Source organism: Podarcis vaucheri (assembly GCF_965113315.1).
Source record: "Podarcis vaucheri genome assembly, chromosome: 4".
In the NCBI taxonomy this organism is placed as follows: domain Eukaryota; kingdom Metazoa; phylum Chordata; class Lepidosauria; order Squamata; family Lacertidae; genus Podarcis; species Podarcis vaucheri.
In genome coordinates this window covers 73,543,482-73,687,660 of record NC_138762.1, presented here as the reverse complement: position 1 = coordinate 73,687,660, position 144,179 = coordinate 73,543,482, and the positions used below count along the sequence as shown (strand labels likewise).

The following is a 144,179-nucleotide window of genomic DNA, read 5'->3' as shown; positions in this document are numbered from 1 at the left end:
ATCTAAAGGCTGTTCCACAAAAGCTCATATGACTTGAAAGAACCATAAGCCTACTCACTGTGATGTCTAAAGCATGTTGCAATGTTGCATATTGCACCTGTTCTAATAGCATTCACTGTAAGTCTTAGCCCTGGATTGTTGCTTATCTCCACCCTCCTGTGGGATTTAAGAGAAGGCAGAGGAACCACCGCGTTCCTGCTCTTGTCCCAACGGTTCACTCTATGGAAAAGAATACTTTGGTGGCTAATTAGGGCAACATCCAGTCTGTTTCATGCAGCAACACAAAACAGACGAAACATTGGAAAATCTCGCCTAAAAATATTGAGGTTCAAAGCAAAAAATGTATCATGAGTCCTTGCCTACAATTACAATGATTAAATTAACAAGAACACATGGAAGGAAAAACAGAATGTGATCCAAAAAGATGGATTAAATAACCATGTGTCCTTCACAGCAATTTGTTTTGGGGATTTTTCCACAATTCTCATCCAGTTTTCTCCCCAGATTTTGGTTTTTTATTATTACTATTATAAATATATACAAGCCATATAAAACTTATGGACACTAATAATAAGTGATCCATCTAATAGTCTATGAATAGACTAAGATTACTAATTCTACTACACAGTTCACATAATGAAATATTTTGCATGGCATTTTTTATACATTCATGTTTATGTTAAATTTCAGGCCACTCCCATTGGCCCTTGCCCATGGGTGTGGCATGGGTGGGTGTGCCATGCATGCTGTTCCAGCACATCCATCACCTAGCAACAGAAGAGGGGAGAAAAATGTATCCATGTTGTTAGGCAGTCCATGAGGATGGGTAAGGGAGATGTGTACGTTGAGTACATTGTAGTGAACCCTCTTAATTATGACTCATTTCATTCTGTTTTTTATCAACAACGAGGATGAAAAGAGTAAAACTGTTTGCAAATGTGTTAGTGACATTTGTTAAGATGCTGTTACAGCATCCCATTGCCCTCTGCACTTTCCCACGAATGTGGACTCGCATAGACAAGTCGCTGTCCATAAAGAGGGGAAAGTATTATTCATGGCAGAAGCACATGTGGGGTGAAAAGGCAATGATGGCTGGTAGTTATTTCCAAGCTTCATCCTATAACATAAACCTGGCTCAGATTGTAAGCCAGAAAACATGATCTGTCAGAGGAATGAGGTTGATTTTGGACTCTCCCATTTCCTCCACATATTGTTCTTTCAAACAGAATGAAACAATTAACAAATCTGTGGATCATCTGACTGACCTACTTGCCTAGGCAGCTTAAAACGTGAGTTGGCAGTTCCTGGAATACAGCAGCAACAGCCACAGGCCTCTGTTCCATTGGCTGCATCACAGAGCTCCTTTTCATCATGAAATTTCTGCCACTGTCTTTAATGAGTTGCTGATTTGCATGTTGCACGGCTCATATGAATAGACCACATGTGTGTGCTGAAAAAGATAAAAAGAAAAGCACAACGTATTACAAATTGGAGCTAAGATATTGCTTACCACTGCGGGTGAACCTGGACGGCAGATTCAATATAACAGCTGCATGGAGTTTGTGTGAAAGCACTTAAAAGTGTAGGATTTCAACATGGTTGATGTCACTTTGAAAGGCTTTTAGCCTATGTTATGGTCCACAAGCAGACAGTGTCTGCACTCCAGCATGATGTGAGTTGACAGAGATTGTTGTCCCAACATTGCGTGCCTATGTGTCGGTCACTGGACCACAACTAATAACTTTTTTATTAAAAAAAAAAAATCAGCCACATTGGGGCCTTTGCACAGCTAAGTATTTTTTGGGAAGCGTCTACCACTGATATTAATTTTTTGTAATCTTTATTCTTAGATCTTATTATGATATACATGCCAATTGTTCAGTTTTGTTGTGTACTTTTTAATCCATTGTTTATGGCCACTTTTGTAATTATGTAAATCTTTTCCTGTCGTAAGCCACCTTGAGCATGGTTTCAACTATCAAAATAATGGTGATGATATAGCCCCTGTCACTTGCAGGTCCTTTTGTATTTTCTTCATTGGGATAAATGTGGCCAATCACATAAGTTGATAGTTGAAGCAGTTCACAGCAGACTTGCGCTTCAATGATTCTACACAAGAGGCGGCTACCGATTACAAGCCCTCCTTCCACATCAAAGCAGGATCTAGCATATTCCAGCACCACAAGGGCTTGCTGCTTGGACAAGGTGTCTGTGAACTATAAGAGCTGGATGTCCAGCTGATGATTATCTATTTATTTTCAGAGGTCCAGTTGGCTATATACAATGTAACTGTGCATGAAGGAAAATAATCCTTTAAATAAAACATCTTATTTGCATCACTAGTCAAATCTTTCTCCTCAGATGTTTCTTTTTCCTGGTATAAAATGTAAAGAGCATCAAGATGTCCATCTGTCATAGAAACTTCAGCTGAGATCTTTGCATTGCAGGGGGTTCGGCTAGTTGACCGTTGGGGCCCCTTCCAACTCTACAATTCTGTGGTTCTGTCTAAACCAAACAGATCTTTAACAGAGATGGTTTTCCCTTGAAAGGATTCTTATAAATTTAAGGAGTCTTCTTCTTCTTCTTCTTCTTCTTCTTCTTCTTCTTCTTCTTCTTCTTCTTCTTTTTATACCACACCCATCTGGGCGGCTTCCAGCAAAATATAAAAAATAATAAACTGTCAGACATTAAAAACTTCCATGAACCAGGGCTGCCTTCAGATGGTTTCTAAAAGTTTTGTAATTCTTTATCTCACTGGTATCTGATGGGAAGGTGTTCCAAAGGGAGGATACCACTGCCAAGAAGGCCTTCTGCTGGATCCCTGTAACTTTACTTCTCAAAGTGAGGCAACAGCCAGAAGACCCTCAGAAGTGGACCTCAATGTCTGGGCTGAATGATGGAGGTGGAGATGCTCATTCAGGTATACTGGGCCGAGGCCATTTAGGGCTTTAAAGGTCAGTACCAACACTTTGAATTTAACTTGGAAACATGCTGGGAGCCAGTGAAGATCCTTTAGGACTGCTGTTATCTCCCAGTGGCTAGTCTAGCTGCGGAGTCACCTTCAAAGGTAGCCCCACATACAGTGCATTGTAGTAATCCAAGTAGGAGATAACCAGAGCATGTACCACTCTGGCGAGACAGTCTGCGGGAAGGTAGGGTCTCAGCCTTTGTACCAAATGGAGTTGGTAGACAGCTGCCCTGGACACATAATTGACCTGAGCCTCCATGGACAGCTGTGAGTCCTAAATGACTCCCAGGCTGCACACCTGCTCCTTCAGGGGCACAGTTACCCCATTCAGGACCAGGGAGTCCCCCACACCCACCTGCCCTCTGTCCCCCAAGAAACGTATTTAGTCTTGTCAGGGTTAAACCTGATTAATAAACCAATGAACCGATAAATTAATAAAACAAACAACTGTTGTTCATGTTTTGTCTTTGAGATGTCTTAGAGCTCCACTGCACAGTTCCAACATAGAAACAATTCTATGTCAGAACAAGCACACAAGCCACAATTGTCAGTTCACTTGTACTGAAGTGGGTCCTCATACCATGGCTAACTTTGTGAAGCTTGATTCCAAGTTGTCAATTCCAGCACATGGGGTGGGGGATAATCTTCTTTTGGGTAGATTCCATGAAACCCATGCAAAGTATGCTTGAGTGTATGATCTTTAAAATGTGTAAAGATGTCAGACTATCACACAGAGAGTGTAAGTGTGCACTGAATGGATTGATGAGAACCCAAATGACAGCTTTAAAAGTCATTCCCCAACTATTTCTGTAGCCTTTGAAAGAGGGTGGTTTTCTTTTGAAATCTTCACTTGTGTACTCACATTCAGTTGAGAGAGAGAAATTTCCCACACAGTTATATCCTTCTCTTTCAAGCTCAGACTCTTTATTCTATAGAAATCAATGCAAATTAAAACCAGCTGATTACATGTATAGGGAAATGTAAATGTGGCACAGAGAAATATATAAAGAAACAATATTCAAAACAAAAAAGAGGCTCATTTCATCTCATTGGAAATCTACTCACACAGAATGATCTGCCTATCTCTGGGGATGCAGGCCATGAATAAAGCTATTTTCCGACCCACTGCATGCCTGAATATAGCTGCCACATTCCCAGGGTCAATGTGCATGGAACTGGCAGCACATTTTAAAGCCGTGGAGGCAAGCAGGTTTGTGCCAACATACACTCCTTGTAACTGTGGGCAGACTAGGCCAGGGATTGCCTCCTCCAAGTGGCTGTGCCCCCAGGAATGCTTGGGATCTACAGAGGGATCTTTAATCAAGCTGAATCTATGGTCAGCTCAAGATCCATAATCAGTCATTACCATAACAATCATATCACATACCCGCCAACATTTCTCCATTGTAAATAGGAACATCCCAAGGGAAAGCAGGACAAATAAGAAACTGGGATGGCTTCTCTAAATCCAGGACTGTTCCTGGAAAATAGGGACACTTGGAGGGGCTGATATTACATATTTTAAGATAATGTTTATAGAGACACCATGAATGGGAGTCCTCTGCACTTGTGTTTGGGACCTAAGAAAGCTAGTTCTATGACACACTAGACTGAATAGCTTGTTAAGGAACTGACAGGCTGCTGATCGTGGTAGCTCTGAAGGGTTTCCAAACAATTCTCAGCACTCTTAACAAACTACAGTTCCCGGGATTCTTTGGGGAAAGCCTTGACTGTTACAGGAGTGCTGTAAATGTATGGTGCAGATGAGGCCACAGTTTTATGGTATCTGGCATAACTGTAGTTTCTGCCTGGAGAAGGAGAAAGCTAAGCTTGTTTGTCAAACAATGGCGGGGATCAGGGAGAGAACAGAGGCCAGTAGGTGCCCTCTGGGCTGTAATGTAGAGTTTTGTTTTTGACTTCCTAGCTATTGTTACTGCCTAGTTTATTTAAAAACAACAACGAGAAGCATCTAGTTTTCACCAAGGAAGCACAATAAATCAGATTTCCGTCTGTAATATAGTGGAATTGGTTAGCCTGCTTTCATGGGCGTGTATGTGATTATGAGTTTATGCTCTGTTGGTTTTATGTAACTGGTTTTATTGTGTATTGAATTTTTATTTTTTTATTGTCCACCACTCTGGGATTATTTTTAATGAAGACAAACAAACAGAATCTGGCTGACTTCAGCCTGACAGTTTAGCAATACCACATGACATATGCCTAGCTTCACTGAAAAAGAAGGGAACCTTGGAAGGTACTCTGAATACTTTGGGGTTCCTCAGTTTCTCCTCTCTGCTTGCTGCCTGCCCTCGGAAACCCTTTCATGGTCAATATGCAAAGCACAATTGCCCTTTGCCATCAGTGTTCCAATGGTGGAGAGGAAAACAAACAAACCCACCAAACTCTGAACCCAGGAACTAGACTACTCCTTTCCCCTCCTGCTGTCCTCTCACAAACAGCTTCTGACCTGGTTGGGGCATGATGGCCAGAGTTCAGGGTTTGGTGGTCCAGCTGCCATAGACTTTCCCTCACTGTTAACTTCTAGAAACACTGAGAAGGAAATGAACCCCTCTAAATGACATCATTACTGACTGACACAGATAGGACTCTCTACAGGATGCCTTGGCTCCAACTCTCCAAGCTCCTCCCATTATTTCTCAGGATCTGACCATCCACTCTAGGATACCTCCCCAGGGCATGTGGCAGCAACTTATGCAGAATAAGATAGCAAAAGGTGAAAGCTTTATATGATCTGAAGAGAAACCACACCAGAGCTTCCGAAAGAATTTTTTAATTTGTTTATGTATGCTTTTTGAATTATGGTGCTGGGGGAGACTCTTGAGAGTCCCATGGACTGCAAGAGACTCTTGAGAGTCCCATGGACTGCAAGAAGATCAAACCTATCAGTCCTGAGGAAATCAGTCCTGAGTGCTCACTGGAAGGACACTGGTTCCTGAAGCTGAGGCTCCAATACTTTAGCCACCTCATGAGAAGAAGAAGAGAAGAGTTTGGATTTGATATCATGCTTTATCACTACCCGAAGGAGTCTCAAAGCGGCTAACATTCTCCTTTCCCTTTCTCCCCCACAGCAAACACTCTGTGAAGTGAGTGGGGCTGAGAGACTTCAGAGAAGTGTGACTAGCCCAAGGTCACCCAGCAGCTGCATGTGGAGGAGCGGGAACACGAACCCGGTTCCCCAGATTACAAGTCTACTGCTCTTAACCACTACACCACACTGGCTTATGAAGATTGGCTTATGAAGATGACAGAATATTATTATAATAAAAATAATTGTGTGTGTGTGTGTGTGTGTGTGTTCTGTCCATCTGGCTGGATTTCCCCAGCCACTCTGAGAGGCTTACAGCATATATAAAAATACAAGAAACATCAAACATCAAAAAGCAGAATATCCTGTACAAGAAATGAACAAGCCAATAAACCAATAGAAACCAGTAATAATAACAACAACAACAATAACAACAATAAACAGTTTAAAGTTATACCCAAACTAAAATAACTGCCAACCCCAACTAAACATTTAACCAATGCCAACCCAACAAAAACAGAACGGATGAGATGGCTAGACTGTGAAAATTAAAGAACAGAATGAAGAAAAATTTCTTGAAGAATGGAAATATGTCAAGGAATATTTACCAAAAACAAAACAAAAAACCACCTATGGCTATGCTATTTAAATATTATGGTTATGTTAAAACGTATGCAGGATTTGAAGTACAGCAGCAGGTGAGAACTGCAGTTTAATCACTGATAATTAACACATATAATTGGTAAAATATAAGTAGCATAGGAGCTTTATAAGGTAAGAAAAGAACATCATGGAAGAATGGATGGGAAGTCAACAGATATGAGAGATTTATTCTGAGGGTTGTTTAAAAGAATTTGTAAAATTTTAAAAGTTAATAAAAAGGTTATATTTAAAAAGTAAAATACGATAGCAAGACAAATAATGTAGAATTGGCAGAAACCAAACTGCAGCAGAAGAGGAAAAGTGATTACAGTGGTACCTTGGGTTAAGTACTTAATTCGTTCCAGAGGTCCGTACTTAACCTGAAACTGTTTTTAACCTGAAGCACCACTTTAGCTAATGGGGCCTCCTGTTGCCGCTGTGCCACCAGAGCACAATTTCTGTTCTCATCCTGAAGCAAAGTTCTTAACCTGAAGCATTTTTCTGGGTTAGCGGAGTCTGTAACCTGAAGCGTATGTAACCCGAGGTACCACTGTATAGTGATGATGATGATGATGATGATAATTTATTATTTATACCCCGCCCATCTGGCTGGGCTTTCCCAGCCACTCTGGGCAGCTTCCAACAAAATATTAAAATACTGTAATACAAATGATTAATACAAGTCAGAACAGAAACAGCATTCTTACATCCCTATGTGTCAGGCCTTTAATACAGTATCTGCCACTGGGTGAGGTGCTTAAAATCTATGGCATTATCAGTGAAATGCTCTTGCTTTTTTATATAGAGCCCTGTTGTAAAAACAGCAGGGGGGGGGAATCATTACCAGCTGACTTTGTAGATGCTATCAAGCTAGCTCAATGTATGACTAATAACTTACTCAAGAAAAATGCCTGTAAACTAGACATATAGGATTATTTGCTAAAGTTGCTTTACTAAGTTACTATGAATACATCAGAGACTCATGTGGTCTTTTTTTAGATATGTCCCCAATGGAATATGTTATGAATTATTTGCTGATTTGTAATCACAAGCACATATGTAGGATAAGTCATTTGGATGGCACACAAAAGGAGAAAAATGTATAAGCTATTAACTTAAGTGTCATCTATTCAAAGTCAATGAAAAACAGGCTTAGATGGCATTAGTCTTAAATAAGAACCTTATTAAATGCAAGAAGCTCCAAGCAAATTTCATAGAAGGATAAATAACATGGTCAACCACCATTGCTTATAAATCCGATATTTTTTTCTAAATCACATAACCCTCAACCCACAAGTATGAATGCTCAGATTGTGTACATGATAAGAAAGATTTAGGCATCTGTTATGTGTTCTTCGACTGAGATGATGATAAATGGATAATTTGCATATGAATGTGGGGAATGAAAACAATTCATGGCCATAATTTGCACCATGCCTTCAGTGCTCTAATCAGGCCAGAGAAGAATGCTTGGGTTTTCTTCGTTTACCAAACGTGATTTAGAAAGAGTCATTTGAATTTAAGCAAACTGTAGATTCTTGGAACTGGTATAAGATTAAACCATATTTTGTTAACCATAAATGCAGATTCCATATTTTGGAAATGCAATCCTTTGCCTGTAGGTATCTCCCATCTCTTCAGAGTGATTCTCAGTTTCCCCCCAAACAACATTCCTGCTTAGGTTTTCTTTCCTTGAGAGAATCAAAGGACAGTAGATGACTGTGTCCCCTCCCACAGTTTCCACTAACTGATATTCAGAAACATACTGCCTCCAACAGCAAATGCAGAACATAACCACCATGGTGAGTAGCCACTGACAGCTTTATCCTCAGGAATTTCTCTAATCTTCTTTTAAAGCCGTCCATGTTGGTGGTCAGCACTATATCTTGTGGGATCGAATTTCATAGTTTAATATGTTGGGGAGGAACTACTATAGAGTGGAACCTTTTCTATGGGCCTAGGCTTCTCCCATGATGTGTGATTTACATCCCAAGGGGGAGCAGCCTATGTACATAGAACAGGCTTACCTCAACAGGGCTCCTCCATAATGCATGGACAGCAGGGAGGCAGTGTTGATGGAGATGAAATGGTGTGGTCAGGGCCAAATAATGTGGCCCTAGTCTCCTGCTCGCACCATTGATAATTGAGTGGGGAATGATTGAACAAGGAGGGGGGGGAGAGAGAATGAAAGAGGAGAATTTCTAGCTGGAATAAGCTGAAATTGAGAATTTGCTTCTGTTGAATTATGGTAAACTGGGATAGAGCCAAGGGGCTCCCTAGAAACAAGTTGCTCCCTAGAAAATTGATGTAGGCTGTGCTGTATGCATATATATGAATGCCTGTTGACCTCCACATATGCTGGGTTTGTAAATAAAGTAAATATCGCAAAGATGTTGTAAGTCTTTACTGCTCTAATCCCAAGGAAGCTAAAAGCTGTCATGCTGCTTCTGGAACTTCTCACCATTTGGGGAAGTGGGGAGTGCATGATAGTATATCAGCAATATTTTGGGGTAAGCAGCATGAAGACTGATCTTTGTGGTTCTGTTTTCAGATTTATGTGTTTATATGATGCAGCCATCTTGCTGAAGCTGATCAGGTCTGGAACTGCTCAGTTGCTGGACAGGAGACCGAGTGGGAACTGCATTTATTTTAAGGTTACCAGATTTTTTTCAAATAAGCTGGGGACACTTTCTTTTTAAAGAGAAAAAGTTATTTAAAAAAGTTATTTAAAATAAATAAATAAGAAGTAATATCTTCTCTTCTGTGGTCTCCTCTGTCACGTGGCCTTTCTCTCAGCCCCAGCCTGCTCTCTTGGAGTGCTAGCTGCCCTGGAGTAGGCTCAGGTCGGGTCTGGGCTTGGCCACATATCCTTGCCCTCCTGGCGCTCTCCTATCTCTCCTGTTCAGCGGCAGCGTGGCAAGGTCAGAGCTCCCCTCTTTTTTCTCCTTCCTCTTTCTCTCTCCCTTCTCCTTCTCCTCTCCTCTTTCTCCCTGCGTCGGCTCCAGGGTTTTTTTGGCCCCGGAGTGCCGCTGGGCAGTTAGCTGAGTGGCTGGGCGCTCTTGCTCCTGGCTCAATTTGTGTTGTGGGGATTCAGCAGTTCCCCCAGTTGACGCACCGGGTGTCCCCGGTTCCCCCTTGGCAGTGGCAGCAGCAGTCTCAGCAGCCCGGAGCCAGTCTGGTAGTGCAGTTGGCTCTGGCTGGCTTCAGGAGCTGCTCACTGCCGTGGTGCCCGCCATTTTGCCTCGCTGGAAGTCCCCATATGATGTGTCTTGTACCGTTGACCAATCACGCAATATTCATTCCCTACTAATAAGTCTACAACACTTAAAATATAAATCTGGGGACATTAAATGAAATCCGGGGACAGATTTCGTCCGGGTACAGATTTGTAAATCCGGGGACTGTCCCCGGGAAATGGGGATGTCTGGCAACCATAATATATCTTGCTTTGAGTTCTGCGATGGAAGAAAGGTGAGACACAGAGAGATAGTGCTGGAGTGGATTTGGAATAGGCAGAGCTGTCCCTCTGCTCAGCACTGCCTGGCTGTGCCACTGAGTGTGCCAGGCTCCACTGGGAGAGAGGCTCCCTTGCCATGGGAGCTCCCCTGGCCCAAAGCACAGGCAAGCAGAAGCTACCATCAGTGTTTTCTCTGCTGGGGTGGTTGGCTGAAACCACCAAATGGGCTGTTTTGGCGGCAGAGCTGCGCCACCCAAGGATCTTCTGGTTCCCGAGCCAATTCATCTACTGGCAGGTTGTGGTGAAGACTTGATCCAGGCTTGTTTGCTGCACCAGCGTGAAGCTGGAACAAGAAACATGAGTAATTTTCTTGCCTTCTCCCCACTTCCGTTGTAGTGCTCACATCAGCCCCACTGCTGCCCAAGGATTGTGCCCTAGGATTTTAAAATCATTTGAGATTTTACAATAATATTAAAGTTTAAATGCTAAGATAAAATAAAAGATTTCCTCCAAAAAAAGTGTGCAAGCGATACCTCAGCACTTTTTCATGGTTAAAAAAAGAGAGTATGGTATAAAAGAGCACTTCACCTGAGCTGCAGAATGAAAATGTACCCAGATCGCTGTCTTGCCCTGCCTATTCAGAAGTAAAGACCTGTAAACAGATGGACAAAAAGATGGACAAACTTTATTTGCAAGGATTTTGGGAATATATATATACACACACACACACACACACACACACACATATATATATATATATATATATATATATATATATATATATATATGCAGGTTTTGGTGTCTTCGGGTGTCTTCCCGTGTAAGAGTCGGGGTGTCTGTGCGACGTTTCGACGAGGTCTCACTCGTCATCTTCAGGCTGGTGCTTTCGGCTTCTTGTTACTGGAACAGAGCAGAGTCTGGTGTTTGAGTTCCTATAAATACTGTTGAGGGGTGTGGTGTATAGCCTCCAACGTTCTGGGCAGAGAGGAAGTTCCTAGATTAGTGTGCCTTTTCTTCTTTTGTTCCTTAATTACTTGAGGGATATCTTGGGTGATTTCATGAGTGATATTCTGAATACCACTGGGTGGGTCATTAAGTGTAGATTAGATGCTAAAGCTTTCGTGTCTTGACCTCTTGAGCTTGTGAAGAGTTTTTCTGAGAAGATGGCTGTGCTGCATTTAGTTGTGCTCTGGCTTGGCTTCGTGTATAGGGGCGAGCTGTGGTTTTGTGCCTTGTGCCAGCCAGATCTGTGTAGGGATTGCAGGGGGGTGCAGCATCCGGAGGTGCCACTATAGTTTGGCTACTGGATGGAGTCTGTAATATGTCTGTGGAGAGGGTCTGGGTTTGGGTCTGGTGTGGTTGATTGGTGACGGCGTTCTGTGTGCCTCTGGTTCTGGTGTCGGTTTTTGTGGGGAGGGCTAATTTCCAGATGTCTGGCAGGCGGGACGTGTCGTCACGCTTGTTCATGTTGTGAGGGTGTTTCTCTATCTCGACTCCATCCAGTAGCCAAACTATAGTGGCACCTCCGGATGCTGCACCCCCCTGCAATCCCTACACAGATCTGGCTGGCACAAGGCACAAAACCACAGCTCGCCCCTATACACGAAGCCAAGCCAGAGCACAACTAAATGCAGCACAGCCATCTTCTCAGAAAAACTCTTCACAAGCTCAAGAGGTCAAGACACAAAAGCTTTAGCAACTAATCTACACTTAATGACCCACCCAGTGGTATTCAGAATATCACTCATGAAATCACTCAAGATATCCCTCAAGTAATTAAGGAACAAAAGAAGAAAAGGCACACTAATCTAGGAACTTCCTCTCTGCCCAGAACGTTGGAGGCTATACACCACACCCCTCAACAGTATTTATAGGAACTCAAACACCAGATTCTGCTCTGTTCCAGTAACAAGAAGCCGAAAGCACCAGCCTGAAGATGACGAGTGAGACCTCGTCGAAACGTCGCACAGACACCCCGACTCTTACACGGGAAGACACCCGAAGACACCAAAACCTGCATTCCTGTACCCGTGAAAATCTACGAAAGCATATATATATATATATATATATATATATATATTCATATATATTCAATATATATTCAGTTTCTCATCCTTCACCTACTAGGCCATACTTAGCTGTCAGTAGATTGTAGCTCTTTCTTTCTTTTTTAAAAGGAGACATATCTGGTTTAGCATGAACACATTGCAGAGAAGCTAAATATTCCAGGGAAGAAGTTGACAAAGGTTAACCTTTAGTATTCTCTAAAGCTTCCTTTTCAAAAACTGATTCATATATGATTTCTCCTCTCCATGATGTTCCAGGCTGTTTGATTTAGTAACTGCATTGCCACTTGTTGGTTGAAAAAGAAAAGAAATGACTGGGATGGGCTCTGACGTCTTCAAGGACTACATATGGTGGTGCTTTCACCATAAATGAAGTCATCCCAATGGGGAAAAGTGTTCCTGCTCAACCTACTCTCTCAAGCACACTCTAAGATGCTTATGTCAACGCAACATGTGCAGAGAAATAGTACCTCAAGAACAGTTTTTAAGGGTCTAAAGCAACCTTCCTCTACCTGGTGCCCTCCAAATATTTTGGACTACAACTCCAGGAACATAGGAAGCTGTCATATGCTGAACCAGACCTTTGGTCTACCTAGCTCAGTATTGTCCACTTGGACCGCCAGCAGCTCTCCAGAGTTTCAGGCAGGAAATCTTTTCAGTTCTGGATCCATCTTCACATAAGTCAGATGCTGTACCACTGAGCTGCAGTACTTCCCTTAGTCCCACCATCCCTGACCATTGGTCATGCTGGCTGGGGCTGATGTGGATTATAGTCCAAACATCTGGAGGGTACCAGGTTCAGGACAGCTAATTTAAATATTATTGAGAGAAACATAAGCCTAGAAAGCTCTATAGACTTTTTCACTATCACGGCTTTATGAAGAAAGGAGCGATTGGGATAGTATACAATCTCAGGATGGAAAAATCCTGGCTAATGCACCACACACACATCTGGAAGCTGCTGCCTTTGACAAATATGGACCTTGTTCCAGAATCAATATGTGTTCAAGGATTTGCTTGACTTGCATTACTCATAATTATTAAAAACACTACTAATTTAACAGTTAAAACAAAACACCTGAGGATTCATATTCTGACAACTATGAATAACCTCAAGTGAGTTGTTTTACAGGGTCTTTTTTTGGGGGGGGGGGTTCCTCTCTCTATTGTCTTCACATAGATTTGCCTTCCTCCGCCAGCTGCAATCCCCTGCTTTCCTCCAATAAAAGCCTAATGTCTCCAGCATTTTGAAGGCCACGCACCATTGGTCAAAGTTGCACTTGTTCTACAGATGTTGAGAGAACAAGGGGACTTGAGAGTCAGGTATGTTTGCAACTTGTTGCAACCAAGACAGTGAGAGAAAATGAGGGAGATTTGCCTTACAGAATGCAAATGTAAACATTATTGTTATTAATAGTGGTATTTTAGTAGGATAGAAATCTTACTATATCTCCATATATTTAAAAAAAGGAATGGCTTCACAGGTTCCGTTCCAGTTGTGGTGCAATGAATACATTAGGAAGAGGATCAAATTCTAGAAGGGAGAGATGAGAGAACCTCCCTTGGTTTGATTATGGGCATTCAGGGAAGTGCTTTCCATTTCTGTTTGGTTCTGCTGGTTCATCTATGCTCCTCATCATATTCACCTCCAGAAATTTTAATGCCCAGGTCTAGTTATGGTGGAAAGCCACTTGGGAATTCAATCTCCCACTCCCACAGTAAAGTACATGTGAGTGAGGGATGACTTCGGTTTTGGTCTGTGTGGGGGATATGATAACATGTTTGCAAGTAATCATAGAGACAATTGACCCAAATGGAGAAGTTTCTCATGAAACAAAATGCTCATTGTTGATTATCTGTTTGTATAATTAATAGAAATCCCTGTGAATTTCAGTGAAAGGGCTAATGTTACAGAACTTCTGTGTAGGTTTCTTCAAAACTTTGTAGTTCATGTAAGCACCTTTTCTCAGTCAGTGCACAAGTTGTGGAGAGGGAGAGTCTGTGATGGTAGCAGGTTGTAGAGCAGGGGTGGTGAACCAAATGCAGCTCACCAAGCATCCCTATCTGGCCCTCAAAACTCCCCCCACATCATGCCCACTTAGCAACAGCGCTCTGCCTCCCCCGGTCATGCTCTCAGCAGTCCTGCTTCAGATCCTCAAGTGTTTTTGCTTGACTGGGACATGCCCCTGAACTCTGACCATGCCCTTTGCTTGCCTAGATGGAGAACAAGAGAGTTGTGGGTAGAAACTAGCCTACTGCACAAAGGCAAAATTTCACACATTTTCCCTCTCCCCTTTGATAGTTTTCAAATGTAATTTCTTTTCTCATTAACTGATAGGGAATGCTTTTTCAAAATGCTGGATATATGTTTTAGCACCACATTAGTATAGAACACACCTTAAACAAGTCATTACTGCTGTTTATTAATCAAGGAAACGCTCGAATGAACAAACCACTGCAGGGAATATTCTTGCTTAACTGAAAGCAACTATGATGTCATTCCTTGACAATGTAAATCCATGATGTCATTGATCCCCCCACATTTTTTGTGCTTGCCCTATTCCCTTAGCATTTGCTGAACGAAGCAGTTGGTGTAGCCTACAACATGAATCCCAGTGCTGAAGACTGATTTATACCAGAACCCCATGCGCCGGCAGTGTTGTGCTTTCTCTCCAGAATTTTGTCACATCCTGTTTTGCATATCTTATATAAATGTATTTTCCACACAGGGAGGATATGGTTTGTTTTGATCATCATCTGAACAGCAGAGCCAAGCCAACTGAAGAAAAACAGATTGAATGTCTTTGTCCACTGCATTTGATTGATTAGGCATATCTGTACATAAGTAAATTCAAACATGAAGTACTCTGAGAAGCAGATTTTTAGATTCAAGGTCCTTTGCCTGTCTGAGAAATTTGAAAATAATTTTTAAACAAAATTCCACAGTCCAGGTCTGATTCTATTGAAGTCTGAGAATGGGACTTATTTTAACTATCTCAACAGTTTCTACCCCAAGTTAGGACATAGGAATGCAGTTTCAGATATGTCAGTGAAACATGTTCCAACACCTTTTTAGCAGTCTGAAATTCATATTCTTGCTTTGTTGACATTGTATGTCATTTAGCAAAATTTCATCCAGAAAAAGGGGATTTTTCATAACAACATTTTCCATTAGGAAAAATATTTATTGAAGATTTCCTTTCCCAGCTCTTGCCATGATTTTGTCATAGACTTGCAAGAAACAGTGCAGTGAAAACAGTAGTTGTCTGGAAAATGAACTGTCACAGTTCCATTTTCTTTCCAGAGTCCCTTTCTTAGGAAAAGTAATTACTGGAGGTTTTCTCCAGTGTACCATTTATTTTATGCTAAGCCCCGCCTGCAAAATCTGAATCTATTATGTTAGGGCTGCACTCAGACAGCACTTTATTCCATTTTCCAGACGTTTCCTTGCCTGATAATTTCCACATTTTATATAATCTCTAAGAGAATGTAAACACTACTTATGGAAAAACAGCAGAATCTAGCAGAAGTTTAGCACCCATTCCCGTGTTATTTGCTTCCAGAAAGAAATCCATTTGCAACCCAGTTAACCCAGACAATCACAGAGATTTTGCATTGTAATTTCATGTGATAAAATTGGGAGCAGTATTCTGGCATGCAGATCTTTCCTGCCATTTAAAAGTTAGTGTGACATGGCATTATATCAGTCCAAAAGCCACAGTTCCATAAAATACCAGGTAAAGCAGGCAAATGCAATGTAAAAGGAAGTTAAAAGCCAGGATAAAAATTCTAGCATTATGATTGGGAAAACTAACACAATAATCCCCACACCTGAAAATACTCTAGGTCTTCTCCTAATTTGAGGACCCATTCTTATGATTCACATTCTGACACTCAAACTTATTCTACTAGTTGGTATCTAATACAAACAAAGTAGTAGTAAGGAGGAGGTCAAATTGTTCATCTCTTTGTCTCTGAACAGGTAACATAAAAATAGAGTATTGTTATGGCTGCTGGTTGACTCTTCCTTTGTTTAGGAGTTCATAACCTAGAATGGATGGCCAATATTTTCTTAGTGGGAGCTGATAGAAGATACTTGGTTATCTCACTACCTTGCTCAAGCATTTATTGATTAGATCAATGAAGGTACTGTTGGACTGTGCACATCACTACAGCCTTCGTATGTTGAGTGGGAAGGTCCGACGTGGATTGTAAGACCATCCAGCTGAATGTGCTTGCAGTTTTCTGTGACTGTGAAGCCTGATCGCAGAGAGTTTGGGGGCTCTCTGTTTCAGATATTTCCATATCCTTTATGCTCCACTGCATTTTTATCTGGAAGGGTATAATAACATAACCTCATTTCTGGGTTTGTTTGTTTTTCCCCAATCAAGTCAAAAGGCAATATTTGGTGTAGAATGAAAAAAAATACTTCTTGCTCATGCCTATTAATTGATAGAGTATTTTAAATGTAACACGAGCCAAGCCAAATAAGTCAGAAACGTAAAACCGCCTAGCCAAAGTCCTATGATATTCAGTATATAAAGTATTACTAAATGGAAATTTGAGGCCTATTAGTGCAACCAAAATCTGAACACCTGTCAAATTAGCTTTCATAGTTATATTTAATGTAGCATTCTGGATGACTGTTCCGTAATCCTGTTAAAATTTAGCTGAAGTTATTCCAGTCCTTCTGTCTAATAAAAATTACTTGTTTAGCCCAGAAAACGGACATGTGTTCAGATTTCAGTAGTATATGCATGTGTGTGTGTGTGTGTGTGTGTGTGTGTGTGTATGTGTATGAGGCAGAATGACCTCAGAACAAGGACAGATGAATCTGATAACCGGTCTCTTTCACTTTCTCCCTTTTTTATTTTGCATACAACCTGACTCTTTTCTGTGTTCTTCACTATGTTATACTTGTGATTACCAAGAAGACGAGAGAGAGAAACTCATAATGGTGGTGGACGAGAGAGAGAAACTCATAATGGTGGTGGCAGCATATGTCTTTCATTACCTCATTCTAAGATGCTGCAACTACACTTGAGCAAATCAAGTTCCGTTGAACCCAGTAACTAGACTCATGTGCGTGCAAAATGTATGGGTTGTTGGGTATGTATATCACTTGTGTGCATGCCATTTAATATTAAAACAAACGTGCACCAATCAGGCATGGAAGGAGATGACTAGACAGGAGTGTAGGGCAGGTATGGATGATCTCATTTCCATGCCATGCTTCAATGATACTCAAGTGTTATATTTGGGCAAGCTGTATACCTGGCTGAAGGAGGTTGTGGATTGCAGCCTTGTTGCATAATTGACAATAGTAATTGTGATCCTATGACTTGCATTCTCTCCTACATGATGTCAGTTAAGGCTTTACAGATGGTAAATCATGAGAGGCCTCAAGCAATAGGGAGAAAATGAATGGTGTAATTAGAAATTGATGCCTCCTTGTGGAACTTGATGAGATGCAGGCTTTAAGCTTCAGTCAATATTGCTGTCATGCTGTTTGGAGGCAGCTGTAATTGATTAATCTGTATCAAAATGCCACATGATCAGCAAGTGGCTCTGATCTAATTGAAACAAAATATCTCCCCCCCATTAGGAACTTAAAAGAGAATCATTTAATGAAAATAGCCAAGAGCACTGATCTACTCAACTTTCCATATGTTCCACCTACGGCTTAGCATTCCGAAAATAAATTAATTGAATACAGTCAAACATTTTTCTAAAATGGTGGAAATCAAACTAGAATCAAATAGAATCACAAGGGTAATTTGATAGCAGTATCAGATATTGCTTCATGTACTGCCTAGCACCATGTCCGTATGATTTGCTTTCTGCACTGGTGTATCAACCTTTGTACTTTTTGGTTGCATGTATGAGTTTCGGTCATCCAAACAGAAGCATAAAGCAATGAAACAGAACTTCTAATGTTGCCACATCCATAATAGACAAACATCACTGTGCCTATGATAGACAGGTAATTATGATATGGACTAACAGACACAGGGATGAAGGATAGCCAGAATGGGAAGAAAGAGACAATGGGTAGGGATGGAGTGGGTTTAACCTTAAATTTACTTTGTGAGTTGCTTTCTATTATTAGATATGAAGACGTCTGCTTATGAATCCCTACACACATACAACCCAAGTTGCATGCTCGGCTTTAATAAACATGCCCTTTAGGGCTTTTCTGAGGTATTAGCAAATGTCTGCCATTGTGATAGATAGTGGGGTTCTCTCACCAAAGAGTATTTGCCCCAAACTCAGATCTTGGCATCCAGGAATTCATTTGCACACACATATACAGGGGGAGTCTTTAAAAGAGGCCCCATGGAACATGTGTACTCTCTATCCACAGGGCCTCTTTTAAAGGACTCACCCTGTATATTGCACCAGAAGAATATCTATGGATCAAAAGCACATACATTGCAGAAATCCTTGGATAGCGCAACCCTCTCAGAGTGTCCCTGTAATCTTAGACTAGGGGCTCATTCTGCTTGTCCCACCACTTTCTGCTGGGAAAATCCCATCTTTAAAGCTGAATTGGAGCAGACATCAATTGGGTTTTCCATAGGAAGAGTTAGTTTTCCTGGAGAAAGCAGTGTGGTAAATGGAAAACTGCTCAGACCCATGCCTAAGTAGCATGGGACAAGCTGAAAGCAGCTGGGACCTGTGCTTTCTAGTGCATCTGAATGGGACACATCTGTAGGCAGCCTAAGGAAAAACCACCTACCTTGAGCCTGCCCATAAAAAGCAAGTCTAGAGTGAGAGACCAAGGTGATGTCTGCTGCTTCTAGGAACTCTTCTCATGAAACTTTTGTGGGTGAGCTGAAAGTTTGTTGAACCCTGGGTGAGAAGCCAGAGGCTGAGAGGGAGGGTGTATCAGTCAGAAGGAAAATGAATCAATATTGATTTACAATTATATTAGTAACTTTGTATTAATGTAACATTTTTATATGTAACACTGTATTTTGTAATATTTTCTTTAAGTTGTCTGTTGTTGCTTCAGTTTACTGCACACTGCTTAGAGATATTTCAAATGCATTTAGCAGTGTGGAAATCAAACAAACAATCACTCAATCAATTCAATGTTTTGCTTTTTCACACTGAACTGAATGGAACATGCTTTTGTTTGCAGATGTGCCAATTGGCTTGATAAGGTTGGTGGTGCCTGCCTTACACCATGCCTGAGCAAAACATCTCCCTCCAGAGCCACAAGCTTACATACATGTTTCTGAAAGATAGAACACACAGCTGCAGATGTGGGATGCCTTGTCTTGGAAGTTTTTCAGTGAAAAGGTAAAGGATCCCTGGACGATTAAGTCCAGTCAAAGGCAACTATGGGATGCGGCGCTCATCTTGCTTCAGGTCGAGGGAGCCGGCGTTTGTCTTCAGACAGCTTTCTGAGTCATGTGGCCAGCATGACTAAACTGCTTCTGGTGCCATGGGACACTGTGACAATTGTCAGAGGGCGTGGAAATTCTGTTTACCTTCCCACCGCAGTGGTACCTATTAATCTAGTTGTACTGGTATGCTTTTGAACTGCTAGGTTTGCAGAGGCTGGGACAGAACAACGGGGGCTCACCCCATTGCATGGATTCGAACCACCAACCTTCTGATCGGCAAGCCCGATAGGCTCAGTGGTTTAGACCACAGCGCCACCTACATCCCTAGGTTTTTAAGGAGTAAAGCAATGGGTGGGGAAACGGGAAACCATCTCTCCTCTGCTGCTTTTCCTCTTCCAATCACCCCTCCCAACACTGCTTTTCAGAAAAGGCGTGCACTGTTCGTCAGTCCCTTGCACATATTCATATGTAAGGTGCAAGTTGAGCCCTTAATACTTATACGCCTTTCGGCAAATGAGATGAACTTGATTGTTTGCATCAGGAAATAAAGCTTTCTGAAATCTCCTCCCTGGCAACCTTTCATCCTGGACTTTGCAATATAGTTCTTTGGAAGAGAGTGATGGGCTATCATGTTTGCCAAAAGCTCAACTATATCCAGCATGCCAGAGAATGGAGATTTTCCATTCTTGGACAATATCTCACTTTCTAGGGTGTGGTATAAATGCAGAGGGGGGGGGGGATGAAAAGCCATAAATGACGCCGTAGTTTCCACAAGTTAAGTTAAATCTAAGAATAAATGTGCCTAGTCTAGCAGAGCAGACTTCCCAGAAGATGTTACATCAGTAGGACACAAAAGACTCCAGAGCAGTCTCACTAAAATCAATATGACTGCAAAGCAAGTAATTTGAGGGGAATGACAACATTCTTGATGCTTTTCTTTTGTAGATATTAGTCGTGCACCTAATAGAATTTTGATCACATTACAGAGAACATTAGAGGGAAATGAAAGAATAGCTTAATGCATTCTATTTGGGTAGCCACCGCTATGGCAACAATCCCATTATGGATGAACAAAAACTGGTGCACTAGCCATAGAAGCAAAAAGGAAATTGGTGACTGTTTCAGAAAAGTTCTCGTGGTACAAAAACAGCCACCAAAAAGAGCTATCACTTCATGTGTTGAATTTTCACATAAAAGCTAGTAAATTCAGCATTCATTTAACAAAAATAAATAAATCATTTTTTAATCATGTATAAAAAGATACACACCAATTGTTGTTACTGGATCCCTCTCTCTCATCGGCATGTTCACCTATGTAGTCAGACTGGAACTATCACATGTTCCATCCTCTGTATTTTACCTTGTGCTGGAGTGCTGATCTCTGTCATGAACAGCTTAAAGCCCCAAATTTTGACACACAATACCCAATTTTCAGACATTTCCAGTAGATGTGATGTCTTATGCCACATGTGTACTGATTCTTAGCTTTCTAGATCATTTAAAAGTGTTTTCAATTAAATTATATAGCATAAACCAAAACAGAAAAGAGGAATCTCACATACAAATTCTCATGGTTGGTTCATAGTCAGATGAGACTAACATAAGGGGACCAGTAACAAAAAGTATTATTGTGATGCCCAGATTTCACGCATTGGTAGAGTTAAAGAGTTATGCACAGCTTTTGTAGTGGTGTAAGTAATAAAGTCCCATCATATGGCATAAAGATGTTCCAGGTTTGCCAATCCATCTGAGACTTCCCAAGTATGCATTATTATTTTCTGAAAATGCCAAACATTTTTGTACCACAATGATAGCTGTAAACTTTGCAATGTCTTCCACTTTTGCACAAGAGAAATGCTAGCTGCCTCCAACAGCCAGCTAAAAGTTCTTTTGAATGTATAGTCATTTGTTTCCTTGCCCCATAGATTTACAAACGATAGCCGTGGATTCATCTAAATTGTAATCTTGAGAAGCTTTAAAAAATTGTGGTGTGCTTTGGACCAAAATATGTACACAGTCCCATAGTAAATGAAAGTACAGTATGTTCCCCATGCCTCATAAGCTTTGTTATTCATGTTATAAAATACCTTAATTATTATGGAATACTGTTCTTGACTCCTGGTTTTGAGCATGAGGTGTACATATGTCTTGTTTCAGACTTCTCTAGCAACCATCTTGGTCAATCCAAAGATCTTTATCAAGAATACTGATGTTGAAAGTCCTTGTTCCTGACTGAGCTTGAAGAGACCTGTGGGTGTCCTGACCACCGATGGATCAACACAGATCACCAGACTAGAAGTCTCAAGAGAAGACACCACTACACATCTAAGGGGAAGACAAAGTAGTTAAAAAGGCTCTCAGAAAGATTGCTTTTGCAGATAGAATTTGAACGGGTCCAAAAATGTTTGAGCTGTATATTAATGGCACTTCATTGTAAACCATTGTAATGGTCCTTCTTGCTAGCACCCAGGGAAAAGGAACCCATTATGCCCAAGGTAGGTTTCATGATTTGTTTCATTCCAAACAAATGATGATCTGTAGCCAATGTTTGTTCTTGGTGAATAGGCTGTGGTTTGTTTTACTCAAACAAATCTACTTTCTGGTTATATCACTAAGCCAGGGATTGTGGATTGTTTCTCCTGTGCACTAGCAGGGAGGGGGAAAGTGGCAGAGATCAGCAAAGTTCCTGGGAAGCCATTTGCTATAGTGACTGCAAAGTCAATGCTTCCTTGCTTAAGAATCTCCTTGCAAAGAGCTCTTCTCAAGCTTGAGGTCCCAGCATCCAGTCTCATGATTCCCACCCATCCATCCGTCTGCCCATTTGTCTATTAATTTCTAAACTACATCTTTTAAGTTTTAAGTCAGTTCCTTCCTGATTTCTCAGAATCTCCTTTAGTGGCTCTGGGTTGAAACATGACTGAACTATGCAAAGTTCTGCTCATACTCAGCAGAGGGTCTACAGAGCAAAACAAAACCCAGTTAGAGCCATTTCTGCACTTAGGGCGTCTATCTTGACTACATTGGCATATACCTTAATAGATGCATAGGTTTCACTGGAACTAAATACCATTTCAGCACACATAGGAAAGATGACTTGACATATGCTGGATATCACTCAATTAATCATGACATGAACTTCATGTAACTAAAAAGTGATGAGACAAAACACCTTTTGTCTCATCTCAAAGCAACGCCAACAAATATAGCAGATGTGAATGCCTGCCTCAAACTTAAACATCAGACAAGAACTTAACCCTACCTAAGACTTCAGGCATCAGGCTTTTCCTTCATCAGCTGTATTGTTCATTCCACGTTATTTTAAGCTTGTCGTATTTAGGGTTGGCTCTTTCTGATATGATCTTATTCCTTGGGGCAGTCTATGTCAACATGCAAATAGGAAGGCAAAGCCCAGGGTTTCTGAGATATGATGTGGGTGATCTTTCTCTTCATGTTTTGACATATCCATGTGGAAATCCTGAAAGGGGCCAGGTGTGCATTGCTTTTACATTTATCTGCTATAAATGTGTGTGTGTGTGTGTGTGTGCATGCGCCATGGATTGCAGAAGCCTGAATTCTGCATTGCCACATCCACTTACCTGTGTCCGCAGCAGATGGGGAGTTAGAGCATCACCATGGCATCAACTCATGTGATGTACTCTTTATTATCAAACTGTTAACACTGGAAAGAAATGTAGATTCACTGGAAGTGGGGATTCTGAATGTGTTTTAAGATAGCGGCCTCATATTCCCATTTGCTGCAAAGGTTGAAAGAATAATAATCAAACCCATTTATTGCTAAAGGAAATTGCCCATTGTAGCTTCATCCTAGAGATAATGGTGCTCTGAAAATTCTGAATATATCTGATCCTTCCTTCTTGGATTAATGGGCACTCTGGATCTTAGTTATCCACTGGTGTTTGCTCTGATGCAGACCTAATGCTGAAAAACAGCATATCCAAGTACAATTTAAACCAATACTTACTGATTTATGTAAGATAAAAATGTATCTTTAAAAAAGAACTTAAATGTGAATTTCTATGCAGATTTTTTAAAACAAAAAACCAATGCATAAACAGCATGGAACGGGCTGATTTGTGGACCCATACAAAATGGCCTGGCCTTGTTATAGATTGATTCAGCCATTCCTGTGGCACTCTTTATAGAGTTTATCAGCAACCGAAGAATGATCTCAGCCATGCAAAGCTTATTGTTGAAACAGAAATGGAGAAAGATACGGTATAGTATGAGAATTGTGAGCAATACACATCTAAAGCATCTTGATATTATTATAACATTCCATCACTCTTATTCGTTTCATATTTCTGTTTGTCTGTCAACTCAACAGTCTCCCTCTGGAGAAAAAAAACAGCTGGGGGTCTGACATATATTTGGAATGTATTTTGTTTTAAAGAAAAGTGAACCAACTTTAACACTCATGCGTTCAGTAGCCCCGTTAGAAGCACCTCTCCTGGGAGAACTTGGGTTACATGCATGCTCAGCCCACAGTGCTATCTGATTATTCCCAGCTGCTAGATTTGTGTCAGACGATTTCTAAACACTGGGTAGTCCATTTGGCCTTACAGTAGGCTTTAAGTATTCAGATTCCTATATGACAGAAATTAAACAGATCTGGTCTCAAGACTATTGTTAATAACACTTAGTCAATAAATCTAATATCGAGCTGTGCAATTCTTTTCAAAGACAACGCCACTGAACTCTTTACCTTTCTGGTGCAGATGACAAAATGATACCAGATTAAAAGCAATTTTACATTAAAAATACACGTCCCAAGCAACCAAAACATTTGAAAAAGGCATTTCATACATAAGACTAAGTGTATCTACTACTATGGGAAGTATATATGCCACTCATTCTTTAGATGCTAAATCTAGAACATATCTAGCACAGGGTGGTTCCAGATGACCTGTTTACTGAGCATTCATCTTGATTTGTTTCCAGGCAGATACGACAATGCTGGCTATTTAAGGAAAATTTATTTGTATTAGTTTATGGGGGGGTTAGATGATGGTCATATATGCACTATATATACATATGAATTCACATTAAACAATCATGGTCGTCCCCCCCAAGAATCCTGGGAACTGTAGTTTATTAAGGGTTCTGAAAGTTGGTAGGAGACCCCTGTTCCCCTCACAGAGCTACAGTTCCAAGAGTTCCCTGGGTTGGTCGGTAAACCACTCTGGGAATTTTAGGTCTGAGAGGGGAACAATGGTTTCCTCACAACACAGGAAGCTGCCTTATACTGAGACCATAGGACCAGCTAGCTCAGTATTGTTGACATGGATTGGTAGCAGCTCTCCATATGTATATCAACCAATTACATCTTCATGGATAGATTACATGAACATTCTCCATGGAAATGTTGCGTGACCATGGGGAATGCACACAAGGGCCGGTAGTTATGCATATTAACCACTCCACTTACATTATGCTTAGCTTATACATATGGAGAAAAGTGATGGAAGAGGTAGGTAAGAATGGATCTATCTGAGACGGATACCAAGTATTAAACATGGCAAGTTGGAAGCAATCACGGTTGGCTTCACCATACTCCTAAAATGAACAGAAAGAAACATTTTTATTTATACATAAAATAATCTAGTTTGGTAAAACCATTCTCTTTCATTTATTTTCCCCATACTAGTTTTAGTCTTAAATCTAAAGAAAAAGCACTAGTCCCACAATTATTTCATCCTTGTTAATGCAAACTGTGGCAAATTTTGAAGCAAAGTATGTGTGTGTGTGTGTGTGTGTGTGTGTGTGTAGTGTAGATTTGAGCAATGACACTTGCAAGACTATTTAAAAAATGGCACCTTTGGGAGTTGAAATGGTAGTCATATATTGGAGATACTGACATAGTTTTCGAAAGGCCATTCCTTCTGAAGTAAGTATGAAAGAAATGGAAACTTATGGTTCAAAGCAACATCCCCCAAAGAACAATGAAACCCTGCAAGGCCCAAAATTGGGGAACAATGTGGAAATTATGACTGTTTTATGAACTTTTATAGTAACTGGAATCTTTCAGGTATGTCTGAAAGATTTTACTGGGTGTTTTTTATTGGGGAACAAATGAGAGAAATATAACTACAATGTATAGGTGTCTATATGAATCCTTTTTGTTTCCACCATTTTGCTTTGCAAAATTCCCAATAACCATGTCAGAAATCATATGCATAAACTACAGTGAGCTCAAGCCGGAGAAAGTGAGCTAGCACTGACATTTTATTGACATTATTAAGTCTGAACTATTTTAAATGAATAAAAGAATAAAGTAAGTTGCACTTGTTTAAATGGGTCAAAATATCTCTGGATTAGAAGCTACCCTAGTAATCTGTCAGAGCCCATAGATTTGTGATGTGGATTACAGCAACTAGGTACACATGGAATAATCTGACTATGTGAATAATCTGAATATGTGAATGGCCAAACTAGAAAATGAAACTTCAATTGTGTATTTGGGTGTCGAGGTCCCCAAGCCACCCCCCAAATAACTCACAACGCACACTTAATTTTTGTTTAAAGTTTTTGGCATAATTTTGGCCACAACTTTATTTAAATACAAAACCATGAGTGGTTGTTTAGGCATTGGTTAAGACTATCTGCCCCCCCCCCCCGCCTGGGGACAGAACTGACTTCCGGGCACCACCGAAAGACAGTGCGGGGGAAAGCAAGTCGGGGATAAATGGAGCTGAGTCACAGACCCTCAATTCTCATCTGCATGCTCCCTGAAGGCTTGCCGGCCCTAGTCCCATTCCAGGGATTGGACGAAAAGATGGCAAGCCCCAGGATTCCTTTAACGGAATTCCCTTTCCGCAGCAACCATGGAGGGGCAGGCCCAGCCTATCCTAACCCCTCCTCCACCAATTTATAACCAATGCCTAACCAGCTGCGTGCAGAGTACTTAAACATTTTACCCCTCCCACCAAAATTGCAACATAACTTTTACCCCAGCAACCCAGTGAACCAATCACTGCCCCAGGCCATCTTTAGAGACCCTGCCTGGTAACAGAGGGGTGGCTCAGCAGACCCCACCGCAACACGTGCTCTCCATGAAGGAGAACACGCTTTATATATAATGTTAACAGTTGTCTTTCCCGCACCCACAGCTGAAATCATTTGCATCTTGCACACATTAAGTGCAAATTTGCATTTAACTTCCTACTTCATTTGGCCCTCTGATACTTTTAAGTAGAATTATCAGTGATTGAACCTGGATGTTTATGCAATCAAACCATATGGCCATTGTTTGACTGATGGGATCCTCCTCAACAAAAGACAATGGACCAAGTAAAAATGCTTTGGGATTTATACATGCCTCATACACTCTTTGCTGCCCATGTCCAAATTACAGATTATGATGGCCTAGAAATCCAAAACCAAAGGATATACATTTTTTTTTGCAATGAGCTTTGTTTTAATAAATACTTTTCGACCTGCATCAGTTCTTGGTTTGCACCATTCTTCAGTAAGCATGTCAAATTGGTTGTTTTTATTTTTATTTTGGTCTTGGTCTGCTTGAATATAAATGTTACTTAAAGAGGCATTTTGGATGCTTTTCTGCAGCTAATGTACATGCCATGCACTAGGTATGTCATAGCAAGAGTATGATATAAAACCGTGTGAGACCTCCTCTTGTCTATGCAAGCTGGCTGAAGTTGGTAGCTACTAAGCTTTGCAAAGCAAAGTGGCAGCACAGCTGAGCAAACACAGCAGAGAAGTGATGAAATAATCAGAGGTTGGACAAAACTATTTGTGTTGATAGGCAAAGGGGAGGGAACCCATAAGGGGGTAAGACTCCTATTGCAGGAAAGTCTGATTCTTAACATATCTGTTAGCCAAATGTTTCCTACAATCTGGAACAACTTTTGCTCCCCAACGCGTTCCCTTTGGCTTCTCCGAATGGTGACTCAGAGTTTGTGAGAGAATAAAATGTAGCATCTGCTGAGGTTGCAGGCTTGCAAACTGTGGCACCTATTAAGGCACTGTAATGAAAGCGAAGTGCATCAAAACAGGGGATAAAATAGAATTGGAAGCTGATAGGTTTAGACAAAGGGCCAGAAGCAGATCTTGAAGGAGAGTAGAGAAAGCTCGGAGCACTTCAAACAAGGACATAGAAAAGGTGGGGAACCTCAGGGTTGCGGCCTCCAGCCCTCTCTGTTTGGCCCTCAGAAGTTTCCACAAGCCATGCCCAACACAGGCCTTGCTTTATGCCACAAGTGTTCTTGTCTGGCTGCAATATGCCCTAGACCCTGATAATGCCTTTAGGTTGACTGGAGGGAGAATAGAGAAGGATAAAGGGTAAAGGGACCCCTGACCATTAGGTCCAGTCGCAGATGAAAGTGTTCAACTAAATTAGGATCCCGAAACTTAAGCACAGCCATTTGTACTTGGGGTACTTCATGGCAAAACTGTTGGTGCAGCCCAAATGCTACACCCTTGCTATGTCACTTAGAGGGAGGGAGGGAAGGAAGGAGGGAGAGACTTGCTGCACCATTCAGACCCCAAATCTTGCCATCACAGGACCACAGGAAGCTGCCTTATACTGAATCTGACCTGTGGTCCATCTAGCTCAGTACTGTCTGCATGGACTGGCAGCAGCTCTCAAGGGTTTCAGTTGGGAACCCTAACTAGAAATGGCAGAATTGACCCTCGAACATTCTGCTGAACCAGCCCACTCACCCACTTTCACGTTGGTATTTGAAGCTGGTCACTCCAGCCTGCTGAAGAGGGTTGCTGGTGCCAGTTGAGTTGCTTTCTTTGGCAGGGAGCAAAGTCTAGCATCTCTGTTCCAGTAGCCAGATAAAGGGATGCTGGCACAATATAGAATGTTTTACACAGCAATCGCTAAAGTAGAAGCGCAGCTTTAGACTGGCTTGCACACAGTTCCATGAGATGGCAAGGCTTTATCATTGGTCATTATCTTCTTACATTTGTATGTGGGACCGTGCCATGGGGTTTAGATTATATGAAGAGCAAAACAGCTTCTGCTATGTATAGAAACTGAAGGTCCCCCCCCCTTAAAAGAGTTTAGTTCACTCCATATGCTTGAGCACAAAGAGCACAATTCAGCCAAAGGTAAGCACTGATTTCCATGAGAGACATAAACACACCTGGAAACGTTCACTTGGACAATCTAAAAATATAACGTGCCGTGATAAATATTTAGCTTTCAAGCTGATTCAGTTCACAGTTTGGACACTTCTCCAATGAGCACATCAGATGTAGTTAATAAAACAATAGCCAGTACTTTTTCTTTCTTTCTTTTCTTTCTGGTCTATTTCTATATAATCTAATAGGCAAGTTTGGAAGGTTGTCCCTATGTAATTAATTCCTTCGGCTTTCTTTTTTAAGTGTGTGTGGGGATTTACAATCAATATATACATAATGCATGTGCAGCCACATTTGCATAAGTAAGCAATTTAGTTTAAACTTTATTGTTTTTAATATGTTGGCGGGAGGGCTTCCCACTCAACATGTGCTCCCAGAAGTCGTTCTGAAATCCATTGTCTTCACAGTTCATGGCTATGGCTGAAGCTTTAAATTGAACCATTATGAGATGAATGGAGAAGAAAAGAAAACTGAATGGAGATCCTTTCCACACTTTTTTTTTGGGGGGGGGGGGACTACATGAACGACAGATTACGGTAATGTATTCCCCAGGGGAGGATTTTTGCTTGATTAGGTGTGTGGTGGCCTCTAGTGGTTCATCTTTGTAGAGAAACTCAATACAGCTACTGTTAGCTGGCCTGAGAATTTAAAAATATAATGAACAAGATCAACAGTAAAATCCTATGTACCCTGAAGTAGGCTTTGTGGAACTCAGGGGGACTTATTCCAAGTAAACATGCATAGCATATGGCTTCAAGGATAACAGAAGAGTCGGGATGTAAGAACGCATCATTTCCCATTCTTCCTTGTATTTGCTGCAAGCTGCAGCATTTCTGTTGCACTGCCATTCACCTTCTGCTGAAATTTACATTATTCGTCTCACTGCTGTGGCAAGGCTACACAACTTATGTAACTGAAATATACTCGGAGTCGAGTGTGGATTCCATGCTCTTTATTCAGCTCATAGTAGCGAGGAATGAAAGTTCCCTCACAATATCTGCTTTATATACATTATTTACACAATGGGCCGCACATGATTGGCTAATTCCGGGATTCTCCTGTAAGCCAATCAGGTTTTGGATTCACTTTCACCTGGAGCTGGATTGGGTGGCTCCTGAAGCCCAATCAGACTGCTGCATTCTGGATTCTATTATTCTAGGACCAATCCAACTGCTGCATTTTGGATCCTATTCAACGCAGTACATAACAGTAACTTACTCCCAAGCAGGTGGGAAGTACTCAGTGACGTATTATTTGTGGACTGAAAGCAACTGCAATAGTGAATACGGATCGCATTCGCTGGCTTAAGAACAAAATAATAGAAGAGGAGCCTTCAGGATCAGGCCAATGACCTATCTAGCCCAGCATCCTGTTCTCAAAGTGGCCAACCAGATGCCTATGGGAAACCAGTAAGCAGGATGGGAGCACAAGCACTCTCTCCCTTCCTGTGGTTTCCAGGAACTGGTATTCAGAAGCATTACTGGCTCCAACTGTGAAGACAGAGCACAGCAGTCTTCAACAGCTCCTCCCTCTATGGAGTTTCATCCTGGACATGGGATGAATAAGCAAACAATAGGAATTCCCACTCTTATTTCTGTTTTCATAGGAATTCACCAACATCCCTACAGGCTAGACAACCACCACTATGCTTTTCTGAAACCAGAACCAAGAATTGTCAGAAAGACTGCCCAAAAGTTTCATTGCTAGGATGTACAAGTCTGGCAAAATATTTACAGCATTCCTTTGAAAATCATCAGTAGCACTTTCATAACATGATGGCTATCTTAGAAGTGACACTGAGATTTTGAAGTTCAGAAATCGGAGCTGAAACCGGAGGTTCCTCTTTAAGGTGAAACCTTGGTTGGAATGTAGAGGTACTCTGAGGATCAATATTCGTTTTCAGAAGAATAAAATCACTTCACTTTCAGAGTATGTAAGAAACACGATCTGAATGGAGGAAACAAAAGCATCCAGAGGCACAATACTTCAGAGATAGCCTACACTCTTCCGCATATTCCTCCTGCTTATGAAAAAAGCAAGTGTAAGGGAAATTGAACACTGCTTGTTTTTTAAAACAACAACAACAACAGCTACTTGTCCCTGGCTCTTGCCTTTCATGCCTGCTTGTCAGTAGAATTGGTCCCTTAGATTGGTCCATTAGAATGGGTCACTTTCCCCACAAATTACTGGGTATCTAAGGAAAGTGGGACTTAGGGCATCCCTTGAGTGAAGTCAGTAAGATGCCAGGACTCTTATGCTCAGAAGTGATCCACAACAATGAGAAATCCCAGAGACAAAAGTGCTCAGCTGTAAATGAAACATCATAAGAAGCACACTCTAAATTAATTGTTTTAGTTCTATATAAAACCATTCAGCTTACAGTATTTTCAACATGCTTATAAATCCAAGTTTGAAATTAATGATGCAAAAATAAAGGGTCCAGACAAGTGAGTGGGAAAAATGTTTCTGCTCCAAGGTCCAACGTATAATTAAAAATTACTCCATTAAATTATATTTAGAAGCATATTAAAAACTGTTTCTGGCATCTTTGAATGGAAATTTCATTACTTTCAATGTAATGATCTTAGACAAAAAAAGCAATGCTTACACAAATGAGTTGAAGGGTGTATGTAGTTACACTGAAAAACTGCATTGCATATGTACATATAACTGTTAACAGTTCCTGCTACAACAGTATACTTTCCAACTTTTTTCAAAAAAACATTTCATGTCAGAAAAACGCATGAATAATTTAAGGTAAACTATGCTTCCAAGTGTCATGACAGTGTGTTAAAAATGTATGCTTTATTTAGATAAAATGAAATCCTTAATGTTATCTAAATTGGAAGTTATTGGGTGATATCCAACTAACTCATCTTTAGAGTAGACTCATCGAGATCCAATGCACTTAAGGCACTTTAGTCTATTGATGTCAGTGGGTCTATGTGGAAAATGCTGGGACACGGGTGGTGCTGTGGTCTAAACCACAGAGACTAGGGCTTGCCAATCAGAAGGTTGGCGGTTCGAATCCCTGTGACGGGGTGAGCTCCCGTTGCTCGGTCCCTGCTTCTGCCAACCTAGCAGTTCAAAAGCACGTCAAAGTGCAAGTAGATAAATAGGTACCACTCTGGCGGGAAAGTAAACGGCGTTTCCATGCGCTGCTCTGGTTCGCCAGAAGCGGCTTAGTCATGCTGGCCACATGACCTGGAAGCTGTATGCCGGCTCCCTTGGCCAGTAAAGTGAGATGAGCACCACAACCCCAGAGTCGTCCGCGACTGGACCTAATGGTCAGGGGTCCCTTTACCTTTTATGTGGAAAATGACAAACCGAAGGATTTCACCCAGCATTTTCTTTCTATAGTTGTTTGACCAAATCATCAAATGATGTGTTATCCTACATATTAGCCCCCCAAATGGTGCTACCTTAGAGAAAACAAAACAGCTGCTCCACATACCTTTCCCACCTCTAATATTCCTTTTGACTCAGAGCCATTTTTTAAATATTTTTTTTGCACCATGGCAATATTAGAGTCTGTGGAGACAACAGTTATTTGCAGTCCAATGGTTGAGCTGAAAACAATTCTGCAATTTCAGAAGATCCATTTACTGGATCCAACATGTGCATTTGTAGCTTTGCCCACCCTCCCTCTCCCTCCTGTCTCTCTTTCCCCCCCCCCGACTCCTAAGGAACACCACTTTCTCCTCAATGACTGCTTCATTTCCTTCCCTCCAAGTATCCCAGATTGGTTCCCTTTACTTCATACACTTTCATCTACTCTGCTTTTTGTTTCTCCCATAGTACTGAAAGAGGATGCTCGTCCTCTTTGTGTGCTTTTCAAGGCTCAGATCAGCAGCTCAGGTGCTGGATGGGCTGAGACTTCAAAAGCCCATAGAGCTGAACAGGAAGTGGGAAAGAGTGTCACTCTTCCAAATTCCTCCTTCAGCTCTATGCACTTTTCAAGAGCGGTGGAGGGTAAGCCCTCTTACCTCCTCATGATGAAAGGATCAGTAGTGGAGGGAGCTGCTAAGAGGCTGTACAGGTGCCAGAGGCCATTGCAGCCATGGACACCATGATGGAAATATCATGAGTAGGAAGCTGGAACATATATAATCTCCTCTCACAAAAGAGCCCCCATCTTGCAAGAGTAATTTCATGGACCCTTAATTAGCCAATTGTGGTGCATACTGCACTGCACGTAACTATGAAAAAGTGTTTCCATTATAACTTGTGAAATATCAGCACTCTCAACAACAGAACCAAAGTTATTTTAGGCGAAAAGGCAACCAGATTGGAATTAACATTAGATGCATCATAAACCACAAATCAGTTTGGTTCAATGGAGGTTTTCCGCAGAGGATTAAGTCAATGTGATTCTTAGGCTGCATATTGGAACTGCTTTATCCTTCCTTTGAACCAAATAACTACTCAAAGGAAGAACTTATTTTCAAAGTGAAGCCAAGGGAATTCTATTTCAAAGAAAGGAACGAGCAAAGCAGAGGGCCATGCACGCATATATAACTTCAATACGATACTATGTTCACATCCAAATCTGCCAGTATGGAAAATATACCAGGAAACTGGTAAATCACTTAAAGCAAGGGAAACTGTGAATTAATTTCAAGATGCTTTGTGGGAAAGTTACTTGAACAAGTTTGAACTCAGATGAGATAACAAGCAAACCCTTGCAACAGGGTGGGTTGCTGGTGACCCTCCAGATGGAGCTGGGTTAAAACAGTGGTGGGGGAGAAATTGGATTCAGATTGCATTTAAAGGTGAACTTGCAAAAATTGCACTTTCCAAAGCAAGGTGCGAACCAAAACACAGCTGTCCTTTGAAATTTGCACTTCTCCAAATTTTGCAATGCAAAAATGTATGACAAGGGCAAAGGGCGCATAAGAATGCATATATCACTAAAAGTGCCGTAAAATCCATTAGAAGGGATGTGCAAAATTACATACAAAAATGTGTTTATTAGGAGAAAGGGCACCTTCCATTAAATATATATAGACACACACTGTAATAATTTACAAATAGCTGCAGAAGTATAGAGAACTGAATTTAGGACAGGAAAGGTGTCAAACTCAGAGAAGTGGAACTGACAGATCCATCCACCCCCAGCCCAAAGTTTCCATCATTCTTGACCATTGACCATGTTGGCTGAGGCTGATGGGATTTAGAGTCCAACAGATGCTGGAGGCCTTGCTTTACAAGGAGGCCTGCTGGAAGAGCAAATCTCTTTTTCAAATGCTACCTAATAACCTCCCTGCCACATTGTCACACTAATTAAATTATGCCTTTGCATGTGTGCCTTGCCTATTCCAATGAGTCAGGAATGATGCTTGGAAGGGGAACAGCTCACAATTCAGCCAACTCATTGCTCATGTTTATGGGAAATAGGCTGTAGTCATTACTGGTGAAACCCCTTTGAAACTTGTGGGGTGTGATTTCTCAAGGACTGGGCAAGGCAGAACTGGGCAAGGCTGGCTGGAATGCACTATTTTAGCTTCACATGAAAACCCATTTTCTTCTTCTTGAGCGTAGGAGTCACTGTAAATCTGCATATACCCTAAAGCTAGAAAAAGCTGTAGCTTGGCACTTGGTGAAGAAAAGATGGATCTCATGGTAGACTAGACTAGTAATGGCTGAGAAACCTGAGCAAAGTGGTTGTTTTAGCTTATTTCAAATCCAAATCATATACCTAGGAAACCCGAAATTCCTGTCCCCTTACCAATAGTCTAGCCACCATGTCCCCCAAGCCCTTCCCCCTTGCTTTTAAACTCTACTTAATGGCTGGGCTGGCAGGAATAATGGCAAGGGTGGCATTCCACCTGAAGGGGGGAAAAGATGTCTCTTCTTCCCTCCCTAGCACCAGGACATTAGGACACAGTTGTCCTTTGAAAATGTACATATTCCAGCAGCCTTTAGGAAAACTACATTTCTAAGGGGCCACTGGAACTCTTTATGCTGGCACATTGCCATGTAGCAAACAGAGTAGAAGTGTAAGGAGGGAGACATACTGCCTTTCTTTTCCCTGCAGCTTGAGCAGCACTGCTTTTTCAGCTACCCATGACATAGTTAGCAAGTCGGGTTTAAAGAAAGGAAGGTTGGGGAATGAGGGGGGATTGGATTGGGAAGGGCCAACTTAGAATTCTTCTCCAACACAGATTTTAATCTGAGCCGGAGAAGAAATCATGGCCCTGATGCTCACCTCCTCATGGTAACGAGCACTACAATACCCCAAACTTCAAAGTTATGTGTATCACCAGTATCCCTTGCTTAAGTATCCCAAGCTCATCTTTTGAAGTTGCAGGAATTCTTGAATGAGCTACCCAGAGTCTACTGCCCCTAGGCAACCCATCCTGGCAATGATGGGAAGGAGAAATAGGGAGGGGGGTTCCTTTTGTCTCTCCCATGTTGTCTATGCTACTGCCATTGGTCCTGCTCTACTAAGAAAGTATAGGAGGATAAGAGAGGTATATTTGACTGCTGAGAGGCGGTCAAGAAGGCCTTGTGGGTAGTAGGTGGGCAGTAAAGGTGGGTTGGCAGCAGATAACTTTCTCTCCTACTCAGATTTCCAGTTCTTGGGGGACATTCAGGGGTTGGAAAAATCACATCTGGTTTGGAGTTGTGTCTCTCTGTGTTTAGATCTGAGCCAGACAAATGCTTACATCATCCCCTCTGCACAACTCCTGCATTTCAAATTCTTCCAGCCCATCCTATGCCAGCAGTCTTGAAAGGACATGTCATTGGTGGTGCCACACCAAAGTGATATACAATGTTTCTTTCCTATGACTCATTCTAGCTGGACAAATCCATGTTGTCAATGAGTTGCTTAGGGAATTCTAGTATGACCTAGAATCTGATTCAATAGTTCTGTTACCTACATTTTCAAGTTTCCAAGGATAACTCTTTTATTTCCACTGGGGAGGACCAATACAGTTGTGAGGACGGAGGGAGAAAACAGCCAGCACATTTATATTTGGAATTTAAGTTTGTTGCTTTTCCTATCTTTTAGAACTAACGATAATCCCTCCACTGCAAAATGGATATAAGCCTAAAACAAAATTTAAAAAGGAGGGCCAAATCTGAGACCACTTTTATCAGCTCAGGGAGGTAAGCTCTTGGCTTGTGGGATGGTTAATACACCAGTGAAATCCCTGCTGATATGATTGCCTAATATTAGATGCAAACACACCTAGAGAGAGATCCTGGCTAGGGAGATAAGATTCCAGCACCAGGCACCACTAGTTGGTGCTGCACCGAGAAATGATGTGGAATTCAGTAGATGAGCATTAAGTCCACCCAGCTCACATACTCAGCTCATAGTGAGAAAAGCCAGGTTGACTCATATATGCAAAGACAGACTCCTAGCCTCTTTAATAAGGACCGGCACTGAACAGCAACACTGCATTGCTGCAGATCAAGTTGACAGAGTAGCTCCATGTCACCTTAGCTGGGGGAAGGGCCATTAAGGGAGACATATATCTGAGACACGCCCCCCATCCCATTAACTGGTAGGCCAATATCCCACCAACCATGCCCAAAATGACTTGATCGGGGGGGGGCACTCAGGTAATTCTGATTAATATTGCTCAGGCACAGGACCAGATAAAATTTGATATTCAGGAAAGTGCATTCATAATGGTGATGCACTTGCAACGAAAGCAATACCCCATCCGTCCCAGGATTGTAGTTCTTTTAACCTTAACTCATTATACATCATGTCAAGTTTTCATTCAGACTCCCAATGCGAGGGGCAATTGCCAGTTTGCCAATGATTAAAAACTAATGAATATGGTCTTTCCTTGTATATTTCCTCCTTTTTCCAGAGAGGGTCACTGATAAACTAAAGACCTGCAGCAGCGTCTTTTTCAGATACTAATAAATTTCATCTACCATTTAATTGCAGTCCAGGAAGTTTATGCTGCTCGGATTTAAGATCAAACTGGCTTGTTTCATCTTTTTTTCCACCAGCAGCTGTAGATGCTCCACTTGCTTTTCAACACCCTTTCAATAGATAACCCATCGCGTGTATTTACTACACAAAGCAAGAATCTTAGTTCCAGTTCCAAGAACAGGGATGGAAAGGATACATACCATTCATTTATAAAGGCTTATAGATGAACAGCCTGGCTTCAGACATGCCTTTTGAAGTTCAAAATGCTTTTTTTTAATTCTCCTGGCTGGATTTAGTTTAATCCACCAGTCTACTGGCCTGAGAGTCAGGGCCCCCCTCCCTAACCAACAGTATAATTTAAAAGCAGGACACATGCATATATGCTTAATAGAGTTCACATATTGTGTTAGGCGTTGGTTCCATAACTCAGGATCCCCTCTGGGCCAAAAGAAAATAACACCCAATTCTCTAGATGGTGCATCCTGCCAGAATAGTTGTAGCTGTAACTGTGGACATGCCAGTTCACACTAACCCTCTCCCATACAAGCTTCATTCAGATAAAGGCTTGAGAGATCAGTGACACACTTAGGTAATTTTAGACTCTCTGAACCAATGACACAGGCAGAGGCAACAGCAACTGAAAAAGGTGAGACAGTTTTGTGTAACCCTTTGCCTACTGAAATCCACCAATTTCAAGACAACAGTTTCCCTAAGAAACCCCCCATCTTTTGACTCAGTCTTAATACATATTTGTGCTACATGTCATACTGAAATCCTCCAGATGTTGAGGGGAAAGCACGGCTTGATAAATCATCATTAAAGTGCTTAAGAGCACTTCTTGATTGACAGGTCTTCAGCATAACAAGAAGTATTTTGTTATTACTCTAATAGGAGGAATAACTGCTTTCTGGCTCAGGGACATGTATTCTTCCAGATATCTTTGGAATCCAGCTCCCATTAACTCCAGCCAGCATGGGCAATGATCAGAAATGGAGTCAGTCTGGAGGGCCATAGGTTCTGAACCTTAATCCTGGGTGAATTGCTTCGTTAGATCCAGGGGACTGTTATCTGAGTGGCACTTTATTTGTTTTCATATTGAATATGCATATTGATAAACCAGCATCATCTCACTTGAACCCATTTTCCCTCTTGATTCAGTGCCAAAGCTCATCACTAACCACAACACCCAAAGCATAAGGAGAACATTCCTTACAGCAGAAATCCTTTCTGAGTTCATATTTTAATCAGATTCATGCTCCCTGCTCCACTCTGTGGGTGCATTCCAATGTTCAGAAATAAATAAATCAGATCTAGCATCTTATATTAAAATCAAACCACAAATATCATCAGAAAGTACCCAGCATTTGATGTTGGTGGGAATATTCTCTCTCACAAAAAAGCATGGAAATAGAAATATCAATGTGACATTGCTTTGTTTCTGATTTGTCACCCATCTGATAATAAAAAATAACAAACGGTTACATCTCTCTGTGCGGACTTACCAAGACACTTAATATTTGCTGTTGAAACCAAGGAGGAACATAGATGGTGTGGTTTTCTTTATATTATAGAGTGCGTAGTAGTCTGCCTCCGGAAGTGCATAATTCATTTTCACACAGATAAGTATAAAATGCTTAAATAATCAAGACACTGTTTTTTGTTAAAATGTTAAAATATCTGCACAGTGCAATCCTATTATGAATTAAATCCTTTTGAATTTAAATGGGCTTACTTCCAGGCTCAAGATCATAAAGCGCAGTTTGTGGCTGCCTGGGGATTTGAACCCTATTCTCATTACATCACATTGGGCCTCCTGTTGTATTGAAATCCACCAATTCCCCTGCTTGTTTGCATGACTTTTCTCTGGACCCAAACAGTAAGCTTGGGGGCTACGTTCAAAATTTCCATCTACAATGGAATATGGGGGGAAATGTCCAATAAATGTGCTCTTTTGCAGAACACTCTATTTAACAATCATTCCAAACATCATAATGTTGTTTTCTCATATTAGCATGGACAAGCAGTAGCTCAAGATCAGGCAGTCCTTAAATTTCACCACAGAGAGGCTTTTGCAAGTTGGCAAAGTCATTTTTCAGGCTTCACGCAGGATAATTGGGGCCAAACATTATTCAGGTGACCTAGCAGTACCAGCATCATGCTCTGAATTTTTGCTTTAGTCTTCTGTAGTCTGAAAGAAAATGAAAGGCTCTAGGACAGGGATGGGAAATCTTTGTTTGTCCATATGTTATTGGAATTCAACTCTTATCAGTCTCAGCCAGTGTAGTCAATAGCCGGGGATAATGGGAAATTTGTTAAACAGCATCTGGAGGGCCAGAGGTTCCTCGTCCCTGTTGTAGCAGAATAGCAGAATAAAGCCTTCTTCAAAGTCCTTGTAAAAAATGATTGCAGGGTGGCGAAGATTTGGCCAAAAATGGATAGCTGTCCTTTCCAGCACTGATAACAAATGGATGAAGCAGAGAAGAACGAGATCAGAGAGGTGTTGATATCTTGGCTTTTTGTCTCTGAAACAAGTAACTGGGAACCACAAATGAGGAGAGTGCATGAGCTCAGGCCATGCTTGCGAACTTCCCAAAGGCTGTGAGAAAAGCATGCTAGATTAAATACGCCTTTGACCTGATCCAGCAGGGCTTTTCTTATGTTCTCATGCTCCATATAGCGGCATGTGTACTTTCCAGGAACAGGTTTCCAATTTTATGTAAAAGTAGGTTAAAAGATGAGGTAATGTGGGACATCACTTCATCATGTGAAGGCAAAACTCAAGAGCAAGGATCTGAGAGAGCAGAACTGACCTTTACATAATTTTCATGGAATATCTTTCCAACAGTTTGCTTGAAATATCATTCGGAAGAAAATATTAAAGCCAAAAACAGAGGAAAAGAGCATAAAGGAGTTCAAGAAACTCCAGCAAGTCTTTGGATGTAGGAGTATGCTGTTTGCTAGCTGTTCCAGAAATGACGTCATAAACTCAGTCTTTTGAACTGGTTATCACCATGCAAGAAAAATGGCCATCTGAATGACATGTTAGCTTTGTGGGATATGCCTACAAGTTTTGATTCGAAGTCCAAAGCATCAAATCTCTTCCAAATGCAATGAATGGAGACTAAGAAAGGGGTGGTAGCCAAATAAGAGCTACATTACACAACTACAAAATAGAATCTCAGTCAAAGACCTCCCTATATGACACATGACTGCAGAAAGTTTCCAGTGACTCTCAGTCAGTTATGACTTTAACTATGTGCTGGATTACAACCCATGCAAATCTATAAAGGTGGCACTTGTCAAATAGGAATATGAGAGCATGCTTACACTAAAAAAATAAAGTCTTGAGAATTGTAGTTCATTGTGAGGGCCCTAAGAAAACAAGAGTTCCCAGAATTCCTTGGGGAAACACATGACTGTTAAACTATTTCAAAAGGTTTTAGCTCATAACACACCCATATGTTGGCTGTAACAATGGATGAGTGGTATGGATGAGTAGAGTGCCCTTTTACATTTTTTACAAACACACATTGATTCCCCTGTTCCAGGTTCAACAGCAGTTTAGCTTCCTACAATGAATCACCAAGTTGACCTCCCTGTTTTCAAACCCAGCTATGCTGCCAGACAAAACTTCTCCTCTCACCAGGCGGTAGGTGAAGGATAGTTTTCCCTGAATGCCTCTGTTTGGGCCTGGTAAGTGTCCAGTGAAAGCAATGGAGCAATGTATACTATGAAGGTCTGGATATTTCTTGCCAGGAGTCTGACCCAAATGGCTTCTGCAGACATCACAGGACTAACAAAGAACAGAAATACAACCTTGGAGTTAACAAATATTTCAAACACGACTATGGTCTTCATTCTTGGCAATGCTGAGATGTGTTTGTGTCTACCATCTTAAATATATAAGTGAATTTTGTCATAAACTGTATGTCAAACCCCAAAGATATCCCCAAAGTGTATGCAAGAGGATTGCAACATTGATTCCTGTTGAATTTTTCATAACTCCACAGCACAGAAACATTAACTTTCAGTTAATCAGTTTTGCAGCAAATATAGTGTGGGATCCAAAACCAGGACATAGATCTTGATTTCTTTCCCCGCCCTTTGAATCAGACCCAGACAACTCTGGAGCCAGATCTAAAATGGGTCTGTTTTTGGATTGTGGAAGAACATTTTCGAATACTCCAGCACCCCCAAAATTACCATGCAAACTACTACATTAAGTCCTTAAGTTTCTGGAACTAAGTGCTGCTCTGATCACTAAATGCAAATTGGAATGCTAGCTTCATCAGTTAGAATCACCACTTACTGTGAAAAAAGCAGAAAAGTTAAAGGGCACAGAAAGGGCAACTAATCCACACTCAAGACTAAACAGTGCATTAGGCAGGAAATTAATGATTTCCTGGAGTTTCCGTTTTAAATTGCCCTTTCCCAGATTGTTGTTTGCACCATTATATATGCCTTCCCCGGTGAGGCAAATAGCAGTTTTGTGGAATGGTAGAAGGTATAGATTGGGTAAATAGTACAGCTGGATAATGCTAGTCCCAATTTCTGCTTCTAAGAAACAATAAAAACTTGGGGAGATCCAGTCACATTTTCCCCAGGTAATGTGCTTTTTGGTCCTAAGTGACCATGAGTATTCTTTGCATGTTGAGACAGATGTAAATGTTCCACACACACACACACACACACACATACGAGAGAGAGAGAGAGAGAGAGAGAGAGAGAGAGAGAGAGAGAGAGAGAGATTACAAATTTAGAGTGTCAGCTGCAATATTCAAGTGCTCAAAAGCGGGGGAAGCCTTTTTGCTGTTGTGTAAAAAATTGCACACATTCCTGTTTCAGCAAAAAAAGTACAAAAATATAAACTTTTTTAAAAATTCCCCTTAAAATACAACTGCAAATAATGAATCATTTTAGTTACATATAATTTAGTAAGTATGCGATTTACAACATAAATATCTCCCATCTTTCGAGGAATGTGCTCTAGTATTGCAAATAGTAATAAAGGTTTCTCAGTGCTGTACATATTTAATATTCTTTGATTGACCTTCTTTATCTTATATAATGAGGAGGCTTTGCCATTAACGGTGTCCTCATACAACTTTGATCCCCATTCAACATTTGCTGGAATGACTGAATGTTCTGAGCGCTCTTTGACTGTTGCCTCAATATCCTTTGTGCTGTATACCCACCTACACATTTGAGATTTTCCACTAAGGCACACATTAAACGGTTCAGCAGATGCAATGTTATTTTGGTCAGTCAACTCAACAATGTACTTCTGTTGCTCTTCTGTATTTTATATTTTCAATGTTCCAAGTGACTTCCCACTCCATCGAAACTTTGCATCTTGCATCTTTTAGCATAAGGAAGCTGGACAGACATCACCAGCGGTAGGACTTGGATCCAAAGATTGCCTTTAATTAAAACCTTCATGTGACAAACAGAAGGGAAAACAAAAGAGTAGGCTTTTCCACCCAGCCAAATGGAATCTATTCAATGTGCTTTATAACCCAGGCACCCTTTTTAAACCCAGCGCCATGTGTGTGAAGGGGAACTCTTGTCTCTCGTCTGTCTTAGATTAGCATGGGACTGGAGCCATTACAGTGGTCTGCTTTCTGCAAGCTTGAAGCTGAAATTTACACAATGCAGAGAACTGGCCCAGCTCCTCAGCCACTTTAGACTTGCATCTTGCGCTACATAAAAGCCAATGTTCCACACGTCGTTCTTTTAAAAGCCACCATTGTTCTCATCCATAACAGAGCAATTCAGCCTTTGCTTTAAAGGCGGGAACTCAACCAAGCTACTGCTTACAAATCCCAGATCTTCTCCAATTGCAAACACAGAATAACCTTTTGTTACACTGTGCACCCATGACACAGTTTTGTTACACTGTACACCCATGACACTGTCATGGGTTTGGTTATTATTATGTGAAGCCAAGGTTCATTTTTCATATATTTTAAGAAACAAGACATTGTCAGTTGAAACCTTTAACAATTTCAAGGCTCTGGGTTAGCATTAAATATAGCAACTGTGTCATTCCTACTGCAATTGTCTCAGTTTACTTGGGATAATTGCATCTGGAATCATTTCTAATAAAGGGTATAAAAAGCATCTGAAGAGAATGCTGATGCTACTGGTCTATTTCTCTCTCTCCCTGTCTTCCATTGTTTCAAAAAAAATAGCCTGAAACATTCCAGTATCACATATGCATATAATGGTTCCTGCCACACCTTCTCCAAAAGTAGAAGGTCATTTACCCTGAAATTTCTTATAGAATATTTATAAGAAGCTCATTTACAAATGCAAATGTACAGTTTGAATAGGCATTATGGGGTGCAGAGGCAAGCACACAGGAAATATAGGATTTAGAAGACTTTTCCTCACATTTCTCCTCTCATGACAAACCCTGCTGCTTTTGTGCTCTACTGTCCTAAAAGATCTCCCAGACAGTCCCAGAAGCTCTGCCAGAGATGGAAAAAAATGTTTAGTTTCATTGGTGGGTGGAGAAGATTCAATATGCAACCAAAGTCGGTTTGTGGAAAAAAGAACACAATTAAGTTATCTATGGTTTAACATTAGCTGACACATAGATAAAACCTCACATGTGACCATCTCTTTGGATCAAACAACAGAACACTGTGGCTATAATAATATTTAAAGCAGGGCAGAGCAGAGGAGCTGGCTTCACAAGCTAATTGAGGGAGCCCAACCCTATGTAGTGATATTATGAAGAGCCGGGGGCAGAGCTGAACACCCTCTGAACACTGAGGGGGCCTGGCCCCCTTTTTTAAAAAATGCCTTGGTCCCTAGGAGTTGGCATGTATGGGGCAGGCTAACTTGCAGCTCTCCAGATGTTGTAGGACTAAGGACCTGACCATTGACAGTACTGGCTGTGGCAGATGTGAGTTGGAGTCCATCAACAATTTGAAGGTTGCAGGTTGCTTATCTCTAATTTAAAGAAAGGATTCTTTATACTGATCATCTACAGATTCTATATATTTTCAGAAAACATTATCTTCCATTTCTGAGCTGGATAATTGGGTCTTTGCCAGGAGTGTATATTTTGTGTGGTTTTAGTTTTCTTTTAAATGTATGTGCTGTTTGTGTGTGTTTAATTGTTTTTGCTGTTTTTATTGTACATCATACATCACCTTGAGACAATTGCATAGAAGGGTAATAATAATAATAATAATAATAATAATAATAATAATAATAATAATAGCAGCCATGGTTTACCTGAAACCATTGTACAAACATTGCATAAAAGGGCTGTTTCCTCAGCATTTGCTTTTTCTTCTATGGAGGTATAGCAACAGCATTAGAGACCCCCAGCCCACCCCCAAGGGCTGCAGCTATCAAACTTAGCTGCAAATATTCAAGTCTCTCACATTTCGGAAGGGCTCATTAATAAATTGAGTCTCAAATGCTGCTAGGTTGTGCCTCTGGGCTCAGAGAAGTCTAGAATGGACTGTCAGACATTGCCTCGGGACACAAGGATGCACAGTTTGTTTGTTTTTTGCCCTTCTGGGTTTCTGCAGTACGCCTCCTAATCCCACACAGCAGTTCCCAGTGAAATGTGATCGGTCACTGGGGAGCTCTTTCATGTAGTTTATGCATCTGAATCTCTCTCTCCCACCTCCAGCTACACATACATACAATATCAAATGCAGTGGGTATTTCAGGTTCAAAATGTCTGACACGGGGGGGGGGGGAGTCACAAGGAGAAATATACATGACTCATTATTTCAAAACAAGAGATTATCTACTTTAATGACCATATAGAACTTTTCAAGTGGTAAAGATAAAATAGTCTGTGGCTTGCTGCAAATATCAAATCCAGAATTTGAATTAGCATCTCCTGTATTGTTCTGGTTTATGATACAGTACTATTTTATATTCCACATAAATAAACCTTGGATGACATTTTGACCTCTTCTATAGCTTTTATATAGCTAAGAGCATCTTTCCCTATATAGACACATCTCCACTCTAAAAGTTTTTGTTTTAACAACCTCCACCTGGTTTACCTCACTGTCTTCCTAGAAAAATCATACATCTGAATATAATCACCAAGGAATGAGGTACCATTTCATTATAAAAGCTTGGCTAAGCACTTTTAGAAATTCTGAATTTTTAACATTCTTACTCTTCCAGCTCTAAACAACCTTTCTCAGTGATAAGAAAGTGAGATCTGCTGTTTTCCGTCATAAGTTTCTTAACTGAAAATTCTGAGACCTACATGCATGTGAGAGGGATGGCTAAACCTCCTCCCAAAAAAGAATTTAAATGAGTTCAGATATGATGTGTGAAAGCTGTCAGCATTGCTTATGGTGCCCTGCAGATGTTTTGGATTACAACTTGCATCAGCCTCGGTCCACATGGCCAATGGTTAGGGATGTTGATGGGAGTTGTAGTTCACAACATCTAGAGAGCAAAATATTGGCCTAGTAACCTATGGTTAATATGGATCACCTGAATGAATCAAAGAGTTGTAATGCAGCAAATGTATATATGTACAATTCTGAGTTGGGTTGAAAGGAGCATCTTTTCAAATGGAAACTACCAACTGAATCAAAGATGGGGTGCTATCTTACAAAATATTTTGACAAACTGGACAAGAGAGGAGTCTCCCCCCCACACACAGTTGCAATCATTATTCAGCTCCCATTGCAAATCAGCTTTATTATCAAAATTTACAGACTCTCAGCTGTTTGCAATGAGCAAATCAAACAAAAGCAATTGAAATAGCTCAACCCAATGGATGCTTCAAGTGGCTCCCCCAGATTCAACTGAAACTGCATGTTCACTGTTGTGATTTTCCCCTAGCAAAAGTCACAGTGGCTTGCTGATGAATGAATTGGCACGATCATTTCTGATGGGTGGGCAGTTTCCAAAGTGATGTCTTGCTACACAACACCAGGCAAATGTAAGAGTCATAGAATCACAGTTGAAAGTGACCTGAAGGTCATCGGGTTCAACTCCTGCAATGTGGGAGTCTCACCTAAAGCATCCAAGATAGATGGCCACCCAAACACTGCTTGGAAACCTTCAAAGAAGGAGAGTCCACCATCTCGCAAGGGAGATTGTTCCACTGTCAAACAGCTCTTACTCTGAGAAAGTTTTTCCGGGTGTTTAATGAGAATCTCCTTTCTTGTAACTTGTCACAACTCTGGTTCCACCCACCACATTTGCCAATGACCCTGCCCACTGCTGACATGTGGTTTAAAAAAAGATTCCCTACTCCTGTCTTAGCCCAATGGTGGATTGGAACCTTCTGCTGTTCTATCTGCTCTGCAGCTGAATCTGACCTATTTGACAAATGGGTTCTTCAAACTTTCCTTCCCCACCCCTCCCAACATTTCATTCAACATATGAAAAACTGGCAGGAGGGTTATTTACAACTTTAGCAGCATTTGAGATATGATTGCCTGCTGGTAGTTTAGAGATGGACAAGACACCCCCTAACTCCACAGACTGCCATAGGAAGCCTCCAGTGGTTTTGTATTCCAGATTTATGGAGTTATGGAGCAGCTCGTCCAGCTATACAACAACTCATCCATCCCTAAACTTCCAGCAGACGTTTTTCTCTCTACTGCAAAAGAAATACATCTATAGGCACCCTATGAATAGAGGGGGGTGGAATGCATGCTATATTTTTAAGATGCTTGACCTACATTTGTCATTTGGGAATTAAGAACTAAGCACAAACCTTTTTTAAAAAAACACACATTTAGCACTGCAAAACTCTGGCTGCTATTATGGGAACTGATCCACGGAGCAGAAGGGTGTCACATAAATCACTAAATGTTGGTGAGCACCGTATAAATTTAAGAGATAAAGGCAATTTATCGTTTAAATGATGTAACCATTAAACTATCGAACATCTGAGTTTAGCTGAGCTGTGTTTACTAATTCAGATGTCCCCTGGAGGATTCCTGAGCCTTCCCACAAAAGAACTTCAGATGTTTGGGATTACTGCTGCTGACTTTTGCCAACATCACTTACATTTCCTGTTTCTTGGAGCGTCCTAAGCGATTAATTGCTGTTCTCTATAAAGAGGCTGAAGGACTTTAATGCTTCATCTTTTACACATGCAGCAGCATCCAGAGAGAGCACGGAAATTGTCAGCATGATGAAAGAAGTGTTTCTCTTCTTTCTGAGCCAAAGCACTGCAAATTAGAACAAGCCGAAGAGGGCTATACTAACCTTTTCGCACATTTCCTTCCATGGTACCATAGTGGTTGCACAATAAAAACGACTGCACATTATTATTATTACTATACAGTTGCAGTGGAGAATTAGAAAGAAATCTTGCTCACAGGTAATTTTATATCCTAGATAAGAGCTTGACAGCCATATCAGCCCAAATTGGATACTTTAGCATCCCCAAAACAGCTGCTAGATTGTTGACCAGAACATCTGACCCCATCATAAGCAGCAGCTTGACTGGCTGCTGGTTCATTTCAGAGCAGCATTCAATGTGCTGGTTTTAACTTTTGAAGACTATGTGGCCCTGGACCTTGACATCGAGGGAGGTTCCTTCTCCCCCACCAATTTTGCTCCAGAGCTGAGATCAGTCTTAGGGACTTTTCTCTGGATAGTTATATTAGGAGGTAACCAGGGGAAAGTTCAAGGCACTTGTAGAACTCTCCCCAAAGAGGCTCACTTTTCTTTTGCTTAGGCCTTTTAATTTAGTTTCGATTTATATGCTCCTGATATTTGTACACTGTCCCACTGCTTTTGCATTTGTTATTTAAAACATGTTTATTTTGACCTTTTCCTGCCTATTCTCAAAAGTTTTTTTTGCTGCCTCTAACATTTCCTTGACTTCCACTTCATTATACTATTCTCTTGCAGTTTTCCTTCTATCTCCCTATCTATTCCTTCTCCTCTGGCAAACTTCTAGTCTATATCCTTTATTACTATTAAGACTTGAAAGTACAAAGAAAAAACAGTAAACAGAAATAAACATCAAATATCAAGCCTTTTTTTAAAGTCTAGAATAGTAAAGATTTCCCACATCTACATTTTCACCTGAGAGCATCTAGACATAGGTGTGTGTGCTATAAATAAGTCAGAAATTAGATCGTTAAAACAAAAGAAAGAAATTTCTATGGAAAATCCGTGTTTTATATTTTCCTGCTCTCTGGCGCCATCTGGTGTTGCATGTTTATAGCGCATTCAAATTGCTAATGTAGCTGAGTCCTCTGTGTCCAGCCTTGTCTCTTGAACCAGTTTACTGATTCTCAGAGGTTCCAGAAGGAAATTCAACAGGTGCAGCTTGCATGACATCCTATACCTGCCAAAATCGCCTTTTCTAGTCACCACTGAAGGTGCAGAAAACCTTTCTGCTTTTTCATCTTGCCACCTTCATCGCATCCACACCGGGAATGTGGCAGCGACACTAGGGGGAAGGGTTGCAGTTGCTAGGCCTTTTTGAATTTAGAGAAAAGGCAAATACAAGGGGGCATGATAGAAGTATATAAAATTGTGCTGTGCATGGAGAAAGTGGGTAGTGGTTTTAACCTTTAAAGCCCTATACGCCCTAGGACCCTTGTACCCACGGGACCGCCTCTCCTGGTATGTCCCACAGAGGACCTTATGGTCTTCAAATGAAAACATCTTGGAGATCCCGGGCAACAGGGAGGTTAGGCTGGCCTCAACTAGAGCCAGGGCTTTTTCGGCTGTGGCCCCGATCTGGTGGAACACTCTGTCACAAGAGACTAGGGCCGTGCGGGACTTGACATCTTTCCACAGGGCCTGCAACATGGAGCTGTTCCGCCAGGCCTTTGGCCAAGGCATAGTCTGACCCACTCCTTCGGTAATCCTCATAGAACTCTAACCCAATAGTTGCCATTAATTTGACACTGAATTGATTTTAGAATGAATTGATTTTAGAATGTATTTCAGTTAATTGATTGTGATTTTAAGTAAACGGTGTTATTTTTCCTGTTGTTAGCCGCTCTGAGCCCGGCTTCAGCTGGGGAGGGTGGGATATAAATAAATTATTATTATTATTGTTGTTGTTGTTGTTGTTGTTGTTGTTGAAAGTATTTAACTTTCTCTCATAATGCTAGAACTTTTGGCATCCACTGATACTTAATGTTGGGAGATTCAGGGCAGGCAAAACAGATTCCTTCTTCATGGGCTCTGTTCCCACAAAAGGCAGTGATGGAGAACTTGGATGGCTTTAAAAGAGGATTAGACAAATTCATGGAGAAGACTGCTAGCCAGGATGGCTATGCTCTGCCTCTGAATACCAGTTCCTGGAAACTATAGCAGAGGAGAGTGCTCTTGAGCTGATCTGCTGCCTGCAGGCTTTCCTCTAGCATCTGGTTGGTCGCTAACAAGATGCTGGAGTCGATGGACCAATGGCTGAACCAGTGGCTCTTCTTGTGTCCTTCTTATGCTCTTATACATTTAAATCACATGGCTTCCCCCCATGAATCTTGGAGATTGCAGTTTACTCCCTCACAGGGATAAAGTTCCAAGCACAGTTAATAAAACTACAGTTCCCAGGATTCTCTGGGGGAAGCTGTGTGCTTTGAATGAGTGAGTTGGAAAGTACATCAGCTAATCTACACACACACACCTCATGCTGGTGCCCTACAGGTATTTTGGACTACATCTCCCATCAACCCCAACTAGCCAGGGCTGATGGGAACTGTAGTCCAAAACAGGAAGTCTTTAGTATTCTTGATAGGTGGCCATCAAAGGCCTGGCCTCTGGTTTGGACTCAGTCTGACCCTTATGTTTCCCTCCCCTTATGGTTTTGACTTTTAAAATGAGGCTGCATTTTAAATTGCATTTTAACCTGTATTTTAAATTGTTTTTCTTCTTCTTTCTGGACGGTGTGGGCGGGGTATAAATAAAATTTATTTATTTATTTATTTATTATCCAACCCTGGCTTAAAAACTTCCATCGATGGAGAGTTCCCTGCCTTCTGAAGCAGTCTGCAGCTTTTTAGAAAGTTAAACTGTCATGCTGGGAAAGGGGATGTGATTGAAGTCAAGGCACTGGGGTTAATCCCCATGCTGTTTTCCAAGTCTAAATGTCATCCCCTGGGAGCTGCTATTTCCCCTGTAAGACGAGAGTGGGGAAACATTCCCCACCCCCCCAACAGCACTTTTCACCATGGGCAACCTTACAGGGGCCATATGTCACTGGGGAGTGGGGTCAGAGGTAAAAGCGGCTAGACAAACAGATACGAGTCTTAACCTTTGTACAACAAGATACATTGCACCCACGCAAAAGCCACACACACCTTCATCCAGGCAAGCAGAGGTGTGTTCATAGTTCAAGGGCACATTTGAGCCAGCCAAAAACATTCAAGGAGAATGCAGAGGAGACAGGGGTGGTGGTTCCCCTTGTCCTGACGAAGTAGTGTTTGGATTTGATATCCCACTTTATCACTACCCGAAGGAGTCTCAAAGTGGCTAACAATCTCCTTTCCCTTCCTCCCCCACAACAAACACTCTGTGAGGTGAGTGGGGCTGAGAGACTTCAGGGAAGTGTGACTGGCCCAAGGTCACCCAGCAGCTACATGTGGAGGAGCGGAGACGCGAACCCGGTTCACCAGATTACGAGTCTATCGCTCTTAACCATGACACCACGCTGGCTTTCACTGACAACTGGAAAGACAGTCCTGAGTAGGGTCATATTTAGTCCTCTGGTCAGAAATTCTCCACACCTGCAATACAGGTGCCCATCTCTACAGAATCCATAATGATTCTCTGTGGGGTCAACAATTTCTAGCAAATATCATAGGAGCCTTTTGGATTATCTTGGCTTCTCCTGCTACAAATGCTTAGGAAGATGCAGCCCCATAACATATATGGGAAAGCATTTAATAGAAACAAACAAAACTTTGATATTTCCAAGTCCTTGAAGAGATAGTCATACAAATTAAACCCCACACTCTTGAGAACATTTATATGAAGACTGGGAATCACTTTGAGGACAAAAACGTCAAAGTGCAAGAATATCTCTCGCCACCACTCATGTCTAATAGGGAGAGTACCATATTTTTCTGTCTATAAGATGCCCCCATGTATAAGATGCTCCCTATTTTGTGGGACTCCGAATTAAGAAAACACCCCTCAGCACTACCGGTGTATAAGATTTTAAACCTAATTTTTGGGTAAAAACCCCCCTAGTCTTATACACGGAAAAATACGGCATTTCATGAATACAAACAGCTTATCCCTACTTCGGAAGGTGGAGACACAACAAAAAATATGAACCAGGTTAAGAGTAAAATTAAAACCATTAGTCATTTGCATTGGCTTGCAACCATCAACACAATGTTTCTGTCAAACATCTTGGCAGGTGAAGGTTTTGACCAGGTTACATCCCATCCATGAATGAATCCCAGAACTGTACACAAAAAGCTAACCCACCAGTGTAGTCAAACAGAGGTTCAACAGCCGCAAAGTGATTTCTTTGCTGCTGAGCAAAAGCAGTTGCTATCCCAGTTCACACCAGAAAGTTTCTGTTATCCATACATCTTATTTCCTTCAACTTTCCTGTTGATCAAAGTATCACCTTCTAGTAATGCTTAGCAGAGACTATGACTTCTTGGCTGATGTATCCAAGCATTGCACGACTTGGAATTAACAGATGTTCCTGCTTTTTCAAAAAAGTGATCTCATCTTGATGTATTGCTTCCATTTCTCTAAATCCCTTTGTTTCCTACAGGAGGAATGAGATCAGTGATGCAACGTACCAGAGAAGGAAAAAGAAAATGGAGGCTCCACATTCTGTTCAATGATGAGGCAGGCACGAGTTCTCATTCCATGACTATAAAAATAAACTTACCTAGGAGATTGGGGGGAAATTTGATTCAGTTCACTTCTAAATATGAACCCAGCTAATTCACACTTTCCAAAACAATATGTGAACCAAAATACAGCCAATTTCTGAAATTCACACTTCCCCTGAATTTTGCAATGCAGTTCTCTAGCCAAGCAATGTGCAGCAACATGCATATTCTAAGGTACAGTGTGCATGAGAATGCATGTTAGTGAAAATAGCATACGAAAGGCATTAGATTAGGGGAATTTCTCTGCAAAAATGCTTATTGGGCAAAGCTGCATACAAAAATGTGTATATTAGGAGTAATCCGCACTATAATGTTGATTAATTTTCACGGAGAAGTTTATGCTTGATGGTTTCCTGCTTCTAGTGTGGTCACAACATTTTCACTGTTGCGATCAAAGATGTTACTAAATGTGTAGGGTGTGTGTGTGAGTGGTTATGATTAAATGCATATGTATTTGGGGCCCAGTTGTAAAGTTATCTTACAAAATAAAAATGGTTACACGGACTTTCTCAGAAGGTGGTGGACTCTCCTTACATTGGAGGTTTTAAGCAGAGATTGGATGGCCATCTCTCTTGGATACTTTAGTCGAGATTCCTGCATTGCTAGGGGTTGGGCTAGATGACCCTTAGGGTCCCTTCCAACTCTACAGTTCTATGATTCTATGTGTAACCAATGCCTAGATGAAATGTCAAGCTAGAGAAAGGACTGAGCAATACTCCCCATGGTTAGCAGGCAGGCGTCCCATGACCTGCATGGTTCAAACCCTTCATTACGGCTAACAAAAGCAAAACTATGCATATATGCTGAATGCACGTGCTTTAAATAGGCTGCAGAGTTCAGCTGTTCTTGGCACAGAACTTGCTTTACCTTGATGTTGAGCAAACTGAGCCCTGGGCGCTGCAAATATCTTTTAAAGATTAATTATTTTCACTGCTCCTCTATCAAACCTCCACTCCTCTCCAGCTGTTTTAGTGTTTTGCTCAGCCCTCCCCCATTTCCTGTCTATTTTGAACGTTCAACAACACTCCCTGAGCCATTGTCTGCATCTGCATTTCACCTTAAAAGAATCCTGAAGCATTTGGGTCTTATTGGCACTCTTTCCCTATATCTTCAAATTTCACTATAATACACTTCCTTCAGCCTCTGGACCAAATTTACTGCTGCTTACTCAAGCAAGAAACCTCCCAATGAATCTGAAGAGGAGACGCATGTGTCCATCACTGGCGACTTGTGCGAAATGCCAGAGACTGCTATCTTTCCATGATATTCTTCAGATATATCCTTCTGAAAGATTTCAGCTTGGTTTCACAGAACACCAGAAATTGATGATCTAGAACTGCTTTATCTGGAAAAGAAATTATATACAGTGGAGAGCTGAAGGCAAGAGAGAAGTGAAATAACGCCCTTTGTGTGGGACACCAGGGTTTATACTGGCTGCTGCTACTTCAGCAAGTGGTGGCAATTTCCCAGTTCTCTCTCTCTCTGCAAAACCACAGGGTTGTTATGATGTAGTGGGAGGGTGGACATGTATACCACCTTGAACTCCTTGAATACCTAGTGGTAGAAAGTATCATTGCACCCAATGCAGCTAATGAGTCCTGCAAGTGGAATGAAATCCATAGACCTCAGCCCTAACTCCCCCAATTTAAGTTGCATCTTGCTCTGCCCCCCCAACCTCTTGGCTCCCCCCCCCCAGATAAATATCCACCAAAAAATGTAAGGGGACTGTGCCCTCTTTTGCCACCTTCTAATTTGGGTACTGACAATATTATTATTATTATTATTATTATTATTATTATTATTATTATTATTATTAAAAATTTGTATACTGCCATATACCCGTAGATCTCAGGGCAGTTTGCAACATAAAATCACAATATATATAAAAAAGAAAATACATAATAAAAACAAAGACAAACCAATAATCTTCTCTTCTGTTGAGAGCAAGGTTTCATAAATTCATTTTCAAAACTGTCTCCCGTTAGGTTGCACCAATTTTGCTGCACCACACTGCCTTGCTTGGGACTTGAGAAATTTTGCAGTGATTCCTTCTTTTTAACTAGACTGTGGTTACTACAGTAAGGGTGCTTTCAGACAACCTGTTTATTGAGCATGCTTCCTAATTTGTTTGCGGCCAAATACGGCGACTTTAATCATTCAATGCGTATTCATTCCGATCCATTTTACGGTTCATTTTCCAGTGTACTTTCCTTATATCAAAAAGTCCATCCTTTTGGGGAAGTGGATTTATTGCACAAGGCTTCCAGATCAACTATAATTGCACAAGCCAAATTGTCCAGTATGTGATTGAATCCCACCTGAAAATAGTGAAAATCAGGAAAGGCCCTAGCAGAAAACAAAGGCCAAAAAAGCAGTGGGGAAACACAGTAGGGTTACAATTGGTTTACAGCATAATTTGGACACCCCCCCCTTGTAAAAAATATATGAAGGAGAGAGGCATGACAATTGCATATTAAAGGCTTCACTGGAAGCCCTCTAAGTCAGCAGGAGAAGCTTCAGAAGAATTGGATTAAGTTGTGTACATTCTTCTGGCACATAGCTGTACCACTTCAGTTACGCTTGTGTTTTTGCTTAGCCAAAACTGAACATTAAAAAGTTTCCAAGTAAAAGTATTATCACAGAACTGCATCCAGTGGGAATAACTGAGGTGCATGCAAAATGACATTCTAAAATGTTCTGATCTAGCTTTCAGCTCTTAAGTCTCTTGGAAATACCGTATTTTCGCTCTATAGGACGCACTTTTTCCCCTTCAAAAATGAAGGGAAAATGTGTGTGCGTCCTATGGAGCGAAGACGCCGTAGCCCCGCGACCCTCTCCCGCCTGGGGAGGTGACGCGCAGCTATAGAGGCTCCTGCCATAGCTGCGCGTCACTTCTCCAGCTGGGAGAGGGTCGCGGGGGGCTGCATTAGCCCCGTGTGCGCTCTCCCGGCTGGGGAGGTGACACGCGGCTATAGAGGCTCCTGCCATAGCTGCGCGTCACCTCTCCAGCTGGGAGAGGGTCACGGGGGGCTGCTTTAGCCCCACGCGCGCTCTCCCGGCTGGGGAGGTGATGCGCGGCTATGGAGGCTCCTGCCATAGCTGCGCGTCACCTCTCCAGCCAGGAGAGCGCGCGCGGGGCTAAAGCAACCCCCCGCGACCCTCTCCTGGCTGGAGAGGTGACGCGTGGCTATGGCAGGAGCCTCTCCGCTGCGCCTTTCCGCTGCTCCCTGACCTGCTCTTTGGGGCTGGTGGTGGGCTTCCCCCCGCCAGCCCCAAAGAGCAGGTCGAAAGGAACCTGAAGCCTGGAGAGCGAGAGGGGTCAGTGCACGCCGACCCCTCTCGCTCTCCAGGCTTCCAAGGTAGCCACCTGAAACGGCACCTTGTTTTAGAGCAGGAAAACAAGAGGGGGAATGTTCTCCCCCTCTCTGTGCAGCGCCTCCTGCCGCTTCACTGAAGGGGCGCTGGGCAGAGAGGGGGAGATTTTTTTTTTTCTTGTTCTCCCCCCTCTAAAACAAAGTGCGTCCTATTGTCCGGTGCGTCCAATGGTGCGAAAAATACGGTAAGTGTTCTGATTGGTTACTGGAAGCTGAACGGTTCATTTTAGAATCTACATCTTCTAGGACATGACGGTGGGGAAAGATGAAATCAGAAGATGAGGTTTTGGACATATAAAATAAAAGCATCCTTGAGGCGGATGCATTTTTTCAGTCTGCTAAGTCCAAAAATGTTTTCCTTAGTATTAATATACAGAAGCTGGATATGAAAAAATACCTAGTGTATTAGGAAAGCTTTTCTGTTCTATGAGGTCATGTCAAGAAGCAGCCATATTATGAATCATAACAAATCCTTCACTTCCTGGTGCTCCCTTTCGAAAATATAGACAGAAGGAAAAATGGAAATTGTGAGGCCCTGTTGTGTCAACTGTTCGGGATCACCAGTACACATTCAAAATCCCCCGTTATTTACAATGGGCAGTAAAAGAGCAGTAAAAAGAAGGTTCATGGGAATCATTTTGTTTGCTTTACGAACGCCATGCATCCTGTAATTCATTCTCCTACCAAATATTATTTAAGTAACAGTGTATCACGTGAGTTTAGGCTTATGAGATAGGCTAGGAGCTTTGAATGACTCTGTCCAAGTTGTTAGCCTGAGGGAAAATTAAAATAGAAACAAAAAAGAAATCCTAGAAGCTAAAACATTAAAATTATGAAGGAGTAAGACTGGGGGAGAGCTTTGGGGAACACCCACGGCAAAATGGGTATTCTGTTTCAGCAGTCTTTAAGGAACACACAGCAGGGATAAAAATGTTTGCAATCGCTTCCCCTCTCTCTTGGACATTTTGCAAATAAGGGGTGGGGGAATCAGCTGACATTTCATACTTGACCACTGTAGTCCAGGGACCCAGCTACACTGGCAAAGAAAAAGCTTTATATGTTCTTTATATGTATTATACATGTATTATACATTATGTAACACTGTGACACCAGATGGCACTGTGGAGTTCCATTTTTGCCAACCTGATTTCTCATACAAAGATTACAACACGTTTAACTGAAACGCTTCTTTGATGTGTGTAGATCCAGCCCAGGCTGCAAACAATCGCAAATGATGCCACCTCCAAAGACGGGGAGCCAAGGCTTTTGAAGGGAAAAATAGCCTTGAAAAAGCCACATTCAGCCCCAAATTGTTTGCAGGCAATCATTCAATGTAGCCCAAATTAAAATGCATCCTAGTTTAGCTGAGCTATAAATGGATTTAACGTTAGAGGTGGAGGGGGAAAGATCAAAGTCACTGCCTGGAGTTACATGAACTGAACAGAAAATTAACAATGCATGTTTGAAGGCCATCATCTCCTCCTGTGGAAAAGGAGCTGTTTTTATGCACACAAAATCATGTCGTGTAGCCATAGACACTTCTTTGAGGTATGCAAAAGTGAATACAAAAAGGTATTCATACTCCCTTTGGAAAAGAAAACATTTAAGATTTAGAGTAAAAGGCATCAGAACCTAGGGATTTAGAGCCCTTAGGAAGCATTTTAGTTCCTTTTTCAAAGTAATGAGAGAGATGAGTCACAGCTGTGCAAGTACAAAAGTCAATAAACTTAAAGGTTTACTATTACACATTAAGGGTGGCGCTGTGGGTTAAACCACAGAGCCTAGGACTTGCCGATCAGAAGGTTGGAGGTTCGAATCCCCATGACGGGGTGAGCTCCCGTTGCTCGGTCCCTGCTCCTGCCAACCTAGCAGTTCAAAAGCACCTCAAAGTGCAAGTAGATAAATAGGTACCACTATGGCAGGAAGGTAAACGGCGTTTCCGTGTGCTGCTCTGATTCGCCAGAAGTGGCTTAGTCATGCTGGCCACATGACCCAGAAGCCTCGAGAACACTATCCAGCCATCTCGTCCTCTGTCGTCCCCTTCTCCTTGTGCCCTCCATCTTTCCCTACATCAGGGTCTTTTCCAGGGAGTCTTCTCTTCTCATGAGGTGGCCAAAGTCTTGGAGTCTCAGCTTCAGGATCTGTCCTTCCAGTGAGCACTCAGGGCTGATTTCCTTCAGAATGGGTAGGTCTGATCTTCTTGCAGTCCATGGGACTCTCAAGAGTCTCCTCCAGCACCATAATTCAAAAGCATCAATTCTTCGGCGATCAGCCTTCTTGATGGTCCAGCTCTCACTTCCATACATCACCACTGGGAAAACTATAGCTTTTACTATATGGACCTTTGTTGGCAAGGTGATGTCTCTATTTTTTAAGATGCTATCTAGGTTTGTCATTTCTTTTCTCTCAAGAGTTGCTGAGCTATAGTCCTTTAATCTGTAACAGAAGCCCATGGTGTTTTCTTGGAGAAAGACATAGACCAGTGGCAGAGGATCTGCTTAGCACACAGAAAGTCCCAGATTTGATCTCCAGCCTCTCCAAGTAGGGGCTGAGATCGACTCCTTACCTGAAACCCTGGAGAGCCTTTGCCACTCAACACAGACGATGTTGAGCTAGGTGCACCCATCTTCTGACTCAGTATAATGCTCTGTATTGCAGTGTTCATTGACTGAAGGTGACATGTGGTTTTAAAGCATAGTTGTATGTCTGCTCTACACCTGGGATACACTCGATTGCTTTTGATGCCATGCTAATAGCACAGGAGAGAATCAATGGTATCATCTGCGCTGCTATAAGCAGGCCTTATGTCCCCACTCTCTCCTCTAACTTTAAGTAGCCTCAAGCTGAGATACATCACCATCATATTTAAGTTGAAAGAACTTGAAAGGAAGCTACTTAGGCTCCGGATTGCATTGCCTTGAGTTTAAATATTCAAATATTATTTCATGTCTACCCCATAAAATGCTTTCCCCATTCATCTTGGAATCTTTTACAGTGGAAAGATAATGTTTTTTGATACGGAAGTGCACTCTTAAACTACTTGGCTGACCAAACAAGGATGAAAGGGAGCACAGAAATATGTGTTCCCTTTCATCCTCCCTAAATTCTAATTTTAGCTTTTCCCACCCGAGCACTTAGCTTATATTTAACCCAATATCGCTTATGTTACTTATCTTTTATTTAACTCTATCTTATATTTAACCCAGCACCTAGATGATGATGATGATTAACATTTATATAGTACCATCAAATGGGGTCCCAGGATTGCTCATGGAACTCAATGTGTAGCCTTGGAAAAGTCATTATTTACTGCACTGAGCTGTTGGGAAGATAATGCAGCATAACCACTGGGACCCTGGCCTCAGATAATGATGTGATTCAAGTGTGATGACTGAAATTTCCAATTCTTAGAGATCTTAGCCTTAAGTGATGACTGGAAATCTATCGTTAGAAGAACATCGCTGGCATAAGTTGCTCAATCTTGGTACGCTGCAGTCCATTTCCTTTTTGAAACACTTCAGTGGGATGCACAACAATATCAAAGGAGGATTTCACTCTGAAGTTTCTTGCCCCTAACTTGTCGGACTAGTTTTGTGAGGAGGCACAGATGAAGGACTTCTTGATCAAACAAGCATAACTTAACGTCACTGAGTGTAGCCTGGGGGGCAATCATGAAAATGAAGCAGGCGCTTCCCAAGCGAAAGAGGAACAATGAAGTATTGATTTTTGTAAAGGAAGCCACATAAAGGGGAAATAATAACTGTGGTCACACATATATTTTAGGTGCAAAAACGGGCAATCCGATTGTCAAGACACACGGACCACATGGCTTTTTTCAAGGTACAGGATGTTACGATGAGGTTATAGTTAGTAAAACAAAATTCACAAGAGGGAAAAACTTTAGGCAACACATGTTTTGAGAATCACTTATTGTTTCCACTCACTTTTTGAAGCTTTTGTCTTTTCAGTTGTTTCAAAGTGTGCCAAGATGTTTTAAAGATGTTATTAATGGACTATATTTTCCTGCAATTTTTAATAGAAACAAAAAAGGGTGGGAGAAGCAGCTTTAAGTTTCATAGGTAACTGCTGTTTGCTGTTCATATTTTGGTGAATAAAAGGCATTAGAGAATTGTGTTAAAATCGGAGAGATATTTATAAGCATCTATATTTTTAAAAATATGAGGAATAAATAGCAATAGGCAGTCTTGAGATTTAAATTCAGGAAATGTTTTACCACACACACACACAATTAAAGCACTTATATTCCACCCTTGTAGCATAATCACTCAGATATATAACATTACAGTTCAATAAAACAATGTCAAATAATGGCCAAAGAAGTCAGGATCAGCAGTTAAAAACATCAGTAAGACATTTTATGCCTTGTAAAATAAATGTCTGCTGGAATATAAAGGTCTCTGGTAATCAGAAAGATGTTGAGGGACCAACCACATTTTATGGGGTGAAATGTTCCATGATCTGATTGCAGCCACTGAGAAGCTCTCAGATTCAGAATTTAAAAGGCCCCAAAATCCTCTGGGACCAAAGTGTACATTGCGTATTCTGAAATGAGAAATATTTATCTATTTTGCTTTACATTTATATCCCACTTTTTCTATAAGGTGCTCAAGCTGGCACTCATGGTTCTCCGTATCCTAATTTTATTCTCATAACAACCTTGTGAAGTAAATCAGAGTCTATGAAGTAAATCAAGGTCTCCCAGTGAGATTCATGACTGACAATTTGAAACCGGGTCTCTCAGACCCTAGTCTGATGCTCTAGCCACTATACCACACTTATTATCACAATATACCCTAAAACATGTATACTATCACTTTCCTCAAGCAGCACAAGCATGGCACTCCTCATGTTTGGCCTCAGTATATAGTATATAATAAAAGGTTGTATTAAATGAAAGTGTAAGGAGAATATAGAATATATTAAATCCTATTTTTGTCCGAAGACAAAGAGTGAATATTGTGATATTAGAAGGATGTTTATGGATGAGGATGATGGTGGATAGAGAAAGAGATGATATGAAAGACCCAGGAGTGTAGAACGATTGCAAGTTAGCATAGCTCATTCTGACTTACCTAGAGAAATAATCTAGTCGGGTAGATAGACGCTTCCTATGTTCCAAGCAGATCAAAAACATCCAATGGTTGCACACCAGTTGTGTCCCAATATTCTGAGCTTCAAATTTTCCTCTTCTGACCAGTGTAAAAATAAGCAAAAGTGAATGCCTACAGGGAGCATTCATACAATGTCATCAATCCACTCCGGTAGCCACAGATCTCCCAGTCTGAATATTCTAACTCAAACGGCTGTAAGGAGCATGTTCTGCATACTTGCATAGAAGTACTTTTGCACTATATGGCTGAAACATGCAGTGTGTTTCTATATAGTTACCTTTCCTCACACATCAACAAGCCCTTCACCCTAGCACAGTAGAAGGGGGCACTTCTGAAGGTGCCGTATGTGATGGGAGTACAGTGATACCTTGGTTTACGAACTTAATCCGTTCTGGAAGTCCGTTCTGGAAGTCCGTTCTTAAACCAAGGCATGCTTTCCCCTAGCAGCGGGGGACTCAATGTACAGTGGTACCTCGGGTTACATACGCTTCAGGTTACACACTCTGCTAACCCAGAAATAGTGCTTCAGGTTAAGAACTTTGCTTCAGGATAAGAACAGAAATCGGGCTCCAGCGGCACGGCAGCAGCAGGAAGCCCCATTAGCTAAAATTGTGCTTCAGGTTAAGAACGGACCTCCGGAACGAATTAAGTACTTAACCTGAGGTACCACTGTAGAAACAGGAAGCGGAACATGTTCTGCTTCCAAGGCAAAGTTCACAAACCAAAACACCTACTTTCAGGTTTGCAGCATTCTTAATCCAAGTTGTTCATAAACTAAGCTGTTCTTAAACCAAGGTACCACTGTACATCTCCCAGGATCCTTGGCTATTGACTGTGCTAGTTGAGGATGATAGGTGTTGGTGTCTGACATCATCTGGAGGGCCACAGGTTCCCCAAGTTTGATAAACTTGCATGTGGTCCCAGTGCCTTAGTGTGCTTTTTACCTTTATACCACTTCCAACACCCATGCCACTGTGTTTCTCACAGCCTAGTAACAGAGCACACCATTGTGTCCATAAATTTGCAATTGAATTCCAAAGGACCGATTGCCCCTTTCCAAAGAAACTTGGCTTCCACAAAACATAGTTCTGATAGAAATGTTGCATTTATGAATAGAATAAGATTTCTAATCATAACCAGGGCTGCAGGAAGTAGCACAGGGTAGAGGAAGAGAGAATGGACATGCCACCCCAGCTGTAGAATGACATCAGAAGGCTTTGCCACGGAAGGAGACACGGCTGAGAAATGCCAGATAAGTGCATCTAGCTCTGACATGGAAGCTCTGGAAGTTATTTAAAACATCACTTTTGATTTATTTTAATCTGTGGGCCATGCGTATTACGAGTAGGACTGTTGCCAAGAGCAGACATGGCCCCCAACACTCCCAGCCAAACGGGTTGCAGTAATGCATTTGATGAGGTTCACATCAAAATGTAGCTTTCCCAAAAAACCCCAGGAGGAAAGCTGCCAAGAATGGGCTCCCCATTCTGTTCCACATAACTTGAAAATAATGGCTAAATGGAGCGATGTGACAAGAATATGCCATATCATGCCAACAATCTCCGCCCCCTCCCTATTGTTGCAGATTTTGTCTTAAGAATATTGTGATGAACTACTCTTTGTATTTAAAGAGGGACTTAGAAAAGGATGTGGCTTTTGCTTTTTATGTGGGGTGGTTAAAATGAGACCACCAGGAATAGCCATTCTAAGAATCCATTTTCATTGTCTACGAAACATTCTACTATATGGAATTTACCCTCAATATCCATTTCAAAACAAATGGGTCGTTTCCAGTGTAAGTTCTATTCAGAAAACAAATGGACATGACAAACTTGGGTTCATTACTTTCAATAAGTCTACTCTAATTTAAAGTGGGTATTAAAAATGAAAAAGCATACAGACGCAGTCGAACTTTTAAGAAATTACGACCTATATTCCTTATGGGAAACATGGTCTGATTGCAGATCTAAAGCCATGCCTTCATTTTTTTCTTTTTATTATTAGACAATGTTTCTTTCTTTACCTTCCTCTTCTTTGCTCAACATACTACAATGTATATATGCCTATTTATTTTGATTTAATTCAGCAAATCAACACAGTGGGTGAGGTCCAATGTCAGACTAGTGCAAGAGGATGGAGAATTATCATTGTTGTGAAAATGACTGCACAAGCAAGCCACGGGTTGCACAAGAATTTTCACAAGTGCAAGAAACCAATTGCAAGTAATCAATCAATTACAAGCAACCAATTGCCGCTAGGGAAAAGTTGTATGAGCAGGTTGTTGCTACAGCTGTAGATCTCCCAGTAACAGTGAGCAAATTTCTCTGTGCCTGTCATCTTGTTTCTTCTTTGAGGTTAAAAGGATGGATGGTGAAGGAGAATCTGCCTACAGGGTCTGTTTTATTCCAAGGTCGTAGATAACAGAGCAGATCCCACACGCTGAACTCGTATCATATCTTATCCACTTGATTTTGTCTAAAAGGTTCATGCCTACAAAGAATGAATAAATTTGGTCTATGCAGTTACTCATACTTGGAGAAGGATTCATCATCCAATAAAGGACAGCACAACCTGTCTCTGCCTTCTACTGTGTGCTGCCAGTTCTTAATTCTGTGAGTAGATCGCAGTCTCTTGGGAGTTGGCCACCCCTGTTATAAGAGATTCAAAACACTTTGTAACTTCCAATAGGGTAAAAAAATGTTTCAAAGGTCAAATATAATTAATTTCAGAACTGATATACAATTAAAGAGCTGAATAATTTTTGGACTAAGTTTTATTTACAGATCACAGTGATTTTCATTGTGCAATGAGGACTGACTTATATATTTGTACAGTACTTATACACATGAGTTCAAACAAGCAAGCAACCTCTCCGACATCAGTCCAAGTCAGCGTTGGAAGTCAAATCTGTTCAATTTGGTTTTTTACACAAATGTAACTATCCCTTACTTACTGTACAACAGAGTATTTATAAAGCTGTCATGTTTGCCATAGAAAAGTGCAAAACATAGGAAATCTGTACACAGTACAGTACAAAGGAATTATGCTACAGTTCTCGAAAGCTGAAAATTTCTGTAGTATAGGAATCACTGAATCTTAGTTTTCCAGGATGGCAAGATGACTGGCTTGCTATTTTCCACTTTCCAAGATTTGTCCATCCAGTTAAACAGTTTAGTACCTACATTTCAATAAATTAAATTTGCTCTTCTACAGCAGATCACCTTTGTTAAATTCAACAACAGCACAAACGTTTGAGCAAGCAAGTACATCTAGGCAATTTAAGGCATGACCCCCATTTCAATTATACTGCATCATGTTTGGTTACAAAATTATGCCCATTATCCACCTTATAATTGAATACAGAGAAGGCTGTAGGGGCGATTTGTTTTGGTTTCATCCATATCATGAAAGCTGTGTGTTGATGTGAAAAGGGGAATTTTTGTTTTGAGTCCCTTAAAAAAGATCTAACCATTATAAAAATAAGGCATGAAGAATAAGAATTCTAATAAAAATAAATCAATAGGTGTATGAAAAAAATTGAGTGGAATTTAGGAGAGGCTAGGGCTGTGAAATGAATCTGTGGCCTGCCACATGTTGTTTGACTACAAACCCTCTCATTCCTGATCACTGGACATGAGGGTTGCAGCTATGAAATTTGGAATCCAACATCTGGAGAGAAACAAGTTTCCTCTTCCTGGCATATAGGACTGCAGCCTAAGCCATCTTTGGGCATTATAGTTCCCATATAAAGCAACATGGGAGCAGAAAAACTGGGCTGTGGTTCCAGATCACATGGAAGCTTTTGTGCACACCTCTGCATTTGAAAAGGTACACTTCCCAGTAGATGCCATGCTGTATGTGCAGACAGAAGGGGCATAGATACTCACTGATCTTGCATTGCTCCTTTATAGGGGCTACAATGCCCGAATAGAGGTTTAGCTGAACTTGACACCCACTGATTTCAATGATAACCAAGTCAAAGCTAAATTGTTCAATTTACTTCAACTGGACCAAGTTCAACTAACTCAGTCTGGATCCAGCCCAGTGTGCGCAGCTCCAGTTGATGTTTTTTAATTTATTCATTTTATTTATATAAACTGTCAATAACTATTTCCCCAGGGCAGCTTACAGCAGAAAATTGGAAGATAAAAGCACAACACCCATACTGCATTATCACTTTTCGAGGCAGCCTTTTGCTGTTTCCAGTTTGGGTGGTATCCTGCTAAATTAACCATAAGGCAGGCTTCAGACTTCAGTGCACAATATTTGCGAAGCATCACCAGTGCCTTGTGAACAGATGCATCAGAACAGCTCTTTTATATTGTTCTTTATGCTAAGGGAAGCTATATTCTAAAATGCACCTGTCGTTCATACAAATGAAGATTCAGTATCTTCTTGTGCAGAATTCAATTTACAATACATAATTGATTTATTTTATGGATGATTAACTTGCCAAATGAAAGCCACAATTCTCTGGTATAACTTTTACAGCTAAGGAAATGTTACTTTCCTACTTACTTATTGGAAGCACTATTTCAGTATTATTTTTTTTCATTGAGAAAGAAGTTGTAATAGCACAACTGAATTCAGAGGATATAAATTTATGGAATAGCAGACCAACTCATAGAATACATTGGCTCAATTTACATATAACAATAAGGCAAATCATGGCTTAGCATGAACATGCATACTCCCACAAAAGAGGCTGTTCCATTCTTCCTGTTTTGAGCTACCCATGGTTTGGCTTAGTGTGTCATGCAGACCTGGGCTGGTTGTTTCTTTTGCTTTAGACAAATTATGAGCTGCACCAGGGTTTGTTCTTGGTTTACAGCTCACAACCTCCTGTCCGGGAACATGTGCATTCATGCCAAGTTGTGGTTTGGCTGAGTGTTATGTGCAAATTAAGCAGTATGTCTTCCTGTATCCACTGTTTTTCTTGCTTAGCATGGTTCCAACTGTTAAAACTGCTGCAAGCTAGAAACAAACAGAAGTACTCTGTCTGCAAGCACCTTAATATACTGCACATCAAATGCCAAGATTCTGCAACACAGGAAGTCAAGATTTGGAAGGTTCATCTCAGAAGAATTATGCAAGACACACAAACGTTGTGTGTTCAGAATCAGTAGATGCAGTAACAGCAAAACAGTCACTTATTCTCTGGCAGATAGATTGTGCTAACTGCGAAAAGTACAGAAGGAAAAGCACTAGAACTCATTTGATAATGAGTAGGTGACAGGAAACTGTGAAAAGTTTCAATCCCCTGCCACTTGCAAGACACGCTATCTCCTCTTTTTGGAGTCAGTTTTCCCCACAATGTGGTATAAAAAAATGTGATCTTATGTACAATAAGAGAAATATGGGGTTTTTGTAGCATCTCAGGTTCAAATAGTCACAGTAAAGGTCTGTGGGGAAAACTGACCAGAAGAGACCAGAAAGCTGGACAAGTCTTTACATTTATAAATTGCATATGCATGAGCCACCTAACAGTGAGGATTTGCAGACTGTGGGGAGAAGAATCAGTCATTGATTTCTTTAAACAACTTCTTCAAATGTACAGACCAAACATCTATAACCATGGTAGGTGTCTAAAGCCATCATTGGAGAGAATTTCACATACAACAAATATTTCTCTGAATGCACAACTGCTGAAATTTTATTTTTAAACATACATGCCAGTTCAAAGTTAAGCTTGCCAGAAATAAGTAAGCTTAAATCCTAGTAGTGGTACTAGGTGTGAACAGCTCAAAGAACTTCTACACATCATAACCCTTCATATGTTGGATTTCCAACTCTAGTCAGTCCCAGCTGATATGGCCAATGATCAAAGGGATGGGACTTGTAGCCACATCTAGAAGGCCACAGGTTCTCCTTGCCTGTTGAGCTCAACCTTGGGATCGTGTAAGTACATAGTCCTAATTCTACATATTCTGGTTTATTTCAGCAGTATAAATGACATTAATTGACATGTAGAAGATTCTACTTCGGAATCTGTAGAATTTTAATTTACACACAAGGATGTTCATTAATTTTCACGATGATAACTCAGAAGACCATGTGAATAGCCTTGTTTCCTCAAGTGATACTTATGCAATGTGAAATCTGATTGTAGCAGTTGATCTGTGGTGAATGTTTCACGCACCAAGCCATCACCTTAGGTTGCAGTTGTTCAGTGATGTATGAAACAGTGCATATGGCAGAAGATTTATTAGATGATCTTCAGGTCCCTGTAAGTGCAACGATTCTAAACCTAAACTCAGAGAACACACCTTACCAATAGGTATGATTTTGCCATGATTTCATATAGTTAATGAAAAACATTTTACATAGTCTGCAGTAATCAAGAATCATGATTTGCATGGACAAAATTTCAACTCAAATTCATAAAGAAAACATTGTGTAATCTAAACAAAACATACAGGCCCTTTATCTTTCAGCTTTCAAATAGTAGGGCTGCAGGTGTGGAGCACTGGAAATGTTACAATTTTCTCAAAATTTACTTGTATATTTCTTTTTTACAAAGAATTATAAAACGTATAGAAGATGCTGAAAAACCTATTGATCATTTTAAGATTTTCTTCTTCTAGGGGGCATCTTGAAAAAACATTTAAGATTAAAAACCATAGACTCTGTAAAGTACAAAAATTTACATTTCAGCACAGTTTATGTGCCTTTTTCTGTATTGATTTCTTTATATACACATATTCTAATCTGTGCTTTAAATGACAATCTTAGTATAAACTTATAAAGTTAGTCAATGAGATAACTATGCAAAAATATTTGGGCATAGCAAGAAACAAAACTAAAAATAACTGTTTCTTTTTTTAAAAAAACAAACCCCAAAAAACTATAACAGTTTCAAAGTCTACACCTCAGGGTAGGTGCTTCAGTATTTTAGTTTACTGAACTAATGTCAAATCCATACAACTAAACTTATTGACCCTTTCCCAACTTTTAACATTATTTCTTTATGAATAATGAAGTGACGTTCTTTCACTCATTTCAAAGAAATTCTTCATAACTTTTTTCATGTTCTTCTTTGCCAGTTCCCAACTAGCACATTAATAATCTTCCAGTTTCTACAAAATAAATAAAAACAAGTGTTCGATTAATTGATATTGCAGAGTAGTAGATACTTGAATCTCCTTATTCAAAGTTCTGGACGTTATACACTGTATAGACATAACCACAAGAAAATCTCTGCAAGGAAAGATCATTTTCTTTTTTTCATGCTATTTTAAAATGCCTTTCTTGACTTTCAGTCAGTCAAGAAAGATCTCAAGGAATTACTTTTTACCAAAGGAAAAATCAGTATGGGTGTGATTCTATAAAGTACAAGAGTGGACATTCATAAACGCTATCTGCTGAACAGGAATGAATAAACAGGATAAACAGGAATGAATGCAACAGGAATGAATAAAAACATCAAGATCATCATGGATGCTTTTACAATGCAGAGGAAGCAGATCTGATCCTTTTCATTTCTTTACCCCCAACAGGTAAGTTTGACAAGTGAGTGGGCCTACCAACCTGCCAATCGTGTGACATCACAATGTCAGGTGACCTGTTTTCACCAATGTGTCTTGTAATCAATTGTTCAGTGCTTTGCAAGCCCTGACAATCAGCTGATCATTGTGTGATCATTGTGTGCCTGCAAAGGCCCTTTTGGCCCAGCTGCATCTTTACCTGCCTCACAGCTGATACCATATATGATAGGTGTGGCTTGGCAAGGTGGGTCTAATTAAGTCATGTGCCAGAGCTTTCCTATAGATGTTAAAAAGGAATAAAAAGGAAGTAGAACTTAGGGAAGATGAGTATTCAATACCTTAATGACATTTTGTGTCTCACATTTAGAAGTTCTTGAAAATTTCTAAATCTTTAGGCGGTACAGGAGGCATTTTGTTCCAGTCATCTTCAGGATAAGCTTCAAAGTTGGATGTATCACCATCATTTGATACCTTCGGGACTATAGGAGGCTGAATTAAAAAAGGAAAATAATAATAAATTTAAATCCCATGTCAAATGAAGTATTAGTCTAGAATTTTTCACCCCCTCCCCAATTTTTTTTGCTTGGCATAAAGTTAGCTCATTATCACAGATTAGTTTTAGCACAATTGCTTGGCCTGATCAGTTATTTATCTATATTACAGTACATTTATATCCTACCTTTCTTTCATTATGGAACTTAGGTTCCTATCTAGGCTCTGACTTGAACCCAAATCTGCTTTGCTCCAGCTGGGTGGATATCTTACCTGCCTTCTGAGAGTCCTATCACTAACTTATTTTTGTCCAGTGGAATCCTAACTTATAGTAAGTTTGGGAAATGTTTGGTGTGATGGCTCTGGGATTTCAACAAAGAACTCAGGCATATGACCTTCACTATAATTCTAGGACAACCTTCCAAACAGATTTTTTTTTTTTAGCTGAAAAAGAATCAAATGAAGCAGAAGTATAATGAATTATCTCAAAACTGCATTTGTTTCTGCACAATTCACCTTTAATTTTCTCTGTGGTACAGCATCCCAGTCTACAGACCTGAACCATCTGTGCCTCTTCACATCATCAGCTCCATTCTTTTGAAGAAAAATCAAATTAGATGTTTATTCACTGACAGGAAATGCCAAAATATATTCTAGCAAACACTTTATGCAGACCCATATGTATTTCTGCCACCTGTATTTTGAGGGCACACTCTAGTGCACACACTCCAGTTTGCCCAATTTTTCTGGTTCTCTCTTAAATACTGGATTCCCCAGCAGCTTTTCCTGTACCAAATTTGGATTCTGCTGGTCACAAATCATCCTTTTACATACTGAATGCAAGTAATATTGTGAGATTGGGAATGATTTCTACAAAGCATATACTGAGTAAGGTTTTGATTCTTTTACCCACATGCAATAGTACAAGTTTTTGAAACTGATCTCAAATTTGAAATTGGTATACTATGGGTTGTTCCTTTTTGAGGAACACATGACTGGAGTCCTACTGAATGCACAGAACTGTAAACAGTATTCCAAATGCAGTTAGATCACAGACTGGAATAGCAGCAGTTTTATTTTAAATTTGTCTCCTAATGATCGCCGGCATGAAATTTGCCTTTCTCATAGCTGCTTTCTACATAGAATCAACATCTCCAATCAAACTATCCACTACGACCCCAAGGTTTGATTCCTGGCCAAGTCACTATGTGAAACTAAGGTGTTTTGCACTAACATCGTAACTTTATGCTTGTTTACACCACATGGCATTTCCTACCTATTCACTCAAGTTTGGATATGCCTGTTTGGAACTTTTTGCAATCCCTTTTTCTTTTAGGGATCTTGAACCAGGGCTTTCTTTCCATCCAGAACTGGAACTCAGTTCTGGCACCTCTCAGGTGGGCGCCATTACCATTATAAGAGAACAAGAGAGGCAGTCATGGTGAGTTCCGGCACCTCTTTTTCTAGAAAAATAGCATTGCCTTGAGCCCCACTGCTCACCCCTAACTCTAGAACGATATGGCCTTCCCACACTTAAGAATACATTAATAAGACCCCCCCCTCCACAAAATAAATCGAATGTATTGAAATTTGGTTTTAAGTAAACCAAAAAGAGCATTTCTGGAAACTGAAGATAAGGAAAACGTTTTATGCCAATGGTTAGGATGTGCTGAGATTTAAAAGTAGCATTTAAAGCTTACCTTCATGTTTCCTAGCCGTCTTGTTCGGTCAACCACAAGAAGTTTTTTAATAAGGTCCCTGGACAAGGGGTGGGAAAAAATTAGTCAATTTTTGAAGTTGCATTTGAGTTCACGATAACAGAAAATTTATAAAGGCATCTAATGATAGTGAAAGAAGTAGTAGTAGTAGTGGTGGTGACGGTGGTGGTGGTAGTAGTGGTAGTAGTAGTAGTAGTAGTAGTAGTAATGTAATAAGGCTAACATTCTCCCTGCAGTTATCAGCTTTCAAATGGAGAGAGATTGTAGCTTGAGCAACAAATCTCCAATGCTTAGTACTCCAGTTGAGATAACTGGGGTGCAGCTGGGGAAGGCGAGCAATAAATCCACCTTTCAACACACCTTTGACAGGGATGCAGACAGAGTAACTGAAAGCGGAGTTGCCAAGAAAACATATGGGGAGGGCAGGTACATATTTCAAAATTATTAAATTCTTCGCCGATCTACTCAAACCATTTAGTCAGCATTCCAGTTTGATTAAGTGACCCCTTATAAATACACATTAAGCACACAGCTGCCACCGGCTGAACTAGTATAGTTGTATCGTTTTTCAGCCATGAAATATATAGTTCCTACTATCCTTGCTGCAGACTGGGGAGGGGCATGGTCTGGGAGAGGCATTTCCTGCAGAGAGGTCCCCATACTTGCTCTAGTGGTTTAGGAGCAAAGGAACTGTGAAGGTCAGGCAGACACCTTTAAGATATTCTCTGTAAAGCCCTACTCTCAAGCCCACTTGGCTGAGTCAGGGCTATGACCCAATTGCTTGCATAAAGTATAGACAAAAAGATCCTGCTCGGGTTTCAGTTCACGCTGGAAAGCTTCCCAAAGCTTTGTCAGAAAAGCTCAGGGGTTCTACGCCTCCCTTGTTCTCAAGGGTTGTCAGTTTCCCTGAGCTGTGCCCTATATGCCAGCTCAGGGACGACAGAGCTCCCTGGAGTCTTAAAAATAGGCTCTGTCTGAGCTATAGAAGGCAAGGTAATGTCTGATTTTATGAGATTTGCTAAGCTGTTGGGTGGAAATCTTCATCACACATGCAAATTGCTATATGAAAACCAGAACTAATGCTACTAATTAGGCTCAGCTCTAATTAAAGTTAAATATTTAAAACTCTGAGCAAGCTTTCTGAATTCACATTAGAGCCCCCTAGAATTTAATTAATGTCAAGTATATAAATTAGAGTGTTCTCTCCCCAGAATCCACAGACAGTGCACACTGTACAAATAAATAGTGGCTGCATGTGACAAGCGGCTTCACACACTGTACTTTGAATGACACTTCAAAGTAATGCTAAGGTAGAACCTAAATAGAATAAACCAGTGATTAAGGTGAATGCACTTACTTTACATATAAATCCAGATGCCTGGGGAAATCTATTTTACCAGCAAGAATCTTCTGATATATTCCAAAAGGGTTGTCATCAAAGAATGGAGGAAACCTAATCAAGAGGAGGAAGACACACAAAACCACACAGCTATAAGTTTAAAAATCTTTGAAAGTATATTGCAAAAGCCATAGCCTATTTTAAATGCCATCTGCTTCCCAATATTAGACCTGCAAGTATTTATGCATACAGCTGTACTGTACTTACTGAAGTCCAGAAAAGTGACTTAAACACACACACATATTGACTACTTCTGCTGCCCCTTGGCCTGGTGTAAACCAAAGAATACACTTTCTAGAAACATACATAAAGCATAGAGAATGACAGTACGCTTATACCATGCAATGAGTGACAAAATTATGAATGGGTTTTTTAAAAACACTTTGGGTTGCCTTGCAGCCTTCACTTTTGCCCTCTGAAGCACCCTGCGTCACAGTGAAGTCAATCCTCTTGTTAACAGGCTGGGGGTTTTATGCCTTGGTGTATGCATTCCTCACAATTGAGGTACAGGGCATCTGGTAAAGAAATAGGTCTGATTTATTAAGTGCTAGCTTGTGATGAATAGGGGTCTGATCATAAAGCTTGCTATGCTAGCAAGACCTGGGGTGGCATGTTTTAAATACTGGCGAAGCAGCATATCTGTGCCATGAGGATATTACTTTAGTTAATAAACTTAGTACAAATATTTAGCACTTAAGTATAAAGCAGCTCTAACAAAACACCCAAGACCTCTTCAGAAACATGTTTTTAAGCCTTAGATCCTCATGTGTCTTGTAAATTTTGTCCATCTTGGGAAGAATTCCTCCTGCTGTTCCAATTTAAGAAATCATGGGTATTTTGGAATGGTTGATGTTATGTAGTAATAGATCAGTTAAAAATGGAAGTGTTTGTTTTATTGTTGGAGAAGTCGACTCCAGTTTAATGGCTAACACTATTATAAGACCAGCTATCAAGGGGCAGGAAAAACCTTTCCTTTCCAAATCAGGTGGAATTGGAAAGTATCTTTCAACTAATTCCTCATGGTCAAAAGAAGTCAGGGTATGCCTCTTCAAACAGCAACTCCCCCCCCCCCATTGCATGTTCTGGTGCACTGCTCGGTGGGAGACATTTCTTCTGCTTAAAGGAAGAAAAGGTCAGAAATCGCATTGACCATACCTAAGCCCTTAAGATTGCCTAAAGTAGCTCTTTGAACCATTTCCAAGTTAACAGACAATATATTTAGTGAATGTGCATGAAGCAAATATGCTAATTCAATAATTTTGCCACTGTCCTTTAATCTCAGCTGCTCTTCCTAAATGAAGATAGTGCAATACTATCTGGTTACTTAATAACCAGAATAAATTGTGTTGAAATATTACTACCCCTTAGTCTGTGACTGGACTTAACTGTCAGGGGTCCTTTACAGTTACCTTTTTATTCTTCAGTTAGAATGGAAAGGCTCAAGTGAATTCTCGTAAAGCTAATTCTATCTTTTTGCTTATCTAATCACAGCCATTTGGATCTTTGCTCCATTCTAAAACCTTTGAATTGCTCTTACAATTACATAAAACTAAACATTAAAAATGGAAAAGCCCAAATAAAGCCTAGCTGGTGACTTGGAACCGAAGTGTCCTAATTCTTATTTCTGGAGCCACAAGGATAGTTGTTGCATATATATTTTTACAAAGCTTTTCTCTGAAGGAACACTGTTGAAGTAAGGTGAAGAAGAAGAGCTGGTTTGGCAAGCAGGCAAGAATCAAGTAGCCAGCAAAAAGCATAATTTATAGGAGTGCATTTGTAAGGAATTATTTTATACAGTCGTATCCTGGAAGTCGAACGCCTTGCGACTAGAATGTTTTGGCTTCCAAACGCCGCAACCCAAAAGTGAGTGTTCCGGTTTGAAAATGTTTTTTGGAACCTGAATGTCCCACACGGCTTCCACAGCTTCCGATTGGCTGCAGGAGGAAGGCGGGCGGATCTTTGCAACCCAACACCACATATGCTTAAGACGTGCCTGACAACAGGTCTTTCTTGTCTGCCCTTCAAAAATGCTCAAGCCAAACCCCTCAATGGCTCATCTTTGTACTCTGAGTGGGTGAGTTTTTGCCTGGCTGAAATGTATCCTTGAACTCTTAATGCCTTTTGCTTGTGCGAGTGGAGGAGGATGTTGGTGTCTGTAGAAGCAGGCTACTGTACAAAGGGGGAAATGTATATCAGTTGCTCCTCCATCCGCTATTGCCTCTGGCCACACTCATCACTGGAATGTGGTCCTCAAAAGGCTGCCCAGAAGGAAATGTGGCCTCTGGCCCAAAAAAGGCTCCCAACTCTGCTCTAGTATTTGCCTACAGGTTGAAATATCATTAGTGTATCTTCCAGTTCAGGGATAAGGCATGCGAAAGGTTGCTGGCACGTATTGAAACATTCTGATCCAACTGAGAGAGCTAACAAATTAAATAAAAATTGAAGTTCTCCAGATTTTAATAAGTCCCTCTAGCCTGCCCTTCCCTTTAAGTGATGTTTTCCTTTGTCACATAAGTTTGGTATCAAGCAAGCACAGCTGGAGTTTAGGAATTGGTTTTTTTAGTGTGCCGTCTGCTGAATGAAGTATTGGGACCTGTGAGCCAAAGCAGAAGTGGAATTTTCTTTATTAATGGAAGATTCCATCAAGCAAGCTTTTCAGATTCTTTAAACATAATTCAGAGTAAGATACAGCTCAGATCAGCTTTAAAAGCCTATGGTATAATATTCATTTGATGTGCATTTAATCAGGCAACACCGTGTGGGTGTGTTAAAAATACTACTTAGGAAATTGCTTCTATTTTTAAAAAACATGTCTGTGTCTCTTTAGCTGATTTGTATAACAGATTCACAGTAATGTTTCTGCAGGAAGTACTTTGATACTAGCAGACCACATGTTGGTTTGACTTGTTTTTATCTTTTTATAGAAGGTTCTTCTATAAGAAAGACAAAGCCAGTAAAAAAAGAAAGGAAAAGACTACAGGCCTCATTTAAGTCTTATGTGCACAGGCTCTCTATTTTAGACTGTTTATGAAAAGCATACAATTCTGTCACAAACCTAATGAATCCATATTATTCTTCAGACCAAACAGATTTTTGCACTGATTCCTGAGAATTGTTTGTAACTGATTGAGTAGATTACTGCCTTAAGTTTGACCATCTTTTTAACTGGTCTGCTTGTAAAAAAAACCCCAACATCGCTTGAACTGTAGGAATGAAAATGTGTGCGCATATTCAGGACACAGATCTATGTTTGAAGTGCCTTACTAGTTACCTCCAAGAGATAATAAGAGTTGAAGGGAAAATGCATGGATAAATTATCTGGTATGCATCCCATTTCTGCAGAGTTATACTAATGCAACATTAAGCAATGATACTTTACACAATTCTTTTATAACTGCACCTCCATCTTTTTTTTAAATGCAAAGGATTAGATCTAGATTAAGTTATCTGAACTGAAATGATGATTTCTCAATGAAAATATAGTTCAGCTAACTTGGATCCAACCCTATTGACTTTGCTGGGATAAATCTAATCCAAATGCCAGCTTAACAAATTTATCTTTTACTAGTGTAGGAAATTTCTAAGAAAGCCTTTCTGCAACAAAGCTAGTTAAATCATCTACACATTAATCTGAAAATGCTGCCATCTAGTGGATTCAAATATTCATGGATTTATGGGATACTGAATTATAATATTCTCGCTCTAACAGAGATGTGTACATGCAGCAAAAAATGTTGATTAAACAGGTACCAGCAAGACGTCCAACAAACTCAAACAGCATGAGCCCCAATCTAGCATAGAAACATAATATTATCAGATGTATCTTCTCATACTGAAATACTGAATGCAAATATGGGATTTGTTCTCTTTCCCCAAAACAGATTCTCTTTGAAAACAGCATGACTGATGAGTTAAAACTTCTTAACATAAATGTGAGAATGTCTTTAAAAGATGAATTGATTTTTTTAAATTAAAAGTGTGATCTATTTCAATTAAAACTTGTTAGCAAGGCATGAAACCTACCACCCAATGACACAAGTGGATCTAAGTGAGGAACATGGGATTCTTTTTGAATTACAAGTTAATATATGTGCCCCTGAATCATCATCCAACTGAAATATTCTTGCATCTGTCTATGGGTGGCTATGACATGGCTACAGGATATATCTAAAAGAGGGTTGGGGAACCTGTGACTGTCTAGATCAGAGCTTTCCAAACTGTGTGTCACAACATGTTAGTGTGTCAGCTGCAGTGTGCAGATGTGTCAAGCAAATGCTCCCCGCACTTGCCTGGCTGGAAAGGGGTTAGTTTAACCTCCAGTTTGCTAGTAAAACTGAATTACTGTGTCACAAAATGATGCATGTCCAAAAAGTGTATCATTAACATGAAAAGTTTGGAAAACTCTGGTCTAGATGTTATTTGACTACAGCTCCTATCAACCCCAACCAGGATGGCTGATGATCAGGGATGATGGAACTGCAATGCAACAACATCTGCAAAGCCACAGGTCCCCTTTTCCTGCCACAAACAATTCAGCCATATGAGGGCACCAATTACATGGTTCTATTCTATGAAACTGGCACCTTGCCAGGAAGGGGCCACTACCTATTGCATGGGAAAGGCACACACAATTAGTCCCAACCATATGCCTAGGTCACTTAGATGCCGTTCCAGTTGTGTGGGAGTCTCCCATGGATATGTAATACCATGAGAATGAATGTTAAAAGCCACTGTTTTCTCACAAGGAAACAAATATTTATCTCAATTTTAGAAGACGGGAATTCTGTGCAGTTAAGTATGCTGATGTTGTGCAGAACAGTCTCATTTTCTGTCTCCAAAATTGCTTTTCCACACAACACGAAAGCAATGCTGGGACATGTAAAAGAACCAGATTTTCCATATTAGTTCACTGTGAGAAAACGAAAAATATCTGTACTTCACTTAATTCTATATTCCCCATTCAACTTACCCAGACAGCATCTCAAATATCAGAATGCCGAGGGCCCACCAATCTACTGCTCTTCCGTGACCTTTACTCTGTATGACTTCTGGGGCAAGATATTCTGGGGTCCCACAGAGTGTCCATGTCCTAAGAAAAAAATAACAAGGAACAGGAAGCTAAAATTACATTTCATATTTGTGATGGATTAAGCTTTCATTGAAACTGGGCTACCCAAGACCTAAAGGCTTGTAATCAGAAACAGTTCAGCATGTTTAAAGTTATAGAAGAATCACAGCCACATTCCAATACCATATAAACAGCATAACCTATTATAAAATTGATGAGGCTCTGAGAACTGTTCTGGTTACTGAATTTATTTGTATTTATTGTAATGCTGCTTATATTAGTTTTACATTTTTGTTTATTTGGTTTTTTTAAAGGTTGTAAACCACCTTGGTATTGTTATGGATGACAGTATATAAAAGATTACAAAAAGATAAATAAATGAAGTGAACACTTAGTGAATACAATTAGAATTTCCTTTAATGTAAGGCAACTAGAAGCTCCTAAATGTTTATACTCCACAATGAAAGCAAGTGGGCAGCAACTCTCACAGACTAAGCAGAGCACTTTAAAGAACTCCAATTTATCACCTGAAGCAGGAGGCTTAAGCAAAATGGCCACAAATGCTTGGTCACAGCTCAGGGATAACAGTGCACCCAGAACCAAATGGTACTGATTTTATCCCAGGGATTTCACATTTTATTTACCAAACCTTTGGCCACAAGACCATTCTGCCCAATCAGATTCCTAACCGGTTGCTACACTAGTAAGTATTGAATAGGTTAAGCTAGGTATTTTGAACAAAATTTGCAAAAAAAGAGAGAAGACCTTGACTTAGCACAAGAAGAAAATATATATATGATAACTATCTTAATCAATGATGTAGCCAAATTTGCAAATATCTAGTATGGAATAGGAATGTGTCCCGTTGATAGTGAGTGTATGAATGACAAAATGAGCATAACCGCACACCTGGTGTTATTCTCCACTTCAAAATATACACCAAATCCACTTACAAAGCTGCTTTTTGGCCACACGTGTCTGTTTTAATGAGGGAGAATCTTTTACTGGAATAGAAAAGCCAATCAAACAGATTTTGAGAGCATTTCTCTGTTGGTAGGTTCAATTTACTTTAGTTCCAGAAAAAGGTAATTTACACTGGAGTTGTGCAAACAAGGATACTTTTAATGCTATAGGGAGCCAAGGACAAACCCAAGGAAGCTCAGGGAAACTGGAAACAAGGATCTGTGAAATCTTTGAGCTTGTCTGACCAAGGTTCAGGAAGCTCCCTGATCTAGATAACTGACAGATTTTGAAAAGACCATCTATATACTCTATTGTGGGTCTCCTCCTTTATGAGAAAGCTAGTGATCAAGTCTGCCTTTTTAAGGCACAACATCAACTCCTCACTAGAAGTTTATCAACTTCTGCACTTTTGAACTTCATATCACTCTTCAATACGAAGTTCAAAATCAACTTTTGAAAACAGGAAATCATAGCAGCACTAATGCTTGTACACTGGGTAGGATACTTTAATAAGAACTGCAGGAATGGGCAATATGGTGTGTTCTGGATGTTGCTGGGACTCCACATCCCATCAGCCATAGTCAGCATGGACACTGGTCAGGATTGATGGGAACTGTAGTCCAACAGCATCTGGAGGGTATTTACATTGGCTACCTATTCTTACTGACACTGTTATAGTAATCTGTCGTCTACAAGATCTACTCAACCGATCACAGCTGCCAATAAATACACCATGCATATGAAGACTTTTGTCACAATGTAAGTGGACCATGTGAATTTATACAAGGCAAGCTCCTTTTTAAAAGTTTTAGAGATCAAACACATGCTGCATAAAAAAACCCCATTCTCCGTTGCAAAAAGTAGCCAAAGGCCAATCACTAATCCCTTTAAAATACTTATTTGAAGCTAGAAACAACCCTGGATTTACAACTCTCTTATATGCTACACAGGAGCTAAGTTAGAGGTCCCAGAGGATAATGCACTCTACCATTCCAAGTTTTCTATAGGAATTTATCCCAGTTTAATATGAGTTAAAAGCTGTCCCAATGAACAATCACACTTGATATTCCTGAGTGTACCAAAACCAAAGACCAAATATACCTGGTCTCTTTTTTTGAGGCAATAATTCTACAATTCATGTGGGATGCTTTACCAAAGGTTTTCAAGCCTACTTCTAAGGTTGCATTTACTTACTTCAACAATTTATATACCGCTTACTACTGTAGTTTCTAAGCTGTGTAGCAAGAAGTTATAAAAGAGGTGCAAAAAATTAAAAATGAGTTAAAATTAACAATAATCCAGGAAAGTTTACTTTAAATGCTTCCTGAAATTTTTTTTAAAATGTCTGTACTTAGGCTATATTTACCGTATTTTTTGCCCTATAGGACGCACCTTTTCCCCTCCAAAAATGAAGAGGAAATCTGTGTGCGTCCTATGGGGTGAATGCAGGCTTTCGCTGAAGCTTGCAGAGCGAGAGGGGTTGGTGTGCACCGACCTTTCTCACTCTCCAGGTTCCCTAGGCTGCGGATAGCAGCCTGCTGCCCAGAGCGCAGGGCGCGCTGAAGCAAAGCACCCCGTGCTTTGGGCAGATATCCTTTTCTCCTCTAAAAACTACGGTAGGTGCATTTTTAAAAGCTCGGGCTTCCCCCACCCCAGCCCTGCGGCTGAGGGGGATTTTTTTTTTCTTTATTCCCCCCCCAAAAAAAAACTAGGTGCGTCCTATGGGCTGGTGGGTCCTATAGGGCGAAAAATACGGTATTTACAAACAATCATTTTTTAGTTATTCCAGCAACTGGCTAGTAACATGCTTCAAATAAAATAAGGATATTGCAAAAACAAAAACAAAAAAACGATTTAAATCAAGTACAGTATTTAGATGAGCATTTTTGCTTGGCAATTTAAATCTGGATATAAACCACGCTTCACTTAAAATCCATCCATCCTGGAAAACTGTATATTCAAATTAGAAGGAATGAAGTGTTCTGAATTTATGATACATTGTTTCCTCATGTTTGAAAAAACAAAAAAAGTCCCTCTTATTGGATTTTTTTTTTTTTACTTCCTTTCATCCTAAGAGCTTCAGCCCAATAGCAACACTAAATTCAAAACTCAATACATCAATAAAATATTAAACAGCAAAATAGATGATCAGGATTAAAATTACCCTGTCGCTGCTTAACACCCACCTCCCCAAAAAAGCATGCCAAATAAAACAAAGCAGTCTTGCAGCACTTAAATATAGCTTCAAAGCCTGAACTTAGCAAGTCTCTAGGATATTTTTTTGAAAAATCCAAAGCAGTCATTAAGCACATCCATCTTCAAGGGTCCATAGGTTTTGACTACAAGTCTATTCAAACATTACTCCCATGGTGTCCAGTGGGGCGTTCTCCCAGGTTAATATACAGAGCATTGTTTCCTTAGTCTGTAGCCTTGTGCTCCACTGGAAGAAGGGGCTATGTCTTGCTCTCCTCTTCAGCCCAATCTTTTGGAGCTGCAGGAGGGAAACAGAGTTGTTTCGGTGCTGTCTCATCTAGATGTTCTGCACCCTCTGTTACTAAAACTTCCAGCTGCACCATTCCTCTGTAGCTTGCAGCTGGAAAGGGGAGAGGAGTCCTTTTCATATTTGCACTGAGCCCTCTGAAGCCCCATGCAACTATAGGCACAATCCCCAACCCACTGTCTTCCTCTGCAGAGGATGAGCTGGAGCTCCTTCTCATCCTTTTTGCCCAAGGATGCTAAAACACTTGCCATGTCAAGGAGGGGAAACGGAAATGTGAACCCCCACATATCTTCATCTACAGTCAAGAATCAGCTAGCTTTTAAATCCTGCAGTGTAAAATCAGAGAGGTGATAGTATCTGCAACATTTAGTACACAAGCAGTTCATAGGCAGGCATGTGTGTGCATGCATGGGGAGCCAATTAACAGGTGCAATGTGCTCTCTGCAATCCAACCCCATGAGGACACTATGCTCTGCATCAGCTGAAGCCACTACTGCAAGTCACAAAACCTGCTGGCTAGCCTTATCTGAGCCTTATATGGATTAAATGAACTGTCCCATATCCAGTCCATTCTCATGGCCAGATGCTGGGTAGTCAGTACTGCAAGACTTGGATCACAGGAAAATAATACCTTGTGAACTTTTCCCATGTGTATAAGTGGAAGCGGTGAGCAAGACTTGGTCGCATCTGTTGCCAAGGTGGGCTTACAGTGTTGTGAATGTGTCACGGGTCCTTTCTGTGTTCTATCAATCTTCAGCCAGTGTCTCAACCATCAATGATTAATAGAGCAATCATTGGCTTGTTCACCTAATAACCCTGTCTCTCTGTGTTTAGTGGGTTTACTTTCATGAAAATACATGGAAGACTGCAACTGTGAGCAGGGGATGGTTTCAGCCTCCAGGTAGAGAGACAGCTTAGCTTTTGACAGGCCATTCATAACCTAGGGCCTATCTGCTGGATGGCATTTCACCCAGAGAGTAAAGTCGCCTTTGCTTCTGTAAACACTGTGGCACTCATAACCTTAAAAACACACACACACCGCAATCTGTTATCAGCATGAATCAAGCACCAACTGCTCTGTAGTCATCTGTCCTCCTACTTAATCCCCCTCAGTTCCCCAGTAAATCACACTAAGCATAAAGACGGAAGATGCCCAAGAGACACTGAGTCATGACTGTTGCACAAAGGATAACACAACAAGGCAGATTATCCAGGAGCTTGACCTTGTAATAATGAGCAATGGTTTTACTTAACACACACACACAGCCTAATAGTTGGTGGCTCTTTCTCACATAGGACTAAAATAGATTTATTTCTATTTTCAGTTGCATTACAGCAAGCCTTCCATTTAGCTCCACTGCCTGACTTTGTGCTTCCACAGGAGGTTCCCTTTCCCAGCCCTAAGCTACAGAAGAAAGTTACGGGTCCTCTCTTGCTCTCACCAGAGGGCTATGAAAACACTCAGCTCTGGTGAGAGGGTGGGCAAGAATGTGGACCACAGGTGTAGAACTTTCACATTGTACCTTCAGTTTAATATAGTCTCCAATCAAGATTGTATTAACATTCAAACTAAAAGCTACAGAAGTCATTTTCAAACTTTCTGCTTTCAAGTAGCAGTTTCCATAACATTTTGGGCTGCTGAAGAATCCTTGCACACAGAGCAAAGGCACTATATCCCAGCTGAATCAATGAGATCATTTGTAGGAGCTTTACTTGAATTAGTGAGGCTCATTTGACCTCAACAAATACGAATAATAATGTGAATGCTTCTTTTCTGATAATATAAAGTGTCTCTTCTCCATCTATAGAAGGGGTGAGGAACTGGATCCAGCTTTCAATGCTAGCGGTCCACTCTCATGGAATGCTCTTCCAATACAGATTCAGCAGCAACTTTCCATATTAACCTTCAGACTTCTGCTGAAAACTTTTCTCTACTGCCAGGCTGATGGAGAAAATTGAGAAAAACGTTTCCCATAATAGTAAGCTGGTGATCTTTTTTGTGTGTTTTTTTAATTGCATAACCGTTGTTGTAAACTGTTTTGATTTTTCAAAAAATGAAATTTCGGTATGCAAGTATTTTTCAATTTATAAACAAGGTTTTCAAAAGCTACTAGCCATGATGGCTATGTTCCACCTCCACTGTTGGATGAAGGATGCCTCTGAATACCAGTTTCTGGGAATCACAAGTACTACTGAACTCTGGTTCTCCTACTGTGCTTCCCATAAGCATGTGGCTGGTCACTGTGAGGACAGGGTAGCCTTAAAAGAGTTCTCTCCAGCAGCCTCATGATGCTGAAGAGGACCAGTAGTGGTGGGAAGTCTGCCTTTTAGGTAAGTATGCCTGTAATGCTCATCTTCTCCTGGAAGAACTGAAGGTAAACTTGCAAGTAAACTTAAACACCCAGTATTTCACTTTAGATCTTCCCTTGTCAGATAGTATACTTCTAAGCTCACTGATGATACATGGGAGACGAAACACCTTATAGAGTATGGGATGGGGAGTTATGGACTACAGTGGTACCTCGGTTTAAGAAGAGTCCGGTTTAAGAATGATTTGGCTTACAAACTCGGAAATAGTGTCCCAGTTTGAGAACTTTTCCTTGGTCTAAGAATGGAATCCAAATAGTGGAAGGCCACCAGGGGCAGGAGGCCTCATATGGGAAAGCGCACCTTGGTTTAAGAACTGTTTCGGTTTAGGAACAGACTCCCAGAATGGATTAAGTTTGTAAACCGAGATACCACTGTATTTACATTTTGAATGTGGTTAATACTGAGGAGCATACATGCACTGTCAACATCCCACAAAAGCTGTGATCCAGCCAAACATTAAGCCCTTGTAAATCCCATTGATTAAAGAATGCACTTAACTCTTACTGGGGGGGAAAGGGTTATAAATGCTCGACTCTGGGTGGATCACAGCCAACAGCTTCATATCCTCTATCTCTAACCAGACCTTTTGTAAGCAATGCTTGTCCTCAAATGTAACTGGGTATAGATTAATACCTGTATAGTATTTTACTTTAAAAAGTATCTATCTAATGAAGACTTGCTGCCTCCTCATTAGGATACAGAGGCAATCCTCATTCATTTCTGGAGTACAAGTTGACTCAGAATCTGGCTACCTGCAACCTGGCGATATTTTACAAGCCTTGTTTGGCATGCATTGGAGTCAACAGTAAAACTGACTTCCTAATGAAGGCATAATCTGCTCACCACTACCAAAAGTAATATTGTAACCAGTACCAACACAACTTTCTATGGAAGATACAGCAATTTTTTCCCATGCTTATACTTGAAAATCCGAATGCAAACATTCCAGGAAGCTGACGACAAGTTGTGACTTCTGCACAACAGATAAAAACAAACATTAAAACTCTCTGCAGTTGCAAGGCCAACTTCAGAGACGCAAACAAACAAGAGAACACAGATCAAACCACTCTGTTGCAACATATATTTCCCAAATAACTCCAAAAGATTGTCAGTAATTTGCAGTATGTAAACCTTTTTCTTTCTCATTCCATCTAGCTTAGCATTGCAATACCAATCATTCCTCCATAAAAAAGAATGCTAGTTAAAAATTTAAAGAGACAGGTATCATTTTTTTTTTTTTTGCCTAACGAATCAGACTGAAAAAATTTAGATTTTGAACATCTAGATTTCATGTAATGTTTTTAGGGCAAGCTACTGCCAAATATAAGCACTGTATTGTCTGGATAGCAGATAACCCGGAATCATATGCACACTGCCTTATCCAGAATAAGAATAAGGAAAAGCACTTTACACTGACTGATTTCAGTAGCAGGGAAAGAAGCAAGGCTGAAAAATGTGTAGCTTTTGTAGGACTGCATATTTAAGGTATTAAACTAAGTGAGCCAATTTCACTAAGCTTTAGCAATAATTGTTGGTCAATATTTTTAACCTGCATCCATAGAAGTTAATGGATGGGCCTGGAGAGCAAATTTGTATTTTTCTCACCAAGGAAGGGTAGACAGGTGCTGGTCTTCTGCAATGTTTCTCTAAGCATCTGAGACATTTGTGACCCAACATGATTGTGAGGACAAGCTCATCACCCCTTCCCCCAACCTTGACCTGGAGAAGAGGGCTTAGAGGGGTTTGGGAGACAGCAATTCATTTTGCTGTTTTCCCAAGCCTCTCATACTAATTTTGGAGATCAGGGAGCGCTTCTGCTCTTCTACAGATTTTTAAGGTGAAAGGAAAGTATACATTAAAGCACATGTGCTCACAAGAGGTGAGCTGGGCAGTGTGGAGATTACACACACACACACACACACACACACACACACACACACGAGTCTCAGGATAACCTTCACAAGAGGGGTATTTATACTGAATGGATCTTTACAGAAGGCAGTAAAGATATTCAGATTTTTCCCTGTTACATAAAACAGTGGTGAGGGTGAGTTGTAAGCACAAAATGAAACAGCTACCCATCTTGTGTATACTTACATTGTTTTTGAACTGCAGTCTCTTTTGTCTCCCTTTCATATTCCCTCATCATTTGTTCAAAACTACTTCTTATTCACCCACAAATTACGGTAATTGCTGTTTTCATATATGTACAAATATACTTGGCTTGTGCATTAGAAGTTTTTAGATGGGAATAGAAGTATTTTTGGTTTTCAGGAATAATAATAATAAATAATAACAGCAGCAAGAACCAAGGCATGATTTCCACACCATGAGAAGGTACCAGTTTATATCAACATCTTAAATCTAACCAGTACTCTATTTAATACAGTAATATGTACCTGAGTGCCAACAGTTCTTTAACATTGTTGGGGAAGATCCTATTGCCAGGTAAGATATGTGAACTTGAGGGCAAGCCTAGAAAACTTTAAATGTGATTAATAATAATAATACCTCATTCATCTAACGATTTACTGTGCTTATTGTTTTTAGATGTTTATGTTTTTAAATACATCTTAATTTTAATTGTTGTATCACAGATGTACTTACTAACCTCGGCTTCTTTGGCAGAAAGTGTAGTATATAATTTATTTTTTTAAAAAAATTAAGTTAAAAAAATCTCTCTGAGGATTTGCAAGACATGTTACTCTAGTGGTACCCTGATTATTGAATGCTCTGCCACAGAAGGTCGGTTGGAGCCTACTTTGTTATCTTTCTCATGCTATGTGAAAACTTCTTAATAAATATACATACATACATTTTAATCCATGTTGCATGTATGTACAGCAGTTAACCAAGCAGACTAAAAATTGAAAATGTTAATCATGGTTGGTACCACTAGTCATGTTCAAAATTTCATTCTCTGCCCTCTTCCCATCATACTTGCATACCCCCCAAAATAATAAAGTAAAATAAAATATCAGTTAAAAAAAGAGCTTACCTATCAACCAGCTTTTTAGCAAATCCAAAATCGGTGAGTTTTATATGCCCCTCTTTGTCTAATAAAATATTTTCAGGCTTTAAGTCTCTGTAAACAATTTCTTTTGAGTGAAGATATTCTATTGCACAAATAATCTCTGCAGAGTAAAACAGTCCAGTGCTGTTATTAAAGCGTCCCATGTTGCGCAGATAACTAAAAAGTTCACCCCCAGGTACATATTCCATCAGCATATATAGAAAGCGTTCATCATGGTAAGTCCAAAATCTGCAACGAAAGAGATACGTGTTTAAAAAAATACTAAGAGAACAACTTGTCAGAAAAGCATAAAATGATTTATTTGTTTTTTAAGGGTTCAAAATATGAATGAAGAACTTCCACTATTCAAAACAGAAGATGTAGTGAAGCACAAGCTCAGCAGCGTGGTCATGAGAAACTGTTCTGCCACCCAAGGCCTGAAACCCCTCAAGATATTTTCGGCATTTGTGGAGGTCCCGACACTAGACCTCAACTGACTCATGGAGCTCCTGTGGGTTGATAGATACATCACAGCTCAAAATGGAAGAGAAGCTCCACACAGCCACAGCAAAAAGCAGCTGGGGGATTTGGGGGGAAACGTCACACATGGCAGGTCTGTGAATATTATCAGTTGGTTTAGACAGGGTTGAATTACAGCTATGGGTTAATTGCCTGTGCATTTTGGCATCACAAATGAAGTGCCACACCAGTATAAACAGGGGAAAGACCTAAAAGTAACAGACTGCTAAGGAATTTTGAGGCCATTCTTTAGGTGTCATTGCCAAGGAATTGATCATGTAGTTGTATACTGCTTTTAAGCCATTTTGGCAAATAAATGGCATATAAAAGTAAAAGTAAAAACAAAACAAAATAATAACAGCAGCAGCAGCAAAAGCAGCAGCTAGCGCAGAAGGGGCATTTCAGTCACAACACCCAGACAATGCACATTTCTTTCCTCTAACATTTCATTATAATCTGCTCTAGATCTAAATTGCATTTTTTTTATTTGTGACTCGTTTTTATGTTGCTTATATACATTAATCTATCAATCTGTTTTACTGTATCTGTTTTTAGATTTGCTTTTATTCTTCTTGTGTGAACCATCCTGGAATTTGTTTTGTAAGGCTTTGTGCAAACATTTGGAAGTGGATTATTATTAGTAGTAGATTGCATTGAGAAAAGATCATTTATTTTTATTTTTCTGGCCTGAGGAATTTCTATACTTTGTTAATTAAGAAGTAATTTTCATCCTTGCTGCTCTTTAACCTGGGAAACTTATTGACATGTAAATAAAAAGCGATATACTGGGAGGGGAGAGAAAGCAAGCAGGTACAGGTTCAATGCCCCTGATACAGGTTATATCCACTTTTTGCTAGCATAAAGCGCAAGGTAGGACACACCTTTTTTTGCTGGTCCTACCTACCTATGGTAGCACTTTGTGCTCTACCCTAGTCTGTTGTGTGATGGTCTCCCAATCTTCAGGAACAATTTTTCAGGGGTGCAGCAGCTATAATGGAATGAGTAAAAACAGGATGCACCATCTGGTATGAGTTCTGTTTGCTTGAGGTTCCTAGTGGATGTGCTTTCTGCTGGCACAAAGCTGTCCACTAGAAACAATCCTATAACTCTTCAGTCATCAGGTGCTTCTCTGCTTTATGTTTTCTCTTGCCACTGTACCTCTTTCAAAACTCTTTCACCCATAATTGCTTAACAGGTTGTCTTGAAAAACTAGCTGTGGTGAGCTCAGAATTAATGCGTTCATTTCCCCCTGGTTTAATTAACTTGGGAGTCTTTACTTGAACACTGGACAGGACCTTTTCATTTTAACTGGGTTTGCTTTGTATTCCCTTCCTTCCCTTTGCCTTATCAGGAAGCAATCTTGCTATGTCGAAATTACTTTTGCAATACGTATCCACACCCCTTCTGTTCCTATCAGTTTTCAGTGAAATGCTGACATTTCCGGTGGCATGCATTACTCCACCCTTTACCACAAGATATTCAAAGCAAGCAATGAAGCATATACACAAGGATCAGATTTCATGCAGTTTTCAAACGCAGGGAAACAGAGTGGCATGTTAAACCCACTGTACCACCAGCAAGTGCAATGGACAATATTAAAGTCCTCCATGGACAGCTGCCACATTTCCTCTGGGGTCAGGGTAGAACCAAAGTCCTTTCTTTGCCAATAAAGGCTATCAACAACTCTTAGGTTGCTCTATTAAACACATGAAAGAACATAGGGATGCATGACCAAAAATGAGCTTATGATTTGTCAGAGATGCATCACAGACTGTGAGAGATGAATAAAATTCTGCCTTGAATGCACTGATTCCCCCTTCTTTCTGCAGCACTCTGTTCACCCCCACCCCACCCCAAAATATGTTCAAGAAGGTTGGGGGATCTCTGGAACACTGTAGAAGTAGACGTATTTGAATAATTAGCATACAAGACCACATCGTTAATAGCTATGGGAATCACCCTAATTTGAAGGGTGGCAGCTTCCATTAATATGTCACCACCTATGGTATATTCTCCCCCTATTATAGTTTTTGTTTGCTTGCTTGCTTAACCACGACAGCTGTTGGTGCAGTTTGTGATGACTTGTGCCTTAGTAAAAAGACAATGGAACATTCTGAAGTGGAATCAAACACATAACAGGCAGGCACGACTACTACACCATGTTGTGCATGTTCCAAGGAGCAGTTCTCCATCAAATAATTTTTCCGTAACACATTTTGTTTCCTAGCTTTTCTAGATTATTTCCCCCCTTTAAAAAATATGAACACAATATTGTGTATAATACAAGTGTAGCATTTGCCACCCAAAAGACTTTGAATTAATCCAAACTGACGAGGGATTGAATGCTAGAATTGAACCTTATGCCACAAAAGCTATAAAAGGGGGGGGGGAGTGGGAGAGAAGAGAGCTTACAATCTGATCAGAAATGGATGATTCACTTCTTTCAAGACCGCTTTTTCATTGTGCACATGCTGTTCTTGTTTTAGTCGAATGACATCCGGAATGCTCATTACTTTCAATGCAAAGTAGCATTTGGCCGATTTCTCTTTCACCAGATGAACCCGCCCAAAAGTACCTGTCCCTGAAAATTAAAGAGCAAAATGTGTCAGTTGCAAAGAACATTATCTTGCAGTTAAGATGTATAAGGAATGCATAAATGCAACAAATCAATATAAAAGCAAGAGGTAGACATTATATATTCCTTCATAGCTTTGGCCCTTCTAATCCTAAATACTTCATGACAATTTTAACAGGGAACAGGCTAAACAGTCAGCTCCACCCACTCTGTCACATCTACAGAAATCAAGGCAAAGAACTCTTTACCCCCCCCCCTCCATCAACAGTGGCTACAGCCCTTCCTTCAGATACCTCTACTGATCAGTGCCCTTCCCTAGGTTTTGGGTTTGTGAATGGATGTGAGCATATCAGATACCTAAGAAGCTACTGTATACCAGGTTGGACCACTGGTGCATCCACATCAGGAGTAGACAAGCAGACCATCAGATGTTGTGGACTATAACTCCCATCACCCATGTTATTGGCTGTACTGACTAGGGCCGATATAGTCCAAAACATCTGGAAGGGACTAAGTTGGCAATACCCCCAATTTACACTTATCGGTAGCAGCTCTCCAGGGTTTTTGACAGGACTCATTCCTAGTCCTCTTTGGAGATGTTGGGGCATTTTAAATGCTGGGTTTGTGATCAATAGACCTCTATAATAGCTAGAATGTATCTAACCCTATTTCTCTTGCTTACTGTTCATAGTAAGAAGAGGTACCTGAAGTGCTTTTTAACTTTCTCTCTGGTCAGGCTAGTTATCAGCATGCTGACAAGCACACAGGGTGGCTTTGTCTGCACAAAAATCTGTGTTCCTCTTTCTGTACGGGAAGGAGTGTTGCAGCAGCAGGGAGGGATCAGAAATGAGAAGAGCTAGATGCAACCATTATGTTTTCTCTCTCACTCTAGAAACTGTTGCTCAGAGTAAAGTTGCACATTGCATATATTTTATATTGTCTATCTGGAATTAAGAATTTTGTGGAGTCTGATGAAAATGAAAAAAAACATTGCAAGACATTGTGCATTTGAATATTTATACCCTGCTTGTTAACTGAAGTCCTTGCAGCAGCTTACAAAATATCTAAAACACAATGAAACAGCTAGTAGCACAACTGTTAGTAATGTAGGGCAAATGCATATAAAAGCTTTCCTCCCAGTCCAACTGCCACTCAGCAGCCTGGAAATACCTCCACTGTTGGAGGCAGCATGTCTCTGAATATGAGCTGCTGGGAACCACCAGTGGAAAGTATGCTGCTGAGCTCAGGTGCTGCTTGTGAGCTTCACACAGGAATCTGGTTGGATGTTGTGAGGAAAGCACGCTGGACTAGATGGACTACTGGCTAATCCAGCAGGCTTTTCCTATGCTCTTATTGCTGCAAGATGGGCCAACAGCCAGATGTTAATTCCTCACTGAGCTGCTATGGTCTGGCCCTAGTGGCAGCTAGGACTGCATTTGGGGGGCCAAGCTGCCATAACCCTCTTCACAGTCCTCAGACTATTATTTCCCATGTCAAACATATATTGCACATAGATTGGATATCCATCCTCAGTATCACTTGCAGGGCAATATCCCTTGGTTATTTTTCACTTTCTTCACAATTCTCTCAACAAATCCAATTAATTTAAGGAGGAGCAGATGGAACAGCTTCTGTACACCAGCATTAAAAAGACACACAGAGAGACAAAGAAAATCTGCCGTTGGATTTAGTTAGCAAGCATTCAAGTGGATGAGCAGCACACTGTTATAAACACAGAGCAGCCTATGACTCTCTTTCGCTAGCTAAGAAACTCAAGAGGCATGCTTCTGAAGTGAGATGCATTCCATTTGAAAACAGCTAGCTGTCTACAGAGCACTTAATACCAAGGATAAGGTTATCAGTTGAAGAGGTACAAAACCAAACTAGGAGCAAAGCAGGAAAGATCTAAGCATTCTAATTTAAAAGCACTTGAGAGTCCATATCACAATGAGGTATGTTTCCTAGTTATGAGTAGAGTAAACCCTGATTCATACAAATAGCAATGTAGTGGCGGTTTCAAGTGGAACCACAGACAAGCTGCTCTGTGCAGAAACCTGATCACATTAAATGATTCAGCACCCGGTTCTGGCATCAGGCAGAAAAAGTTCCTCCATAATCAGGCCTTTGACTGATTAAACAATCTATGGACTCTTAAATGTGTTTGTGGAATTGTTCTTTTGGTTTTTCTGTTTGCTTGCTTTTATTATGTATTTTGTATTTACATTTTGTACTTTTATGCTGTAAACTGCCCTGTGATTTTTGGATGAAGGGTAGCATAAAAATTTAATAAAATCAATAAATACTGCCATCTCTTTTCTTGGACTGTAGCAATGTGTCGGAAATAAAGCCTAGTTCTGGCTTGCCAAACTTCTTAGACTCAATGACCCATTGATGAGCTTGTAAAGTTGTCATCAACCTCAACCCAAATTCTTAGGAATGTACATGAAATAGTCAAGAAATATCTATCTATCCATCTATCTATAATTAACATTTATTAATCACCAATCACCAATAAAAATGTCTGTGTTTTACATACACATGCACATATATATGGAAGTAAACCAAGTGAAAATAATGATACCGTATTTTTCGTCTTCCCTAATGAGATAGAAGATAGAGGTTCCTTTTGTACATGCCCTTGCCCTCTATTTCCAAGGCTCATAGTTCCTAATTAAAATTTTCACAGTATACTTCTTTTCTACCCCATGCCCTTTTTAACACTCCACCCCCATTTCATCCCCTGCCCAGTCCCACTGTCCCCAGGGAGTCAATATCAACCACTTTTGGAAACCCTAAAACAGATGGAATAGACAGAGGACAAAAGTCTTGGTTTGAAAATAAATTCATAGGAAATTATGGATGTATTCTGTACTTATAGCACTCACTATAACACAAAAAGCCGGGGGATGTCATATAATGTACTTCCTGTCTTGCCATCTTCATACTGAGAATACAGCAGCAAATTATTACACCATTGTTTACCTCATTAGGAAGTTTCTTTGTTTTACACTTGCCATACTGTATTTTTATGCATACACAGAGTGAGATCTTTAATACTTTTTTAAAAAAGGTATTAATGCTGAATGCAAGATTTAAGCTAGTGATTATAATCTTCTGAAGCACATCAAAATCCTGTTCTCTAAAATAAGGCAATTCAAATTAATGAGGACAGAAGCTGAAAGCAGAAGCTTCCCTGAGGCAAACGTCAAGGTTAAAAAGGGCACATTCATCTTCCACCCCACCCACATATTAATTCTTAAAAATACAGCATCATCAGTTAGCCATAGCTATAATGCAAGTACATAGAGGGGGAACATCTATGTGAAGCTGCACAGACAGATGGATAAGAGCTTAACTCTTATGGCATTTTCAGCCCCAAGTGGAAAGCTCCACCCTATGAAGTCAAATCATAACTCTGATTAAGACTCTTCAACATAAAAGATTAAACAGAATCTCACCACAGACTGATACTGAGGTGAAGATTTCCTGCTATGCAACTTAGATTTGCTATATGAATCTACATGTTTAAATTTTTTAGCTTGCTTCTCTCAGTTGTATACTTTTAAAATGGTTTTCAATGAAGTACAATGCATGCATGATAAAACAGTTGTCTATATACCAACTACTCCCAAGAAATAAGTTGTTATGCTTTAAAACAGAGGTGTACAATCTAAGGTCCCAGGGAGAAAATGTTGCCCTTGGTCTAGCTTTGTGATGGTAGCTAGGAAAAGGGGGTGTCACAGAGAAAGTGGGGTGGCAGAGAGAAGACGGGGGCACTGCATACTTTTGCCTCCATCATTGGTTTCAGCGCATTCCATCATGGGCATGTAATCTGCACCCTTGACAGATCATCATGAAGGGGTGTGTGGTCTTCCTTACACCTACATAAAAATCAGGACCACACAAATGTATCTCTCTCTATGCAGAACTGCTAAAGAGTTATTTGACACACTTGTCAAGAAACAAACGGGAAAACTATAGCCATGCAAAGTCATGGAATACTGAAAAAGCCCGCTAAATGCAAACTGATTTGACAGCAGTAGCTTATCACATCCTGCTTGAGCTACAGTGCTTTGATTTAAACATAGAACTATAAACAGCGTTCAGAAAAGGCTTCTTAACATATTCAACTATGTCATCTAACTACCCTGGGAAATTGAACATGTGATTAAATCCCTTAATACTGTTGTCACGTTGCATGCAGATACCAGTAAACAACCTTGTTTTCACGGTGGGCTTGCAACACAATAATAATTTGGTGAACACTGTACCTGAGTAACACAACTGAAACAATTATCTATGCCACTGTGAGTCCCTTACAGATTTAAATAGTGGAAGAGATAAGATTTCAACTTTTTAAACATAGTAGTTCTGCTGCCAATTGTTAAGTAGACACTGTAAAAAAATAATTATATAGTAGCAAAGCAGTGTGAAGAAGTTGTTATAGGAGAAATACATGGAATACAGGTTTGTTACAGAAGCATTTGCAGAAATATGTGTGCATTACTGAAAGTCAAATGATGCCAGCAATCCTATGTTTATAGGATTCTGTAATTTGGGAAACACTAAAACAAGACACGGGACGCGGGTGACGCTGTGTGTTAAACCACAGAGCCTAGGACTTGCCGATCAGAAGGTCGGCGGTTCGAATTCCCGTGATGGGGTGAGCTCCCGTTGCTCGGTCCCTGCTCCTGCCAACCTAGCAGTTCGAAAGCATGTCAAAGTGCAAGTAGATAAATAGGTACCACTCCGGCGGGAAGGTAAATGGCATTTCCATGCGCTGCTCTGGTTCGCCAGAAGCAGCTTAGTCATGCTGGCCACATGACCCAGAAGCTGTACGCCGGCTCCCTCAGCCAATAAAGCAAGATGAGCGCCGCAACCCCAGAGTCGGCCATGACTGGACCTAATGGTCAGGGGTCCCTTTACCTTTACCTTTGAAACAAGACACTTTATGTGAGCCTCTTAATTTGCAAGAGTCTGAATGTGCAAACCAATAATTCTCACAGGTTGATTAAAATGGTTTCTGGCACTTTGAGCAAAGTGAAAACAGCAACTCTGTTGGGTCATCTAGTCCAAACCCTGCAATGCAGGAATCTTTTGCCAAACATGGGGCTTTAACCCATGACCCTGAGATTAGGAATCTCAGGCTCTATCAACTGGTAAATGCCAGCCTTTGCTTCCCTCTGGGATGGTCATGATAGGAATATGTTTGTGACAAGTCCCATGGCATGAAGTTTTGCTTTTGCAACTAGTTATACAGTGGTACCTCGGGTTACATACGCTTCAGGTTACATACACTTCAGGTTACAGACTCCGCTAACCCAGAAATAGTATCTCGGGTTAAGAACTTTGCTTCAGAATGAGAACAGAAATCATGCTCCGGCGGTGTGGCAGCAGCAGGAGGCCCCATTAGCTTAAGTGGTGCTTCAGGTTAAGAACAGTTTCAGGTCATGAACGGACCTCTGGAACGAATGAAGTACTTAACCTGAGGTACCACTGTATTACCATCCTTCCAGCAGAGCATTCCTAAATGATGGATACTGAAATACTTGCTCCAAGCAAGGTTCTAATACCCTTCTATTAAATAAAAGTAGCTTTCCTATTTATAAATCTGCAGAAACAATTTGACAGGTTATTTCAGACACGTGGCACACCACCTTGCTTTCTATCCTCTAGGGGTGGAAGAGAAGCCAATAGCCATGCAAGAATGCACAACCATACCAAGCAACCTTCTGCCTGATGAGAGAGACCAAACAAGGTCATGGTCTTGAAAACAAACCTATTACTGCTATACTGACTACTGAAAAAATGTCTGTGTCTGAGCCAATATTAACACACAAAAAGCATATAAGAAGCAAACTCTTTTGTAGAGTTTATCTTGAAGACTTCAGCCAATTACACAAAATCTTATTTTCCTCTGAGGAAAATGCATCCAAGAAGTTATTAAATTTGCCTACAGCAAAGTGGCTACTTTAATGACAAAGTAGGAGACAACAATGGTCCCTCACACACCTTTCAAAACTTGTGATTTTAATTGTATGCTTGTTGAAAGCCTCAAGCATTAGTGTCATTTTTATTTTTTTTACAGATGGTGCTGCAATAAACACACTTTAAACATACTGTAACCATTTTAGCTAAGTGGAGAGCATTGATGCTCACAGGAATGTGCAAGACATTGATGCTGAAAGCATTTAGCATGCCTTCTTTTACTCACCTTGCCTTCCCCCTCCACCCAGCACTCAAATTTCTAATCTCCATGGGACTGTCTTGCATAACATAGTCATATGGTTGCGAAGCCAGACTCTGATCAGGTTCACAGTGCTGTGGGATGTCAGAATGCAGTTTCTTACTTGCCATTATAAACTAAGCCAAATGAAGTTTTCACGCATTACTAGTACTAAGGAACAGGTACACAGTCTGGGGTGATCCTGAACCCAAAATTATTATTATTTGAAGCACATGTGGCCTTAGTGGTTAGGAGTGCCTTTGGCTAGCTTTGGCTGATAAGACAGCTACAGCCATTCCTGGTCTGAGACAGCTTAACCACCGTGATCCTGGCACAAGTAACTTTTAGACTGGATTACTCTAATTTGCTCTGCATGGTTCTTCCCTTGGGATACCCTCTCAACACCATATAACCCCTCAGCAAAGAGAGCTGGACTGACTGTCAATTCTAGAACTTCACCATGGTTTGCTTTAACTGATCAGACCTAGAATGTTAGTTCAGGCACAGATCTGCTCTACATCTTCTGCTGTGAAAAAAGTCGCTAATAATTCATTCAGCTTCTCTGCAATCCCCTTTAGCACACCTTTGACTTCCTCATCGTTCAAAGGTACAACTGTCTCCTTAGCTCTTCTCATGCTAACACATGGTAAATAAATGTGTTTTGTTGGCGGTCTTTATGCTTTTATTCTATTTGGCATTCCTTATTGTCTCCTTGCATTTCTTTTTCCAAAGTTTGTGGTAACTTTCATTTTCCTCATTAGAACATGATTTGCATTGGGGCCTGGCATCACCACCCACACCAATTCTGTGGTAGAGCATGCCCCTTTGGGGATTTTTAACTTGTTGGGATTGCAACAGAGTGACACTGCATCCAGGATACCCTACCCTATCCTTTCTATAGAGTTTGTATTGAGAGAAAACTATGTTCCACTGCTTCTCTCCATTCCACAAGGTTCCTATTATGAGCACTATCCGGCAACCAGCTTAGAGTCAGTGTCAACATTTCACTTCCTACATTGAAATTTCAATGAACAGTTTGTGTGTGTGTGTGTGTGTGTGTGTGTGTGTGTCTTGTTGCTAGAAGGGGACATAATGGGACATAATGTCGGGTCAGCAAAATCGGGGCTTGTAAGCTTGCAAATATGTGATTGATATGGTTGCCGCATTCAGGAACCTTAAAGAGAAATATGCTCCTAAGCTGGATAAATTGGTAAGATCCCCCACTATGCAAATCATCTACAGCACATATAAGATTGGAAAAAACTGCTCAATGACCTGAAAACTGAATTAGAAATCTGAAATCAATGAACTCATCTGAATTAGAAGAATCCTTTCTTAGAATAGTTATTTTTACCCCAGAATATCTGACCTAATAATCTTAACTGGGTCCTTGAGAAAGCAAACACAAGTCTTGGAATGTACAAAGGCTTTTTATTACTGTTGAAGAGCAATAAAAAAACCACTTTGTATTATACGGGAACAATGTTCTGCTTTGCCAGTGTTAGAAGGAAGCTAATCTTTTTTTAAAAAAGAAGAAGCTTAAAATATTATAAAAGTTTATCTTCATTGTAATCAAGCACAAGCATGGGGAACAAGTTCTATCACAAGTATTTTAATTTAGTACTTAATGAGGAACTACTGGTATTTTCAGTTTGCTTTGTAAACTGCTGAATGTTGACAGCTCTCAACTATTCCAATGATATCTAACAAAGTCATTTAATTATGTACTCGGAACGTAATTCCTTCATTGCTCAAACACTTCAGATGCGTGGATAGCCAGTATTGTTTACATAATAGTGTTCAGAATTGGCTCATTGCAATGTGTCTAGCCTTCGTTCATATAACAACAAGTTCTGGATATAAACAAAACATCTGCCAAAAAAACTGACCAAATCCACAATTTAGCAAGAAATATGCACTCAAGCCAGAACATATTAAGCAGTAGTGATCTTTCAGCCAGCTTAATTTGTCAAGAATTAAACAAATTTGAAGTAAAAGCATTAAGTTACAAAAACAAACAAACCAGGGATATGCAACCATAATATAATTGCCACCTGTTTTAAAATCCACATGGTTCAGGATTAAGATTCCAAAATACATTTGAAGAACATGTACAAATTTGTACTGCAATGAATTGGAACAGACATAAAGCACTTCTGAAAGATACACCTTGAGTTGAACAAGTGCAGCTCAAAATGCTTTGCTCAACAAAATTGTCACTTTGTCATCCAGATTTACATTAGCTCAGTAGTCAAGTTTGTCTACTTCAGTTCAAATGTGTTTAATGAGTAAAATCTTCTTGTGGTTGTACTACGGAGGGTGGGACCTTTTTAAAAAGCTACTACTAGCTTTAGGAACCTACATTAAATATGAGGAGGAAGGCCCTTATTAATTTTAAAGAGTGCTGCAATTTTTTTCAGTGAAAAATACCAAGTGGTGTTGTTTTCCAGGCACAGTCTTGAGCTAACTGAGCTGCCTTTGAGGGCCAAACTATTACACTACAGGGGACTGAATGTTTCAAGGGTGTCCTAGTAGAGTGGGATGGTTATGGAAGTTTTTAGCAGCACTACACACTAGTGGAGTCTGTAACCTGAAGTGTATGTAACCTGAAGCGTATGTAACCCAAGTTACCACTGTACATAGAAAAGGAACACAAGTTTGAACATCAGCTTCACTGAGTGCTTCTTCATTGGAATGCCAGGTGCAGTCACATGGCCATATGTGATCACATAGTTCTAAAGGTGGGAACAGACTAACAGTGCTATGGTACTATGAAGAGCCAAAGGAAACAGTGGAGAGACTAAGAAAAATAATGTACTGCAAACACTATGAAGCCATTCAGGACTATTTCAATCACTCGGCTTTCAGATATGTGAGTGCACGAAGAAGTGACTGCCACAGCAGGGGGAAGGAGTGCCCATCACACAGTCCCCTCTGATATATCAGGCAAAGTGCTGTGCAAATAAGACAGTGCGAATGTAAAAAAAGGAAGAAGTATGTACTATGCACGAATAGCTGAAATGAACACACCACTGAAATAATATTCCATACATCATTCTCAGCTAAATGTGGAGGGTGTAGCTCTAACCTAATCAAAAACAGTAGGCCAGGAAGAGTGGCATGGATAGTCAGTTGCAATTTCCCACTACTGCTTCAAAGCTCAAGCCTAAACTATGCCTGATGGACTGTAAGCTATTTCCATTGCAAGGGGAGGCAGGTGTGAAGTAGTTTCCCCAAATGAATCACCTAAAACTTTATGGTCGTATGATCCCTTCATAACCCTGGAAACCACCCCCAGTCTCAACCAAAGTGGGCTTCACAGACACCTTCCTATTCATGCTAATGTGCGGGCAATTTTCCCATCCAGACTGGCCCTTCAGCTGAAGTTGACAGAAGCCAGACCACAAACACCACCTGGAAGAAACAATACCAGCCTAATAGCCAAAAAGAAGTTTTAAAAACCCTTCCCATCTTTTATGCAGAGTGATTAGTCACAGGCTTTGTTGCCCAAGTGGCTATATGGGGTCAGTTATATCAACTGGCATCCAAGTCTTGCAAGACCGTGGCTAATTGCACCCTAGAGCTTTGCTATAAGCAGTGGCAGAGCTAGCTGCTCTGGCACCCGGAGCAGTGCACATGCTGGGCGGGGCTAGCTGCCCGCGAGGGTGCGCCAGTGGCGGCTAGCTTTCGAGGGGGAGCACCACCCACGGTGATGTCACCCCTCCTCAGGGATGACACCCATGGTTGACCACCCCCACTGCATCCTCCTTGCTCTGCCTCTTGCTATATGAGGCCAAAGCAAAGCCATTATTTCCCTAGGCCTCATCTTTCCCTCCATGCAGACTCTGCTAATAGAGGAATGGGCACCCTTTTCTCAAAAGCATCAGAGAGTTTTTGTAGTTGATCCAATGTCCCAAATGATCCCTTAGAACTCTTAGCCTTAAACAGGTTTTGCAGTTACAGTGGTACCTCGGATTAGGAACTTAATTCGTTCTGGAGGTCCGTTCTTAACCTGAAACTGTTCTTAACCTGAGGTACCACTTTAGCTAATGGGGCCTTCCACTGCTGCCAAACTGCCGCCGCACAATTTCTGTTCTCATCCTGAAGCAAAGTTCTTAACCCGAGGTACTATTTCTGGGTTAGAGGAGTCTGTAACCTGCAGTGTCTGTAACCTGAAGCATCTGTAACCCGAGGCACCACTGTATTAGGGATGATGCCCTGTTGACAAACAACAATTCAGAAATGCTAAAAATACAGCAGCAGTTAATTTTTTTGGGTTGTATCCAACAGTGGTGTTCTGCTATGGAGAGGTGGTTCCACTTGTGAAGGGCATGGCACCTGATTTTCCACGATCCCTTCCATCCAATGCAGACCAACCTTCCTTCCCAATATGCACTTTTTCTAAGGGAGGGGGAGGGCCCTCTGGAACAGTTTGGGGTGTGGCAGAGGGCTGCAAATTGTGTGGGGAATTAGTGGAAAAGAGATGCCTCACCTTACACTAGCAGAAGCCCAATGCTTCCATGAGATACAACCAATTCTATGGTGCATTCTAGACATATTACTCTACAGAAGAGTCTTTCAATAATCTTCATCTTGTTCAGGCCATGCAATATAACTGTTGAGGACAATTTTCACAGCCTGGAGTTTGTATTAAAATGACTGGACCTAATGGTCAGAGGTCCCTTTAGGACAGCCATCAGAGGTGCTACTGAGTTTCCTAATCCTAATGCATAGGGAGCAGGCTAGTCTCTTTTCCAGCAGGTCTTTAGTTGAGACCTAGAATCAAGAAAACCAAACTTCTCTGGGAACTTGGCAGCAAGTATGGTGAATCTGCAAGTCATGTGGCTAATAGGTTACAGAAACACACTCTTTTCTTTCATGTAAATCTTCTGGATATTGTCAGCTCTGCATTCTGAGTAACTCCAGCATAACCTGCAGTGCTCAACACCGGACATTTATCTTCTTCTAAACACCATCCCTTCCTCTCCATGCTTCAATCCTACTCTTACCTTCACTAATCATTTACCTCGCTTTGATATTTTTGGAACTGCAACTACAGTGATGCATGGCTGTCATATGGCTTGCCACATTTTTCTTAAGTTTGACATCCTGCTTTCATGGCCATGCTTCATTTTGTTGACCAGATCTGTCAACACCTTTCTCAGTGTTAACATCCTCAACCACAATTTGAGTATACAATGCTCCAGAGTATACATTTCCATCCCTACAAGTCACAAGTTCAAACCCAGCAAAATAGTGACCTGTTTATTGCCATCTCATTGTTCTTTGGTGTCTCATTTCACAACAGCTGAGATGTGGGAAATGGCTCTCTAGACAAATGAACCCTTGATTCTTCCCTGTGACAAGTGACAAGTAGATATGAAAACAGGATATCAGACATAAGCAAAGTGTGACCAGTAATATGACAAGCATGTGTGATGCTGAGTTTCATTCCAATTATAATTCCTGGAAGACTGATGTCAACACAAACCATTATTAGATGCCAGGACACTAATGCACGAACAATTCTTTAATCCCTAAATTTCACTCACCATGTTACACACCCATTCATTCCATAAGAGTCCTATCTGAATGGCATTGCTATTCACACGTTCCTAAAATAAAATATTTGTTTTACCCTTTGATCATAGCAACAAAGGAGGGAAAATGGCCATTAAAAAACCTCAATCTATCGTCATTGGCAAAGTCATACAACAGTGCTTTCAGACTCTTAAATAGTATCAGTCCAACATTTAACAAAAAAGAAACAGCTAGACTTTGATTGGAAACTCAGAATGTTACTGAAAACTATGCGCTTTCCAGGGTACACAACTATAGTACAGATACCCCACCCAAACGCTATTGATTTCATTTTCAAAATCTCCCCACCAACACCAGGAATAAAAGGGGGGGTGCCCAATGAAGAATACTCCAAGTAAACCCAGTGAAAATAAATCAACTTCAGTAACTTAAGACAAGTTATTTCAACAGATCTACTCTTACTATGAATTAGCACTGGGTATAACTCTGAATGACTGGTTCCACACTAACTTGGTTCCTCACCACCTCTTCTTCACTTCAAATGATGCTCAATTTTGGGCAATATACATCCAACCTGCACCCAAACTGGTGTGTGGGTGTGGGTGTGCGCGCGTGCGCTACAACAGGTTTGTAACAAGAGACAGATGTGTGGATGAAAGTGGTATCTCCATTTTGTGGGTGTCACTTCCTCACCAACTGTTTCATACTTTGCACTTTTAAATTGCCTGTTCAGATTTGGTATGTGTGTGCGTGTTTTTTAAAACCTTCACCCTGACCATCTGTGGCTGTTTAATAACTTGCAACTTTTATATAGTTACGAGAGAGGAGTTGCTAGATCATCAGTGCCTCTTTCAAACAGGCATGTGCTAGTATCTTGTGCTAGTACACAGCATCCATATCACATATTGGAAGAGTGGGTTGCTACAAATGCACGCATCCCTCACACTGCTCACCCCCTGTAAAATCCCCTTATTTGTAGAGGAAGTCAAACGGCCATAGAATCATGAAATTGTAACATTGGGAGGGACCACAAGGGTCATCTAGTCCAACTCCTTGCAATGCAGGCATCTTTTTGCCCACTGTGGGACTCAAACCCACAACCCTGAGACTAAGAGTCTCATTCTCTACTGACTGTACTATTTTATACACTCCCCCTATCTATCACAAGGTCAAGATCATCCATCAATACTGTGCAACCAAACTGGCTTATACTCTGAAACCAACGTGGGTGGCACTGTGGTCTAAACCCACTGAGCCTCTTGGGCTTGCTGATCAGAAGGTCAACGGTTCGAATCCCTGCAGTGGGGTGAGCTCCCGTTGCTCTGTCCCGGCTCCTGCCAAACTAGCAGTTCGAAAGCATGTCAAAGTGCAAGTAGATAAATAGGTACCGCTGCGGCAGGAAGGTAAATGCCATTTCTGTGCGCTCTGGTTTCCGTCGTGCGAGAAGCGGTTTAGCCATGCTAGCCTCATGACCCGGAAAGCTCCCTTGGCCTGAAAGCGAGATGAGCGTCGCAACCCCATAGTCGCCTTTGACTGGATGTAACCGTCCAGGGGTCATTTACCTTTTTTACCTAACTCTGAAACTACTCAGAAGCTAGATGTACCCGGGCCTGTTTCAACTTATAGCATAGCACACTAGACAATCAAACTCCTGCTTATTTGCTCTTGCAGATAGACCATACTGTACCCAATGAGGGAATAAACAGAGAAAAATAATACATTTTACATAGTAAGAGGAAGTCAACACATCAGCTTGGAGAGGGGCTCAGCAGACAACATGAGGTGGGAAAAGGTGAATGAATGCTTACGTCAATTTTTCACTTAAAGACATGTAACCTCAGAATTTTTCACTTAAAGACATGTATTTACGGAAAGAAAATATGCACAGTAGCAATATATGATCATATTACCTCTTGCTTACTAATACAAGCATCAGCCAGACAGGTTCTAATGTTACCAAATGTGCATTTATAGAAACACATATACCTCTATAAGCATATCAACTTATGCCCCAATTCACTGGGACTGGATCAAAGTGTTGTCTAAGTGTACACTAAGTATTTTAATGACATAATTTTGAATCCACTGATACAAAAGGGGTAATTTGCCAAATAGGAATAGATGACAAATATATACCCTGAATCCCTGTAAAAGGGGCAAATTAAGTGCTACCAACACTCCCCTAAAGATGCTGATATGGAAAAATTAGATGGAAACAGGTGTATTGACATTGGACCAACTGATAGATGGGGAAGATGAATTTTATACTTTTGTTGCTTTAAGACAAAAATATCATCAGATACAGCCCAATGGCATTATCTTCAATTACAACATCTCCTAACAAGTGTGTTTGGGCCATCAGCCCTTTCAGCTTCCAAGATACCAGAGATATTGGAGCAACTGAACCACTCATTCAAAAATTACCAACAATTACTGTTTATAGATATCTATTAACAATACACAAGTTCATTATGCAGACTGTAAGAGATAATTGGAATAAAGAATTGGGACTATCAACTTCCCAGACATGTATTAACTTCAATACCTAAGGTGTCATTAGATTTAAAATTAAGACTAATACAACAGAAAATAATATTTAGAGTTTATTGGACTTCTTTACGGTTGTATAAAAAAAGGGTTAGCTAAGACAGCTCAGTGTTGGAGATGTGACAAGGACAATGCCTCTCTGAAACATGTTTAGACAATTTTCTTTACATAACAAGCTTTAGGAGAAAGTGGTGGACCGTGTAACTATGACTGCAGAAAAAGTTAAATCTTTCAGCAGAGAATATTTTATTGAACTATATACCTGCAGTATGAAAACTATCAATGGGACAATGCAAATGGATTTTCTGTGCCCCAATGGTGGCAATAGACTGATACTGAGGAATTGGAAAAATAAAGATGTGGTACCATCCAATCAATGAACTGACAATATGAGATCACTCGCAGTTTATGAATGGACTGTTTATAGGTGTAGTCTGAATGGATAAATATAAAATTTGGAATGAATTTATACAAAATGTGGTACGCTATTAACATTTACATAAGCACTAGGACAATAACACTATCCCAATTTATACAAGAATCTACAGGAATATCGTATATTGCTCTCCTTTTTTTGCATATTTTCTCTTTTATATGTATCTTTGTTGTTTTTCTCCATCTCACTTTTCCTTCTTCTTATGTATCACTTTATTTCTTTTAACTGAAACCACCTTAATAAAATATAAATATTAAAAAAAAACTTCCCTGAAGCAAGCGTTCAACTGATAAAAGACCTTTTACTTCTTAAGGTTTTGTCTTAAAGCTGTAAAAGCTTAGATATCAAGATGAAGGCATTTTCACACTCTTTTGAAGGTGATATATTTAGCCACTTAAATTTAGCCAAATTTGCTGTATTCGAGAAGTAATTATTTGCAAAGCATGTATAGCAGTAAAAAAGAAGAAGTGTTAATTGTGTGCCCTTTTGTCACTATAGCAAATGAATTCCTCCAGTCTCAATGAGTCATCTTCCTTTTCTTTACATTAGAAAAGGTTACAAAATAATTTGCAAATATTTTTTGAAAAGAAGCAAGCTAATCAAACTCTTAGCAATCTGCTTGGATAGTAATATATAAACACACCAAAAACAATAACAAAAAAAAAGTCCTATTTATTTCTCCTCAAGCATCTCAAACTATACTGCAAATTCCCACATAGTGGCAGTGAAAGCTCTTCAGTTATTGGTCAAATTGACATGATGCCATAACAGTTTCACACACTGTTGGAATTGATGAGATCATGAAACTGAACAGATTGATCGAATGCTACAACTCCTGTCAGGGACTTTGAAGGTTATGTTGCAACCTTGATTATGTTCTAGTAGCTGAAGAGTCACACAGTAACACGGAAGTGAGCTACAGTCATACTGCGGAGATACGGATGTTCACCCACTCCCCTTTTAACCAATAGGATGTGAATATCAGAGAGGTTAAACATTCACTTGGGAAGGGAGAACAAAGCAGTCGTGCTCATGGGCAGCTTTTCATTCTCTTTACGTAAATGCTTATATGCTGCAGTAGAGAAGTGTTCACTGCTGGGGTGTTGGTTTAAATAAAACAAAGCAGAGGCATTAGGAAGAAAGATAGTAACTGTTCCCCAAGAGTCCAAAAAATTGTGGATAAGCCTGGTACCAAGCCATAATTTGTGCTACCACAAATCATGTTTCTCCTTCAAGAAGGAAAAGGTAGACTCTTGATTGTGACATCACTCTGCACTTTTGAAAGACACTCAAAACACCTCTTACACCCCATAATAGGTCAAACTCTTGCCTCCTCCCCAGCTTTAAGCTGTGGAAATGGTTTCTCTTTGTCACAGTAAGGCTTGGAGGGGTATTAACATGAGTTATTGGAGATTCACCTCATCTTTTTTCAGAATAGGCAGGTGTTCACCAGAAGAAAACATTTGGGTGGATCCCTACTCTTATGACTGATTGCCAAAGGCACTATCCAATAGGTGTTTGCAAAACAGACAGAACCTGTACATCACAGAAGTAACTTGAGTTACCAGGAAAACTCAAATTAGAACCTAAGCCAGCCTGCATCATGCATACACACACATTTTGATCTTTGATGTACCTTTCTGTCTCCGTATCGCAAGACTTCTAACCTGGAAAGTTCTAAATTTGCCATATTGTGAGTGAATTGGCAATCTCCAGTTTCCTAAAAGCTTGACATCCTGATGACTCAAAATATCTCTAGGATGCTTCAGAATTTAGAATCAATTTCTCTTTTAAATATTCATTCCTTAGCAATATTATTACATATGTGGGCTGGGAGATCAGGTTTTATCAATTCCCAGCTTTGGCTAGTGTTTGACAAGGGATTTCATTATGGCATTGGATTATGACAAACACAACATTTTCTGTGCATTCTTTCAGATACTATCTGCACAGTGATTACCTGCACAGGGTTTGCAAAGTTCAAAATTCAAAGAAGAACACAGTAACTAATTCTAGAATTAAGTGCAGCCATGTGCTAATAGTGACACTTCTCTTGTCTGTCTTAGAAGTCTTCATCCTATTTGGTGCATTATGCAGGATATAAAAGGTAGAGAAGGGAACATTAAAGAGCACGAATTATTGTAGCCACTATGTCAAACACGCTGATCTTACAAGACCAGTATAGCCATTGCTTTCTGCCTTCACTTCCTGTTCAGGAGTTCAAATCGTTAAGAGAATCTGAAATGCACTTCCAGACTTACACACAGAACAGCTGAAGACAAGGCATATTATCAATGGCCACAACACAAGATAATAGACTCCATGTTACTGTTCTGCTCCAGCAGCAAATAAGTAGTCTAAAATGCCTCTTATCTGGTAGACATATCTAGAAAGAGTGTATATACCTGTTCAACTCTGGCAAGCACCTTAGGACAAATTCCATCTCAGTGAAGTGCTGCGGGTGTTATCTTGCCAGAAACCCGCAAGTACATACAACATTCCACTGTGTGTACATTCACGTATTCCACATTTTATGCTACGATCCTCCTCCCTCTTTCTTTCGCTTTCACACTTAAAAAGTGTCATTATATGAGTGCATTTTAATGCCTATACATGATTAACTACACCAAACATTCCATTCCATTCCATTAAACGCCATGAACTAGTGTAAGGTGGCTCTTTAAGACTTTTCAAACAATTCTTTTTTCAGCATAAAAATATACAGATCAGTTGCAAGAAGGCTTAAACTCATACCAGTGCTCCAGCTGCAGCAGTCCCCAAGTACTCATGCTACTGTGTGGTGTAGTGGTTAGATTGCTAGACTAAGACCTGGGAGACCTGGATTCTAGTCCCCACTCAACCACAAAGCTCACTGGGCGACCTTGGGCCAGTCACAGTCTCTCAGCCTAACCAACCCCATTGTGTTTTTGTGATGATAAAATGGAGTGGGTGAGAACTATGTATACCACATTGAGCTCCTTGGAGGCAAAATGGGATATAATAATAATAATAATAATAATAATAATAATAATAATAATAATAGAAGATATTTATTTTTTCCTGTGAAGATGTGATTCTTCTCCTCTTTTTTGTCCACTGCAGTTATGAGTGCTATGGAAGACATGTTCGTATAAATGTGACTGGCCTCTGTCACTTGTGATGAGCAAAAATATCCCCATTCATTCTTATAAAATTATGTGAACATTTGGTTGATGTTTGGTTGTATTATCTGTGCTTCCCATTTTGTTTTTCTAATGATTTGTTACTTAAAAGTCCAAAGCAAATACATAGGAAACCTTTAGTTTCATTCTGGCTTGGATACATAACTTAATTTAGGAAGGGAACTGCCTCACAGCACTGACTGAGATTTCCAAGTTCCACTTCACACTATGAAGGAAGCCAAACCCTGTCAGTCTCACTTCCCAGTTTTGACAGCAGAAGTGAAACTGACAGACCTCACTCGCACAGTTTTAAGGCAGGAATCAGAAGGGGATCTTCCTCCCTTCTCCTTCATCATCTAAGGCAAATCTCCCCCACCTCCTACTCAAGCCGGTCTCATGTGAAGCAAGACATTCCACACCTTGTCCATCTACTAATGAGCGCATGCTATAGTAATTAAAGTGCACAGCAAGAAAGGAGGCTGATGCACCCTTTGGGGGAGGATACAGCTAAGTGTCTCTAAGTTATGCCTTGCTCTCCACCCTTCTTTCCTAATTTGAATGTGGCAAAACAAGTTCTACCCATTCCAAAACAGAGGACTCCCACACATTTTAAAAGAGTATCCCAAATTACTAGTGGTGCTATTGTATCCAGGCAAGCTAAAATTCCTTGCAGTATACTGTAATACAGTGGTACCTCGGGTTATAGACGCTTCAGGTTACAGACTCTGCTAACCCAGAAATAGCACCTCGGGTTAAGAACTTTGCTTCAGGATGAGAACAGAAATTGCGTGGCAGCGGTGCAGCAGCAGCAGGAGGCACCCATTAGCTAAAGTGGTACCTCAGGTTAAGAACAGTTTCAGCTTAAGAACAGACCTCCAGAACAAATTAAGTTCTTAACCCGAGGTACCACTGTAACTGGTTAGGCATTCACAAGGGAAGAAGCGCATGATCTTGTTCTCTTCAGTACAGTCAAGAGCCTCTTGAACATATTCCCTGAAGCATTACTGGATAACTTTAAACCTTTATTAAGAGTATTACTTTTCTGTTTGTAATCTTGGTCGCACATCTGTAGCATAAAAAATAAATGTGGCATCAAAACAAAAAATGATTACAATGGGGTCTCTCTCTCTCTCTCTCTCTCACACACACACACACACACCCAACACACACACACCCCTTCGAATTCATTGTCGAATTGCTACTCCTGGCTCACATTAGGGAAAACAGTACAGAATTCAGTAAGACATAATTAGTGAATTACTCTCATGGGACAGAACACGATTCTTCTAACAGCCAAGGCAAAAACATGGTGACAGGTACTTAAACAACTCAAAGCTGCTCCTTTAAATTCACTCACCACGAACCATGATTCCATCAACGATATTCTGTTTCTTATATGGAACAAAGCTATGATCTCCCAAAAGTAAAGCATGTTTGTCATTCCAAACAAGTTCAACTTTGCTGAATTCTGTAAGCCTATAAGAACTCATTCAGCTAAACAGGCAGGAGATTTAGAATTTACTCATGGTTGTTTTGGCACAGGGAACTTGAAACCTATCAGGATTGACATATACAAAATACTCCAGACGGACACCCTTTGTGACCTAATACATTTAGTACCAGACCAATTAAAACATAATATTTTATTGTTGCTAAACCGATAAAAAGTTACACCTGCAAATGCAAATTGGGAAGTGCTTTGGAAGATTTGGGAAAGGGAGAGGAAACCAGAGTTCCCAGACACCACAAGCATTATATTCAAATTCATAAGGACAAGAAATATCATGCTTAAAAATCTCTGTAATTTCAAACTTCTTGTGCTTTTGCATGATCGTAGGAGGAAGCCTACTGGGTCAGATCAAAGGTCATCTAGTTCAGCATCCTGTGCTTACAGTGGTCAACCAGATGACCATGAGAAGCACATAAATAGGACATGAGTCCAACAGCTATTCAGAGGCATATTGCCTCAGATACTGGAAGTATCACACAACCAAATGATTAGTAGCTATTGGTCACCTTATTGTTTCTCAGCAAGCAATACCTGAAAGCCATGTCATCTAATTTATATTGCTTTTTTAATGGGAGAAAAAGGGTACAAAGTGTTCTTCATAGCCAAACTGGGGTGGGGATGGGGAATGCAACCAGGATCTCACGAAGAGAAGAAGTACCTAATAGCATCAGCATCCAGTATGGAAGCCTTCATAACAGTGGCAATGCCATTTTACACGTGTGTTCTCTGGAGACACACCTCAGTCAAAGGTGCCTGAAAGCAGAATGCTGGAGCTTTAACTGTGCACATTTTACCACATTTTCCCCTCACAGGACTCAAGGCAAATCAGATAACAACTGTGCTAAAAAGACATATGAGTTCATTTGTTATATGTGATCAAATGAAGAAGTAAAAACACTTGGGGGCTAGTAATGTTTGTGGATTGACTGGCAAGACTGGGCAATAAGTATTGTCTCCTCTACGAAAGCACATGCTTTGCAGTGTCAGTTCCACACTCATAACTGAAAACACAGAGAGACATCTGGCTGTATTTCCCAAAATTGCATGAGAATTCTGGAGGAAGTTAAGCAGTAAACCTTGAATAAACTTTGCAGTTGTGTCACTGATATTACCACAATGCAACACTGGCCACGCTTTGTCCCTTGTGGAACGTGAACTCAGATAAAATGCTGCTGAACTGGTTTGGTAGTGGATTGGACCACACATATGCAGATATTAAGTTGCCAAGCTACTTACTTTTTTAAAACTGATATGACAAAAATCTGATATGTACTGGTCTTTTGAGCAAAAGTTGTCCATCACTATGAAACATTGCAAGAAGAGCAGGGATAATACAGGTCAGAGCTATGCAAACTCTCTTATGCCAACAAGCAATATGCAATTCCATGGCAAATGATCCAAAGTCCACCGGTTATTAAAATTATAAATACGTTTGCAAAACTAAGCAGAGTTCAAAGCTACAATCCCATGCACAAAGTAAGCAAATGAAAGTCCCACTGCCTTTAATGAAGTTGCTGCACATAATTATGGGCTGGGCTGCAGCTTAATTCAAAGCAACGTTTAAATGAATATCACAGAGAACATTTCATCTGTGGAAGATTTGAATGAATACCACTTCAAACTCATATTAAACATGCTATTTCACTTGGAGCAACAGGCAGGAGAACCTGAGTAGTAGGCAACAGAGCTCAAAACTCCAATTTAATTCAGGCACTTAAGACTGACAAGTCACTGCAGAAAGAGAAATACTAAAAATAAATGTGGTTAAGAAAGATCATTTGACGTTCAGCAGTTTAGCATTATGGAGTCTACCAGCATACAACACAATCTAACTTATTTAATTTTATTTATTGTACTGAATTTATCTCCTGCCCTGCAAAAGGCAAGAATCAAGAAAAATACAGAAGATGTCACTGTTCCTCTAGAGCAGGAGTGGGGGAACTTTGGTCCTCCAGATGTTGCTGAACTACAGTTCACATCAGCCCTAGCAAGCATGGCCACTAAAGGTTCCCCATGTCCACTCTAGAGCCACATTTCTCCTAGCATAAGGTTGGTCTACAAAGGAACATATAACTAGTTCCATGTTTCCTTTCAAAACTGTTTTCTCTCTCTTGCCTTTAGCCAAGAGGCAAAACATTCACCCATCCATTCCTTTCTAAATGCAAGCAGACTTTGTGACCTTTCGCCTACCAAATCTTAACTGACAGGACAGGGGAAGGATGGTCAACACAACCCCTTCCTCAGGCATTAGTTTTAAACATTTAAACAACAATCCTCACACATCTATAGAACTGTTTTGATTTTAGGATCTACTCCGGGATGACTTTGAGGGACAAGCAGACCCAACTTGGAGAAGTCATTAGTCCAAAATATGGCAATAGCTGCTACCCTAGAAGCCTTTTGAAAATGATGTGGCAAATTTGTGTGGAGCAGGTCTATCGAGACATAAATCAGCCACAGTCATTAAGCAACAGCACAAATGTTGAAAAGCGATTTCTCTCGGAATGTCAGATCATAGGGATGGAAGGAAACAATCACCTCCACTGCCCTGCTGGTAACCTTCTTAAAGGTGCCTGGCTGACTACTAAAAACACATTGCTCAACCTCATTCCAGGGGTGGATAAGCTGTATTTCATCAGCCCCATCCTGCAAGGGCAATAGGCTGGGATAATGGGAGCTGGAAGATTCTGGAGTGCCACAGCCTTTAGAGATGGATCATCCTTACCCTTACTTTACATATATGTTAAGTCCATAAAGGCAGGTGTTGTTAAACAACAACATCTGTATTTTTCATGCTATAGAAACATACCCAATTTTAATTGTTTGCTTCTAAAAAAAGACTTCTGTGTGAAGAGGCCTTCTTTCCACTTGTATGTTTGCTGCGTCTTTCTGCTATTTATAGCTTGTCAGAATGAATACATTAATATTTGATACTGAGTTGCATTGAAAGTGACTCAAGAAAAAAAATTACGGAACTATTGTGAACATGTTCCATTCCAGCACCATTCTGTTAAAAGATAATCGCACAACTTGTCTACAGTTGACCCGAGGTTTAATGAGAATCATATAAGCTAATAACTCTCCTCAAATGCAAGGAATGCTCCACAGACAAGGTCCTTGATGGTTAAAATATATCATGCAAGAGTAGTTCATTCTAGGTTGGGGAAACTGAACCCAGTATTACCCATGCTCACAAAGAAAACCAATGGTACATAACAATCCAACTTTATTTTCTGCGGCAGATATCCACTAACACTATTCTTATTTAGGGCATTAGTAGAACTTTGGAACATGAACCATTGAGTTACCATAAAGAAACCAATGTGAGACTTGGAATAAAAAGGGAGCAACTCAATACTGCAAGGTGAAACACCTGCTTCAGTTTGTTTCTTAACCTTAAAGCAGAATTTTCATATCTCAATTTTATTATCTTAATTACTATTAAGCTGAAGAACATAAGACTTGTTCTATGGTTTGGCTTTAATGTGCAGACCAGCTTACTGAGAGATCTTTAGCTGAGAGTGGTGGTGGGGAGACGAATTATGATATACAAAAGAACAAAAAGCAGTCTTAAGATTTTAGCATTGCAACAGCTGTTGAGGAGTAGAGAGATGATATTGTGTTTATTTACAGTTCTAGAAAGCAACTCCCTATTATTAATGTTGTTTCTATCCCCGCTCAATCCTTTGGATGAGGTTAGATATTAAAATACCTAGTTAATAATAAATTATATAAATACATTGAATTCAACTATTATTTATTCCACTGTTATTTGCCCCATTTATTATTTATAGCCACTGAAAATGGGATGGTGTTTGTGTGTTGTTTAAAGTCTTCTTCCTCTCTGAAAATGATCAACCTCACATGCTCTCACAATTCCCATTTCAGAGGGCGTTTTCAAAACTAAGCACAGGGCAACCTAAGCAATGCTAGGAGGTAACTGTGACAAAAAAAGAAAACAAAACAACAAAAGGAAACAAGAGTTTTCTTGAAACTAAACACACAAGTCTACGATAGTTTGCATCAGTGAATCTGTGCCAAGCAACAACAAAGAAAGATAAAGAATAAATAAATGTAATACTACACTGTAGATCTCAGGACATAAAGGGAGTAAGGAAACGATGCAACTGTGTATCACAAACATAAAAAAGAGGATGAGGCTATAAATATGCTACCTTCCTGTTGAAGAAAAGTTACATTTCCATAGCATTTGAGCCTTTTAAACTTGCAACACAACCACCACCACCCCCCAAAAAAAACCCCAGATAAAAGCCCAGTCTCCCTCTGTGGCTGCATTCCTATATCCATTTAACTGAGGGTAACCCTCATGGAAATCAATGTGACTAACTTCTGAATAAACATGTATAGCAGAGCTTTCCAAACTTTTCATATTGCTGACACACTTTTTGGACATGCATCATTTCGCAACACAGTAATTCAGTTTTGCATCATTTTGTGACATAGTAATTCAGTTTTACTAGCAAACCAGAGGTTATACTAACCCCTTTCAAGCCACGAGAGGAGCTTGGGGTGTGTTTGCATGACACAACTACTGTACACACTACAGCTGACACACTAATGTGTCACGACACAGAGTTTGGAAAGCTCTGGTGTATAGGATTGTGCTGCAACTGTCCTTTCTGATACCTCTTCTCTTTTAATAGAACATGCCCTGCAACATAGCATAACATTTCACTTATGAAAATAAATAAAGATGCGGCAATATAATAGTTTTTAAAAAGGCTGAAAACCAGGCTTGAACTCTGATAAATATATCAGAAAAGGAACATTCTGAGAACTATCTGGTAATATCCTTTTTTGGAACACAACACATACACACCCCACAAAAAAGAAACCCAAATATGTTAAAGGATGTCCCACCAGAATAGTCCTCCTGATTTCTCCATGAGTATGTGGTAGATGTGTGCAGTGACTACAAGATTCACCTTATATCTGCAACCTCCCTTGTCATTCAAGCTCTGGGAGTTTTCCTGGTCAGCTTGGTTTAATTTCTCAGAAAATGTGGGGGGGATGTTGCAACTTTGGGGGGAAACTATTCAAAAGGTTTGGGACTCCAGGGTCCACCTCAACATTCCATGTTAATAGAACAATCCAACTCGGGAATATGTGCATTTGCCCCAAAATCATTGCATTTTGCCTTGATATTTAGGACATGCACAGAGCTGGTACAATTTCCCAGTATGCAGAATGGGGAATTCTGAGTACAACTGTATATCCAGCCCAATATAGTTTAATATTTGCTGAAGGAAAACAATGGGTTTAATGCAGGAGTGTCAGCTTGGCCCCACGACCATGGGTGCCCAGGGCCGTGGGTGCCATGCAATGTTCATGGCCCTGGCACTGAAATTTGTGGGTGCCCGGCCCCTTCATGGGGAATTTTGTGGGTGCTCAGGCATCCAGGGAGCTGGCACTTATGGTTTGATGCTACTCCTTCATGTCTTCCTCTTACAACATGAAGTCCTTCATCTATCAATATAAACAACAGTGTCTCACTGAACATTAAGTAGAGGGAGAAATCGCAAGATGACTTTTCTGTGCCTTTTGGGTCCCCCCCCCCATGCAAACTGTTGAAGAATTCAACCTCCTCATCCCAGAGAATATTGAGCATAAATGGCCCCTCTAAATTTTGTCACCCACAAATAGCATGGATAATTTTGGAATGCTTTTCACTCAGTCCTAAGAAAAAGCCGTAACATTACAAATCTGTGACCACTGCACCCATAAGGCACCCATAATCCAGGAGTCCATAATGTAAATATCCTCCAGCACAATTTCACTTAGATGAAGGATCTTTGAACAGAAAATCAAAGGTTTGGCCAATGCCCTTAAGCAATCTGCTCCCTGAGCAACTATACAAGGCCCTTTTTAACAAGGGAAGAGTAAGAAAAAGCAGATGAGAAGACTATGACAGTTCGGGGATAATATCACAAAGAGATTTGTAAACACAGGGTCAGGCAGCAGACACTAAAAGCAGAGCAGTACTTCACGACATCAAAAGTTGAAGCATGTAGAGAAAGGTGCATTGCAGACCAGATACTGCAGGACCACTGAGGGAAAAGAGGACTCAACAACACTTAAGGCCCATTGAATCAATGGACCTCTTATCTTATTGGCATAAAAACTAGCGGGCTAAAGTCTACAATTACAATACATGAATGTAGACAGTAACATTATTTATTACTATTATTATTTATTAAATTTCCATACTGCCCTTCATCCAAGGATCACAGGGCAGTTTACAAAATAGAAATTCAAAAATATATACCATAGTGACAAACAATAGCAATACAGGGCCACAAACATGGCCACTGGGAGAGACTTCCTTTCCAGCATTGCCCAACTCTAAAGATTCTCTACGTCAAGTCTTTACTTTGCTCTAAACTTTAGAAAGGCACAAGCGATAGGAGAGACTGATGTTGCTTCAGCCAGCAAGCTCAGTGCTAGATGGTTCCCATTGCCAGATGGTTCAGGATTATCAGTGGAGATGTGGATCTTTTCTTCCACTTCACATGCCTGGCATAGGAAAAGGTAAGCAGCAGTGAGCCTCTTGCTGGTTTTGCCCTCCTTCAATGCCTGTTGCAAAGCAAGACATAAAAGAGCTCTTCCCCTGGGAAGAGGGACTTCGCAGAAGTCAGAAACAACTAACTACATAGCGTAGCCAAAATTTGTGGACCAATCTATAGCCAAATTTGCACTTTCAAGATCAGGGTAGCCAACACAGTGGACTCCACGTGTTTTGGATTGTAACTCCCATCCGATCCAGCCAGCATATCAAGTGGTTAGGCATTAGAGTTGTAGTCCACAATATTCACTCAAACTTGGGTCCTCATATGTTGTTGGACTACAACTCACATCCTGACAACTTACCCTGCAAGCTAGGGATGATGGGAGTTGTAGTCCAACATATGTGGACCCACAGTTGAGAAAGACTGCTCAAGGTTGTACCACCTATCAGAGCATGTTTAAACTTCAACATACAGTAGTTCTTAGAGCCTTGGACTGTGTGAAGTTGGACCAGTAATTGTCTCTCAACCTAACCTACTACACAGGTCTGTGAATGCAAAGAATGATACAGTGGTGCCTCGCAAGACGAAAAGAATCCGTTCTGTGAGTCTCTTCGTCTAGCGAGTTTTCAGTCTTGCGAGGCATTCATCTTGCGGGGCACCACTGTAAAAACAGAACCATGTATGCTGCCCTGAGCGCAATTGAGGAAGGGTGGGATAGAAATGTAATTAATAATACCGTTGTACCTTGGTTTTCAAACACCTCAGTACTCATAAGTTTTGGCTCCCGAATGCCGAAAACCTGGAAGTGTTCCAGTTTTTTAACTTTTTTCGGAAGCCGAATGTCCGACACAGCTTCCATTTGAGTGCAGGAAGCTCCTGCAGCCAATCAGAAGGCGTGCCTTGGTTTTCAAATGTTTTGGAAATTAAATGGACTTCCGGAATAGATTTCGTTCAAGAACCAAGGTACGACTGTTTCCAGTGTAACTCAGTACAACTTGAAAGCGAATGTGTTGGAAATATATGGGTAAAACAAGACATAAGGATTAATTGCCTTTGCCTGAACCTTTTTGCAGTATGCTATGTTGTGGAAATGAAAAGTCTGTGTCTTTATTCTATAGCTGAAACAATCACCCAATTCACTATTTTTATAATTCCTTGTTTAAGGATTGTATCAGCCAATTTTCTATTTCCTAACTATTCACAGGGATTCCTGAATGACAATAGGATCTTTATTTTTGAAGATTAAAGCATACATAATTGGGCTGGTTCAATCCCACTTAAATCCATGGGACTTAAACAACTTGTCTACAGAATTGTAGCCATTGTTTCTTTCTATTGGCTGAACATATAATGTAAGTCAACACCATAACACCTTTTGGTTATGTCACAAATTTACAGTGCAATCCAGGGTATGTTTGTTCATAGTTAAGTTCCACTTTGTTCCAGAGAGTTTATTGCCAGATAAGTGTGCCATGTTTTTCATAGGGGAATCATGCAAATAACCCTAGCAAGTGATCTTACTTATTTTGCAAGTTTTGACTGCCAATAAAAGCCATGTGTTTGAGGCATAGCTAGCAAAATTTGTATCCAGTCCAGATGTTACACCCACTAAAAAGAACCATAAATAATGACAATATTTGAAGAGATAAATCCCAAACTTCAGAGAAACACTGCCACTTAAGATTTTATATATATACACACACAGACACACACACACACACACACACACATTTGTTCAATTAACTCAAGAGTATACCTCCTCCACCCTTAATTCTCTTGTGCAGTCACAAATACTGTTTTATCAAATGAATGTGAGAACTTGCTCCAAGCATCAAAATGAATGCAGATATGTAGTTCTGCTTGCATTTAGTGTTGCACATGTCAGAATTCAAATTTCTGACTAGGTATGTAGGAGTGATATTACCTCTGCTGTGCACAAAGCTATACTTTATATAAATTCCCTTTGGTATCAATGGGAGGACATCCAAGTGCTCAGAGAATTAAAGATCAAATCTATGCTTTAAGATGACAGTTTCCTAGTTGAAATGTTCAGTAAATGGATAGAGCACAACACATTTTCTCAGCATATCCATCCCACTCATTTGAGATAACACTCTGCAGGATAATAAAACTGATGTTTTAAGGGAAAACTTTGGTGAAATAAAAATGAAAACCTAAGACATAGGTGTGAACATGGTTATCTTTAAATACACGAAGAAGCAAATAAAATAAGTAATAATTTCATCTTTTTCTTCCAGAAAAAAAAAATGTATTTCAAAAGCTGGTTTGGAAAACGCTCATTTTGCCCCATCAAAATATGTGTTATTCTGCCTTTGTCATGTTTCCATTTGTTAAGTGCAGTGTCTACCTGAGTATGTTTAACTGCATCTTTAAAAGTGTAAATAGTCCTCCATATCTTGAAAAAATATTTGGATGCAAAAACAAAATCCTAGGATTCTAAACAAGGCACGCACTAACTCATGAGCCAATAATCACATTACACATATGAAATGGGTCCACACACTAAACGTCATCCTGCTGGTCCCACCTTGAATGTCATAAAGCTTTCTAGTTCTCACTCTTTATGTTTGCTCATGGGCATCTAAGCAAGGTGACCAACAGTTGTATATCTCTGCATGCAAAGGGTTCCATTGCTTAGATACCCATTCTAAGGTGTGAATGTCATGTAGCAGAGCCTTTATTTATTTATTCCTACCCCACAGCATTTGAAATTCACCAGGCACATTTTACACCTGCCTATTAGCCACTTGTGACCAAGTAAAGATGCCCAGGCACCAGGATGGTACCTGACTTCTCCACCATCTGGAGGTGCATGCTGGGGATCCTGGGATCCTGACTGTTTCCGCACACTAGCAACACATTCTGTAGAATCCTATCCATTATATTTTATCTCCACAATCAGAATGAATTTCAGGAACCTAAAGGTCGTATTGAAAATGACTTTCGAACCGTCTGACCCAAAATGGCAATGAGGCATTTCGTTTTGGCAACTGTCACCTTAGTTTAAGGAACCATTTACACCTGGCTTATATATCTGAGTTTCTAGCACTGCTACCCCACCTTTTCCATGACAGAACTCAATGTAGCTTAGCTTACAGATAAAAATAAAGTCATGGAAGTCACAACACGTTGATGGTATGTCTGAAGTGAGCTACTGTCGTTATGTATTTCAGCACTGTCTGTAGGAGGTATACACACAATACATGAACAACTGGTGGCAGGAAATACAAAGATGGCTTAACAGCCCATCCAAAGCTCTGCCTGGCTCTACCCACAGGGCAGAAGCAAGGATGGAGGGATGTTCCTATATCCATTCACATATCATGTGAATAGTATTCATTTTCTCTCCCATTGTTTCCCATGGAGAGATTTAGCGCCTGTTCAGAAGTGTGTTTAAATCTTCCACCCGTTTGTGTTGTGTTGTTGGTATGTTGGGCATTCTATCATTCAGATCCAAGCCACTTCCTAGCACACACCCCTTTTGGCTCTACTGCAATCAATGCCAGTTGGACAAGGAGCTGGGACAGCTGGGGAAGGAGGCTTTGATATCAAAACTCCCTCTGCAATGCCAGAGGGAAAGATGCAACCTATCACATGGCCCCCAGCGATGCCCTTACTGCAGACGCTCTTAGTTGACCCAGGGTATCCAATAATGATCATGCCTCTTGACCCATTCAACACATTAATAGTTTACAGCTCCCTCTTAGTTGCCAGAACTTCTTTAGGAGGTTCACCTTACATGAAAACCATGTGCCTAGCAGGCAAATCAAGCCATGCTACAAATTCCTTAATTTGAAGACAAGACACTTTATCCACTAGCTGAGACCCAAATTGATCAGAATAACACTGGCACACAAAATTAATATAGCTTCCCAAGAGCTGTAGCGGGGAGATTATGGGCCAATCTTGCAGATAAACCCCGAAGTTACCAGCCGGGTAAGACCCTAGTACCCTGTGTTTCCATTGTAGCTGTGAAGTACTACTGTCTTACCCTTCTCTGCAGACAGAAAGGATACTAGCTTCATAGCAAGCTATATTCCTGCCCACAGTCTTGTAGAGGGGCAGAGAGATACACCCCTTCACTGCCAGCCTGATCATTCACCTGTATGAATTCCTTGCTACCGGATGTTACTCTGTCACTAAACAAATGCACATATGTGGGATGGGGTATCTTCAATATGGCTGGCTGTGCCCCATAACCTACACCAATTCATTTTACCATATCAAAAGACACTATGGACATACACTTTTCTCCAAGGGCAGCATTTTTGCACTAGTGCAAGTATTAGTGCCAATGCAACAAGATCCCATCTCCTCCTTCATGCACCCTGAGCCATCCTCAAATCCGCTCCAGAGGATTGGGGGGAAATCCTGAGCAGTTGGGGGGTGGGCTCCAAAGGGCGGGGCGAGGAGACAAGCAGAACGTTCTGTTGTGCAAGAAGAAATCACCTTAGAGCCATACTAAATACAAGCCATGTAAGGAGGAACTCTGCCCCTCCCCCTCCTATGCACTCATCTGATGGCAGGTTTTAATTGTTGTTAGTCACCCTAAGCAGTGCTAGGCACCAAGAGGTTGGGATCTACTGTATGAAATACACAGAGTAATGTATGAAAGGGCCTTTTAAGTCGAAACAAATGGCAGCGGTTGTTTATGTCAGGTGCCCTCTCTTACGAAGTATTTCACATCAGATTTCCCAATGTGTCATATGGCACTGTAATCATATCCTCTCCTCCCCTGTGTCCCTTCTCCTTCCTCTCCCACTGCAGCCAATGCCTGCTAACAAAACCATCTACGCAGATCAGATGCAAACATCCCTCAAGAGGGGAAATTGGGGGAAGAAAGTCATGTCCAAGGGAAGAACTCCCTTGGTCCTAGTCCTGTTTAAGATTCTACAGATTATCTGCCTTTAAAAAGGAATACACATTCCAGCTCATCACGTGAGCAATACTAAAATGCTTTAGATATCATGAAACCTGAGTAGCTGAACAGAAGAACAAGCCCACAGTTGCAAGCCATGTTTAATATTAACAGGAGCTTGGATGGAATTTGCAAGCGAACTGTAGGAAGAGCGCACACATTTAGCAAATACTCAGTTATACGCATAAAGAGCTATAAACATACATCAACTTACATAATTACTTCACACACAACACTTGTGAAAGCAAGCATCAAAGTTACTTGCAACATAAGGTTATGACTGATGCACTGCTTAAACAGCATATTATTCAGTTAAACAGGCTGAACGCTCGATGATGTCGCCAGGACTCAGAGCAATTTACATGCAAATATTTTTGTTCAAAGGGTTTGTGGGTTGCAAACTCAAGAGTAGTTTCTGGGATAAACAGGACCACACACTGTTTACAAAACCAGTTCAGCTTTTTGCCACCAGACAGATTTGGGCAAAATCCAGACTACTAGTGGATAAACAGAGACCAAACACCAGTCTTCTCCACATTGGGTTTGACAGTTCTCAAGCACCGCTGGGCACCTGCCTGCTTCTCAACTGCCATCTGCAAAAAGCTTGTTCTGTTTCTCTCTGATAAAAAGTACTGGGGAAGCTTTCCGGATACGAAAACAGGAAGGAAGACACCAAGCCCAGATCATGTTAAGAAGTGAGCCTAGACGCCAAAGAAGCAAACTGTTTCCTGGGCATGAGGTGCGCCCATCCATGCTTGTGGAGATGGCACAGTGTTAGCAGCTGGCAGCATCCTCTGGGGCTCTGCCCTGGGGAAAGAAAGCAGTAGCAACAGCTTTCCGGTTGCCGTGGCTCTCACAGAGAATGAGCTCCAAAAGGAGGGACACCGCAAGGGTGTATTTCACTACCTGGTCTAGGGAGCGCCCCAGAGGTATGGCATTGTGAGCACAGAGGTGACCAGAATTACGTCTCGCGAGGGCGCTAAAAAGGAGGGGGGGTGTCCCTTGCCAGTCAGAGACGCCTCTTAAACCTGGTGGGTGGTCATGGGGGCAGCTGCGGCTGCAGACGAGCACGTTCTATCCCCCCCTTCCTTTGTTTTTCATTGGCTGGCGCCCAGCCTCACTCACCAACAGTGGCTAAGGTCTCCAGATCCTCCAGTCGATAAGCGGGCGAGTCCGGCGCCGGGTGCGCCGGAGAGCCTCGGCCGGCAGGACTGGAAGACGGCGCGGGCTGGGGCTCGCCGGTGCCGCCCGCCTCGCAGCCGCCGGGGCTCCTGGCCCCTACTTTCGCCCGCACGGCGCTCAGCGTCTCCATGGGGCGGCGAGGGGAGGGAGGAAGAAAAGGCGCGCCCTGTCAAGGCAAAAGGGCGAAGTTTGGGGCGCCGGCGCCGGCCCGGCCTCCTTCCCTCTTCAGCAGCTGCCGCTGCCCCGAGCCCGGCCCGGGTGTCGGAGGAGCCTCTCGGCAGCTGCAAAGCGGCGGCTGGCGCCCCGCATCGCGCCCGGGCGCAGCTTCTCGGCTTGCTTGCCTGCTTGCGTGTGTGTGTGTGTGTGATGTGCGCGCGCGCTCGCCTGGCTCTCTGGAGACCGGTCGTGCGCCTTCGCTCCTCGCGCGCTTCCCGCCGGCGCCTCAGCGCAGACAATGGGGCTTGCCCGAGTCTCGCTCTCTGCCTCACTCGCCCGCCCGCCAGCCAGCCGGTCGGTCGGTCGCACGCGGGGATGAGAGGGCGGGGCTTGGCTTCCTGCAGCTGCGGCAAGAGCCGGAGAGAGGGCGGGGCGCGCGGGCGAGGCGAGAGAGAAAAGCGGGAGGAGGAGGAGGAGGAGCAACAAACGACCGGCTGGAGGGAGCTGCTGCTTGAAATTGACAACGAAAACACGCCGCAAAGCTGCTGCTGTCTGCCTTTTGCACATGGCTCTTGCAGCTGCTGACGCGGTCTCCCCCTGCCCTCCTTTTTAACATAATCCTGTCAGAAGCTGAAGGGCGAGGTTGCCCCCCCCCCCGCACACCCCGGCCCTTTTCGTGCACCTTTGGAGGGGCTGTGGGAATTCCTGAGAAGCGCGCGCTTCTCTTCCCCTTAGGTTTAGACGCCGACAGTTGCATTTTCTTTGATTGGTCTTCGAGGCAATCCTCCTGCCCCCGTCTGAGGGTGGGAGACCTCATTGCCTCAGTGGCTATTGGACAAAGAGGTGTGCGTGGGCGGAGCCAAGGGAAGCAGGCGGGGCAGCTGCCCCCACCATCAAGTAAATCAATAAAAGTACTTAAATGAGGTTCATGCTTCCCCCAATATAAAACCTGGCTACACCCATGGAAGGTGTTAAAGCACAATTATTTTAGCTCTGCATTTTGACCCTCAAACCCATTTTTCTGGATGTCCCTTGGGTGTTTCCACTGCTCAAGCCAGATTCAATGCTGGAAGACTGGCATAACAGAAAGGGGTTTATAAATAGATTATATATAAATTTGCCTGCTGCTTAATAGGGGCAATTTCACCAGGCAATTTGCTCACCTTGTAAGAAAATGGTCATGAGGATTAGGCCTGAATTACAGCTGCCATGCAGTGAATAATTGTTAATTGGGGCTATTAGCAGTAAATGTTTGAATCAAGGCCGCTGGCTAACTAAGGCTGATTTTTCTTGACTAACAGCCACAGATTTGTCAATGTGCGCTTTTGGGGAGAGATGGTGATAGAATGTTCAAATGCACAGGGAGCAACTAAAATAGTGCAATGGGAGGAAATGAAGCTATTTAAAATGAAATTTAAAAACACAGCACGTTTTCCAAAGCTTGAAGTAAGGGGTTGAAGGTTGGGTCTGAAAACCTGCACACAGGTTTGCTCAGTCCTATTTGCTCAGCCTATGCATGCCCCTAATGTAGATTTGAAACCTAGAACAAAAGGTAAGGAATCTTGATTTGTTGAGTATTATACAGTGTGTGTGTGTGTGTGTGTGTGTGTGTATCCTCTGCATTGTTGTTGTGTGCTAATACAGTTTTCATGAGGAGCAGTAATCTTGATAATGCAAATGTTCATAAATATTTGAAGATGCCTCTCACCCTAGTAATTGATTGATGTACCTAATGAGCAAAGGTCATTCTACATACAGTGAAACTAATAGGATGAAGCCAGGATTGCAGCAAACAAGTTTTCAGGAAGTGGTGCCTGAATTACATCACAGTTAAATAGGCAAATAACATAACCATTTTAAATCCAAGCATAAACAAAAGAATAAGATGTGCTATGTTTCATTCTTCAGCAAGGTTTTATTCTGGTAACATAACTTCTGTTTACTTTACTTAGGTAACTCCTAGTTTCCCTTTAGTCATCCATATATACATTCTGTGTTTCACCCTGTAATCTCAGTATGTAAAATACCAGACAAGACAGAATAAAGTGAGTTACTCTGCTGGCTTCTGATGTATTGGATTGAAAACTTTAGTTTGAGTTGGAAAATGGCTAAGAAGTTGTTATGGTCTGCTCCCAGTTTAGGTGGGGCTCAGCCAGTTAAGAAACAAAATGTGTTCCTCTGACTTTTCTTGATGCCATACCAAGTGAAATTAAAAATGGCACTTTGCGGGGGGGGGGCGCTCTAAAACACATTAACTGTTCATGTAATCATCCAGCCAGTTTGACTGGAGGCAGTGTTGACCGACACAATTTCTGTATCACAGACTCCTCTCTTACCATATAAGATCTTAGAGGAATTATTTCAGTTATTTGTTCACTACTACTGATTTGGCTGGGTCTCCTTGTACCCACTACAACTATACCATTGGATATCTGGGGCATTTGTGTGAACAACTGTACTATTGCTCCCAAGACCACTAAGGAGACCTACGGCCTGAGATGCCATGATCTAATTAAAAAATGCAACTAGTCCTATTGTAAACATTCAGTATGCAAAAGCTTTTCTGTGTGTGTGAAATCACACTTAGCTGAAGTCAACAGGAAGAGCACTGCTCAAGAATGTCAATTGCTACGGGCAAGCCAGGCCAAAGTGTAGTACTATTAACTGCCACTGAATTAAACTAGCAGAGTTAACCACCTGCTTAAATATTTCCTATTGTAATCTTAAAATTGCTTTATTTTGGTTAGATTGTGCTCTGTGTATTTCATTTCAAAAGTTGCTGTCATTTATATAAAGGCAATAAAATATTTGTTTTTATCAGTCTGACTTTTCTGGCTGGAAATTTTCAAAATCGTTTTTTTCTTTTTCATACGTAATGGTTTTCCAATATGACTCATGTTTTAACAAGCCTCCTTCTATGACACAGACGTTTGCATTCCGCTGAACTGGAGGCAGAAGCCCAAATAGTTGCAATGAATCAATAGAAGAAACTTCAGTCTCCATGTGGTGTCCTAACAGCATCCTGTTACAATATCTTTTTTCATCAGACAAATAAGAATGATAATATGCTGGTTCCCATAGGCCAGATCATCAGCACATGTGTCACAGCTTACAGAAGCTTGTGCAGCAGGCATAGCAGGCTAGTTGCCCAGAAGGAATTGCTAGTTGTCCCAAGTAAATAATTAACTGCAAGGCTAGCACTGCAATTCTGTTAAGTACATACTTGAGAGTAAGCTTTCCTGAACAAAGTGGGGCTTACTTCTATATAAACAAACACAGAACTGGGCTGCACAGCTGCAGTTCTGTGCATGTTTGCTTAAGAGTATGTTCCTCTGAGTTCAGTGGGTCAGTCGTACCTCCAGGTAAAACATGAACTTTGGGCTGCATTTTTATAAAATATATAACTCAGCCTTGCTCAACACAAATATATAACTCAACACGTGCAAATGGCAGCCATAAACTAAGAAGTGGGAACCTCCAGACCATGGGTTGAATAAAGCCTGCCAGTGGTCCTAGTTTGACCCATGAGACAATTTCCCTCACCACATCCATCTGCCCCACAGCTGGCATTATATGACATCATTGGGAGCATAGGGTTTGCATTCAGCACCTTTTGAATTTGGTGCCAAATGCAAGCACTGCCAGGATTGGTTCTACGCAGGAGGTTCTGCATCTTTTTTATTTCTGTGCCAGCTGCAAGCCCATCGAGATCGACTCCACTTAGCAGCTCTTGGGTGGAGCCAATCCCTGCTGAAAGCAAGAGTTACATTTTGCTTTTGGCAGGAATTTGTGGAGTGGAAACTTGAATTCAAGCCATGACTGCAAAAGAGGAAAGGAACAATTGGGAGAACGCTCTTAGAGTGTGCTCCCAATTCTTCCTTTGAATGGTATTGAATTGATATCATAGGAGCCATCCATCTGTCCAAAGTGATCTGTGGAGGGTGGGACAGTTCTGTCACCACTAGATTTGCCTAGTGAGGGTGGGCATACCTGTCAATGCTGAGAATTGTGCCACTGACAGTGGCTGATGTCTATCACAAGCTTAGATACTGTGTTATGTGAAGATGGGGAGAAATTCAATGGGGAGAAATTCAATGCAGTTCACATTTATAGGTAACTCTGTCAAATTCACACCTTCCAAAACACTATGAAAATCAAAGCAGTCATCCTCTAAAACTTGACTTAATCTGAATTTTGCAATGCAGTTTTCAAACCAGTATTTACAAAATGCATGTACAGTGGTACCTCGGGTTACATACGCTTCAGGTTACATACGCTTCAGGTTACAGACTCCGCTAACCCAGAAATAGTACCTCAGGTTAAGAACTTTGCTTCAAGATGAGAACAGAAATTGTGCTTCGGCGGTGCGGCGGCAGCAGGAGGCCCCATTAGCTAAAGTGGTGCTTCAGATTAAGAACAGGTTCAGGTTAAGAACGGACCTCTGGAACGAATTAAGTACTTAAACCGAGGTACCACTGTATTAGCAGAAAGCATGCATAAACATATCACTCAAGAGAACATACAAAAATGCTTGTAGTCTCAGGAAAATTGCTAGCAAAAATATGCATATTGGTCAAAACTGCATACAAAACTGGGTTTATTAGGAGAAAGTCAAACTAAAGTGCTGATGAATGTTCATTACTTTTTTAAAATGGCAAGTTGCTGTAGAAATGTGAAGAACTAAATTTAAGATTGGATGGACCTGTCTTGACATTTGAACTCATTGTCAAACAGGCTGTTATTTGTTTGGAAATCAATGAGGTTCACATGATTGTACAACGTGGGGACCATGGTGAAGCTTCTTTTCCTATATATATAAGGAAGAAGGATGGGGAGCGGACTATATGGTGTTTCTATTTGTGACTCTGCATTGTTTGACTTCTGTGATTCATGAGTTATGTCAAGTTTACCATCCAATTTATCATATAAACACAACCACTAGACTCTGGACCTTGTTCAAACATACGCACGAGATTAATGAGTCAGAGTTTCTTTTGCAGATGGCAATTGTGCTAGTCCAGAGTTTACATATGATTTCAATTAATCACGTTTTATTTTCTAATTTAGTGTTCATTTTGCTTTAAAACCGCCTTAACGTTGACAAAAATGAAGATAAATTTTATAACATTTCTTGTGACTATTTCCTCATTTTAGTATTTATAGTATAAATTCTGTTCATGTGTGAATTAGGGTGAAAGGACTAATACTTTGAATAATATAATATTCATGAGATATGCGGGCACAGGCAACTTCTTCAATTACTTATCAACTCAATATGCATTGACTTTTTTTTAGAATTAGCTAGTCTAGTAAGAATTGTTTTTTGATGGGTTTGTAGATTGAGTTGAGAACACATATCTATATAATGTTCTGCATGCCTGTATTACTGCATGCCCTCTTCTACTGAACCACTTTGCAAGCACAGGTTGGAGCAATCTTTATTCAAAAAACCCTCCTATACTGTCATTTATTATCTATTGCAAGGCAGTGTGTAATGTATTAAAACAATGTGCAGCCATCAGCAAAAACAAACAGCATAAAACAACAGCAGAAGGTGATTACTCAAAAGTACTTTAAAAAACTTTAAGGCCCTAGGTAAGAACTAGGTGAACCCCACAGATGGAGTTCTGCATGTGGGGTCTCACAGCCCAACAAGAGAAAAGCTATGATATCAAAAATCTGAAAGGAAGGGAGACTTAATAGTCCGGAAGGAACATTTAACATCCAAGAATAATGTCCTCAACTTCCCCTATTAAGAACCACAGTGGTTAAAAAATAGTATAGCTGACAGAATAAGCAGGCCTGCAAGTATTAGTACCGATGGCAGTCAGGTCGTGTATCCATAACAGTGACCAGAAGAGGAATGACCACTGTGAGGGGCACAGAGAGAAGAAACACCATGGCGCATCTGCATCAACACAACCAGCTGCCTCCAGCTGCCCTAGCTGCAACAAAACATCTCTCTCCCATAGCTCTCTCTACAGCCACAGCCGGTGCTTCAACCTTCTAACAGTTTGACTTCACCCCTTAAAGGTGCACTCCTCCTGAGACAGACAGATGCCAACAACAACCTTCTTATACAGTCCTGCTACCATCACCCATTTGCATGATTACAAATCTTTAAACTCTGTGGCAGAGGGATGAATTTAGACTGGACAAACTGGCACAGAAGTAAAGATGCCAAGCTAAGGTGGTAAGAGAAAGCAGGGAGGAAAGGCAGTGCAGAGGAATCAGAAGGGTAAGTGACAGAAAGTTGGGATATGAATAACTGAAGGCTGATGACAAGAGAGGAGGTCACAGAGGTAGACGACAGGTATGGGGAATGTCTAGCCTGTGGGTAGATTGTGCCCCTTCAGCCCTTTCTGTCTGACCCTTGAGACTCTACCTAACCCATCACAAGTCCTGTTCCACACTCTCCTTTTGGCCTGACTGGAATGTGTCCTTGGACTCTGACAGTGCTTTTTGCTTGTCTGGATGGAGAGAGGTGTGTATAGAAATCTTTGACTTTTGCACATCCGGAATATAGCTGACTGTGCAAAGATAAGAGTTGCACTCACTGCTCCCACTCACGTTTGTTGCAAGCTTTCCCCACTACTGGCATGCTGTCCTTAGATGGTTGTGCAAGATGGACTGTGGCTACTGGGCTGAACAAAGTTTCCTGCCTGCCCCTGGTCTAAAGGAACAGAGAAGATAAATCTGGAAAGAGAGGGAAGTAGCAAAGGAGAAATGGAAGGAGTATGGGATCTCAAAGGATTGGCATATAAAGCATTAACAGGAAGGATCATGGGTCAGTACTGGTTACAAAGAGGAATGTTGACTGCAACTTGCCCTCCCAGCGATATCCTTCCTATGGTAAGATTATGCGCACATGTCCACCATTTGGTGGACATATAGGTTCTAGAAGTAAATCTACATAATATGGCATATTCTAATGATATAGTCAGTCCCTTTCATGTTTCTACATTGAACACAGCATCCTTTGTTCACGATGACACTGAGTCATGCTTAAAGCGCTGGCAAAACAGGTTCTTTTTAAGATCTTGGTTAATTAAGTTGTAGTTTAGAATCAAGGTTTGACTCCAAGCATTTCTGGGTCAGTCATGCAGAATATGGAGAATCCTATCTGAGTTGCACAAGAGACAAATTCTGTACTTGCATTTTTGTGAACTTTAAAACCCAGCCCTTCAAATGTTATTGTTCTGGCAAGCGTACATAGTTCCAACAATTGTACAATCAAAGAGGCATTAGCGCAAAAGCTTACAAGGCATCCTCTATAAATCAGGCTATTAATGTAGACAGTTCCAGCAACATCTAAACAGGCCAAAAGTTAATTGCCCTTGCAGATCTAGAAATGTACTTAGTCCTTAACATTTATGCACTCCTTTCAGTATTAAATATTTACTTTTGTTTTCTGTCAGTGTCACCCTCCTTAGATAGCTGAAGGTAATTACCGTCCTCATTCCGACACAGTACAAGTATGTTCTAAAGCAGCTCATTGCAGTTGTATCGTTAAATAGCTTCTCTTTGGGAATTGCTGGGTCTTGGAAGATGATGCATGGTGATGTGCAGTGCTACCTGCTGTCACCTAAGATCAAAGGCTCACACCGCCCAGTTAAGAAGCTGGGACATACTTGGCTTGCCAGATCATTTCTCCCACACCCCAAAGTAAATTATCAGATAGACACAAATCCATCTAAAAGCTACCTCTATTCTATCACACTTTGCGTGGCGATGGGGATCCTTAGGCCTGGGAACCAAATGTGCCTGTCCACAGCCTCTCTTTCTGGCCCTCAGGACTCTTCTCAGGCCATACTCCTCACCACTCCTACTTTGCACTTTTCTGGAATGTTTCCCCTTGGCTAGAATGCTTCCTTACTACTTATTGCTTGCCCAGAAGGAGGATAGAGAGGGGTGTGTGCAAAAACTACCGTAGGTGCCACTAAAAAGGTAAAATTTGCATTTCTTGTTTTTCTCATAGCTCTATTGGGGCCCAGGAAACAAAAATCAGAATAAGACCAAACAGAGAAAAGCATACATGATTCTTAATGGCTGGAATCTACTTGTTGCCAGTGTTTTTCCTGTTTCCCTATTCAGCTCATAAAGGTGAAGGTAAAGAGACCCCTGACCATTAGGTCCAGTCGGGGCCATCTCGCTTTATTGGCCGAGGGAGCCGGCGTTTGTCCACAGACAGCTTCCGGGTCATGTGGCCAGCATGACTAAGCTGCTTCTGGCGAACCAGAGCAGTGCATGGAAATGCCATTTACCTTCCTGCCGGAGTGGTACCTATTTCTCTACTTGCACTTTGATGTGCTTTCGAACTGCTAGGTTGGCAGGAGCAGGGACCGAGCAATGGGAGCTCACCCCGTCATGAGGATTCAAACCGCCGACCTTCTGATCAGCTAGGCTCTGTGGTTTAACCCACAGCGCCACCCGAGCAAGGGGAGCTCCCCCTTACTCAAAAGTAAATGCCAGTGAATTTCAGAGTTCATTGGTATATGATTGTTCTCCCATATATCACTTGCTTCATGACAAGTGTTAGATTGTTTGTATTTATCTTTAAAATTTGTTATCACCCACCCCCACCCCCAGTGAGTGTTTCTGTTTTAATTTGTTCATTATGCCTCTAGATTATCTCACAGTGAGGACACTTTATTCTTCTGGAACTGTTGAAAGAGAATATTATTTCTATGATGGCATTTTAAGCCTGTGCATTTTAGATTCCAAAGCAAGCTGCAGTAATGATTTCCCAAAACAACCCTAAGCACTTCGCTTTTGCTGAGCCATCTCATCTTGGCTCTACAGCTGAATTGATTTTGCAGCCTTCTTCCTTTGCTCCTGAGAGCGCATTTGTTGATCACTTTTCAGCATCTCATTCTTCACCCTCTTGGCTGTTGCTACACAGGTACTTGTGGTAGTGAGAGGCTATCATGAATATTTATTAGAAATGGCTTTCTGATTCAGTTGTGCTCAGGAAATGCATTTGTTAAAGAGGAAGATATGAATGTTGACAATGAAAGCAAAACCTTGTAATAATTTCGGCGTCCCAATAAACACAATGAGGTGCAGTATTCATTCTAAAAATATATATCTAATATTTCACATTTAAATAACACTTTAGATTACTACCCTCTTCTTATGCGTTGACTGAATTTGGTCATTCGTCCACAGCTTCATAAACCACAATCTGATTTACTATCTGGTTTATTCCTGACACTAAACCAGAGTTCTCTGGTTCAGATGTTGCAGCAAATTCCAAGGGTACCCAAGCTTTATGCGAGTCAGAGTCTCTGTGCCAAAACTGGTGTGTGGCAGAAAGAAAGGAGGGGTTAATAAAGTGGTGGGTAAATGAACATTTCTGGCCATTTTCTCAACAGTCCATATGCCAAACTTGCAAGGTAAGCAGTAGCTTATGGTCAACGAGAGATTTGAATGAAGACATTCCTGATTCACAGAGCAGTCCCTCAGCTGTGCATCCCAAACTGTATGTCTTGTGCATCCCAGTGGAGAGGTACCCATGCTGTGGGGAAACTTAGATAGCCCATCACAAGCAGTATCCTAAAGCTGGAAATGAAGGGATAGGAGCCAGGAGAATCAGCTCTTCAGGAGCGTCCTGCCACATATTGTCAATGCCTGGGCTAATGTCCACAAGGTTTGTATATACAAAACTTCAGGGTGTGCTGCGGATAGAGATGGGGAAATCAATCTATTTTGGTGTCTCTCATTTTCTCAGTTTTCTAGTCTTAAGTTATTTTTTTCCATTTTTCCATATTGGTTGGTGAATATTGTTTTTAAAAGTTTAGATGAAAATCCATCGGTATTTTAGTGTGAATTTCTCCTAATATACATATTTTGTAATGCACTTTTGCCTAATATAATGCATTTTTGTAGATTATATTTATAAAGATATGTATTTTATGCACACTTTAGCCTGGTATTTGCATTTTTGTGTATGTTACTTGGCAGAACTCGCACTGCAAAATTCAGAGATGTGCAAATCTCAAAGTAGGGCTGTGTTTGTTCATTGTTTCAAAAAGTGCTCATTTGTTAGCTTCACCTTCAAGTGCAAACTAATTCAGATTGATCCCCCTAGCTGTGGGTACTCTATCCAGCATACCTGTAGTGTGTCTTTGCACACACATACATTATGTGGAAGCAGTGGCATAGCGTGGGGGTGCAGGGGGGCCGGCCGCACCGGGCGCAACATCTGGGGGTTAGGGGGCGCAAATCCACGGGTTAGGGGGCGCAAATTACTTGCCTTGCCCCGGGTGCTGACAACCCACGCTACGCCACTGTGTGGAAGATCTGAGCCATCTGAGCATGTGACTGCTAGACTAATCCTAGGAGATAAGATTCCCTGCAAGGACTTGCAGGAGATCTACCATGGAATGCTCTGACAATATCAAGGGATTTCCTTTAAAACATCAACAACACTCAAGACTCTGAATCAGTAGGCTCCAATCAACACAATCAGACTAAAGCTATCCTTGAATCCAAAGGGAAGAAATGAAGGTACAAGGAACTACTGCACAGCTTAAGTGTGCGTACGTGATTAGAAGTAATAATTTTAAGATACTCTGAAGTTGGGCTGCAGTCTATGTTCATAATAACGTCCTGGTAGTAAAACCCAGGAATGTGTGCAGGGTATATTTTTAGCATGCACTGCCCTTGGCAAGTGTCTGTCAGATCATAATAACTTTAAGCTGCCATTGGATAATTGTTGGCTTTCCAAAACACTGCTGTCCCTCAAGCATTCTTCTGTCTTATTATCAACTACACTTGGGTTGACATGTGAAAAACTCTGCAAGTGAACTTGGCTACTCTTGCCAGCAATTACCATACATTATTTTCCTGAAGATTGTGATAGCTCAGGTGGTTAAGAGCAGAGTACCTTTAGAGCAGATTCTCAAGGTACAAAATTTAAAAGAGATCTGTCCTGGAGTGTCAACACAAGGGGGCTTGTGAAGAAGGCGCAGCAGAGACTGTATTTTTTGAGAATACTAAGGAAAAACCATCTTCCGCAGAAACTGCTGCTTGCCTTCAATCACTGTGCCATTGAGAGCGTGCTCACTTATGGCTTATGTGTGTGGTACGGAAGCTGTACTACCCAGGACAGGATGGGGTTGTGCAGGGTTGTTAAGGCAGCAGAGAGCATTGTTGGCTGCCCACTCTCCACCTTAGAGCAGATTTATGCCACAAGGTGCCATAGGAAGGCACTGGACATAGTAAAAGATCCATCGCATCCTGGTCACTGTCTCTTCAAGCTCTTGCCGTCGGGACGGAGATACAGGACGATGAAGACAAGAACGAGCCGTCTTAAGAACAGCTTCTTCTTCAGAGCGATCTCGGCCCTGAATGGGAAGCCCGGACTTTGAAAGTCATCTAATCTCCCTTGATGTATTATACTGTATTGTTCAATTAGTGTTTTTATGGAGCAGTCAAGTAATTTCGTTGTCCCCGAAGGGGGCAATGACAATAAAGATATTATTATTATTATTATTATTATTATTATTATTATTATTATTATTATTATTATTATTATTTGGGGAAAGTGGGCCTTCCCATTTCTCCTGGTTACATTTTTTTCAAGCTATTGATCATTTGCTTCATGATATGCCTTCCTTTTGCAGAAGACCCGCCCTTCATTGATTTCCCAACCACACCTACTTAGTTACTATGATGGGCATGTCTACTCAGAATTAACCCCCATTGTGTTCAGTTAGCCTTACTTTCAGGAAAACATGTACAGGTTTGCAGCCTTAGTGTACTACAGTAATACTTGTAGAAAAAACTGAAATCATCGTATGATTTTCACATGAAGGATTGCAGGTCATCAATGAAGGGCACATCCACCACATACATTTAAAGCAGGCTTCATCAACCTCGGCCCTCTAGATGTTTTGAGACTAAAATTCTCAGCATCCCTGACCACTGGTCCTGCTAGCTAGGGATCATGGGAGTTGTAGGCCAAAAACATATGGAGGGCCGAGGTTGAAGAACCCGATTTAAAGAATTCTTGTGGAAATTTAAGAGTCACAGCTTTCCCCAAAAAAACCTCGGAACTGTAGTTTGTGAAGGTTGTTGGGAAGTGTTTGGATACCACCTATGAGAAGCAAATAGAGGGCTATGGAAACTGGTGATCAATAACAGATGATAGGTTAGGGATCTGTGCCATAATTACCTGCTGATTGAATACCTAGTGGACATGTGCAAGCCAACAAGGTATTTACAGCCCTATACTATACTATTTAAAAAGCCAGCCACTAAAGAGTGCATAGGCCATTCCTCACTGTAGCCCGTCCATATGTAAACTTTATTTAAGACATGTTAAATTGTCCATAAATATGGTTGCCAAATTGGTGGTCCAAAAAAAAAAATATTTTGCCTTTAAATCTGATGTCAGTACTTTACACTGAAGGCAGTACTTTACACTGCCAGTGATCATGGCAAACAAAGGAACGAGGAAGAAAAGAGCTCCATGGCAAGGCCCAGCTGTGGTAACAGCATACAAGTCTATGACTTCTGAAGGGCCAACAACACCTTATGTTGTTGCTGCTGACACATAAGAACACACACTGATGTGAGGTGCTTCTGATCATTTGTAGTCATACCCTAAACCAGGCATAGGCAAACTTGGCCCTCTAGATGTTTTGGGACTACAACTCGCATCATCTCTAGCTAACAGGACCAGTGGTCAGGGATGATGGGAATTGTAGTCTCAAAACATCTGGAGGGCCGAGTTTGTCCTAAACAGTGCTGACAGAACAGCACCCCTGTCTTGGCTGCTACACGGCAGGTCTCTGGCTATCCCCTTGGCTGATGCTCAGTGGTTATGGCAGCAGTAAACCTGGTTTGCAGGAGGTTTCAAAGCAAAGCAGTTTTTTTGGATCAAATTATACAGATCACTCCACTCCCACCCACCACAGCTGAAAGCCAGCCATTACTGCAGCAGGAATCATGTGGGTGTTTTCTCATACAACAAAGAATTGCACCCTACGAGATATCCAAAACAAGAAGCAACAAGTTCCCTAAACCTGACTGACACTGTAAGCGGAATGTGTGTGGGCAGTGGGTAAAAATAGCTCCAGTGTTTTGGTCACATGCCAGTTGGGCTAGCAACTATATTATCGAGTCAAGTACTATGGAATGCTTTTTTAAAATGCCATGATACTCAGCATGACCACAGACTATAGGGAAACACCATATTGATTACATCACACAGAATAAGATGGAGATAGCTTTTGTTAAGGGGCCTAGCAAGCGAACATGACCAGGCTTCTGAGGTATTTGACTACATTCCTGAAGGCTACTGGCTGACTCTAGTCTCAAGCTGAAATAAGATCTAATCCTCTGAGTTGGAAAAAACAACAACCTTCATATGTTTGTAAACACACCAACTTTACGAACTTGAAAACCCTTATGAGTCCTGGACTTGGCCACATACTTCTGTATAATTTATCCTGTGGTATTTGAAAGCTCCGTTCACCCAACATGGTCGCTAGTTGGATGTCACATGACATTTAATGAATAAAAAAAAAATGCGCCCACATGGTGGCTGCTTTGTGTGGCTTGTCACTGGTATCACATGGAATGGCAGCTTCCCCCGCCCTCATTCCATCGGTGCATCTCACATGGTTAAGAGGAATACTTGGTTTTGACATCTTTGAGATTTAGGGGTGTGGAACACTTTTCATTCCATGGGGCGCATTTCCTCATGGGCAACCCTCTGCTGGCCACATGCAATCAAGTGGTATATAAATTTTATGCAGTAAATAATGCCAGTGGTGGGTTGGGCAATTGATATGACTCTTGTATTTGTTTAGTAGGCTATAGTCCAACCATGAAAAAGCCAGAGGTTTCTATATGTATATCTCACCATCCAGGCAGTCAAGACGGCAATGTTACAGTTCAAGGCCACATTCCATCCATCCTGGCAAAAGAACTGGAGGACAGTGTAAATCAGTGCCAGATATCTCTAACCCTAAGAGTCACATTTGTGCCCCAGGTTGAAGGTTCCCCACCCCAGATCCAGAAAAGCCACCTGGAATGATTATTTGGTGAGCCACCAGACAAAAATGTCTCACTTGAAAGAGCAGCCAGCAAACATATGTAATATATTGGCTCCGTGTTTGTTTATTTTTATTTGCAAGTGAACTTTTCGCTCCCAGTTGTCTCCTTGCCAGGAAAAACTTCTTTAAAGAAAAAGAAAAGGACTATTGTTAAAGCACAGGAGCGAGCCCAGTAAATCCAGTTCAAGTAAGCTACTCCTTCATGTGAAAATGGCTTGGTTAAGCTGAGCAGGCTTCAGTAAACAGGTCTCAATATTTTGTGTCTTCATGCAGATAAAATAAAACAGTCTTCCAATGCATGTAATTGAGGCCAGGCTGCATTGAAAACACACAGCGGGATGGAAGGGGGTTCTGCCTATCAAGACCTTTGCCTGTGGCTGCTTTCTAATACTGCTGAAATGCAGAGGAGGAAGATAGATTTTAAGGAACACAAACCATTTAGGTTCTCCACAGATAGCACACACACTAAACCAGCATGGTTTCTTTCCTTCTACCCCCCCCCCCCATGCCTGAGGTGAATACCAGTGTAGTTTATGCCCAACAGATAAGCACTAAAATATATTACAGCCTTGTAAGCAAAATAAAGAAACAGCTCCTTACCAGGTTTTGTGGCCTCTGCTGCCTTTCCTATAAAAGGCTCCTAGACACATTAGTTCAGCTTGCCTTCAAGGGATTATGGGTTCAATCCAATTGCAGGTTTCTAAACCATTTTCCTCTTAAAAGGATCCTGGACATGTAATCGCATTAGTCCCTGACTGGCCTCCATTCAGGGAAGCCAGAATGTCAGGAGTGATGATGCTGTATTGTGGCACTTGGCAAAGCCAGGTCAGAATGCTTTTTTTTTTTTTAAAAAAAGGGGGGTGATTATCCGTAGAACAGTCCTGGCTATGGGATCACAAAAGGGATCTACAGCTGGGCTTGCCCATCTCTAGGCCTAATACCTTTTTGTGGTTATTCAGTTTGGGATCTTTAAATAGGAAAGTCAGTCAGTCATCCGTTTGCTTAAACACTAATGGGGAGCGCAAAGCTGTGTAAAATTTACAACATGACAGGTCCTATTAACAGGTACAATGCATCAGCAGAGGTGTCAAACATCTCTGTAAAGATAATTGTCCTGGTACTGACTTTGTTAAATGAAACAAGATTTATTTGTGCCTTTGGCATGAATGCATGGTATGTCTACAGGCCCATGTAACTACTCTTGTATACTCGGCTTCCTGGCTAACTTGTAACACTAAGTTAAGCTATGACTTAGCACAAGCTCCTGGAATGGACTGATGTCAATATCCCCCAATTTCAGATCACCTTCTTCCTGCCCTGTTGAGAAAACAAGGTCCAGAGTGGGACTTGTCACATGCATTGAGCCGATTACATGTTGGAACAGCCATTAAGTCCTGAGCCACCCAAGCCAGTTGCCCCGTCATGGATGTTGACGTCCCCCAAAACCAGCAGTCCGGGAGTCCTCAACACTGCCTCTGAGACCAGCTCTGTCAGCTCAAGCAGGACATTATTTAGATTTTCAGAATCTATTGCAGAGTGAAGCTGTAATCCCTATCTGCCTCTGCAGTTTCACTGCTCTGCTCTCAGACATTGAAGCTGAGGGGTAGGTGGGTGTGGAGATATTTGGTGATTTAGATAGTGGGGAGGGGAATAGGGGCAGAATTAAGAAGCCAAGTCAGAGGGCAGCAGTGGTTCTTGCGCTCACTCCTGTATATGAAGCCTTCAGGAGAAAAAGTTAACAAGGCAGTGATGAGCCCCATCACCTCTCCTGTGAGGCTCATGAAAACAGGTAGGCATGCAAAACCTGAGAGGGGATACAGTTTTGCGAAACCTTTCACCCTGAACCTTCATGTTTCGAGTGGGAAATTCTTCAATAAAGTTCAAGCTCAGCTCTATATTTATGTCTGTGCTGGCTTGGGAAGATGGGAGTTGTTGTCTAAAACAGCTTGAGGGCATCAGGTTGGCTGATTTAGAGTATCAGAAAAATAAGATCGAAGTGAAAATATGTCGTTACAAGGAAAGCAGTATGTGTGTGTGTGATATAATTGTAATGAATTCAGCCTTACAGCTAAAGGGCCGTATAAAATGTTGTGGATCTAAGTTATTACAAACCATCTGGATTAAGAGGATGGAAAACCTCCCTAGCAGTTTATTGTTATAATAGATACTTTGCCGCGTATGTGCATGCATTACAGTGATAAGATACCAGATGGCCTTTTTTGAAGAGGGGGAAAAAAGAGAGCTGTTTCAAATAGTAAATCCCTCTTTATCATCCCATACCAATACTCCTTTAGTGAATAAGATAGAGAGCCAAAAGGGAAGAAACACTTTTAAAAAAGTGCTTTATAGAGTTGTATGTGTAATAGAAAAGTCACTGTAAGTACACGATTCCCTCCACCAATAAATTAATCGAGTCAACTAATGAAATAAACTAGAATTCAGAATGACTTGCTACTTGAGAATGTTGCATGGAAATGAATGAGACAGGCTACTAGGTTCATCTTGACATAAATGACATTCCAATATGTATATGAAATTTGAATACAATACTTAAGGCTGGTATGAGATGATGTGGAATGTTGTTTAGGGAAGCTTTTAATGTTTGATGCATTACTGTATTTTAATATTTTGTTGGAAGCTGGCCAGAGTGGCTGGGGAAGCCCAGACAGATGGGCGGGGCATTAATAATAATAATAATAATAATAATAATAATAATAATAATAATAATACAGTATCTGATCTGATCTACTAAAGAAGTTGCAAACTGAATTAAGCTGTGTTGTACATGGAACTTGATGATTGGTTGGTTGGTTGATTTTAAAAAGCCTCCATTGGCTAAACTACCAGCTCCATCTGGTACGCAGGCGGAGACCCTATCTGCCTGCGGACTGCCTCGCCAGAGTGGTGCATGCTCTGGTTATCTCCTGCTTGGATTACTGCAATGCACTCTGTGTGGGGCTACCTTTGAAGGTGACCCGGAAACTACAATTAATCCAGAACGCGGCAGCTAGACTGGGGACTGGGAGCGGCCGCAGAGACCACATAACACCGGTCTTGAAAGACCTACATTGGCTCCCAGTACGTTTCCGAGCACAATTCAAAGTGTTGGTGCTGACCTTTAAAGCCCTAAACGGCCTTGGTCCAGTATATCTGAAGGAGCGTCTCCACCCCCATCGTTCTACCCGGACCCTGAGGTCCAGCACCGAGGGCCTTCTGGCAGTTCCCTCACTGTGAGAAGCCAAGTTACAGGGAACCAGGCAGAGGGCCTTCTCGGTAGTGGCGCCTTCCCTGTGGAATGCCCTCCCACCAGTTGTCAAAGAGAACAACAACTACCAGGCTTTTAGAAGACATCTGAAGGCAGCCCTGTTTCGGGAAGCTTTTAATGTTTGATGTATTATAGTATTTTAATATTCTTTTGGAAGCTGCCCAGAGTGGCTGGGGAAGCCCAGCCAGATGGGCGGGGTATAAATAATAAATTATTATTATCATTATTACTACTACTATTATTATTATTATATCAGAGAATGCTTATGAACATTCTAGTTCAGATGCTGGGACACGGCTGGCAGGATCTCTGTACTCGGGCTTCACTAAAGGAAATCATCAGTTTGTCTGGGATTAAAATTTCATATGTGCACCTGGGAAAGGAGCAGCTGGGTGGTATGTGGACAGCCTGGAGGTTGGAAAGCTGAAGGTAAAAAGATTTGAACAGATTAAAAAAAAAAAAGCTAAGAAGCATAGTGCTGAGCTGCAGAGGCAGGAAAGAAAGTAAGGGGGGGGAGGAACACAGACCATGGAGTAAGATAAAGGGAGATTAGGTGCATGAGACACAAAAAAGGGCCGATGGGGAGCAGATGGACAGATAAGGAGGAGTTGAAGAAGAGAAAGGTCAGTAAAACACGAACTGCAAAAAACAGCTCATATGTGATTTTAGGGCAGAAGTAGTGTATTGTTGAAAGCCAGTGAGATAAGAGGAGAAGAAACAGGCAAGGTGAGAAGGCAGGGAGGCTAGCTGGGAGGGTTTAAAGAAAATGAAACAGAGTAGATAGTTGCCAGAAAACTAGGGGCCTAATGAAATTATGGGTTAGTGGAAAGGAAGGAAGGAAGGAAGGAAGGAAGGAAGGAAGGAAGGAAGGAAGGAGAAGAAGATGGGGGCAGGAACCTTCACACATGTTAAGTTGTGGGTAAACATATCAGACAACACAGCGATTCTTCAAACAGCTCTTGTTTATTCACAGGCCAGAACAGAACTGAACTGAAGGGTTCAGCCAACCTGCTTATATAGAGCTCAACTACAAGGCAACAGTAACAATCTTTCTGTAACTATCCAATCACTGAACATCACTTCCAATCTCTTATTTGCATATGTGGACCTGAGTGAAAACTATCTACAGTATCCCCCTGCTGGCTCAGGGTGAGAACTTCAGTACATAACAACACAGGGTCTAAGGGCAGAGTTCTCAGCAGAAGGGAGAGAAGAGACAAGGAATGATGGGGCTTCTGGATGAGAGGCCAACAAGGGAAGGCTATGGCTGTATCCACAACTTTAGTGACCATTCGTGTGCCTTTTTAGAGTTGCCTCCAAATCAAAATTCTAGTACTTTTATCCCCTCCCACCACCATAGAATTTTGCAGAGCTGGCAACCTAAATGGGGCGGCAAGAGCCGAGAGGGAGTGTGGTGTTAAATTTAATATACTGAAGCAGTGGTTTAAGACAATAGCAGTAGTGTAATATAACAGCCCAGTGCAAGGAAAATGCCTCTGCACATGCCTGCCAGGATGCATTTCCAATTCTGAAAATTAATCTTTAATGGTTCCAAATGGATTTTGCCTCTAAAGTCACTGATGACACCAGAGACCACAGGAGCTGTTTCACTACCGTTGTTGTCTTTCATAGCAACGCACATCAACAGAGGCTCTAAGCTGTGGATTACTTACATGATTAAAGATATCCTCATCTCAATAGGATTTTAAGGGTCTCTAGAAAGAACTATAATCCACATGCTGTAAGTACAATAATGTAAAACCCTAATGCTAAAACAGTTATTGCTCACACACTCTGTTGTAGGTAAATTTTTTTTTTTGGGGGGGGAGATCTGTTTAGTATTTTGCTTATTATTCACAAAGTGTGTTTCCTACTGAATATTTTTATCTCCTTTAAGTCATACAATGCCAACATCTGAAAACATTTAGGTTTTTCTTTTCATATATATAAAGAGAAAGAGGGAGGGAGGCTTCAATCCCACACATGCTTGTGGCTAAATCGCCTTGAAAGCCATCAGATTTATTTGGTAAACATGCATAAGAATGCACTCTCAGGCGGCAATCGTATACCACTTACTTACAAGTAGGGATGTGGTGAAAACTCACTTCAGGTTGTATTCCCACAGTATCCAAAACAATATGAGAACCAAAGCACAGCCTTCTTTCAAAATCTACACTCATCTTAATTTTGTAATGCTGTACTCCAATCCAGTAAAAACTTGTGTGTACAGTGGTACACACTGTTTCTCAAACGCCTTGGTACTCAAACAACTTGGAACCCAAACACTGCAAACCCAGAAGTAAGTGTTCTGGTTTGCGAACTTTTTTTGGAAGCCGAGCAAGCTCTGTTTTGAGTGTTACGCTTCCGTTTTGAGTGCCACAGTTGCGTTTTGAGTGGTACGCTGAGGTCTGTCTGTTTCTGCAATTTATTTTGTGTTTCTGTTTTTGCGGCTCTTTTTGTTTTGTTTTTGTGACTGTGTGGAACTCTGTTTAGCTACTGATTGATTGTGTGACTGCTGTACATTGTTTATTGCTTTCGTTTTATGGATCAGTGGTCTCGTTAGATAGTAAAATTCATGTTAAATTGCTGTTAAAAGTCTGTAATGGATTAATCCACTTTGCATTACAGTGGTACCCCGGGTTACATACGCTTCAGGTTACAGACTCCACTAACCCAGAAACAGTACCTCAGGTTAAGAACTTTGCTTCAGGATGAGAACAGAAATCAAGCGGCGACAGCGCGGCAGCAGCAGGAGGCCCCATTAGCTAAAGTGGTGCTTCAGGTTAAGAACAGTTTCAGGTTAAGAACGGACCTCCAGAACGAATTAAGTTCTTAACCCGAGGTACCACTGTACTTTCTATGGGAAAGTGAGCCTTGGTTTTGGAACTCTTTGGTTTTGGAACGGACTTCTGGAATGGATTAAGTTTTAGAACCAAGGTACTACTGTGTGTGTGTGTTGGTCTACAAAAATCCATATACTAAGGAAAAGTGTGTGTAAAAATGCCACCTCCAGCTATGTGAGCAAAAATGGTGGAAGGATAAATATTTTAAAGAAATAAATAACAAGAGGGGGAATCACCCCAAAAATGCCTCCAATTCTACTGCATGAACATATTGTATTTTTATGTTGTGATCTATGGATGAAGGGCAGTATGCAAATTTAATAAATAACAACCACAACAATAATTAACAATAGGAAGGATGGAATAATAGGCAAACTAGAGGCCCCTGGCCTGACTACTTCTGAATGCAAAACTAAGCCATGAATCAACATTATGCCTGAAGCAGCTTTGTATTTTGCTTCCTTCCTTCTTTTCCTCCCATCCTTCCTGTCTCACTAGCTCTGGGGAAAGCTAGGGAGTGTGAAACAAGGTTGTTATGTTGTTGTTTATATTGTATGTATATTTGGGGGGGGGAAATTAACTGTTTTTATGAATGTGAAAAACAATAACATTTGTAACTAAAAATAAAATAAAATGTTTGCTTTCTTTAAATGTCTTGGCCTGAAATCATAACATCTTGTTACATTTTCAGAAGAATGGGGATATAGATGCATATTTGAGATTGGGCAACTGAAAAGCAATCACCTCTTGCTTGTGAAGACAAAGTCAAACAAATTCAGCATTTCAAACTGGCAGCAACCTGTCTGATTAGTTCCATCTATGACAATTTGGCAATCCACATGGATTACTTCATCAAATGCCTAAAGGCATACATGCACTTTAAGATATTCATCTGAGCTCATTTGAACCTTAGTTTAGAGAAGCCAAGGATATTAGAAGTGAACATTTGGTGTAGATATTTTTTTCTTAGTAGAGTGGGGTGGGGGACAAAATAATTGCCACAAATAGCAATCTCTGTTGTGGACTTGGATTGGGTCCCCCCCCATTTCTTTTTAAAAGTTTGATAGTTTCAGTTATTACACAATTTCTTCCAGTGTAGCAAGAATGTAGATCAGTGGCATCTCTGGAGCAGCTGTGATGTAGGCTCTACTGAAGGAACTCTAATAGTAAAATTACACTAATGTAATTTTAATTCACAGATTCCATGCAATTCTGCAACATGTTCCAGCTGCTATTTTAGCAAACAACATCGTTAAGTAAAAGCACTGGATGTTCTCATAGTCTGTTGTGAACCACCCAGGGATCTTTGGAAGAAGGGAAGTATACACATTGAATAAATAAAAAAATATATAATGCTGCCTAGACAGGTGGGTTCCAGCAGTCACAGTCACACCTGGCCAAGAAATAAACATGCGATTAAATATAGTAAGCAGGGAAGTTTGTAGAACAGGGTTTCCCAGCTGTTTTTGGACTGCAACTCTCATCATCCCTAGATAGCAGGACCAGTGGACAGGGATGATGGCAACTGTACTTCAAAAACAGCTGGAGACCCAAGTTTGGGAAATCCTGCTGTAGACCCTTTTAGAGCACAGCTCATTATACTGGGTTCAAATCACCGACGTTTGAGGCTTCTGTCTGCCAACTCAGAAGTCAAATCATAACAAGTGGCATCTGCAACAAAATGCAGCAATGTTTTCTCCCATCAAAAAGGAAGGCTTTTGTTCAGGTGTCATCTAGCCATTCCTAACAAGCAGGCACTCTGCAGCTCTTATCCTTGAGTCCCTGTCTCCACCTGCCCATGGGCTTTTCAAGAAGGAAGTCTGTCCAAAATGTTGCTTGGAGAGCACTGAAAAGTACCAGATTTTGGTTGTTGTTTGAGTACAGCAGTCAACAGTTGTTGTTGTTTTTTATAAAAATTTAAAAGCTTCATTGAAGGTTACTTTGTCTATCATATGCCACTCTAGGGGGGAAAAGAAAAGAAAGACACTCCAAAGCAATTTACAACTTTGCAGGCAAAATCTTTGACAGCCTCATGTAGTGGGGCCTATCAAAGCACACAAAAAGCACCAGAAAGGCTAGTGTAAAGCTGTAAAGTTCTTTTTTTAAAAAAGTACAACCAATAAAACATTTTAACGTATCAAACAGCAAGAGACAAATCTCCTCCTCCACACTTCTAAATAATATTCTTTGCATCTCTCTTTTTAAATTCTAATTGTTTTTTTAAAGGAATAAACAAATAATGCAAAACTAATAATGGATTTGGGAGTTTTACTGAACAAAATAAAAGTATGGCTCTAATATGGGGTATGGAGGAAAGTGAATCATTTTTACTTCCCTCACCAAAGTCCTTGGATGCACCTGTCGGCAGGGTTTTTATACCAGGGACACCTCTCTCATGCCAACAGTTTTCAGACTGATTACTCACAAAACACTAGGGTAGGTTCACTAATTCCTAGTATTTTAGACACCCTGTAGCTATCCTTCTGAAATCTGGCAGGCTTCATGCCCCCATAAAAGCTACCTGTGGCTGCAAACTGCATCCAATTTGAGAAGAAGATGAAAAAGCTGTAGACTTTTTATTTTTGAAAAATCAAACATTAGAGAAGCCCGGCACAACAACTCCCAGGTGTGTCTGCCTGCCTGTAATTGGGCTCCTATGCCTGCAAATTTTATGCACTTTGACCAGGGGGGAAAGTTACAGCTTTATTTCTCTATTTATTTCTCGTTATAGTGAATAGAGAACACAGAGCTTTACTTTACATAGAATGGCTTAGAATCCAAATTACAGAATGAAGCAGAGAGAGCACAGAAAGACCAAAAAAGAGACCAGTTTTTTTTTAAAAAAACCAAAAACAAAACACAGATACAAGTTGAATCTTAGGACCTTCTTTCAGTCTTTCCCTGTGTTTTCCCTCTAGCCCCACCTTTTCTCAGGGAAGAAAAACCAGTTTTTCCAACTCAGAGTAAAATAAAAAAGCAGAGAACATGGAAAAATGCAGTCCTAAGAGATTCATCCTTTCCATTATGCTAGACAGATCCAAACTGAATCTCCCAGGGACCACATTTCATAGTACTTATGATAAGCAAGCTTGCAGCAGCTGGATGGTATGTTTTCCACATGGCTGATTTATTTTGCATCGAGATCAAATTTTACATTGGCAGCACCATAATGCCAAATGCATTCTTGAGCAAAGTCATGGGGAAAGGACTTGTGGGTTTGGGATGAAGACGCTGTGGGACGTGCTACATGTTTGAGCCTGGAAGGATTGCCCAAATTACGTTGCATTCCTTCTGTTTTGTTCCAGGTTCAGACTTAGTCTGCAATTTCCACTATTACAAAGCATGACTTAAGTGGCGTATGTTCACAGCACACAGTCTTATGGGTTTCCTATCAGGGTTCTGTGAGTAGAGTTATCCATGTGTATCTCTTAAAGACTTGAGGAGACACTGTTAACCCATGATGTTAAGGTGATGTGTCTGAATAAGAGCTAAAATGGCTGAAGAAGGCCAAGATGACATCTGCCAGAAGGATGAGGCAAGCCAGGGGCAAACTGGTAGAGAGACACCCATCCAAACTTCTGTTTGTCCCATCCAAGAGGAAAACTTGCTGTTTACTGCTGAATCAGAACAAATGTCAACCCACAGAAAGCCCGATTCACATTTGTTCTGATTCAGAAACAGTAAACAGCAGGTTTTCCTGGGGAAAGTGGCAGGACAAAAAAAGGCTTCTCAGCCCCATGACTTGAAATCACAGGACAAACAGAAGTGTCGATGGACCTATTGAA

At 40.9% G+C, this 144,179-nt stretch overlaps 1 protein-coding gene and 1 long non-coding RNA gene across 2 annotated transcripts; both read right to left on the bottom strand.

The window, feature by feature from the left end:
• Positions 1 to 23,174: 23,174 nt before the first annotated feature.
• LOC309530927 lies at positions 23,175 to 28,357 on the bottom strand. Its single transcript, XR_014218958.1, has 3 exons — positions 28,232 to 28,357; positions 24,978 to 25,105; positions 23,175 to 23,470 (listed from the first exon to the last, which is right to left on the bottom strand). It is a non-coding gene; the product is annotated as an uncharacterized lncRNA (long non-coding RNA).
• A 34,292-nt stretch (positions 28,358 to 62,649) lies between these two features.
• PRKX (protein kinase cAMP-dependent X-linked catalytic subunit) lies at positions 62,650 to 120,605 on the bottom strand. The gene is made up of 9 exons (XM_082220138.1): positions 120,008 to 120,605; positions 87,833 to 88,001; positions 84,887 to 85,150; positions 75,957 to 76,076; positions 70,946 to 71,041; positions 69,571 to 69,628; positions 68,387 to 68,464; positions 67,717 to 67,867; positions 62,650 to 66,970 (listed from the first exon to the last, which is right to left on the bottom strand). The coding sequence occupies exons 1-8, from the start codon at positions 120,192 to 120,194 to the stop codon at positions 67,742 to 67,744; spliced, it is 1,098 nt and encodes a 365-aa protein (XP_082076264.1). The 5' UTR covers positions 120,195 to 120,605; the 3' UTR covers positions 62,650 to 66,970; positions 67,717 to 67,741.
• Positions 120,606 to 144,179: the final 23,574 nt, after the last annotated feature.

Excerpts from the sequence above, each read along its gene's own strand:
- PRKX (XM_082220138.1), bottom strand. The coding sequence starts at position 120,194 with ATGGAGACGCTGAGCGCCGTGCGGGCGAAAGTAGGGGCCAGGAGCCCC. Across the intron at positions 85,151-87,832 it reads CATCCATTTCTGATCAGATT|ATTTTGGACTTACCATGATG; the intron begins GTAAGCTCTCTT and ends CTTTCGTTGCAG. Across the intron at positions 76,077-84,886 it reads GCTAAAAAGCTGGTTGATAG|GACATGGACACTCTGTGGGA; the intron begins GTAAGCTCTTTT and ends TTTTTTTCTTAG.